Raw genomic sequence first — 144,179 nt, 5'->3', positions numbered from 1 at the left:
TGCAAAGTGGGACAAATCATCCTCTTTGCTGATGTTTTTGTGTGTGTGGCATTTTTATGTCCCCCCCCCCCCCCAGAAATTCCAAAATTTTGCTAGCCAAATATCCTGCCCTCCATTTTATTTGATAGTTCCACTTTCACCCTTTGAGGCCGAGCTGATGGTGCTACAACACATATTTTCCATAGACACCTGCCCGAGTATACTTGGGACTCCTCTTCAACGGGTTGAGGTTAGGTATATGGTGTTCCAGCCTAAATTGCAGTTCTGGGAGGTGAATCTGGTCACTCACATGTTTTCACTGTCCTAAAATATTTAATAGCATTAATTTTATAGTTTAATTTATGTGCAGCATGAAAGGCTCTGGAAATATGTATAAAAACTGTGTAACTCAGATTTTTTCCAGCTGAAAACATTGTTAAAGAGTGCATTTTAAAAATGCCATCTATAGAGGTCACAGGTAGAAGGAGAAGGCTTTGCTAATAGTGGGCATTGACACGCAGCTGTAATATTCGGTCACTGAACTCGATGGAAAGAATTGGATTGTCTTTTGTTACGAGGATTCTGGCAATATGATAATTAATTTGTCATGAACCCTTTTGTGTGTAATTCCTTTGTGCTGGTATATCTTCTTTTTTTCGTCATTATACCTGTACCTTAAACAAATTCGCTGAACCGTGATACCTGTTCTTTTAGTCTCCACCCCAGCAGAACACCATGCTATCACTAATATCAGACAGACATATGTAACACCAGGCTTGTTTATTGTCTCAGATCACTGAACACTATTCAAGTGCTCGCCTATTTTTTTTTTCTTGATCATTGTCTGCACTTTGCTAATTGTACCATGGCAGCCAACGGTAGACATGGCATTGACCCCTCTAGGAGGCATTCCATACTACACCATATGATGTGGATTGCTGTAGGCATGGACATCATTGAGATCAGAGACTTATTACTATTTCAAAGGGGAGCATTCTTGGGACATTTTGTTTTTAGATTCTATCAGTCATTCATCTTGAATTGAGAGATATCTTTCAGTGCATATTGTTGAAAGTGGAAATCTCTTGCATGTTCACGTTTTAATCTCAAATCTGTAGAGTAATGATTAGACAACAGAGTAGTAGAAGTTCCCTCAAAATTTGACCGAAAAAAGTTAGAGAATCTTAAAGTTTCACGTACCATTTCTTCATGGAACAGTAATATTTGGTGCAGTGACCCTCACAAATTTGAAGATGCAATGTATTACCCCAGAATTTTCCCCTTGTTTTGCACAAAAATCATGTTGATGGTCAATTATTCTAGCAGCTCCAACCTTTTTTTTGACTGAAGAGTGACCATTGCAAATTATTTCAAGATTTATACAGAAATTTAATGTGAAGGGTACTGTACATCTTACTTGTGATGGAGGTTTGAAATCGATAGTTCATGAAGATGCTGTAAAATTGTCGACCAATTTGATGGAATGCTTTGATGTGATGATTACACCATTGCTTTTGCCAATGTGAGCATGTGGTTAGAATTAAATGTACCTGATTCTTGAAGGCATGGGAAACCTTTATGGTTTAGTACCCTTCTTCTTTTACCTCTGATTTTTATGAAACCTCTATTCTTTTCAGAGGATTTTATTCTGTCTGTGAAAGCTGCAGGCTAGAACATAGTGTGGAATTCTGCTTTAATAAATCATATTCAGCAAATCTGATTCCTCAAGATTTGTACGTCCTGTGAATAAATGTATGTCATGTTATCGCCATCAACTTGGATATCATGTGGAAATTAGCTGTTTAATAATGGAACGAGTGTGTTCGCCCACAGACCCTTCTCCACGCCATGGTCGTACTGCTGTATGTGAAGGAATGTTCGCCATGTTGCGTGTAGATGCGCTGCATCACATTTACACCCCTCGCATGTTGTGTCAACAGACTGCTCATGAAAATTCCATCTTATTGACTGGATACATTACATGTACATGAGATGTGCCCGTTACATACTGCGCTAATGCTTCAATCAATATTCAAATTGTCTGTGAAGTGAAACGTACAACATACAACACTCCCCACATTACATCACTTGCCAGTATCTGTATTTCATGTATGATGATGAACATGTGCGTGGGAGTACATCCTTTTTGTACATGTATGTAGAAATCCCTCTACATTGTTAGAACACTCAGTTGTGATTGATATTCGTCTGTGAGATAATGATATGTCTGGATCTGTCGCTGTATTGAAATTCTGTGGCATGCTGGTATGCAGCCACATTGTATACCGGTATGTGCAGTATATCAGGCTGTTGAAGAGGTCGTGAAATCTGTTGCATTTCAGCAGATTTTCCAGCGGTTTTGCTGGTATGTTGTTATATATGGGTCGATATTTTATTTGCTTCATCTGTATGGCAGTCTCATGTTATATTTTTGTCATACATCATATTATTTAGTAATAAAGCAATCCCTCCTGAGCTGTATAGTGTTTTCTTTATTTTGCACATTCTGATGGGATAAATGTGTACAGTATCTAGACTTTTCTGTCCTATCCATTCCTTCAAATGATAATCTGTTGTTTCCTTTTTTTTTCTCGTTCTGTCCATCCCTCCATCACTCCTTCCACCAACCACAGAATTTCATCCATGAAGGCAGGGCAGGGCTGTTGACGTCACCGTGCCCCCTCCCTCCCGAGGTCCGTGCCGCCATCTTGCCACCATGCTGAGTACAGAGGGAGTGACGGTCGTGAGGGTATCTGCCCGGACGGTGGAGCAACCATCAAGCTCAACAGTGGAGTCGGTTTCAACCTCACCTGACAGGTAGGGCAACGCACTGTGGCCTTGCTTCAATTCTCAAACACTATTTTTTTTGTCAATCTTCCTCAATTTGCTTAATTTCTTCATACACTTGCGATGTTCAATACATCAGTATGATGGCTGTCTTTTAGATCTATTTGGATTTGAATTGTATTTATAGAGAATGGGAGTCTGGAAAGGAATGATTTCTTTTTTGCCATTTCTCATCCAAGACATTTTAGTACCAGTACTTTTTAATAATATTAATTATAACTTTCAATCCTTATCATCAATTCATCTGATACAATCTACCGATACAATACAAATGTATACTCTTAAAAAAGTAATAATAAAAACTCCAATTTATTCACATCATTTCAAAATATACATGAACATGAATGACATCCTTACAAGTTTATGTCAAATGAAAGCTTTCACATGGTATATTGGTGCCGACTCCTGCACACAACCTGGGGCCCGTTTCATAAAACTTGTTATCAGTGACAACTACCACATTTCTATGACAAATTTGCTCTCAGCCAATCAGATGCAAGAATTTCCATAGCTTGTCACATCTATGACAACTTGTCATTGATGACAAGTTTTATGAAATGGGCCCCTGGTCATTCAAAAGTACACAAGCCTGCACAGACATGCAAAAATATATTTTTAATCAAACACATAAAAAACAAACAACAACAACAACAAATAAGCCAGGGAGGGGGGGGGGGGGGGGGAGGGGGATGAGGAAAGGGGGTTAATGTGAAGTGATATTAGTTTTAGTCTCCTTGCATTTAGAGGGTTTGATGATGAGATTCCAGCCACGGCTCGCGGATGAGAACGAACGACGGGGAAATACATATCTGGCGTCTCTCTTCCCCTGTTCCATTGTATGACAATTTTCGTTTGGAGCGGAGGCATTGATGTCCCGCCATTGTTCCGCCGTCACGGTGATGAATGGCCGGCAGACGACACATCATTACCCCCTGGTATCATCATTCGCCCTTGCCTCCCCGAACCCGCCCCTCCCTCCCTCCTGACAGACAATCTGTCGAGAGAATAAATATTGACAGCTTTCCCTTTTGAGTGATGCTGTGTTGTTGAAGAGGACAGACCTGTTCATAATAATGCCACATAAAATATCTCTGCAAGAATATGAAATGTTGGTAGACATATAAAACATTGTGCATTGAAGGCTTTTGTGTTTTTATATTTTTATAGTGTAATAATGGTTTACTTGTATAGCGCACAGGTCCACCTTTCGGTGCTCAAGGTGCTTCAAAAAAAAAAAAAAAAGATAGATGTACAAACATGACAACAGAGTAGAAAATGGCAAACAACAACAAACACATACCAGATTAAGAATGCAATTGTTCTTAACATTATAGATTGCAGTTTGTCCTCAGTGTGAGAGGAACAGAATGATACATTTTAAGTTTGGATTTGAATGTTTCCGTACATACAGCCTGTAGATGACAGCTGCCGTAACTGAATAGGCATCTGATTCCACAATTTTGGTCCCATAATGGAGAAAGCACGATCCTCCATCCATGTTTTAGTGTGAGAGATTTTCATTTGCGTCATTTTAGCTCTCGTATCATTCTCAATAAAGTGATGGGAATTGTCTTCAGTGGATGGATAAAACTTATTTCACTATGGAGGATGCCAGCTGTGACTTGATGTATACCTTTAAATACTCCAATATGAGTAGGGTTAGGTTATACAATATGCTCTGTTTTTAATCACATGTATGGTATGCACAGTACAAATATTGGGCATCTTGTTTATTATGCGTTGGCATGTGAAATACCCCCATGTTGCAATTTAATGATTCTTGCATTGAGATGTTTTTGCTGCCACTGATTGACAAATCGCCCATCATTGACATTTAATAAACACCAAAATGTCTGTGTAATGGACTTGATTAAAGAAAAAAAAAATATTCAGACATTATTAGGTTCAGTGCTTATTTCATTTCGATGAAGGGCAATTTATCAATTAGTTGCAATCTCACAGTGTTGCTTTGTAGTATCTTAGACCCACATACACCTGCTTTACAAAAAGGGAGTGGACTTCTAAAGTCCCGTACGTGCATATTGTACACTACATGATGTACGTCTTGATGTGTGATGGTTTGGGCACCAAGGAGGAGGTCATGATTAATAATGTATAAGCTGTTTTGTTCACAAAGGTTTAATTTTCGTGAATTTCGGGAATTACTGTTGAACTGTGAATTTAACAACTTGTGAAAATGTCGCCATGCGCTAGGATAATAGTGCACTTATGACAGCCTCGGTGTCAATTCGCGAAAACAACATCTCACAAAAATGTTCGTGATCTCCACATTCGCGAAAATATCTGTACGTGAAAATAAGTACAGCTGATACAGTATATCTATCTTTCTGTGTGACTGTTTGACTGTCTGCCTGTCTGTTTCTCTGTGTGTCTGTCTTGTGGTATTAAATCTGCCTGCAGTCCTTGTACGGTATAGCACAATAATGATGATCACCTTTATACATTGTTTGCTGCTATTTAATGTATTTCTGTCATTGGGGTCAACTGCAGCACAGGTATGTTTGTGTTTGTAGCACCTACAGTGTATAGATAACAACATCAGGAGGTACAATGCAGATGATGTTTAAGGCCCATGCCTGTAGTCCTTCCTATATATGTACACACATGTACAGTAATTTGGGCTGTAGCTTTGGGAAAGTGTTTAGTATCATAACAAACATCAAATCGTCTCCAACGGGCTGAATCAAAATTTAGGTGCAACCACACGCCCCGTTTTCTTGCGCAGTGCCTCAGCAATTGACCTTTATGGGGTCTAATTTGTCACGTGGCGCCATCGTTAAATGTTTGCCGTAATTTTTTGGCGTCGCATCCAATGCAGCGGGGGTAGATAACAGTTATTTGGCTCAGGATCGGATGCCTGTACAGCCAGAGATTCGTCAGCGCTCTGGCATGGAACACATTTTGTCCTCCTGTCGAATTTGGGCCCATCTTTCAAGCCCTGAATAAATGTGCTGTATCAGCGCTGGAAGGGAGTGTTTTGCATTTAATGTATTCGTGAGCGGCGCTTTTCTGTACTACCCCTCGCATCTCCTTCGACCGGGGCTGAATCGAAATTTGTCTGAGAATGCACCGCGTCCTTACCGATAGAGCAATCTGTCACAGATTTGGGCGCCATTGTGTCGCAGTGAAAATGTGATTGTGGAGAACTCATTGTTGCATTCTAGCAGCGTTCAATCAATCTCCAGCAAGATTTATGATCCCAATCTTTCTCCCTTCAATATTACATCTGGGCTCTTTTACCCCATCTTTTCCCATTCTGTATTTTCATATTTTGTTTTGTTTTGTTTTGTTTTGTTTTGTTTTACTTGTTATTGTTCTTTTTGTCTGCCTCATACATTTTACTTCCCTGGGCTTTGGGTCAACAAACTTTAATATCAGAGTGCCAGAATAGAGACTACAGGGCCATACCAGGGTACCAGACTGTCAAATCATCAACCACTATTCATTGTCAGTATTCCAAAGGTCACATGTACACCTGTACATGTGTGTTTGTTGTTGTTTTTCCCCGCTTTTTCTCCAATAACATTCTTCAAAATTAACCCATTTCATTTCAGACCCCATTCATTCCAGTGCCCAGTTTACTGCCATACACCCATCAATACCCACGGAAGGAAATAAACAGAAAATTGCTGACATTAGCATTGTCTATAGTCCAGGGCTCTTGTGCATTTTGAAAAGTTGATATCACACATTTTCATGTCAGAAAATCAAACATAAATCTCTGAATACTCATTTCTGATTGGCTGATGCCTGACTTTTATTTGATTTTCTGACTTACGTTTGATTGCATCTTTAATATGCAACAGGGCCCTGGGCCCCATTTCATAAAAAGTTGCCATGAAAGCAATTCTTTGCAGCAATAGCTAGTGTTATTGTTATGACAAGAATCCTGCGCCCAGATTGGCTGTTGCTATGGGAAGTTGCTATTCTAGGAAGAGTCGCTATCCTATTACATCTTGAATGAAACAGGACCCCAATTTTCTCCAGCTTTGATTACAGGGAAAACAGAAAAAAATATTCTGTCTGATTTCAATGTGTAAGTTTTTTTTTTCTCTCTCTCTTGTTTTTCAGAGATTTCTTCCGGCATGAGTTGCCCCCTTTCCCTCACTCCCCCCCTCCCTTTACACATTCCTGAAATCTAAAGCTGGCCTGTCTAGCACAGATTGTGCTCATGAATGTACCAAGTATGCCATATTGTATAAATGTGAAGATAAACCAGACATAACCTTTCATGTAAACTTGAATCTGCAATGAACCCACCTCTTAATTGGAACCCACCAACGCACCACACCTCTCCTCCCGTGATATTTACAATTATGAGGAAAACCACATCTGAGGTGTGTTTACTAGTGCCTGTAATATTAACCGTCCCTGAAAAACGTTGACACTGAACTTTGTACGACCAGAGGTTGGCTCAAGAGCTCATGCTCATGTGTTTACCATGGTAGCTTCACCCCCCACATTCCTCTGTAATGGCTCAATGTAACGTTTCGTTTTAAAACATCTGAATAATCATATCAGCCCCTGTCTGACTATTAAAGGCACTGTTTACCATTGGGAGCAGTGATCTAAAAAAAAAAGGTTCGAGTTAACATATCACATTTGATGCATACATGTATGTGTAGGTCAGTTGTATCACAAAACATTCTGCCATATAAACATTTTGCAATGAAGCCTAAAATATAAGGAGATATCACTATTTTTCTCACTAAACCATAGCTGTAGACAGTTAAAGGACAAGTTCACCTTCATAAACATAAGGATTGAGAGAATGTAGCAATATTAGTAGAACACATCATTGAAAGTTTGAGGAAAATCGAACAATCCGTTCAAAAGTTATGAATTTTTGAAGTTTTTTTCAGTAACCGCTGGATGAGAAGACTACTGCAGTGTGTGAATAACTTAGATGTCACATGCGTACGACAATATAAGGAAAATATATAGAGAATTTCACAAAATTTCATCTTTTGAAAAAAGTGCACATTCCCCCGACTCGTTACCAACAAATCGTCTGTTGAGAATGAGAAGGGCGTTAAGTGGTCGTGAACACTATGGGTTTTGTGACAACTTAACGCCCTTATCATTCTCAACCGACGAAATGTTGTGGGTAATATTATTCCCCCTCCCTTTAGAAAGAGGCAAGTCAAGAGCTCTTTTATCATGCGAAAAAAGTGAAAATATGTTGAATTTTCTTTACATTTTCTTTATACTGTTGTACGCATATGACTCACAAGCTGTAGTAGTCTCCTCATCCAGCGGTTCCAACACAAAAATTTTAAAAATTCATAACTTTTGCATCGATTGTCCAATTTTCCTCAAACTTTCACTGATGTGTTCTACTAATACTGTTGCATTCTCTCAATCCTTATGTTTATGAAGGTGAATTTGTCCTTTAAGTCTAGAAACAATTTTATTATAACTATTGCTCACATTTTGTGTATTCAGCAATACTTAACATTGATTATATTGATAAACTTTTTTTTTTGCACTGGTTGTTTCTATCCCTAACTCACATTTCAGAACTGATTTGAAGCACTAAAGCTGGGTTTTTGTTTTATCTGCAAATGGTAAATTATGCCTTTAAAGGTGATAAGAGAAATGTTCGCCTCACAGTTCAAATATTTTGAATACTCTAGGTGAAACACCTCTAGAGAGATAGCAGCAGGCCAACGACACTATTTTTTTTTTTCATCTCCCCACTCCCATTTTATTTATTTATTTGAATGATCTCATTTAATGAGTCACTTGTGAAATATTTTATGATTAGTGAGTTTAACCAGGATGTACTCTGATCGATGATAATCTTTTTTTTTTCTTTTTTCTCTGTTTTTAAAGGAGATCCCAGAGATTTGTCATATTCACTCACCCAATGTGTAGCTTCTGTGAGGCTTTTGTTCAAAATAAACCTATGCTTGGCCTACAATTGTAGTTTGCATTCTGAAGTTGTGGCTATGTGGCCTTTATAATGAAGGATGATAATGCTTACTGGTCACCAAGGAAGATATTACAGGCTCAGTGAACATTCACAATTAGTGATATGAATACAACTCACACTTTTTTAAGCATTTTCTTTTTTCACAGGTAGGAAACAAATTTGTGTCAGTTTTCTTCCCATAGCATCAATAAAAATCATGAAAAAACAAAAACAACAAAAACAAAAACAAACAAACAAACAAACAAACAAACAAATCCAGCATACCCCTTGAATATGATCTATGTGACAAGAAACAGCAATGACAAATTTCAGAGATGTGCTATTAGTATATATGTGACCCTGCACCTCAAAACAAACAAAAAGTCGCCAGACATGAATTTTTAGTTAAGACCATATTCTGAAAGAGCAGACTTTAAGCTTTAAAATGATGTAAAACTCAAATCAAATGGACTCTCCTAACCTACAATGTATCTAAATATTGGAAAGAAAGCACAAACTCAGGAAAAGTGTGAACTGAGAAAAGAGGCTCTGAAGTGGCTGTGTCTATTCAAGCACTTAATCTTTACCAAACTGTGCTGGCTGGGCGATGAATGGGACAAACAGGAAGTAGACCACCATAGTAACAACAATGAAGGGATTATCAGATTAAACTGAAATTAAGCATGCCTCATGAACACATTCTGTCCATAATTAATGCCAACTTTCAAAGCAGTAGCACTATCCTTTCAAAAGTTATTAGAGTTGAAAGTGAAATGTGGACATGGTTTTTCAGAAATGAAAAAGGGATTCTAAAGACACACCTAATCACACTATTCTGCCAAAAATGTTCGAGATAAACTGCTGAAAAAACACACTTTCCTGCCCGTTTTATGATACCAAATTTTAGCATAATGTAAAAGAAGACCCGCTCTTTCAGAAAATATGAAAAAGTCAAGTTCAGCTAGGTTGACCCATTTCACTTATTTTCAGTCGTCACGCAAAATCAGTGTGTGCGACTTTATGTTCGTTTTGAGGTGCACGGTCACATATATTGTACACAAAGAAAATAGGAAGCATGCAGTTAATGTTCAGGCAAAGCAAAGAGGTGAGGTTTTTATAATAATCAGGGAATAATTTACCTGATATCGCATCACAATTTGCTTGGCATTCTTTTATGACTGCTATGGAAAATTTCTTGTGTGTAGCAGGTTTTTTTTTTTTTTTTTTTTTTTTCATTTATAGAGGACTGTACCCATTGATCAAAATTTCTAAATCAAATTTGAAAAGTAATATTATTCCCATTACGTTAATGGATGTTGTTTTTGTTGTTGTTGTTGTTGTTTTTTTTTCCTAAAGAAAGGAGAGTGTGAGAAGCGTCAGGGATACATACACATTGTATGCGGCAGTTCTGCCACTGCCTTGGTAAAATTGTTGACTGTGCCTGCTTACCATAACGGATATCTCAGGTTGTACATTCAGTTTCAAATTCAGTTTGAAACTTCCTCACATTATTCATACCTTTAAAGGGGTGGTACAGTATTGGTAGAGATGAGAATTGGGCTTTTAACTTTTTACGAGATACCAAGAAAACATTTATGAAATAGTACAGAGCATACCATTTTAAGAATAATTCAAAGTTTTTTTTATGAAAATCGGGTTTGGCATGACTGAAACATCCAAAAACAAAATAAAACAAAGCGATCATAAAAAATGTGGGTCCCACACTTTATTAGAATCGCTCTGTTTTGGGTATCTCAGCCATTTCAAAACCAATTTTCATCAAATAAACGTTGAATTCCTCATAGAATTACATGCTCTTTCATATTTCATAAGAGGTTTCTCATTATCTCATCAAAATATGTTAGAAACCTGAAATTAAGTGTCAACCAAAACTACACGATTGCTTTAAGTATCGTGACTGAATTAGTGGGGGGGAGGGGGGGGAGGTGGGGACAAGCATAGATTTGTAAACTAGTAGATATTCTGCCAAGATCTATGTGTATAGATACATGTACGTGTAGATATGTATAGCAATTTTTGTCGTATGAAAAAAAGATAAATCTCTTTACAAAACACCACTATTCAAGCAGTGTATTGCAGTGCTGTATTTAAAGTTCATAGATTATTAGATATAAAAGATTTCTGCACTGTATATTTCTGATTCTATTCAATGCAAATGAAATGATATCATAAAGTCGCAGTCTGTTCCTCCTAAAATCAGGAAGTTTGCTCAAGAAAAAACAAAACAAAACAGGATAGAACAAAACAACACAAAAAAAGGCAAAGTGCCATGACCCATGTTTTTCTGGAGGACCCAGAATTTAATTTTGCATAGAGCATGGACATTGATAATCAGCAGATATGAACCGTTTTCTCTGCCAGGGACTTTAGACAGTGTGTACAATGCTATGGGGTTTTCTGTGCCAATCAGCTCTCAAAGCGCACAAAGGGTTAAAGTGATCCATGTTTAGGATAATACAGTGTCTAAGAGTTCATCTTTGTTTGCTGCCATCTAGTGTTGAATTTCAGCCAATGAGATAAACCTTCAAGTAATTATTGTCAAAAAAAAAAAATGATATATATAATCTTATTTAGGAAAGGAATGGAGCTTAATACTTGGAGTTTTTTGTGCAAAGTGACATCAGAGCATTGTCCTTTTTCTGCATAATTGTCACAACAATTTTTCCTAGTGGACCCAGAAGTTAGAGTTGGTATCTTTAAGAATTTTGAATTGTTTTAACAACATTTTTACTCTCATTTCAACAAAATGAAGCCAAACCTACAATGTATGTGATTTTAAATAAACCTGTAAGTATGGGCTAACAGCTTTGCTATAGAAAATGTGTTAATTATGTGTCTTATTATGAGAAAGATGCACAAGCTGTAGTGAAGCACCTTTTAAAAGTATGTTAAACACAGCAGCTCTGTTTGAAAGTACAGTGTATGCACAGTGTATGCAGAGTAGCCGAGAAAGTTCAGGTGAGGTCAATTTATTCAGAAAGTGTGTTGTTGAATACTGCCCTCTTGTGTCTAATGAGTGTTAATGCATATTTGCCAGGTTCGCTTGATACTCTTTATGCAGTGTGCAATAGACCGTTTCTGTAAATATATTCAAATCTTGGATCCATGCTTTATTGGCAAAAGTTGCCCTAGCAACCATGCAGCTTGCCGGACTTGCCCTGCCTAGCAACAACTAAGTAAATTCCTGCCTAAAGAAAGAAAAAAGAGAGACTCTTAGTGGTTCTGAGGCTGACAGATTCACCAGTCTTTAGATCTGGGTATCTTTATATTGCGACTTTCACTGCAGTTTGTACACTTCTTCTCCTTTGAAATTACAAGAACTGAAACTGAAAAAAAAAATGACCTGGTGAATTGACAAGTCTTCAAGAGTCTGCATTCTTTAGACCTATAGTGTAGTGAAAGACAAGAGATGAGCAAATAGTTGATTGTAAACCATCTTAATGCCAATACTTTGGTATACATGTACATATACCAATGATCTCTGATCTAATACAACATGTAAAAAAAATGTAGCTAGCTGATTGGTTGATTACCTATCATGTGACAATCAGTTAAAAATATAGAATAAGTAAAAAGTAAATAGAAAATGTAAAGAATAAAGCCCCTCTGTCTTTTATCTTGTGAGAAATCTTGTACCATCCCACCCGTGACCATTTGTATACAATATCATTGCATGTGGTGATGACAGAGTTAAGTAGGGAATCCCCCTCCACTTAAGCCTTCCTCAGTGCAATATATTTTCCTCCCCCAGGGCATTCTGAAAGTGCCTGCATCTCAAACCACAAAGACCATGAGACATGACCAACAAAGGTCAATAGAGGGCAGCAGACTAGTATATCGACATCCACTCCCCAACAAATTGCAAACATGTATATTAAAGGACAAGTTCACCTTCATAAACATAAGGATTGAGAAAATGCAACAATATTAGTAGAACACATTAGTGAAAGTTTGAGGAAAATTGGACAATCGATGCAAAAGTTATGAATTTTTAAAATTTTTGTGTTGGAACCGCTGGATGAGGAGACTACTACAGCTTGTGAGTCATGTGCGTACAACAGTATAAAGAAAATGTAAAAGAAAATTCAACATATTTACATTTTTTTTCGCATAATAAAAGAGCACTTGACTTGCCTCTTTCTAAAGGCAGGGGGAATAATATGACCCATAACATTTGTCGGTAACCAGTCAGGGGAATGTGTACTTTTTTCAAAAGATGGAATTTTGTGAAATTCTCTTTATATTTTCCTTATATTGTTGTACGCATGTGACATCTAAGTTATTCATACACTGCAGTAGTCTTCTCATCCAGCGGGTACTGCACAAAAACTTCAAAAATTCATAACTTTTGAACGGATTGTCTGATTTTCCTCAAACTTTCAATGATGTGTTCTACTAATATTACTACATTCTCTCAATCCTTATGTTTACGAAGGTGAACTTGTCCTTTAAGCTTTGCCAGCATGGTTTAGTTTGCAATTAGCATTGTGCCACAGGAAATCAGTTAGGTCCAGCGTGTGTTTCATCACTTATTTTTTTTTTTTGAACGGCAAACAGGGAAGAGACTGTCATTCAAGAGGAAATTGTCCTTCAAATGTACACATTTTAGTAAGCATGTCAAGAACATCCCAAAATATTTCCAGTTGAGTAATGGACATTATTATGGATTATTTCATTCATTATTGTTGATATTATCAGAGCTACCAAGTCTCACGCATTCTGAGTGAGACTCAAGCATTTAGGGTCTGTCTCACGATCTCACGCATGGCACCCATTTTTCTCACACATAGGGCAAAGTCTGCAACTTGAACCTTTGATAAGGAGCATAGCTCAAAAGATTAAAGTGATAGTTGCAATTGAAGGTATATTTTCCTTTTGTCTTTCAAAATAAGTAAAAAATAGTCCCGTAAGTATGCACCTGATCGCACCATTAAGAGCTAAAAATTGAAAAAGCTCCCTACCGTATTGAGGCCACAGGGGGGAAACCCCTCCCACACCCTCGCTCGCGTGCATATTCGCTCGCCGAGATGCCGAGTCATGAAAATCTCACTCATAAATTTTTTTTGAACTTGGCATCCCTGTATTATGAATATCATAATTTTATTTTTCTAGGGAAAAGGGGGATTTATGATCTTCTCGTGTGAGACTACAAGTAGAAGATATTAAAGTAGTTTTGTGGCCAATACAATCGGGGAAGATATGGCATGAAAACTTTTCAGATTCGTTTGTAGTTTTCTTCCATAACCCGTTGAAGACTAGTCGTGTGTATACTCGGGCAGGTGTCCATGGGAAATGCGTGTTGTAGCAAAATCAGCCTGTCCTCAATGGGTTAAGAATGGAGAATCAGCAATACCTGTATACTGCATCAATTGGAAGGCAGATGATAACCAAATGATTGAAATCTGTTCTCCTACAAGTTTGCAGTCCATTATTCTAGAAAGTATAGAGACATTGTAGGAATCATCTTTAATCAAGCTACCATGAGGTGGATGAATCATCTGTAGGCACCTAGAGATATGAACTGTACACGTGCTATGATACATGACTTTAACCTTTCAACTCATTTTTGCTGAATTTAGATCCTAATGAATTTAGTAGGATCCTTGGGAACATGTAATGTACTAGGTCAGATTCAATCTCTGCTCCATTTTTTTTATGAGTGTGTAGTATGTCAAGGTACAGTAAATCCAAATGTCAGCTTGAAATTGCACATGATAAATGCGAACATTAATCATTTACAGTGACGAATGCAAATTGTTGATGATTAACTGTCTTAACTGTTGATTGTGATTCTGACCAGGTTTGCCACGTGCCAATTTTCTCTCATGAACGCAAAATTAATTCTTGTGTCGTTAATATTTCACTGGGTAATCAACGACTTTCAGGGCTCCTCCGATGAGCCGTTTTTAGTCATCCAGCGAATATTAGTAGAAGCTCTCCCTCGTTCGTTTTCGTTTTTGGCGAGAAGAGAACGCTCGGCGCTGGCGTGAACTGTAACGGGGCCTAGCCTGGCAAATGAAAGCCCCCCAATTAGCCGACTTCCGTTGGTGTGTAGTTAGCTACGGGGAGGAAATAGTAATTTCCCAGTCAGTGCTTGGTGGATTTTAAACACTTGCCTTTATAGAGATTCCAATACGGGATGCACCGAGAAAAGGCTGAATAGTCTATTCTCACAGACCCCCTTGGGAAATTGTCTGAGCTGTCTGCTTTCTTGTCAGATTGTCAAAGTTTGGTGGTGCAAATCAGTTGTGAATAGATTGAATTAAAAATGCAATTTTCTTAATATGACATTCATAATTTTGAAGTTGAAGGAGGTCATTGCAGTGGTTTCCAACTTTGTGTGTGTGTGTGTGTGTGTGTGTGTGTGTGTGTGTGTGTGTTTGTGAGATAATGACAAACCTCTTATGAAATATGTAACATGTCATTCCTGGAGGAATTCACAGTTTATTTGATGAAAATTTGGTTTTGAAATGGCTGAGATACCAAAAAAAGCAATCCTAATAAAATGCAACAGGCCACGACTTTTATTAGGATCTCCTTAATTACCTTGATTTGGATATCTCAGTCATATCAAAACCGATTTTCATCTAATAAACTTTGAAGTCCTCCTAAAATGGTATGCTCTGTACTTTTTCATAAGTGGTTTCTTGGTATCTCACAAAAAGTTAAAAGCCCAGTCCTCATCTCCACCAATACTATACCATCCCTTTAAAAGCATCCAAGCAATGTTCCATATTTAAATGAGGCAAAACATCTGTGGCTGGGAGAGTTTATTAGTGAGACTATCTATCGCGACTTACGTTCTCTTTCGGATCTTGTCTGTGTGCGATGACTTTCCAGCATGTCACGCCTCCCCACCCCTCTACGCCGATGGATATTCTCAGAGGCGTTTCGGCCGCAGTTGGTATCAGAATGGGATATTATGAGCTCTTTTCTTTCACATCGTGTAGTGGAGCCGTTATAGTGTTGTGTAGAGTCTTGTCAAATAAAACAAGAACAACCCTTTCTATCTCCATGATTCCTATAAACAAGATTGCCCCCTTTCACAGTATTTGGGGAGGGGGATATCTTTTTTGTGTATAGTAGAATCTTTTCCATGTATGGTTTTTGTGAATGTATCAGTGGCAATGCAGTAGTTTGTACAGTTGTTTTTAAAAAGTAGCGGATTTGATAGTTTGGAAACTCAGACAATTTTGTAAGAACTTGAATGTAATCATGTGAACTGCAGCTTTTAACTGTGATGATGTATTTTCTCAAAGGAACATCTCTTTCTCTGTCTTTTAAATAGTGAGAATAGGCCTCCTATACAAGCATGTAGTGCTAACTTTCTTCCCACCCATTGATAGACCTTTATCATTTTACTGTATGAGCAAAATATTTTGCATGGTTTCTATTTCCACATATTTCTCAGGTCAGATGCTATTGGCGAATTCAAAAGCGCACAAAAATATTAAGTCTGATCCAGACATGTATGTGACATGCACACGTTCACTTCTCTGTTCAGTACTGTACTCCACTGTCGCGAATCTAACCACTCATGAAATTGTTGGAAAGTCCCAATTCAAATAAAATTACTGTAAAATGAGGAATTTTCGCATGCATTATACTTTCGCAAAATTTCGCGAGCGCCAAGACTCGCGAAATTAAAATGCACGTGAAAGTCCTTGTCTACATTATATGCATTGAATGCCAGTGGCAGTTCGCGAAAATTTCATGCCGCAAATAAGGCAGTTGGCTCCGATTGGCGAAAAATTCATGCTGCGAATATATCATGTTTTACGGTACACTTGTTATACGGTTTATACAGTATACTGTAGTGATGTGGGGGTTATGGCTTGATGAAACTGAAAAATGCCCCCCCCCCCCCCCTAAAAAAAAAAAAAAAAAAAATTAAGATGATAGTAATGATAGTAAGTATAATTAGAATGATTGTCATTTTAATAATATTGGTTAATTCAATTTTCAATTCAATCATAGTTTATTTCCAATCATCGAAAATCAAAAAAACATAGTACAAAGTATACATGTGATGAAATATTGTTCATACGTTTGCATAAGATTCATGTAATATATATACGAGACATATTATAGAACAACATATAACATGTACAATATTTAGGAAAACACTGTATAAATACTTCGTGGGCGAGCGGAAAATAAATTCGATTATGGAAAATAGTGATCCACTAAAAAGCATAGCTTGTCGGACGTGATGCTGATATTAGTCATAACAGTATGATCTTTCTTGCATACCTATAAAGGTAGCCAGTGTCATTACATTCTATGAAAATAATGATAAAAGACACAGAAAAAATGGTGAGAAGATGATGGAATGTGACTCCTTAGAAGCCTGTTGTCTGATTATGGTGGAATCAAGGTATATTAGGGAAGCTTTAGTACATTAACAGGAGAAGTCATTATTAACCAAGAAAGTCCGTAAGTGAAATGATTAGGGGTATTACGACCTACAATGTGTACTGATAACTGCTCCACCCCTTTCTTCCTTGCCCACTGCCTACTTGTCATTTCATGTGATGACCATGTTAATTGATCGCGGTCATTCCGCCTAGTCTTGATCGGACAGTCTGGTCCTCTCTTGTCGAGTGGTCACTCACTGACCACTGGGCCAGGATCTAGCAGTGGTGGTGTGATGGTAGGTATAGCGGCCGAGGGCAAAGAGGAAATGTAGCCGCCTGACCATAGGCTCACAAGGAAGTTAAGGAGATAGGACAATCTGGTCACAGGTATTGTATAACATACCCTTCCAATGTCGGCAGACGTTCGGGAATGGAAAGATTTTAGGCAGTATTTTGCCCAGCGCGATACGATTCGATTGGTGAGATCATGGCGCCTCGCATGTCCTGTGTGAATCGATATGTGTGGGACTATTAAGGATAAGTGTTGGATTGGTACCATATGTGTATGTCTTAGGCAAATTTGCCATGCCCTGTCACATGTGCCACTTGGAATTGCACTTTGGATTATAATGTGAGCCCATTACCAGTGGAGCAGACTGCCTTTCTCATTTTATTTTCTAGGCTTTTCACTTCATTTTGGTATTCATTCGGCATTCAACAACTTTCATTTTGGGTTTTATTGTTGATGTTGGAGTGCTTATGTTTCCTTTTCACAGAATGAGCTTCCCCTCATTAAATGCTCCTTGGAATTTGTAAAAACACTTCCATTCTACCAGTCGTAGGAGTGGACATAAAAGCGGGCCTAGAGGTAGCTCCCTGCCAACACATTGGAATTAAACATTTTCGGCGAGAAAGACTCGATTCAGTGGGCTGATCGATCCTGAGTTGCGTGACATTTTGGAGCGCCATGTGCAGTATGGAGAAAGTGCATTTTTGTGATCGTTTTTGTGATCGCTTTGTGATCGTTTTACTTCCGTGAGAGCTGTTAGTTTGCAGTCTCCGATAATGACAGTGTTGAATGGTCTTACATACATTGTAGATCTGGTCAGTACTTGTGATGTGAGGTCTGTGTCGTGTACAACCATTTGTGTGTCTTTGTGATAGAATCTCTCAACTCTAGCTGTTTAAATCCCCAAGGACTTTTTATGCTGCGACTTTGTTTCGCGGTGATTTGTGAATGTCTTGGCGGTAACATTCCTGGAGCGAGATTTTCTTACGTCATTTCCGATGTCCTGTGGTGATAATGTGATGATTATAAATGTATGCCTGTTTTTTTGCAAAATACCATTCTGATGTAATCACCTAGCCTCTGGAAGATTCTGTCATTTACTGCAAAACAAGAAATTTTGTCGAGTTTGAGCTGACGGCCTCATTCGCGGCACTAGATTTTCGCAAATTGCCACAGGCACTCAATTTATATAGCGTAGACAAGAACTGTATCACGCATTTTAATTTTGCAAATCTTGGCTCTCGCGGAATTAGAATGCACGTGAACATTTTTAGTTTTACAGTATTGAAGATTTTATGAAGATCACTATACTTTGAAGAGCTAGAGGACATGAAGTTACTCTACAGCATGAACAGGGCAGTAGATGACTTTCAAATTGCCAAATCTTATTTGCTGAGGTGGGGTGGGGGTGTGGGGTCGAATGTAGTTTGGTAGAGGGTACCTGGTGATGTCATCTGAGCGTCTTCCTGCCGCGTACTGATGCCACGGCAATGGAGGCGTCATCTCCATCTCAGTCGGGATTATATCCACGATGGAGCGAGATGAAGGCGTCGCGGAGGTGTGTGTTAGAGCTTCTCGGCAGGCAGGAGTGTGGATGCATAAACCAGTAGATGCGTGTCGGAGCTTGTCTTCGTTTGATGCAATGCCGGTGGTACGTGTGCGTCCCTGGCTGCACAAATGAGGTAGGACATCCGACATCGCTCATAAAAGGGATGCCTGCTATGATTAGGTAGTTGAAAATCTCCCCTCTCTCTCCCTCTCTTTCTCTCCCTAAAGTTTGCATGGCTCTCATGTATAATGCAAAGAAATGGGGGGGGGGGGGGGGTCTTGGGTCTCTTGCTCAAATGGCTTTATACCATTTAAAAAAACAGATTCTTTGGGTGAAAAGATCACGTTGTCGTTAACATAAAGATCACTGCATCATTTATAACATATTTTGTAGCATTTGTGCCTATCTCATAGAGCATATTACAGAATGCACCCAAGGCGATTGAAGGTATAAACATTTGTAAATAAAGTCCTTTCATCCAAACTCAGATATTTCTTTCTTTAGAACGAATTTGTCAAATAATTGGATTTAAGGATTTGTGAGACATTATCATTTAGACAGGCAGCACTTGCTTGTTGTAGGCCTGGATTACAACATTGATGTAATCCGATGCAAGATGATGACACTTCATGTATTGAGTCAGACATTTGAAGGATGGAACATTATGTACACAAAATTTGCTGACTTTCAGACACAGGCCTAGAGAGTTGTTCTATTATGATGTAATACAAATGTTTTGGGACTGAAGTATGCAAGTTCATGAAATTGTATTCCATCATATTCTGCCCCCTCCCCCCAACCTACAGGTGGTGAAAAGCACTGAACCCATTGAGGACGAGTCCCGAGTGTGCTCGGCCAGGTGTCTATGGAAAATTAAAATGCGTGTTGTAGCAAAATCAGTCCATCCTCAATGGGTTAGTACTTTAAGAGTCATTTGTACTTTCTCAGTCTCATGGTCTGAGGATGTGGGACAACGGGCCGAAAATTGAAACTGATGATATGACTCATCATCTGTATAGAGACAAAAGGGTTCTTTTGTGGTGGTGGTGGTGGGGGGGGGGGGGGGGGGGGGAATAATGCAGGTTGATGTTTCTGAAATGGGAGAAACGGCTCTTCAGCCGTCAAATTTAAAAACCGCAAAACTTTCTACCATGTTTATTGTATTTAAGGAATTAAGAGGGAAACTTGGCATATTTGCCCTAAATGTGACCTTCCAATAATAATGTGGATATTCTAGTACTGGAATGTTAATTATCAGGTTTAAAACAGACAGTTTTTTTTTCTTATCACTATATATATAGCAATCCATGTGACGCACTGTTTGTGCACGTATTGCGTGGAGACATACAGTAGGTTGAGCACTCATTCATATGACCTTGTTGAATTCATGCTCAGGTAATGTATGGTGGAGTTCAAGGGAAAATGATGATCTGTTTCACATATGTGTCTCTACACGATCCATGGGGAAGAGATACCACAAATGGAAAAGTGACAGAAAAAAAGGAAAAAAAGAATTGTGGTAGAGTGGGAGGTGGGGGGCTCTTTGAGAGCATGCAGTCAGTCGATTTTACATATGTGTTAATGATGTCACTACATGAAATGGTATGGGTGGGACTACAGAAACATCATCGGGGTATGGCAGTATTCAATGTGACAGTGTGGGAGGTCATATTTTTCTCATTGCTGATGTCGTCTGCAGCAGCTGGGTAATCAAAAGATAGAAAGTAGAGGGATTCCCATGGCAGGCATCATTTCAGCTGGAGGCATCCTCCATCTTTGCACCGCATCCACCCAGCATCCCCTGTGGGGAAGAGGAAAGGTGATGGAATCTTTGCTTTCTGTTGGCGTTGGATGTCATGAGACAATGTACTTGCGCCTCGTGTATTCCTTATGTAGCGAAGATCTATGTCAATTCACATTCTGTATGGAAATACTGTATGAAGCTTGTTTGTTTGCTGTTGGTTTTTGAAAGCCTGTTACTTCTACCCTGTATTCACAGTTGAAACGGTTATATCTTATTTTCACTCTGTGGAATATATAACAAAGATGCGGCTTTTGGTTGGACAGTTGAACGAAATTTGTCGGAAGACGGATCGACGTGATGTCTCAAGGAGAGCCAGAGTCTACTGTGCAGACCCCGGAGAAGTCTTGTCAAACTTCTCACAGGACCACAACATTCATTATACCATTGGCACTTTCATGCAGTATGGTATACGAATAATTTATGAGTTGTGAGTGCATAGGGCACGAATATCGCACGAGGCGCGAGATGAGCCACTGGTCTGTTCAACAAGGCGCGTAGCGCCGCGTTGAATAGACCAGTGGCGAATCTCGCGCCGAGTGCGGTATTACGTGCCCCAATGCATGAACAAAATCATAAATTATTCGTTTTATACAACACCTTGTCCACAATCACAATACAAAATTAGTGACCGCCAACTCAGGAAGGCCCAAAAATAAATGTAACAATTAGGCAGAGAATTGTAAACCACCCTGTGTACTGCTTTCAAACACTCGTCATGATTCGACCACACAGTCACAGGAATCACGAACTCCGCAGGGTCTATACCCATTCTACGCTAACGTTAGATCGAGTTAGGCCTGACTGTTAGGTCGATCTGAGATGTCGGTAGATCTAGTAGTAGGTCTAGACTTTGTCTATTTCCGAAAATGATTTTGTATAAAAACACAGAAAAATAATCAAATTACGGTTTCAATCAACTTGAAATGAAGTCTTGATGTTGGGATCACTGTGGTCCACGTAGCAGATCAGAGTCAAAAGTAAAAACACAGCAGTAGGTGTAAAGGCCGCGATACATGCAACTAGCTAGGTAAAGTAACTGCGCGTACACGTTAACGTTGCAGTACTCGTACTCCGCCGCGCCTGGTCTGTGAGACTTACCGGCAGCGCAGCGCAGCCGGCCAGCACGTACACTGTACAATGTAGTTTGCTGGCGCTTTGCTACGGGTGTGAGCCACAGAACTCTGTGAGCGGCCATGCATTAGTAGCCCCCCGCGAAGCCGTGCTATAGTACCTTCGAGCCGTGCTATAGGCCCATGCCAGGGGCCTATTGTATGGCTGTCACTCTCAATGAGTTTGATAGGTATTTTCTATTGAATGTCATGTGACATGTTCTTGGCCAATCACAATTCGACATCATTCTGAGGTGTTGTATAATGACTGATAGTTGTGATTGTGTTTACTATGGGCTTGCATTTTGAATTATGTCCTGCCAGGGGCCCGTTGCATAAAAGTTACAATTATGGTGACTTTGCCATCCAATGGTAACTTCCATGGCAACATTATACTCAACAGCCAATCAAAATCAAGAATTTCATGGAAGTTACCATTGGATGGCAAATTTACCATAATAGTAACTTTTATGCAACGGGCCCCAGATCTATGGGAAGCGTCTGCCCGTCAGTGGGATGTTGGATGACTGAGTTGGTACACGGTTGTACATGTCAACTGAACAAGGAAAATTCTACTCTTGTAGTGAATTAGTGATGATGCCACCCTTCACAACTTGCCATACAGTTTGTACATAGAATTGTGAAACCAGTTTTTCATTCAAAAGAAGTTACTTCCAAGTCTCAAATCTTGACTATATCTACTGAATATTATTTTCAAGTTGTTTATCCTGGAATAACATCACATTTTAGACTTTAGTAACAGAAACATTGAATTTTCATTTGGATTCATTTTTTTTCTTTTTCTTTTCTTTTTTTTGGTACACGATCAATGGAACATTGTGAGGTGATGACATCATGAACTCATTCATTTGCATATTCGTATCAACTGAACCAGAACTGTTATGCAGAAATTAGTGAAACTTCATGATTTCTAATATTACTCCCTAATTTTTGTCCAATTTCGATCAAATTTTCAATGTTGTACTCATAAAATTTACCTCTTTTCTTATCAGACTAACTTGGACTGGAATTCATCTTTAACTGACCAGTGTGCTTTTAGAGCAAATTGACAATAAGAAAATCCCATGGCACTACACACACCATGCAAAGTTCCCAGCACACAAAGGATTAATATTCTTAGCTACATGTGTACCAAAGGCTATCCCTAGACAATGTATGTGCTTGGGTATGTTTATGTGCATTCATGCATGAGATGGGTTGGGGCATGAAAAAGAAAGAAAGAAAAGAAAAAGGGTAATGTGTGGGTTTGTTTGCATGTATGGTCCATATAGCTTCCTTGTTCTACTCCATTCAGCGATTGGAAATTCCACAATTGTTTGAAAACCCATGCACATTGTGGTGTTAAACATTGCTTCCTTTACTCACAATGATGTTTTTTAGTTCCCTGCAAGAAGACTCTAGGTGCTATTAAGGAATGACAGTAGCATTCATACGTGTAACTCTTGCCTTTTCTGTGCTGTTATACCATGTGTTCTGTGTTGTTATGCCATGTGGTCTTAAAGGGATCAGTCACACAAATTTGTTTGCCAGACATGACTCTTCGCATGTTACTCAAGGATATTTTCTGTAGGTTTTCTCTGCAGCTGCTGCTTTGTAGGTGAGTTGTGATTTGACACTGTGATAGTCCGTATATATTTGCATATTCTTGTATAACGAATGCAAACTTTCTATAAAAGCAGTAGGTTGAAGGAAAGTTCAGCTTAGTTACTGATCAATTTTCTTTGGATCATTTGGCCTCTTTGAGTTTAAAGGGAGTAGGCAACTCAGAATTTTGTATCCTGTTTCCATGAGATGGAGCAAGACAAGTGTGCATCAAATGTTTTATAAAATCTCAAACTTTCATGTCTTCATTCGGCAGTGGAGGAAAAAATGCTCTTGAAGTGCTAATTCTTGTTCCAATTCATAGATTCATGTTTTTCTTTCAAAAGAAAGTGGAAAACACCTTTTCATTCACTCTCAAAGGTGAAAAGATTCTCCTTCCCGCAAACGATCTTTTGGCAATGTCATGAATTATTTGTAGTGGCACAAATTCTTCAGTAGATTAACTGTGTTATTTTCAGCAATTTTGAGTCTAGAATTGTGCAGTGCCTCATAAAAGAGGGTTATATTTCATATTGGGCCAAGGCTGCAGGGTAAATTGGAACTTTTTCTGTATCAGAATCACTGTAATGTGCACCTGACTATTGGATAGAATGCTTTTTAAAGGCTTAAGTTATGGAAATAAAGAAATTGATTGAAAAAGAAAAAGTGGCATGCATATAAAGGTAGCTGTATATTTAGAGATCATGATCCACAATTATGTTAATTGACAGTGGGCCAAGGAATTCTATTTAAAAGCTGAAATGAATGTATTACTTTTGTATATGTAATAGATTTTATTATTGGCATTTCTTGAATTTTCTTGGATCTGGTGATCTCTTCATTTGTGAGTCACTAATCCCTTCAAAAATCAGCTCTGCCGCTGGTTGCCAATTTGCATATAGAGTGCCAGAGTGTAATTATATAAATACCCCAGCTGCTCTACAAGCCAAGAGCATTCACGTCTACGCAGTAGCACAGACCCAAATGAAAAATTGCATAATCCAAACGTTAATCTGGGAGTTATCAACGGTTGTTTATTGGGAAGAGGGCGGCGTGTGTGGAGTGCCCGAAAAAGGCTTGCACTGCGGCGCGTTTGAACGTACGTAGAGACGTCTTTAGAATGGGACTGACTTGTAGAGAGGGAAAGCGAGGGAGGGAGATGCATCATGCAGGGGGGAGAGAAAGAGAAGTAGATAAAAATCGACTGTTGTGAAAAGTGAAAGTCGTTTGGAAGTGGAAGACTTGGTAAAGTCTTACAGCTGTGTCATCGCAAGGGGGCAAACCCGACTGGAGATGTTTTGTGGGTTCTGCCGGGAACTTTGTCCGTGATTTTCTTGTGGCAGACTTCTGCTTGGGTGCCGAGAGAGTGTAGAAAGGTTTGTCGCCGCGCGACTGCTGTCACGTGCGTGATTTCTGGCACTTCGCAGGAGGAGACTGGTATCGTGTATTCTTGAGCAAAGTGTGTATTTGCCCCATTTACTGTGTCCCAAGAAGGGATCAGTTCCAGTCTCTTTGCAGACTTTCAGGGATGCTGTCTCATCTACGTTTGTAGATGTGAAACCGTATGAGATTGATTGTCTTCAAATCATTCTTTTCTCCTTCGATGTGCTCTGCGATCATCAAGACTGGAAAGCTAGAGGTAGATGATACAATCGCCAACACCTACTTTAGTGCCCCCTGACAGTGGACAAGAAAACTTCTGCCGCATTCGGCCTCAAAATTCTTTGACCTCCGTGGCTTAAACGAGTGATCGAAACATCTCAACAGTTATGCAGATCTGGTTTCCATGGCAACAAAGTGGATGGAACATTTGAGTGTTCTCGCTGAGTGGACATGAAGGAAGTGAGCGGAGGGGCTGGGGAGCAGGCCAACGGCTGAAGTGGCTAGTGCCGATTTGGAATTTCCATTTAAGGGGAAACATTAAGCGCAGGTTGACACGCCATGTTTCGCTGGCGCAGCAACACGTGTGGGTGCGAAAAAGACCTGAATCACATTCGCCAGCGGCAGGAATTTCTTAAAGCTCGCCAAGAGTTACTGGCAGAAGAGCAGTCACCACTGAGAAGAGCATTTACATGGTAAGTAGTATGACATCTCCTACATACAAAGTACTCCATTCTTTTTTTTTTTCTCTCTCTCTCTCTTTTGAGGGCTAGAGGGTCTATGATGTACTTCTGCGTATATTTTATCAAAACTGTTTGTAGAGAATTATAAAACTTTTTGACAAATATATACATATATTTGTGTATGTTCCATATGTGATTCAATGTCCGAGTAAGAGTAAAATTGAGAGATTCCACGTTAATGATGACGGGATGATATACATTGTACTTCTACAGCAAAATTTCCGTCAGGGCACAATTGGTTAAAGGTAGTATGTAACACTTCATATTATCTTCCCCTGAAGTTTTGTTTTTGGACAAGTTTCAGTACAGCAGTAGCAAGTATAATCAATTGTTGATGAGGAGAGATTATTTCATATATTCCCTGAAGCTTTTGTTTTGTTTCTGTGTTGTTGCTCTTGTTGACTTGTTATGTTTTGTTTTGGTGTGATTTTTCTTTTTTGCCATTCTCTGGAAATCACAGCGAAGGGCTTGAGATCCCACATGACTAATATGGGTCATTGTCACGTAATCTCTGTTTGGAAGGAGCGTTTCCGTAGCCGTGCCTGTTAATCCGTACGTGGGCACTTTTTCTTTTCCCTTTCTCCGCTGACATGACCTCAATGTCTCAGAAGATATGTTTGAACTGAACCAAGGTTTCAAAGCAGAACTCCCTCAAAGTTATTCTGGGCAGTGAGAATTGGAATGGGAGTTTTTATTGAGAGATTTCTCAATCTTTAATCTACCAACTTGACAGTCATGACTTTTTCCCTCCTAGAATTTAGAAATTGGAGTCTCACAGCAGTGAAGGCAAACATTACATGTACATCAACTGTTCAAAGCACACGCACATGTATCTTGTATTAATTACCCAATGATATTTCCTATTAGCTGTGCACATGCAGCCCTTCATTTTAACAGCAATATAAGTAATAGTGGTTGATTCTGTAGAATAGAAGCCTCTTTTATGGGGATTCTGCTGATGTAGAATGTGATTGGAATGTTTTGTGTGGATTATGTAATAGGGCAACATTTCAATTAGTCTCAATAGGCGTTTTCACATCAGCTCGATAAAAATCCAAGCTCGAGATATTTTTTTATTTCCCAAGTCAGAAAATAGCGCGCTATTTCGAAACATCGGGCTGATGTGAAAACGCCTATTTAGACTGTGTCAACTGCTTTAAAAACAGAACTGTTAATGGGAGGGGTGTGGCATATACATGAAACCTAGATCTTATGGTTGACAAATATGTGATATTAGAATGTCACCTGTGCATGGGACATACATGTGCAGTACATTCACTGAATGGAGCAAAGAAGTTTACTGTATGACTGTCAATTTGCCAAGGGTCATTGATTTCTTCTATTCCTCTCTTGTTATGGGGGAAGAAAAGATTGCATTTCTAAACTTGCATGGATCTTGCTCATAGCCTGATCTTCACAGATTTTGAAATATCTCACTAGACAAATGGCAGACATGTTGCACAATTTGCATGAAAATGTTGTAAGTCCTCAAAATTAAGTGCAATATCGAAGGGGTGGGGTTTGGGAAAGCTCAGAATAAAGGTCTCGTGAACTTTATTAAACCACCAATGTATAGTAGAAGGTCATTGAGTGAGGTCAGATGAACTAAACCCTCTATGACACGTTCATTTTGCAGGTTTCAACTTTTTACATATCTTTTTGTTTTGTACCTTAAAACCTATTACAATAAAAAGATTGCCCCCCTTTTCCTTATAACATCCCCTTTTGGATTAGGATTTGGAAATATACAATATATGTAGTTTCTAGTGCATTTACACAGCAGATAGTTCACAATGCTGAATGGAATACCAGTTTACACTGACATGCGAGACTTTGACCCCGTTTACAGTGCAGGGCTGGACCGAGCCGCGGCTGAGCCGTGGCCGAGCCCGGCCTTAATTGCAGGCTCCGCAATTCTGTCCGTTTACAGTGCGGGGCTCGGCCGGGGCTTTTCATTCAAACCTTTCAATATTTTGTGGTAGTGGCACTCTGCTTGTAAACAAATGCAATTTGGTATAGTCTGGTTTTCAGACCCTTTGCCAACTGGATTCTGTGGTGTCAAAGTTGCCGTTCGGGCAAAGGCCTTTGCCGAAGGAAAACTCCTTTGCAGGACAAAACCACCTTAAACTATACTAGTTTTCGACGTTGAGGGGGTTAATAGAGAAATAGTACAGGCAGAGGGTCTGGAAGCCACACTAAAATTGGCCGCGCATTTGGCCCAGTTTGCGTTTACACTGAGAAAAGGCCGAGACCACCTCTAGAGCATGGCCAAATGCGCGGGCCAATTTTGGCCCCGCATTTGGCCTTTTGCGCATTTACACTGAAATGAAGGCGGGCTCGGCCGCGGCCGAGCTGCGGCCCAGCCCCGCACTGTAAATGGGTTCTTAGATTGGGTGGTATAAAGACCCTGGATTTGTGGTCAAATTTCTTTGTCTAGTATGAGAAGGAGGAAGTGGGATGGATGGCTACCATATTTGGCATGGACTTCTGTGTCTTTACTCTTTTCTTGCTGGTACTTGAACCTCATATGTTATGTACATCGATACAGTTCTGGCACAGTTCGGGCCTTTGTATTTCTTCCTTTTTGTTGTTATCCTTTTTGTTGTTATTGCTGCTCTGTGTTTATAGTAATGTGTACCAGTGCAGAACAGCATTGTCATTCTAAACCTTGGTAAAGTATTTTAGATTTTGTAAAGATTAAAGACTGGACTACATTTCCAAGGCACTCGACTTTTGCTGACCACAATTATATGAATATTCAAGTTGTCAACTTCATTTATCTGTCAATTTTACGTATCGTTAGTTTTATTTACACACATGTATGGCAAATGAATTTGTAGTGGTGAAATGAAGAGGGAAGTTTTCATTCCATGATATGAAATATTTTGAATGAATGATAAAATTGTAATATCATAAAGATGCAACCTCATACTACAGACATGTGATGGTGGTTTATTGGCTGGATGGGTCAAAAAACTCCATGTGGTTATATTCCATACACCTATCACAGATCCTGTCGTTCAAACCAACCCTTCTCGCATAAACCATTAGCATTAGCCGATATCCTGGTCTATGGCATACATGTGATTACGTTTCCTGCCAATGGTAGGGTAGGCATGTAGGTGTGTAGCGACCATCGGGGGCCCTCCCCATATACAGCAGCCCATACCCATAGCCTGGATATTGGGGATTAACTCATTTGCCAAAAAAACAAGTTCTTGTTTTCCGCGTGCTATCCGGGAGATATGGCCGCCCCTCTGCATCAACACGGGAGTGTGATACGTGTATATCCTCATTATTTACCAGGGGACATATTTGGAAGGATTTTCTCTTATTTTTTTTTTTCTTGGAAAGGGTTCATACTTCACTTTTTGGGGACTAATCAGATCAGATTTGTGTTTGTTTGGGACCAGTTGTCATGGACAATTGCTGATCCGACACACCTCTGTTAGAACTAGAAATTATAGGCCTACCTCTCCCAATAGCTATCATTCAGATGTGCTGGCATTGGTCCCAGTTTCTTTTGCATGTCGAAGCAGATGTTTTCAATAGTGGATTACCAGATTCACCATTCACCAGTTAGATCGTGACTATATTAGCTTCAGATGATGTGTGCAGAAGAGAAGTGGGAATATTTTGCAAACTTTTAGACAGGATGAGCGCTTAGCCGCTAATCCTCTAACCCAAAACATCGTTCTTCATCATTCCAAGTTTGATTTACGAGTGCTCTGCCAGTCACCGACGATGCAGATGTGGGGCCCATTTCATAAACTTGTTATCAATGACAACTGCCACATTTCGATGACAAATTTGCTCTCAGCCAATCAGATGCAAGGATTTCAGTAGCTTGTCACATCTATTACAACTTGTCACTGATAACAAGTTTTATGAAACGGGGCTGTGGTGTCTTCATGACTTTTGGAAGTGACCATTCTGAGGAAGATACCAAAAGTTTGTACATTTTCAGGTCTTGTGGCATTTACATTCATTTGATTTCTATTTTTGGGGAGGACTTTTTGATAGGGGGCCAGACAGAGGCACTAGCTCTGCATTTGCACTTGACACTTTGAACTTAGAGCACCAGAGGAGGAAAACTGAACGGCAAACTTCAGTGGAGCGGAAGGAAAGGAGGGATATTGCGGGGGATTGCCAACTTTAAAAGCCTGTGCTTTTGATGGTGGGATTTATAGGAGATCAGCGACTCTTTAACATGTCGTCACGCTGTGCATCTTTATTGGTGGTAATGGATATGGGTGGCCGAGTTCACCAGTAACAGATACATGCGGATGCAGCGCGAAATCTGATCCGCGGGAGTCCCCCGCACAAGCAAGAGAGCAACATCTTCACTGAAGAGCAGTTGGGGACGGATGAGCGGCCAGGGTGGTGTGATCTCGCTTTGTGGTGTGAGAAGGGATTATCGCGGCATTCACAAGAAGCTCCGAAACAATAACTATCAGTCTGAAATCTGCCCTGTGACATCCGGTCGTCGGAGCTGAGCATTAAACTCTCAGACATTGTCGAGTTTGTACAGAGTTCACAACATAGAGATGTGGATTTCCCCCAGCAATCTTTATAAGAAGTGTCATCGTCATCTTCGGGATCATCTTCAAGGAAAGAGGAAGAGTTTGAGAAACCCATGAGTATGTGGGATCACTCGCTGGCCTTAATAGGGTCCATTTCCCCTTCGTTTCGGCTTTGCCGAGGAAACTCACTAAAGACCCAGGTTTCCTGCGAATTTGCGTGCTGAAAGTTTTCCCTGCAGCATTTCACATTTCATGCGCATGAGGCAAGCTTGATAACAGAGTCTCAGCCCTTGAGTACTGTATGCACACAGGACATTTTCCTTGAACAACCCACGTCACCCTGTACAAGTGAATCTCCATTTCTATATGACTGGATTAAATGGGCTCTTGCCAAGGACCAACTCACGATACAGCTACAGTATTGTCTATGCTTGCTGTGGATAATACGCACTTGGAAATATATCCGTACATCTTGTACTATCACTGCATTCTTCTGCCATCTTGTCAAATATGATTCAAAGGTGTGTGCAACTGCAGCTGGTGATACATTGGAGCTCTAGTACCATGCATTCATTCCTGTGTTTGTATACTAAAAAGAGGATCTCACATAGCTGATGAGGAACTGATGTGCCCACCTTGATCACAATTTTATGGAATACCACGTGACAAACTTCCCTCATCCTGACATTTCTTCCTTTGACAAGGGTCTCACTTCTGGTATCTGTATGTTGTGTCATCATCCCGTGATGGGAATCATCATAGTTTTGACAAATACAGAAGTGTTCTCCTGAACTGTACTTCTGTAGAATGCAGTATATCCTTTCATATTGACACATTATCCCTGCCAGATAACAGTCAGTTTTGGTTTTGATGCTGTCGCGTGTCAAGGCAATCTGAGAAACAAGCAAGAGCTAATGATGGTGCTGAAGGCGATACAACGCTGTCGCGACATCCTCTGGACGGTGCACAAATGCAGAGGAAATATTTATGAAGTATGAACAGGAAGGATGAGTGCCTCTTTTGGATGGTGCATCGAAAAAGTGATTTGTGTTGCAGGAGATGCCTCTGACATCTAGTGTTGACTTTTGCTCCTCGATCTTCCTCACACATCAAACAAACTTTTGTATTTTATGACTCTTCTGTTTTATCTGTTGGCTCCTGTCGACCCCTGTCCATTGAATCCATTTTGTGAGTCTTTTTTTTTAATCCATTGAATTTAATATGACATCTATTTGTGGGCTTGTCTTCCAATTGATCTGGACTTGTTCTATTGTTGACTTCTGCTAGAACTTTTGTTTAACTGATGTTTCATCTGTGGACTCCTCTTCTATGCTTCGACTCTTGTTCTACCTGATAAGTCTCATCTTGGTATCAACAGTTGCAGATCCATCTTTACTTCAGGGGCAGGTGTGTCAATAGCACAATTACACACGCCCTGCGAGCTGATCCGTCTGTGCCTTGAGACAACCAATTGAAGAGGAGATAAGTGGATGCTAGGATGCACACTTGATATTCCACGGATGAATGACCGCAACGGCAAACCAGGCAATTTATCGCATGCTTCCTTTCCGATCTCCCACCCGGAGCTCCATCATGAAGTAATGTTGCTTGGTGCTAGCCCATGGACAGTGAAGACATCTCGTCCCGTTGACAAATAGATCCAGACGATCATCATATAGTGATCGACATTTTAAAAGTGATGGTAAACCACTACCAGCATACTCCTATACCAAAGGAGATGGTGCACACTTCATGGACCTCTTGGTAGTACCATTAGTCACTGGCAGTTGATTTTTGTTCATCATGTTATGATACAGGCAACCTCCATCAGGGAAAACACAGTTCTGTTGGATATACAGTATGGTAGCAAAAAACTGAAAAATGATAAATTATGTATCGTCAACAGTAAAAGTGCCTACTGTCTACGTGAGATGCAAGTACTTGCCCGTCTTGAACATCGTCTGTGTCTGTGTGTGTGTGAAATGTAATCCTCCCGCCCGATCTTCAGGAAATAATACTTTGAACTCGTCCCAGCTGGGGGATTACGCCTGCTAAAGTCTGCCCTTTTTTACAGGATATACTGATTCTTTTTGCCACACACTCTGTCTCGCTCTCTCAATTTTTTTTTTCCCTACATAAGGAGAGGGAGCACGTACTTGTAGATGCGATACATTTATTTTTAACATCACGGACATGGCGATGTGACACGGCAGCACGGTTATGACACTGAAACAAGGGCCTGTGCTCTAAGGACACACTTTAGGAACAAGTATGACTCATTGTGCACATGGGACTACAGCAAGAAAAGCATGTCCCCTATCTACCCTCAAACGTGTCAGCAGTTTCGGGGATGTTGTTGAACCTCGAAAGAATTATGCACACCGTGCGTTGCACGTAGAACCTAGTTCTTGATTTTTTTCTTTCTTTCTATTTTCGTCTGTCGTGTGGTTTGTACTACTCTGCCTGAAAACACATGTAGTTTTATAGTAGCTTGTTAAACTGGTGGAACATTTGGATTACTTTGAGGGATATATCACCCGCCGTCCGCCCATCATGGCCCAACGCTCAATGCTGAAGAAAAAAGTTGGGACGGAAAGGCGACGATGCATGTCTTGGAGCACGCCTGGGTAAGTCGATGATGATGGTGATGATGATGATGATGATGATGATGATGATGATGAATGCCGCCTCATCAATCCGTGGGCCCTCTCACTCGGGAGAAGTGTTCATCAAAGAGAAATAGATATCATGTAGGATGATGACTTCATATTAAAGTCATTGATGAATATGGATCATCTTGACAGTGACTGGCATACAGCGCTTTGGGTTTGAGTTCAACAATGCATTTGAAGGTCACTTTAAATTGATTCAAATACATGTAGAGTTTATTGATTGATGTGAAGTCAGACAAACTTTGTAGGAACTTTTTTGTTATTAGTCTCTTTAATTACAATTACAAATGAACATTGTTTGTGTTATCATTATAAACTTTTCTCAGTACTTAGGTATTATTATTTAATTGTTATTGTTTTTATTATCACCATAATTGTTGCTATTATCATTTGTCATCGGGATCATCTTATTCATAGGTGTCTATTAAAACCATCGGGCAACCATTAAAGCACATTCCAATGGGAATTGCTGTTTCGTTTCTGCTTTTGACACATCTTTCAGTTAGAAAGGTTGGGAGGTCTGCTGTGCGATGTAACACACCTACACGTAGTATCCTGTTGTTGGTATCGTTGGTATCGTTGTAAGGTTACAGGGGAATGAAAAATTACTGAATATCTCCAAGGTTCTCAACTGAAGATGAGGGTCTCTTCATACTATACTAAAGAACATTGAATGTGAAAAAAAAATGTATTTGTAAAGTGTTTATATCAAGGAAAATATGCACTGTCCAAAACTCTCCAAAACATACCAAACATTTCCTTAATTCTGAATAAGCAATTGTTAATAGCAGAGTTCCAAGACTTATGAAAATACCCATCCTCTAATTCCAATTGGAACCCAATCCATAGATAAATGATAATAACAATAATAAAGTCATGTTCATGGTGGACATGTTACAAGTTGCAGCTATTGGTATAACAATCTTTGGCATGGATTTTGAAGAAGATTATCAACAGATAGAAATTTATCGTACAGAGCTACCAGCTGGTATCATGTTTTTATGATGTTCGGCATGTTGTTTGTTTTTTAATCTCCTTCATCAAATATGAAGAAAATATGATATGAAATTTGTTCGTCTGCTTTTTCTTTTTGAGTTGAAATAGTAAACTCGATTTGGTAAACTTGATATTAGCAATATTCCCAGTTTTGAACCAGAATGGTAACCAGAATGGGATTTTGCTTGATTTTAGAATATGATTATGAAATATGTGTTCTATGATTGATGAGGAGTTAATTGTTTATGTTTCATTTTGACCTGCCGAGGTTTAACAGTAGTCCTGCATTTAGCCCATTATCTAGACATCATTGCTACTGAGAAATATTCTGCCATATAGCAGTGCCTGTTTACAGTTCTGGGGGAAGGTGGTTCATGCCCGTGTGACAACATGGCCCCCACCCTGATGAAAAGAGGGGAAAAGTGCCCCAGTCCTTCTTTTCCTAATATTTGCCTTATCAAGCCCGAATATGTGAGAACTGCATGTGCTTGCAGCTGATGCTGGTAAACAGGAAGCTGCGTGTCCTACTTTGGCATTAAACAGGAGTGAGAAAAAAATAGGCAAAAAATTAACATTTGCTGGCACAGGGGTTTTGCATGAACACCTCAGTTGGGGTTAGCCTCTTCTCCAGGCTGTACAAAAGATTTTTTTTCCCCTTGCATTTCCCGTGGTGCTGATGGTCTTTTTCACAATTTACAGAATCGAGTTTGATACGATTACATCTATTGCAGTCAATCCTGCCTCTCCCTGTGGGTACATGCACTCCCAAACACACAGCGAGACAGACAAACAAGCAGACAGATACATACATGTACCTAAAAAGACGCAAAGACAGACAGACAGACACAAGTACAAGTACACGAAGGCAGATAGATGCACACACAGACACAAACACAAAAGCAGACAGATAGATGACAGATAACACAAAAAGACACAAACATAGACAGATGGACAGACAGACAGACAGACACACACATTGCATGCACACACACAATGCATTGAACTCTACATACAATGTAGGTCAAAGTCATGCAAGATTAGGAAACTTACGCGCGTGAAATTGTGTCAAATATAATTGTCGCCTGTTCTAGACAGAGCTCTCTAATTGTATTTCCAGTACAGTCTCAATAGAATTGATCTGTACATAATGTAGAATGCCAGTTTTTACTGATATGTCCATAGTCTTGAATGAAACTAAGGAATGAAAGGATAGAGATATCACATTCTTGATGTGTTTGTTGTTGTTGTTTTTTTCTGTGATTCAAGCGCAACTGATTGACGCGAGGAAGAACAATGGTTCTTGACACTTTGTCATAATAGACATCTTATGCCAACTGAAACTTGATTGTTCCCAGCAATTTTAATGTTCTAAACTTCACTGCGGTATAACCCCCACCCCACCCCACCCCCCCCCCTGAAAACAAGAACAAAAATGTACCAAGGTACCTACCCTGATATTTGTGCCAAAAACTGAATAAAAGGAATTAACCTTGATCCTCTGTGGCTGAGTAGTCTGTTAACTCAGACACTTTGATATTTTTGCAATCACAGCAAAATGCTGAATATAGACTAGGACATACCAGACTCACTTTATGAGCATCCATGTACACACATTATAGCAAACTTACCATGGTTGCCATGTTTCATGCATTGAGCGTTGCACTAATTTCTCATGTTCTCATGAATGTTGATATCTGAAAATCTTTTAGCGGCACATAAGAGGAAGGAAAAGAAAACCGATAAAAGCCTTAACTGTTCTCTCTTAACAAACTAGGAAGGAATCTACTTTGATAGTAGTTTGAGGAGCAATCATTTATCAGATAAAATTATTCCCTTTTTTAACACAAATTCATTTGAGAGTGTGCACCAATGTAATGCCAGATATATTGCAGCCAGATATGTATCGAGGTAAACTGTTTAGTTTCAAGAAATGTTGTCTCACAAGGAAGCTGCTAGCCTATAATCTAGGCGGAGGATGCAGCTGTATATAGTCTTTGCTGTTAGGCAAAACGTCTGATGTGGCGAGACTGTTATCTTTGCTATTAATATTATAAAGCGATACATCTGATGCGGCAAGACTGCGAACAGTGGCTGTGCGCAAAGCAGCGACAGCCTATATCCACTCCTCTTGCCTTAATCGTTATTTTCTTGTTATCAAGTGCGAATGTATGAAAAACTGCCACCGATTCTCACCAATAATAAGAAAACAATGACTAAAGCAAGACAAGGGGATATAGGCAGTGGATGCTTCCACTGTTCATAGTCTCACCACATCAGACGTACATTTGTACATGTATCGATATAATAGCAAAGGCAATAGTCTTGCAGCATTATAAGAAACTTTATAGTCTAACAGCAAAGACAATAGCAGCATCCTCTGCCTAGATAGTAGGCTAGGATGCTGCACATTCTGACTTGTTCATGGTAACCATTATTTGGTGCCAGGTGAGAAGAGAAGAGGGGCACACTGCCATGTCATGGGTTGGATTGCCGAGAAATATCGTTGGGATCGGCTGAGTAGCCTTCAAGACTTCCTTCCTAGAGACAATCAAGTAGTCAACGGGTCCATGCAGACTTGTACAGTATACTATAGACCATGTCTGTAATGTATTATAATTTATGGATGTTTTTCTTCCAACATCCTAGTAACAAAGCAGTTCATTCACCTGCTTCATCCCATAAGCTTTGTAGGCAGGATTTCACTCACTTGTTGCTATGTAGGGAAAACCTCCGGCAAGCTTTGTGGTTGTTAAGGGCAACTTACGTATAAAACAAAGTATGCATCAAAGCTGAATACATTACATAACTGGTCTATTGTGATTGACTTATAGCAATCATTGTTGTTGTAAATTGTTTTTCTCTAGATTTCCAAGGAGCGATTCAAGAACTGAAGAATAAAATACTGTAAAACATGAGATCTTTGTGAATTGGAGCCGACTGGCTTTTTCACGGAATGAAAGTTTCCTGAAGTGCCTCTGACTTTCAGTGCATATAGTGTAGATGAGAACTTTTGTGTGCATTTTAATTTTGCAAATCTTGGCTCTCGGGGAAATTTGTGAAAATAGAATGCACACGAACATTCCTCGTTTTACAGTATCAGTATTCTCTTTGTGATATTTATGTGTAGGATGGAATTGCACTTCTAGGCAAAAGGAAAAATTGACTTATGGATCACGTTTAAAGCTAAACTACTGGTGTTTAGTGTACCTCAGTGCATAGACAGATTTATTTTTGATTACAAAATCAAACTGCAACATGTTGGTCATACATTCATAAAGTCAAGAGTTTTGAAACTCTAGATTAGTCCATTTTTTGAGGGAAAGGGAGCATGTAATGACTTGATATTTACAATAATTTCCATTTATTTTTTCTGTTTTAAATCCTCTCACCTAATGAGGCATGTGGGAGAAGTACATTTGAACCCTTTCATTGAAATGCCACGCTGTCACTCTTCGTTTTTTATGGCGTGCAATCCATTCTGGCCGTTGGTCAATTCAGGCGTGATTGGTAGACTCTCGATTATATGCGTGTCCCATATTTCATTACCGGCGAGTTAAATCTGCGGCCGACAGATAACGACTCTAGGGCCCTCTCATATCTCTCTGTCCTCAGTCTCTCTCTCTCTCTCCCTCTCTCCCTCTCTCTCTCTCTCTCTCTCTCTTTTAGTTTTTATGCCCCCCCCCCACACACACACACATACTTATGCATAAGTTATATGTCCGTCAACAACCTATCTGGCATGTGACGTCTCTTTTCGGTTGTACGGTTGTCGGTTGTCGGTTGTCGGGTGAAAGAGGAAGAGCTGCCAGAGAAGTGGAAGGAAGCGCAATGTTGTATTCACATTGCATATCACTCTTTCTGAGGCGTGCGGGATTATGACGTAGGAGCGATGATTTTTTTGAGCATGCCTCTACTGTTTTCTCTCCCTCCTGTGTGTACCGATATATGAGAGCATATATATCAATACATTTGTGTCACAGATCTTGTGAAATTTTGTCTTTCTACATCAGCAATCAGATCGACCAGCGGTAGTCTTTGAAGTGATTGTTTTCATTTCGCGTTGGCTGCAGTTGTACTCTTCTTGTTTTGGGGACACTTTAGCAGCGGCTCATATTTGTTTGCCACTGCTCTGCGATGAGGATATTTCCTGGATATCCGTCGATGGAGTGTGTACGTGCTCGTCCTTGTTGCGTTATATATCACCCTTGATAGGAGGAAGACCACTTGCATGAGAAGATCGAATTCGCACTAAAGTTTTATGGTAACTCTCTCTCTCCTTCTCCCTCTCCTTCTTCCGGTCTATCTCTCAATCCATCTATATCTATAATATTTATTGATCTATCACTTTATTGACCTGACTATCTGTCTATCTATTTAGTTATGTTTCTCTTTATTTATTTGTCTATCTGCCCCTCTTTCTTCAGTTGTTTTTGTTCACTCTCACTTTCAACGTCTGCCCAATCTCTCCAGCTAATAAACTCTTACGCAAACCACTTCCTGGATGCTTTCTTTTACTCTCACTTTCTTCCTGGATGTTGTCTTCTACTCTCACTTTCAAGAAACTTGAAGCGTGCGGCGCAAAGCCGGAACTAACACAAAACGCATGCGTGTGTGTTTGTGTGTCATTTACTGCAGCATTGCGTTGGTACCACTCATTAGTAACCCCGGAGTGATGGGGAGGACGGCCAAGATCGTTAATTGTCTTTGATGAGCGGTAGTGCCGTCACCAAACTCTAAAGGGGAATCCATTTCGTGATCTTCTGTTGCTTCAACGAGGAGGAATTCCCCCCCCCCAGTTGACACCTCACTGTGGATATGTGCCAACTGCTACGTCGTCGTTTTATCTCGCTTGCTTGCTTGCTTGCTGTCTCTGTTGCCCTTTTGCGTTTTCATGCCAAAAAGTGGGAATCTTCGATGTCGATTGTCTTGAACCGAGGTCATTTGGAAAGTGAAAGAGCAAAACAGAGAGAGAGAGAGAGAGGGGGAATTGCAGCGAAAAGGCTTGGCTCTGTACAGCAGTTTATTTCACTGTTTGCACATCAGTTGCTTTAACCACAGCTTACCATCGATGAAATTTGCATTTCTGATGTCAAAATCTGAGGTGGAATTCCAGAAGTGAAAAGGCGACGTGAATAGCTGCAGATTCTCGACCGGGCTTGTCACCTGAGGCAACACAATAAGTGGCAGAGCAGACAGTTACTCCCCAAACTCAGAACACCTTCTCGTTTCCAGGTTGTTTTTTCCTTCTCCTGGAGGGGTGAGAGGGAGGAGAACACCTCAAGAATATTGTAATCTCATTCTACCTCTCTTGTGACTAATCTTCGTGGCCCGGGGAAAGCGAGTCGCGTCAGCAGCGAGAGACGAGCGCCGCAGCCTCCCGCGACTCGAGATGGTGTGAGATTTAGCGTCTCATCTCTTGGATTGACTTCTTGGAGGATTAGAGCTCAAGTTCATGTGACATTTAGTAGCTGCTTTGTGATCATCATTTTTTCTTTCTTCCTCTCATTCTTGTCTTATTTTTATAGCGTCTTCTCATCATGTGGCATTTCTGACAACCTTAACTTTTCTCAGGGGATTAATCATGTTGCTGCTTTCTCTAAGAGTGCCCCAGAACATGTTTTCCTCTGTTTTTTGAAAGGATTCACTTTTTTTCAGATCTATTATCATCAAACCTTGAGGACATGATTTCTTTCCGTGTTTGGAAATGCTTGGGCAGATATCTTTGGTGTTATTGATATGTAATTGATAGCGCTACATTTTAATCTACCCGAGCTGGATTTTCGAGCGAGCCCGGGACAGGTTCAGAGAATCAGACATGAACAGACTCCATCTTTATCAGCTGCTTGTTGTGGGCTGCCGGACGGTTGACAGATAGTTGTGTCGTGCTGTTTGCGAACAAGACACTCTTGTGCATCTGTAGGATTGGAGCTATCATACACCATGGCCCCAAAGAGTAGGTTTGTACAGAGGCGGGCTATCATCAAACGGAGATATTACACCAGGAGATATATCGGGTGAGTTTCATCCACTGTGCTGTAGATAGGTAGAGAGGATTGTAGGGTGATATTTGTTGTATATAAGATATATATATATTTCCTTTTATTTCATTTCACCATTGAATGTGATGGTTCATCATTGTGTGGTGTTGAGACACCGTGTGGCATAAGCCACTCATTTGAGTAGTCACAGTTACTGGAATACTGAGCTCAGCTGTAATATGTATAACTCAACAAAGTGTAACCAGAAATACTGTAAGTACAATTTGTATATGTACCCTAATATTACATCATGTAAAGGTAGGTTTTACATACAATGACTAGCATTGGCAACACATATCAAGGGTCCAAGGGTGCGAAGCATAATGGCACATAAACACAACGGAGTATCACTTTGTGTCAAGCTATCACAGTATATCACTTTGGCCTTTGTGATAAGTAACTTCAAATTAAAGTACAAGATTGTAAACAACATGATGATATAATGCATTATATCTGCTGTACATTTGTGTTTGTGGTCCATAATTTGCGAGACCTCCAGGAAATTGTTTTAGGGATGACTTCTACCAGCGGTTGAGATGCATTTTGCTCTACATCAATGCATTGTGTCCTCCGCAGATCAGAAATTGACTACCACTTGCTAATTTTCTACCACTTTGCAAACAACTCTCTCGGGGTTGTTTGTCATGAAATCCAGGAAGTCGTGAGATAAGGATTTCATAAGTGGCCATTTTGCAAACCGTGATAAATTATGTCCTCAGTCCACCATGGTACTACTGTATTCTTGATTACCTAATGGGCAGCAGGAGCATGCATTTGAAGTCTTGCATTGTTTTGCAAATGGGATTTAGTAGATATTGTAGTGATAATGGTAATACCAATGATGACAATGATGGTTAATATTGATGATGAGGAATCTGGTAAATGATAGAGATAGTAAGTGTAGATCCAGTTGTTGCATTAATGGCAGTAATAATAGGAAAATTTCTGATCCAAGAATGGGTTTAGTTATGGCGTTAATGAAATGCTAAATATAAAATCCTTAATAATGATGATGATGATAATGATAGTGAAAGCAATAACAATAACACAAGTTACCTGTGTAGTTACCTGTGTAGTTACAAGTTACCTGTGTAACTTCTTGGGACATGTATTGGGACAGAAATCATCAAGTTGTTATCATCAAATTGGCACAAGTTTTTTAAATTTCAGTGGCCATCTCGTATTGAAGATACGCAATGTAGATTCGATGGGACAGGCCAAATTCATTTCATCTGCGTAATATCAGATGGACTTTGGGAAAGGGTTGCCAATTTGAGACTGGGCCAGGGACTTTGATTTCAAAATATAAGTTGCCAATTTAAGACTGATTGATGAAGCTGTCAAGAAGCGAAAGTAAAACCAAAACAATTAGACACGAACAACAAAGGTCTCAAATTAGGAAGAACATTTTATTGAATTTCATGATTAGAAATGCAAGCATCAAATATCATGATAAAAAGGTACACAACTAAGCAGAGAAAGCCACTGAAATGTAGTATATGTGGGACTGAATGGGTTAGTAAGGGGAATGTATTCTAGGGACAATGGATTTACTTATAAATGTCATCTTGATAGTCTTCCAAATGTTTACCATCCTGCCAAAAGTAGTTTGTTAATATAGTAGGTTTTTTTTAATGGTCAGCAGTTTATCTTTATTTTTATATCAATACCTCATGTGACCAACCTCTAGAGATGGAAAGAATGCTTTTAGAAAAAAGGAAGCTTCCCAATGGATATTTCAAACACTTTGGGAGTATTAGCTCTGTTAAAAACCTTGTGATGAGCGGGATTTTTGCTAGTCCATGAGAAATATTTTGGCTTGCCTCCAGCAGAATGACTGTGGAGAAATGGTTTTTGCCAACAAAATATCATATTTTCTATTTTTTCCCCCACAAGAGGGACATTGACATTGTCCTTTAAAGTTGGATTATTGGATTAAGTAATGTAAAGAGTGTTAAAATAAGCACACTTTCCTTCAGCTAGATTGAGACAGAGAGGCTATCATATGAAATGCTTTGTATTAGATGTTGCTGTAATAATTATCCTTTTCATTTTTTTTTTCTCTCTTTTTTTTTTTGGGGGGGGGGGGGGTCAAAATATCTGTGCTACCCTCACCTAACCACAATGCAGGAGCTGTGTGTGTTGTATGTGTGTGTGTGTGTGCTGCTGTATTATTTTTTAGAATTTTGTTCTACAGTTTTTGCCTTAATTTTATAATTGTAGAAGTGAGAATTTTGATGCGATTAAAGTCAGTACTTCAGGGTCAGTTTCACCGATATTTGCTTGTTAATTGATTCATGGATAAGAGAACTTTAATGTACACAGTGTAATATCTTCAGAATATTTGCTTGTCATCCCTTTTGTGTAGAATGCAAATTTTGGCCAAAAAAATATGCACAACGCGAAATATTTTACATGTACATTTGCTATGGTAGGTGTAGCCAAGAGTATGTCGTCGGTTGAGAATGATAAGGGCGTTAAGTGACCACAAAACCCATAGTGTTCAAGAAGACTTAAAGCCCTTCTCATTCTCAACAGACGATGTGTGCTTGTTATGTAGTCTGTGCTCCAGACTCACATATTCTTCCATCCAGCAGGACAACTTTCATCAGTGAGGTGTTGGACACTTCCTAAGGATAATTGTGTAATGTATACTTTATGTTTTTTTTTTTGTGAACTAATGGAAGTAAATCTCAATTGAACTGAACTTGAACAAAGTACTACAGTGTCAAGGGGCCTGGTGAGAATTTCCTTGTGCAAAGAGGAGTTAGCCTTTTCCCAGACTGAAGTATACTTTGAAAACTGTGACAGAAAACAGGCCCACTCTGGAACATCAGTAAATAAAGGACCTTACTTCCCACATTTTGTGTCTTTACCAAAGCAACGCTGCAGCTACATGTAAATGTGTACTGATTTTCCGTCAACTCACTCACGCCTCGCGTCATCCATAAACAGGGCAGCGCCAGGCCCGTAATGGAGGGAGGGTATCACAGTGTTGCAGTCGTAATGAGTACTGTGTTTGAATAATTACCATGTTGCAGTGACGCTGAGATGAGTCAAAAACAGATCATCAAGGTTTCTCACTTCTGTTTTTTTTTTCCTCCCCCAATGCACCCCTCAGTGTACAAGCATCTATCCTTCGCATCCAAGAGTGTCATGGTTTAGTTTTGATTGAGGTGGGGATTCAGCTTTTAACCTTTTTTTTTTTTGTTGAGAAAATTAGAAACCTCTTTATGACATAAATGTGAAAGAGTGTGCAATTCTAAGAGGAATTAAAAGTTTATGTGGCAAAAATTGGTTTTTAAATGGCTGAAGTATCCAAAAATAAAGAGGTGTCAGTGAAAGATGGGACCCACCTTTTATTAGGACCACTTTATTCTGTCGTTTGTTTGTTTGTTTGTTTTTGATATCTTGGCCACCTCAAAACCAATTTTCATCACATAAAACTTTTAATTCCTCTTAGAACTGTATGCTCTTTCATATGTCATATGAGGTTTTTAATTGTCTCGGAAAAAAGTTAAAAGCTGAATCCCCCACCTTGACCAAAACTTTACCATCCCTTTTAACCCATTGAGGACGAGTCCCAAGTATACTCGGGCAGGTGTCTATGGAAAGTGTGTGTTGTAGCAAAAACAGTCAGTTCTCAATGGGTTACTGTATACGCCGTTATTTTCGCGAGGGTTTAATTTTCGCGAATTTCGCGAATTGCAGTTGGATCGCGAATTTAACAACACGCGAAATTGTCTCCATGCGCTTTGTTGATAGAGCATCGGCGTCAATGCGTGAAAACAACACCTTCTAAAATGTCTATGACCTCGTCATTCGCGAAAATATCTGTATGCGAAAATAACGGCGTATACAGTAACTTATTATATCTTCCTTCTGATCTTCAAACAGAATATTTTGAACTTTTCTGCTCTCTCAAAATTTCTTTGGAAGAGGACAGCAGCCATTATGAAATGTGCCAAGAAAGATACACTCTCTTCAAGGGCACCTTTCCATAATCAAAGTACTGATGTGAATTATTGCTATTCTTCATGTAACTCCCTTATCAGCTGGAATGGCCTCAAAGTTGTTTAAATGAATTTGTACATTTGTGCTGGCATATCCAGTGTAGAGAAAGTGTTTGACGTTTTCCTGTAAAATTGCGCTCTTCCACATTACCGAAAGTTAGCACAGTGGAGCAGTCCAATCGGTATTTTGCCCATTCCAGTCAAAATGACATTTTCTTATCAGAACTATATGGATTTGAAATGACCTACTTATTCTAAAAAAAACAACAACAATGACCACATCTGCGATTAAGATTTATGGGTTTTTCATCTTGGATGATTAAGTACCACCAATAAATTATCCATGCAGTTGCATTTCATTAATTCCTATTTCATTCTCATCACTGCTGTTAACCACAATTGGCATATTGAGGAATACTCCCATTAATCATGAAAGCCCATGGAATAAAAATCAAATCGAAATAGTGACTGTTTAATGTTGCGACTAAAAAGAGGGATTGAATGGGATATCCATTTGTGATGTAGAGCTGAAATGAAAAATCAACAAATTATTAAATGCCTCCTAACAGCTGTAAGGGGTCACTGCATATTGCAGCCCTCAGATTAGAGCCGACCAAAACTTGACTGGGCGGAGTCAATAACATAAGGAGTGTGCATGCGGACATATCCTGTACTCTGTGCATAACCACCCATTCACTCAATAAGACTGCCTTCCAAGCCCTTTTACAGGGTATTGAAATGAAAGATAACAAAAATCACAAGACATAATTTGTTGTCTGTGTTTAATAGCGCTCTCAGTTTCTGCAAACAAAGGAAAGTCTCTCGAGGACTTTCAGAGAGAATTTTGTGAGAAACGGCGGCTTCAACTTTTTTATATCTTCAAGTTTTGACTCTTGATAAACAGAGTGGAAATAAATGAATAGAACAGTGAGGAGACTTGTGAGTCAATGATATTTATACCTAGTTTGCATGTTGGGTGGTGATTAATAAGACACTGCTTTGTGGGAACTTGTAAATATTTGTACAAGTTTCTTCTTTTGTATGAAAACTGTAGTGTGTAGTGTGCTAGTTAATAACACACTGATTTGTGGGAATTTGTAAATATTAAAATACCAGTTTCTATTGTTATATGAAAGCTCAAGTGTGTTTCTTTTTTTATGTCTGATTTCAGTGAAACTTTTCCAGTTCTGTCTGTTTGATTTTCTTCTTCTTTTTTTTTTGAAATGCCTTTAGTCCATGAGCCAAGTCTGAAAAAGCCCTTATTTTTCGATTTGGTTGCACCCCCGGAGGGCCCAAGATTTTTTGTTTCCAAAAGATAGGTACAAGTCTGTAGTTCATGGAAATGACATTTTTTACCTTGAACTCTTGATCGTTACCATGGCAACGCAGTTGATCTATCACAACCTTTGGTAGTGTGTGCCATTTCAGTGTCAAATCAAGAAATTGGGTTAAATAGTTCAAAGTTTATTTGTTATGAACATATTCTTAGCATATAAGTAGTATTTTGTAAGAATGTAGGTTTAATAAATTTCTTGAAAAATAAGTGGTTTAAATGAACATGAGTGTTGCATTATGGGTACTAATGCCGTTTGAATGTCATGTGACTCGTTTCATTATAAGTCATATCAATGCACTGTCAAAATTTTAGTAAATGTTATCTTATATTGGCATTATTCAATTAAAATGGACAAAATTCGTTATAACAGAGCATATTCATAAAGAATAGTGTCTAATGACTTCAATTTTCCCACATTGAGGCAGACTACCAGTTTGTTACCATGGCAACTGAAATCATGTAAAGAGCATAAAAACGTGATTCTGCCTACACAAAGCTCCAGTAAGGGCAATAATGTCTGTGAAGTGTACAGTCTTAAAACCAAAACTTCATTAAAAGTTATTGACTGTCCCAATAAATGACCAAATTGATTGACCTATGTACAATTAAATATTTTTGTCAGGTCAGTGTTCAGTGTCATTTCTAGGTCATTCTCAAGGTCATTCTCAAGGTCATTCTCAAGGTCATATGATACAGTGACATCTTGCAGCTTTATATCATGGTTATGTAATAAACACTGCAAAGAAAATTAAAAAAATATAAGATATTATACTAAGCAATGCTGAAGGAGCACCATGACATCAAAAAATAAGTTTTCAGATCATTAGAAAAGCGCCCTCTTTTGTCCAAATATTAAATAATACTTCTACATCTGAAGGAAATAAAGATGGCGGAAATGGCGGAAATATTTCTTTGATGCATGATCCAGGTGTAAGTTGTTTTTGTCGTAAGGGAGAAAGCTAACCAGCTGATACACCCCGAACAGAGAGCATTGATTACAATAGGTAAGTGTTTACAAAGTTTGTGTTAATCTTTGATCTCAATATTTAGAACTAGAAAACCAAGGTCTTGAAAGATTAGTCCCATATATTAATTTTCATGTAAGTTATATGAACTTTCATCAAAGGCTAAAGCATAGTCTTTGTTAAATCTCTGTTTGTGCAAGCTATCAAAAAGGAAATCACTTGTTCAGATTAGGAGCGTTGGCATTGTGACAAATAGATAACGATAGTCAGAGTAAAATCATTATATCTGTATATCATCAAGATTAGGTCAAGAATATGGACCAATGCAAGAATTAGGTTCAAAACTGTTTTTTTTTTTAAATTTACACCAAAATGTTAAATCAGGACCAAGATCACGATCACGTTATGAGCTGATGAATAAATAATTATGTTATCAATACTACGATTATTGGTCTTTGCTAGTGAACAAATCCTTTTACCCTATCCTAATATTATAGGGAGTATACAGTACTGGTTGAGGTGGGGATTCATATTTTGAACATTGCGAAGTGAGATAATGAGAAACCTTTTATGAAATATGAAAGAGCATGTAATTCTAAGAAGGATTCAATGTTTATTTGATGAAAATTGGTTTTCAAATGGCTGAGATATTCAAAATAGTGATAATGATAAAAGGCGACAGGCCACAACTTTATTAGGATCTCTTTGTTTCACCTTGTTTTTGGATATCTCAGCTATTTCAAAACCGATTTTCATCAATTAATAAACTTTTGATACCCCTTAGAATTGCATGCTCTTTGACATCTCATAGAGTGGTTTCTGAATATCTCGCAAAATGTTAAAAGCTAAATCCTCACCTCGACCAGAACTGTACACACCCTTTAAGATTTAGAATATGATTAAGAACATCATAAGGCTCAGGCACATATTCAATTAATATCAGGAATAAGACTTAGTGACCTAGACTGAGTCTAAGATAAAATATGAGGACCAAGATTATGGAAATGCTATGATCAAATTAAACAAAAGAAAAACCCAGTCAATGTTGATCAAAATATTAAAACGCTGAACAAAATGGGAAAATACCGGAATCAAGATGATAAAATTTGATATAAAGCAAAACATTCTCATATTTAAGAACAAAGTCAGTATGATTTAAACCAAAAGGAATACCAGATCTAGATCAAGGGCGCAATGGACATAGTGATCGCTACTTAGTCCAAGCTACTTCTAGATTCCATGGCACAAGGTTGGCAAAGGGCCCATTGTGCCACCTCCGTGTATTTTCGTTCTTTTTCACGCGATTGCTCTAAAATTTGGCGCAGATGTAAAACAAGTCATGATCTAAATTTGGTTCCATAAGAAATTTCAATAGTGATATGGTGACCTTCAGATATTCATTATCTGAAGGTTGCCACGTGCGGGCGCTATTTCATAAAACGTGCCACAAAGTAGTGAAAATGTAGACCATCACAATGATTTACATTTTTTAAAAATTTGTTTTAGCCAAAAATATTTTAAAAAACACACAAAAAATAACTGTCAAACAAAAATATACAGGATTTTCATTTCCATGGAAAACCTTTATTTCCACAAGATCTTCCTTTAAATCAGTTTCATAAAATCTCAGGGAATATTTCATTTAAAGTATTTTTATTTAAATTTGCACTTAATGTCGCGTTTTATATCACCAGTAGACGCTTAATTTATATTATAAACTTGTTTGTGTATGAACTCTTTTTTTGTCAGATATGGATGCCTTTTCACTTAATGTATCCCACCAGCCGGTCAAGCGGTCAGTTGTGAGTGAGAGTACTTCTCCATCTATTCACGTTGGACCACTACCTGAAAAGCAAACAACTAGAGCTAGCATCGCTCCAAAGATCTCAGGAAATGTATCTTTTGCCAAGCAATGACCTACGTCAAGTCACACTGAGGTAGTAGGGTGGCAGAGACTCTTGTAACTTGCCAATCTCAGGAGGTTGCCGAAAACATCCAAAGAGCCGCAGAAGTCGCAGAAGATGAAGAACTCCTTATACTAGCCATCAGAGATCTCACAGTCACGCTCATCAGATACCATAAGAGTTGTCACAAACGCTTCAGGAAGCGTAAATTCTTGGAATGCTTGGCTCAGAACGATGCTCACATTACAAGCTCATATTATGGTGCATTTGATGCCTTACATGCCTACATCAATACTGAAATATTTAAGGATATGAAGGTAATGCAGATGGCTGATCTTCTTGGGAAGTTCAAAGAGCTCCTCTTTGATGCTGGCACTGAATCTGACAATCGATCAGAAAAACTTAAAAGAAGAATAGTGAGCCACTATGGAAATCAGTTGTCTTTTTGGCATCCGAAGAATTGTTCCGAGTTTGAGATGGTATTCCTTGAAGAGGTACAAAAAAGGGCCAAATTGCTGAGGCAGGTGTGCAGTCTTCATCTACAGTACTTCTGTGGAAGAAGAAGCATGGAGCAGCGACATCATCTCATATGATGAAAGTGAGGAAAAAAGCTTGCAACATGTGGCAGTTATCGTACAACAGGCTCTACTTCAGGTGAATCCAGCGGTCTCCCAACCCATTACTATAGGCCTGAAGATATAGATGAGAACAATGTTCACATTCTGAATTCTGTGTATAACCTGCTGGCCTGCATTATTCACGGAAAATGCGAGTTTCAAGTAGATCAGTGGGTTTCTGTACCAGCTACCATCCATCGTCAAGTCCTCTCTATCAGTCAAGATCTCATACGTGCTGTGAGTCGGGGCGAGTAAAAACTCCAAAGCATGTGGCACTTCCTTTCCTTGTCAGAACCCTAGGTGGATCTTCAGAAATGATAACTGTCTTGAACAGAATGGGTCATGGTTTGTCTCACACACAGGTAGAAGAGATGGCAACTTCGCTTGAAGAAAATGTCTCAAAGACTTACTCCAATTTGCCAAGCAACTGACAAAATGGTGTATTTGAGACATTTTGTTGGGATAACAGTGACCTTCAAGAAGAGACGCTCTCTGGACGTGGAACTACACACTGCCCTAGTGGCATAGTACTACAAACTAGACGTCAAGAAACAGGGCTGTCACAGTCTTCCACCAATGCTCAAAACACAAAATCTGACGGCGCCATCAACAATCGCAGGCGTTCCATTAAGCCCCAGCCAAATGCAGTGATGCCGTACCAATCAGTTCCAAGGAAAGGACCAGCTGGAGAAACTAGCAGTTGATCAAGATCTTCTGACAGCATCATCTTCTAAAAATGCTATAGCAAGGAAAAATGACTTTGCTTGGTTCTTGACTAGGTTGGCGCCTGAGGAAGTGATGTTCCAAGAATGTGATGACAAACATCAGAATGTCCCCAGCTGGACTGCTTTTAACAGGCTTATTCAGGAGAGCGTACCAAGTCTGAGCACTATCAGCTATTGCCCGTCAATCAATGCCAGCCCGACGGAGATGTAGGGGGTGTGCATGGCTGCATTGATGAAGAGGACTCATCCCCTACCACGTCGCTACCGGAGAGTAGCCCCATACCTGATTTCCCATGCCCACGACGTGAGGCCCCTTCCCACTTCCCACTTCCCTCCCCTTCCCGGCAACCGAGGAGAACTGTGCAAGACTTGGAGACTGGCTACTTGCATACTACCGATACAGCACTTTCAATGTGTGTGATCACCAGCCCCTACCGATGATGTCTGGTCCCCCTATGCGCATACTCGTGGAACCGGGCGTCAAACCAGAGGCTCACCATACCCCATACCCATCCCCATCCGTTGGCAGGATGACGTGAAGAAGGGCCTTGATCAGGACGTCCGACTCGGTGTTCTCGAACCTGTTCCAGTACGCACCCCCGTCACACGGTGCCACCGCATGGTCATCTGTGCGAAGAAATCGGGTAAGCCCAGGCGTACAGTTGACTTCCAGGCACTCAATCACCATGCTACCTGCTACACCCTCCATACGCAATCCCCGTTCCACCAGGCCCGTGTGATTCCATCCAACATGTACAAAACTCTGTCTGATGCATGGAATGGATATCACAGCATTCCCCTTGATGTGCGGGACCGCCATCTCACAACCTTTATCACCCCATGGGGTCGCTATTGGTACCTCGTGGCCCCACAGGGGTACATCGCCTCGGGGGACTGCTGTAGCCGCTGGTTTGATGACATCGTGGCAGACTTCCCAGCAAAGATGAAGTGTGTGGACGACACACTCATGTGGTTGGATAGTATTCAGGATGCCTTCTTCCAGGCGGCTTGACGTATGTGGCCGCAACGGCATCACCTAGAGCCCATCCAAGTTCGTCTTTGCACAGCAGACCATCGAGTTTGCCAGATTCGAGATAACCCCAGCGACTGTCCGCCCTGCCTGCGCTTTCTCCAGGCCATCCGCAAATTCCCCTCACCTGAGAACATCACCGATGTCCGCAGCTGGTTCGGCCTGGTGAACCAGGTGTCCTACGCCTTTGCCTCTGCTGACCAGATGCTTCCCTTCAGAAGATTCCTCAAGCCAGGCAGCCATTTTCAATGGACAGACACCCTGCAAGAGCTCTTTGATGAAGCGAAGTACCTGATCGTCGGGGAGATCCAGGAAGGTGTCACTATACTTCGACAAGGGAAGACCCACCTGCCTGGCCACGGATTGGTCGAAGGATGGGATCGGTGTTTGGCTGCTGCAGAAGCACTGCCCGTGCCAGAGCACCAAGCCCTTCAGCTGCAAGTCTGGTTGGTGGGTCACCCTCGTCGGCAGCCGGTTCACATCTCGGTTGGAATTTCACCATGCCCCGATTGAAAGGGAAGCCCTCGCTGTTGTGAACGCCCTCGATAAGGCGCATTATTTTGTCCTTGGGTGCTCTGACTTGACTGTCACTGTGGATCACAAGCCTCTGTTGAAGATATGTGGTGATCGCTCTCTTGACACCAGCCCCAACTCCCGTCTTTGCAACCTCAAGGAGAGAGGACCCTGCGATATCGGTTCCGTGGGGTGCACATCCCGGGCCTTTGACACACTGCGGCTGATGCTCTCTCATGCCATCCAGTTAGTGAGTCCCAGCCACTACACCTCCTGGATGACATCGCCAACCTCCAGGGACCCACTAGTGAGTCTGGCCACGTCGAACTCCCACGTGCCATCCTAGCTGCCACCTGGTGTTGTGTGGAGGGCATGGCAGACACTCCACAGGTTTGTGCCCAGGGTATCCCCGATGACAATGCCATCATTGAGTCGGTCACTTGGGATGACATACTCTTTGCCACCTCCAGCGACCCCCCCCCCCTTCCGCTTCTTACTTGACTTGGTGGAGAATGGCTTCCCAGACTGCCGCGATGACTTACCTGTCGATCTTCACCGGTATCACCAATTTCGCGACGGTCTATCCAGTTTTGATGGGATGGTGCTCTACAACGACCATATTGTGATTCCCTCCACTCTGCGAGAGAAGGTCCTTCGAACCCTCCACTCGGCTAACCAAGGGGTCTCTCAAATGTGTTCCAGGGCTGAATCCTCCTTCTTCTGGCCTGGGATGTCATCTGACATAACGGACCTGCAGGCACGATGTTCAACATGCAACCGCATGGCTCCCTCTCAGCCGTGTGCCCCCACCCCCACCCATCAGCCCAGCATATCCATTCCAGTGCCTCGTGGCCGACTACTTCCACTATGTCATGGTCGGTCCTTCCTCGTTGTGGTGGTGGACAGATACAGCAATTGGCCGATGGTGGAGGAGGCTGCCAATTGGGCCGCCGGGCTGATTGCCGCCCTTAGAAGCATATTCATCACCTACGGCATTAGCGACGAGCTCACCTCTGACGGTGGGCCTGAGTTCACGTCCAACAAGACCAGGACATTTCTCCGGGTTTGGGGGGTCCACCATCGCATCTCTTCTGTCGCATTTCCACACAGTAATTGCCGTGCAGAGGTCGGGTCAAGACGGTCAAGCGTCTCATCGCCGGGAACACCACTGCTGATGGCTCCCTCGACACTGATGAATTCCATCGTGCCATATCCTGCAGTATCGGAACACTCCCGACCGTGACACTAGCCTATCCCCTGCTCAGTGTGTCTTCGGTCGGCCTATCCGGGATTTCATCCCCATCCACCCGGGCAAGTATCGTCCCCACTCGACGTGGCGGGACACTCTTTCATCGCGGGAGGAGGCCTTGCAAAATAGGCATATGCGCGCTGCCGAATGTCTCTCCGCCCACACACGGGTACTCCCCCCACTTTCCATTGGTGACTGCGTCCGCATCCAGAACCAAACAGGCCCCCACCTGACAAAGTGGGACAATTAGACTGGAATAGTGGTTGAAGTGCGCCAGTTCGACCAGTATGTCATGAGGGTGGATGGCTCAGGACATGTCACACTCAGTAACAGGAAGTTCCTCCGCAAGTACCAGCCGGTTATCCCTCGGGCGACCCTCATCACATACCCAGGGCCCTCCACGGTCTCACCTCCACCTCGTGCCGTTCACCCCACCACGATGGGCCATGATAAGCCACCCTTCCCTACCACAGAGAGCACACTCCCCCAACTGGCACTGCCGAGCCGTCCCACGATTCCCCAGTGCGGGACAGCCCAAGTGATCAGCCCGTCTCCTCCGGGTCACCTAACCACGCCCCTACCTCGCAGTCGCCTGTGGGCCTGGAACCATGCTGCCGTCTGCCCCACTCCGTCCGTGTTCTCCTTCCATTCGCTGCCCCGGGACGTAAGGAGGAGCCTATCCCTGCAGCACCAGACGCTGACCCCTCCCCTCCCACGCTCCGGCGCTCTACACGACAGAAGGCTCCACCGGCTCATCTCCATTACTGATCAGACTTGTCATTGTTCTGTCATCAGATGGATGTTATTTGTTGGAAACTTTTTGCGCGTTGGACTTCAGTTGACTCTTTTACTTGTTGATCAGTTCCTTGTTATTCAGTCTTATCTGGTATCCATGTTTTATTGCTCCGAAAGACTTGGGCGGCATAGATAATTATTTTTATTACTTGATATATATTTTTCCTTTTGCAGCCTCCATTGGACTTAGTGTGATTATTGCTTGATTTGAACAATCGGACATTGATAGCAAAGAGCAATACTCATCTAGTGTTCTCATCTATTTTCGAAAAAATTCATTCCAAAAGGTATGCTATGTCTTTAATTGGAGTCATAGTTGTAAGCACTTTTTATGATTTTGCAGAACAAACCATATCCATCATCAGGGCAAGGAAACAAACAAAGTATATTTACCCTCTCAAGTTCATGTATATTAAAATCAAGAATGATAATACATTATATATTTTGTAAGATCTCTATTATTTTGTGCCCCTCCATCTTCACTTTCAGGTACTGAGATAATTTAGAAACAGACTTTCACTTTACGGTAAAGAAACATCCTGCATTTCATCCTCATTGAATACATTGAATGGATTGAGTGGATTATCCATATTGAAATGCGATTTGAATTAGACATGTATGTAAATTATCCAAGAAGAAGATTCCAAGGAACATTTGTTAATAAAAGTATGCTATTCCATATCATTCTATTCTGTTTTATGTGTTGTCAGTTTGGTGAAAGGGCGAATGTTGCAGATCTATGATGAATTAAAATGATGTTATTATACACCCATGTATTTGTACAGCCTTAGAGGAGGCAGTGGAAAACTTTAAGTTTTCACATACAAAATTACAAGATAAAATGTTATAAATGCCATGACCTTGAAAATGACCGTGAGAATGACCTACTGTACATGGTTATCCTTCACTGAAAGTCAATATGAAATGTGTGATACTGTTTTATTCAGTTTGGATTATAGATCATTTTTGCGCATAAAGTACTTTACTGTCATATATATGTAGCCTACTATAGGGCCAGAGAGCTATCATGAATCATTTGCACTAAATACGGTTGTTGCCATGGTAACAAAAAGGAGCAATCTTTTCATTTATTTAGAAAAAAAACACACTCTGTAGATTGTGAACTTTAATGATTTGATCATTAGGGATTCTCGCAAAAGAACTAACATTTATCATATAAATTAAGCGCTTTGACCTTGAGAATGACCTTGAGAATGCCCTTGAGAATGACCTTGAGAAGGATTTAGAGGGTAAACTAACCAGATACCCTCTATTGAAAATACTTGAAATGCTTATTTACGATAAATAATGAGAAATAAGTAGTTGAATGATCATTATTTTACATTGTTACACATTTTAAAAACAAATTTCTATTACGTAGGCCTGTTACAGAGCCAAAAGCTCTTCTTTGCGCAAGAGACTCAACTTCCGTTTCCATGGCAACAACTTAGCAGACTGAGGTCATGTGGTAGAGTTAGAGTCAGCTTGCTTCCTAGTTTGTGTAGCAAACTCATAGTATCATGTACAGTTCCTTGAAGGATTTGACAAAAACTTTATCACAAAAATTAGTCCTGAATTTGTATCAATTTTGTGATTTTCGATAATTTGACCTTAAAGTGACCTTCATATCCTCGAAAAATGAGCCATGTTCATATTTATTGCAAAAGTCTTTAGTACGTTACTTAAGCCTTTATTCCAAGACAAGACTATCCTCCTAATTCGATTACTTACAGAAAATTTTTACCTTTAATATATTGTCTCATTCTCTAGAAATGACACTGAATCGGCACATGTTTTAAGAGGTTGTGATATATCATCTGCGTTGCCATGGTAACGATCAAGAGTTGGAACTTAAGATCATCATTTCCGAAAAGTAGAGACTTGTACCTATCCAACCATACCAAGATATCTTGGGCCCCCTGGGGGTGCTACGAAAATGCAATTTTCAGGCCTTGGCTCATGGACTACTTAACATCATCTTGACCTTTGATGTGAATGAGGAAAATATGGCTTTGAAAACAGTATTTTAGTTTTGGCTTCGCTGGATAAATTAGAGCAAAAAAAAACCCAAAACAAAACCAAAACAAAACCCGAATGCTATTCTAGTGTATTCAGGGAGGTGTTGGGAAGTCTATCTCACACCTATGTGATGTACAAAAAAATTAACCAGATATATTTAATCATCATAGCTAGCATACTCTTTGTATGCAGTCAGTTTATCCATGAATGCATTTTTTTAAGGTGCATTTGCATGTAGATGCATTAATATCATAAAATTTAGTAGTTGTACAATATGTTAGTATCTTCTCCATTTCATGTTTCATGTATTGAGGATTATCATTTTACAAAGTAGTGTTAATACTTTATTGAATCTTTCCCAGAGAAAACTTGAAATCTCCATGAGAGACTGTACATGATACTCCAGGTTTCTGTACACAATGGGATAATACTTTATTTTTTTTATTTTTTATTTTGGGTTTTTCACCGACAGTTTGTAACTTGTCTATGGTGCTACGTATAAGTTATATTGTAGGTCCCACATATAATATCTGTTCAGAGGTACTGCAGTATTGGTGCGTACAGCATGCACACATGTTTCAACATCAAAACAAAGTCTTCCACTCTCATTATGCAACAGCTAGAGTAATAGTAGAGTAGCAGTGCCTCAGAATGTAAGTGACACCTCTGTGACTTTGATATCACACCGTTCAGATTAGAGTTTGAGGGCAAGATATGACGCGCGTCCGTCCCGAGGTGTGAGTTCCCGCGGCACGCTGGGGAAGCGGAGGGTGTTATCAGCGTGTGAAATGAATGAGCGCACTGTAGGACTTCGATCACGTCAGGACTGCTACCTTGTAGATTGAGTGGTGTGTGAGCGCGCGTGTGTTTGTGTGCTTTGTGAATTAAGGAAGCTGAAAAATCAGATAGGCCAATCATATCCTCTCATGTTTTGAGAGATAGTGTGTTCATTTAAGCATTTGCTCATCATACGAAGGCTATTTTGAGGGATTTTATGAGAAAACAGCATTATCACTACATGGGGACATACAGTTTATATACCTGTTGTAGCTCCCTTTGAGTTTTAATGGTCACAAATTTCCCGGCCATCACACTGCTAATCTTTTCTTCTTCTTCTTCTTCTTCTTCTTTTTCTTTTTCTTTAATTGGGGGTCCATCCCTTATCATTTCTATCCAAGAAAGTACCAGCCTCATGTGTGGCATGGCATGGTGTAGTCATTTTCTGTGAGACTTCCTTGAGTTTGCAAATCACTTTTTTTTAACCTCAAACTGCTTCATTCGTAGCTTCAGGATGCCGCACCAATGATACTCAGCTTCATTTTTAATATGTACTGTCTACAGCATATACTTGGCGAAGTTTTTATTTTCACGAATTTTGCAAGTCGGGTGCCATTCAAGAATTCAAAAACACAGGAAAATATTAACTCCCATCCAAACATGAATGTGACGTACACACATACACTGTACATTCCTCCATTCAGTGATTGTACTCCACAATTACAAATTTAACCACTTGCAAAATTGTTGGGAAGTCCTGATTTGTGAAAAATTAGACTCATTGAATTTATGGCGTATTACAGTAAGTTGTGATTGCATACAACGTCAAAATACATTGTAACAGGTAGATGTCTAGATGAGCACAAGAATAGAAATTCTGTCAAAAACATAATGTGAATATTATGTCAACATGCGCTTGTGTATTCAATTGCTATGGAGTAAACATGAACATACATTATGATGTAATATGCTCGTATAGATTCTGATGAGCTCATGTATACATATAATTTGAAGGTTAATGTGTATATATGAATCAGATATGTGACGAGTCCTAGATTTGTGTGAAGAGAGGATATTCTCAGTGTGTCAGAGGCTATGTGAGATCATGATAACCTGAGGTGTCCTGCACATGAATATTGAATTGTATTAAATTGAAAAGGTGTTGTAATGATTAATATCCATCCCAGCCCGGAGGCTGAATTACAGACATTATTAACAAAGGACCATGAATACATTGAAAATGCACACAAGATACAGCTTAGTAATTAAAACAAAAATGCATAGAACAACAACAACAAAAATCAAGCTTATTCATCTACATATTGCACAATGAAATCAACCTATAATACAAAACAAACACAAATATTACAATTACAATGTCTACTATCACGATTCTCAATATCATACAACGATAGATAGAGTTTACGTTAATTGTGTATGCCGGTCATTTGTACTTTGATGCAAATGATGTTACACAGCTCAAATCAACACATTTTATCGATAACAATAATATACATGGTATATACCCTTTAAAGATTTTTTATGCCTCCGCCACGAAGTGGTGCCGGAGGCATTATGTTTTCGGGTTGTCCGTCCGTCCGTCCGTTCTTCCGTCCGTCCGTCCGTCCGTCCGTCCTTCCGTCCGTCCGTCCGTCTTTCCGTCCGTCCGTAATGAATTTTGTGGACAAGGTAACTATCAAAAGCTGTTGAGGTATCCTGATGAAACTTGGCATGTATGTGTATTAGGGGGTGAAGTTGTGCCTATCAACTTTTGGGTGCACGTGCTCAAGGTCAAAGGTCAAAAGGTCAAGGTCAAATACATAAAATTTCACTATTTCCACCATATCTATGCAATGCCTGAAGATATTTTCTTGAAACTTAGTGTATACATGTATTACCCAATTTAGATTCTCTGGTGAAAGTTTGGGTCATGAGGTCAAAGGTCAAAGGTCAAAAGGTTGAGTAAAAGTATTAAAACTTCTTTTTTTTCTCTGTAAATTGGAAAATTGTTCAAGGTATCTTCATGGAACATAGTATATATTCATGTACTGACTGGCAGTGATTATCTAGAGAATGTAGGGTTCATGGGGTCAAAGGTCAGGGGTCAAAGGTCAAGTGCAACACTTCAAAATTTTACTATTTCCCTCATGTTCATGCAATGCCAGCAGGATTAGTATTTTTTTTTACACTTGGTGTATGCATGTGTAACCTAATAGAAATTCTCTGGAGAGTTTTTTTTTCTTTTTCTTTTTTATTGCCTCAAAGGTCAAAAGGTCAAAGATCAAGTGAAAGTGCTGAACTAACTTTTTCCTCCATATCTCGGAAGTGGCTCAATTTATCGTGAAACCTACTGCATATCTATGCATGTTCTACCTGAAAGTGATTATCTTATGAATTTTAGGGTCTAAGGCCAGATGAACATGGTAACAATTTACTATTCAGTACAGAAATTGCACTTTTTCTCCATACCGGTACCATGAAAATTACTCAATGCATAAATGTATGAATGGGTCAAAGTCAAGTTAAAGTCCTTAAATCCCCAAATACATGCTCTCCTATTCATCCAATTAAACCAAGTTCAAGGAAGGTGAACATTCAACACATTTCTGACAAACTTGTCATTTCAATATTTTGCCAGTTTTGTGAAAATGTAATCACACATTGTCCACATGGACTATCTAGACCTATTAGGAGAATCATGCATTATGGCGAAGGCACCAGTCGCCATAGCGACATTTCTAGTTTATTTTTATTTTTAACAAGTGACCTGACTGTGAATCATGACTCTCCCATGCAAAATAATGAAGCACAACATTCAGCAAATATTAAACAAATTTACAAGGATTGGTTTATAATAATAACCTCTATACACAATCAAATTAGTAGAAGCTAGAGATTCCTATGTGACACTGTTTATCATAGAGGATGAAAATATTATTAGGAACAATGTTTTTATTAATGTGTTCAGTATGTTGAATGATTCATTGTTAAATGTTGACATATTTCATCATGTTAGTGTACATGTGTGATTATAATATTAAACATTGCCTATTCAATCAAGGGTAACTAGCCCATCATGGGGATTAATATCAGTGCTCTTCCGAAGGGCCCTGCCAATTATTATTACCCCAGCATTATTACCAGTGTGCTCATACATGTATGTACACCTCAGAACAGAGGTATACTTGTACTTTGTGTATTATGAAAACATACTGATGAAGGACATTTAAGCCCTTTTTACACTTGTGTTTCTTAACCCCGTACTTTCTCTGACCCAGGACTATCGTTAGTCCCGTACCAATTTTTTCAGCTTTTTACACTTGCCAATTAATCCCGTACTAAGCTCTTGTCCTGGGTTAAGGAGAAAACTGACCTTTTTACACTCATATTTCTTAGCCCCGTACTTTCCAAACCACATGAATATTCATGATTACGCTGTGCACTGTACAAGTACACGCACGCACCGGCAGCACTTGATTACCTCGTTTCTGATTGGTCAGTGGGGGGTCGGACTTCGTCTCCGTCGCTTAGCTCCGGATTATTTTTTCGTTCTGTTTACACTCGCTTGCTTGGCACCGCAATTGCGGTGCTAACCCTGCTATTTTGCAGGGCCAGATAGTATGGGATTATCGGTGGGGCTAGCCCACTTTCGCAAAAACGAGTGTAAACAGAAAATGGGCTAGGGAAAGTCCGGTACCAACGGTGGGGCTAAGGCCCCCCCTTAGCCCCACCGTTGGTACGGGACTAAGCAAAAATTTGCAAGTGTAAAAAGCCCTCTAGAGTACTTGATGGGATTTGACCTGAGGACCTCATTTTTTTAAAGTCAGGAGCTTTGTATCCCTTGTACCACTACACAAACCATTTTCAACAGCCCTAATCATGTTTTCTTCTTTTCCTCTCTTCTTCTTTGTTTCTCCAGTTCTGTGGCATCACTAGCAGCCCTCAGGTAAGATTTCTGTGAATATTTTCAACTTTCTCTGTTTCAGAGATTCAACTGCAATGTCTTCTGTCTGCATGAAGGAATGATGAGAAATGAAAGTAATCTTATGTATTTGACCGGCAGTTTAATATTACTGTATAAGCTGTTATTTTCGTGAGAGTTTAATTTTCACGAATTTCGCGAATCACATTTGGATCACGAATTTCAAGGACAAGTCCACCTTCATAATTATGTGGATTGAGAAAATGCAGCAATATTAGAAGAACACATTAACGAAAGTTTGAGTAAAATCGGACAATCTGTTTAAAAGTTATGAATTTTTGAAGTTTCAGTTAGGCGATCGCTGGATGTGAAGACTACTGCAGCTTGTGATGTCATATGTGTAGAATGATATAAAGGAAATGAAAAGAAACTTTCACATATTTTCACTTCTCTCTCATTATAAAAGAGCACATGACTTGACTCTTTCAGAAGGCAGGGGGAGTAATATTAGCCTTGACATATATGTCAGTTACAAATTGAGGGAATGTGTATTTTTTTTTTTTCAAAAATTGAAATTTTGTGGTATTCTCTTTGCGTATTTTCCTTATATTGTTCTATGCATGTGACATCAACTGTAATTAGTCATCCTGTCCAGCAGTGACTGCACAGAAACGGTAAAAATTCATAACTCTTGAACGGAATGTCAGATTTTCCTCAAACTTTCACTGATTTGTTTTACCTATTGCTGCATTATCTCAATCCACATGATAGTGGACTTGTCCTTTACAAGTCCAATCCTCATCTCCACCAATACTATACCATCCCTTCAAAGCATCCAAGCGATGTTATATTTAAATGAGGCAAAACATCTGTGGCTGCGACAGTTTATTAGTGAGACTATCTATCGCGACTATCACGAAAATGTCGCCATTCCCTAGGGTATAGTGCATTTACATTAGTGTCGGCGTCAAATCGCGAAAACAACATCTCGTGAAAATATCTGTGACCCCCTCATTTGCAAAAATATCTGAATGCGAAATTAACAGTTTACTGGAGTATACAGTAGCATGAATTTGTTCAATAACAGGATCGAAAAGTATCTCAATATTATGTAGTCTCGTGAACGGCAACTAAATGAACTTTTTAGTATTGTGACTATTTTAAAAGTTTTTAGGGGGAGGGGGATTCCACTTAGGCTTATCCAGAGGGTTGAAGTAGGCTTTAACTCCGTAAATCAAATGGGACGAGGAAGAGGAACGGAAACCAGCAAAACCTGTTTGGGCTGCTCTCAGTTCAGAGGCGTTCTCCGTAATCCGCAGGTGGCCCGACGGGGCTAAATATAGCGCCAGAGGCGAGCGGATTACGTGGCTGGCTCGCACAACAGGAATGGTGGGTGACACAACCCCCCCTTCTATTTTTTTTTCTCTCTCTCTGGTTTGGGGGCAGCCAAAACTAGTCAAAGCGGTTCCCAGAAAAGGATTTGGATTAAAAATGGCATATCATATTAGAGGGGGCAGGGATCATCAAATCCTTCATCTAAGATGGTGGTGGGATGGGGGGGGGGGGGGGGTGGGGGATGGGGGTAGTTGCTGCCCCCCTCCCTTCTTTATGGGAGTGCCCATTTGAAATCCTCACTCTTCTCTCTCCATCCTGTTTTGCAACACTTCTATTTCTGGATGCTGTTGAAAATAGTGTCATCTGTGAATGCATAATCATGTGTAATGTCATGCTCCCTCTTTTGTAGCTGTAGCTGGAAACTATGATCATATTATTAATGATTTAAGGGGAATGTTATGATAATGGTAGTGATAAAAACAATGATAACCATGATGACAATAATGATAGTAATAGTACATGTAGTAGTAGTAGTGATAGTAGTAGTAGTAGTAGTAGTAGTAGTAGTAGTAGTAGTAGTAGTAGTAGTAGTAGTAGTACGGTAGCAGTAATAATAATAATAATAATAATAATAATGGTATTAATGATAGTTGATTATAACATCAATAATGAAAATAATATATATGATAATAAGAATACTTATAATGATAATGAATAATGAAAGTATTGGTTATAATAATTTTTCAAATATGATAATAATCTCTGAATGGCAGCATGCAATTTCAAGTTTTCAGATCTCTGTTTTCTTTGTTTCCTCTGATATCATTATCTTTATGCATTTTGCTCCCAACTTTTCTGTTCGTACCTCAGTTGCATTTGGAGGATATTCAGGTTGCTGAAAGCATTTTACCCCAAAGTACTAGAACCACATTTATGTGATTTAGTGAGCACTGTATCTTCCTACCATAATCCTTACCATTCTTTGTTATAGGGTTTAAACAGATTGAGAAGAGAATGTTCTTTCATTTGAAAACATTGTCGTTCAGATTATGATCACATAATTCCTATATATCTTAATTATGTGTAATCCCTGTTTTGGTTGCAACAGTTTGAAAAACCTCCTGATTGCTGAATTTATAAGTGATTCTTGAATGGACAATACAGTTGGGAAGAATGAGATTCCTCTCCCATTTTTAATATGGCAGATTTAATGATCTTATTCTCTTTCATATGATCTGTATCACATTGGAGAGTTATTCACTCATTAGCCAGTTGTAAAGGATGATTACTGCAGGGAAAATCAGGATTTAAGCGCCGCACAATGATTCATTTTAGCCACAAAATGTGCAACCAATTTTTCTTCATGTCATTCCTATCAGATACATCCCCATGGCTCCAAAGGCATTGATGAACCCACCACACTACTTTTACCACATTTTTTCACTGTTGCATTGATTCTCTTCTTGACAGAAGCGCAAATATGTGTTTTCTTTTTTGCCCTCTGATTCCAGGGGAAAACGGCTACGCAAGTACTCCGAGACAGATGCCTCGGCCGAGAGATTATCGACCCCAGGGCGGGTGGAGTCGGCTCTCAGTCAGGTTTACTCAAAGGTAAATTTAATTTTAGCATACTGTGAACCGTAAAACCAGACATTTTTTGCATGCTTGAAAATCTGACGAATTTTGCGAGGAGCCAAGATTCGCGGAAGTTCAAAGCATGCGAAAGATTTTGTCTGCACAATGCATTGAATGCTGTTTGCAATTCAAGAAAGTTTCATGATGTGAAAAAAAGGGCTCTCTGCTCTGACCTGAGAATTTCATGTGGTGAATGTTTGTGGTTTTTATAGTATTATTATTATTATTATTTTTTTTTTTTTTTTTTTTGGGAGGGGGCACCTTTCTTGCTACTACTACAGAAAGCAAGAAGAGTATCTGCTCTGTAGCTTCCCGCACAGCAGTAGGACTAATTACTGTGTAAGCTGTTATTATTGCGAGGGTTTAATATCTGTGAATTTCGCGAATCACTGTTGGGCCACAAATTTTACACCGTGCGAAAATGTCACCGTGAGCTATGTAGTGAAATAGTGCACGTGGGGGCGCTGTGGCATAGTGGATACGACTCTCGACTCCCAGTCGAGGACCCGAGTTCGATTCCCGCCCAGTGCTTACGTCCTTGGACAAGATGTTTTTACCCACAATGTCCCTCTCAACCCAGGTGTATAAATGGGTACCTGGCAACGCTGGGGTAATAATAATGGCAGGGCCCTCTGGTAGAGCAGTGGTAACACTGAAGAGGCTACCCTGGATAAATAAGACCTTATTATTATTATTATTATTACTATAGCCTCGGTGTCAATTTGTACAGACAGTGACTCAACTATACGTAAGCCTAAGTATAATTGTCAGTGGATACAGTACGTTTGCGTATGCATGGTGCAATGTGTGTTAGTCACTTTGTTGACCTCTACTTCCCGGGTCAAACGGTGCAAAGCAGCTCTGCAGCGACAACAACATCTGAATCATGATTATATGATATTTAGATAAACGTGGCACTCCAAGTTTCAAATCACGTTCGTAAACACCTTTTGAAGTGTGTTTTGAAATGTGATTCTTTCTCTCGGAGTTGGATAAATGCAGCCATAGTGTCATACTATAGAATAGTTTTTAATGTTTGCTGTTTTGTTATCCATCTCACATTTGCCACTTGAAGGCCAGCTATTAGACAGCTGAATAGATAGCTGGATAGGATTGAAACAGAAACCACAGCTTGATGGAGCCCCCTAATGAGCTTGTTGTGGATCGAGTTCTAGAGTGTACTCAACTCTGACAAGTGGAGGGCATTGCATACATTATATGGGCCAGCCAGCAAATGAAGGGGGGGGGATGGGTTAGTGTCAAAGTATGAACTGGAGGGCCTAGCTTCATACTTTTTGTTTTGACATGGAACGTTGACATTCCCATTTGTGAATGACTGTGAGTGTTCCGTATCTTCTCATATCACATTGATATGTTAATGAGGGACAGATTTTAGTCGCCATATTGTTAACCCGTTGAGGACGAGTCCAAAGTATACTCGCGCAAGTGTCTGTAGGAAATGCTCATTGTAGCAAAGTCAGTCCATCCTCAACGGGTTTTAAAAAGCTCTTCGAAATGTTGGACTGAGGAACACTTCCTGCTTCAAGCAATAAGAGCAAATCATTATATATCTGTGAAAGAAATGTCACATAATCTTTAGATTTTGTAGCATATATTGCATGCAAATATGCAAGAGCACAATGTTCAAGGGTGCTTTTATTAACTCACTTCTGGCATAGAATTATGGTTTCCAAACAACTTTCACTTTCAGGGAGATTTGGGCAGTTGGTAAATGCAAAGCTATTTCTATTATGGGATTAGAAACGCCTTTCTGAAAGGTTAAAAAAAAAAGTGCAATTGCAAGTGCGTAGTAGTAGTTATAGTAGATAGTTGTAGTAGTAGTAGCAAATGCAGCAGTATTGATAATGGTAATAATGGCAATGATAATAATGACCATGGCAAAGATGAATTATTATGATACCAATAATGGTAAAATTTCTAATTCTAATATAAACAATCTTAATGTGGTCCTCTGTGAGTGGTAACATCATGATGTTTACAGGTAGGTTCTGTTAATTCCTGTGGTCCTGATATCATGTTTTTAATAAGTTTCTTTTAGTTTCTCTTTTCTCTGTGTTTTTTACCAATCTTGTTTCTTTCTTGCTCTGTTTCTCTTTCTCTATCTCTTCTTCTTCTGCTCTACTCGACATGAACAGCATGCCTTTTATTCTTACACCTTTGATTACTTTTAAAGGGATAGTACAGTTTTGGTCGAGATGAGAATTAGGCTTTTAAAATTTTGCAAGATACCAAGAGAACACTTTGGATATTGTACAGAGCCTACCATTTTAAGAGGAATTCAAAGTTTAGTTGATGAAAATCGGGTTTGGAATAACTGAAACATCCAAAAACAAAGTAAAACATAGCAATTGTTACAAAGTGTGGGTCCCACACTTTACTAGAATCGTCCTTTTTTGGATATCTCAGCCATTTCAAAACCAATTTTTATCGAATAAACGTTGAATTCCTCATAAAATTCCATGCTCTTTCATATTTCATATGAGATTTCTCATTATCTCACCTAAAAATGTTAGAAACCTGAAATCAGGTCTCAACCAGAACTGTACGATCCCTTTAAGTCAAACATCCTGAAATAGACTTTCCTCCCTTTTTATGCCTCCGCCCACAGGGTGTAACAGATATATTTTAGGGTTGTCTGTCTGTCCGTCCGTCCCTCCTTCCATCTCACATCTCTATATCGCAATTGGTAAAGATAAATTACTGCTCTGTGGATTTTCTTGCTTATTTTACCTTCTTGCTTTCCTTCCTTTTTCATTTCTCTTTCCCCTCTCTTTCTCTCTTCTCTCTCTCCCTCTCTCTCTTCTCCTCTCTCTCTTACTTTCCTTGCAGCAGACATACAATGTAGTATGGATTACTCACATGGCCTATAAATATAAGTCTAATGACTAATATCAGTAAAACTCACAATCTGTATGTAGATGTCACGGGGGTGCATTCTACAACATCCCCTGTACATCACGTACAAACAAAACCATGAACTCATGGGCTTATGGTGGGACGTGTTGTGATAACTTTCGGAATCAGTAGAGTTTTCAAAGGGAAAATGATAATAGCATTAATCTGTAATGTAATGGAGGTACATTCTACAACATCCTCTTTAATATGAATGTATGGACTAGACCAAAAACTTGTCTGCTTATTGTGGGATGTGTTGTGATGCAATAGCATCAGTGCACTTGTCATACTTAGGGACAGTTATTTCAACAACAACAAAAAAGTGCAGTGGTACAGCGGTACAAGATTTCCCACAAGATGAAAGACAAGTGCACTATTTGACTCGGCTTCACCTCAGAGCACCTCAATCTTTCACCTCGTGCAAAGACTTGTACCATTCCAAAAGCAAAGACCATGCAATATTTGTTTTATACAAAACCTTGGACATCAGCAGACGTGATCCACACTGATTCTCGAATTTAGTACAGAAATGGCCACCATTTTTTTCGTGAAAGGCACATGGGTGGTACAGTCACAGTCTGTCATGCGCTAAAGCAGTAGGTTGAAGTTTTTAACAGTAAATTGAGTGATTGAATGCATGCGTGTACATGCACAGTTTAACTGATTGAGTGTGCGATTCAGATTCTAACTTTTTGCAAGATAATCAGAAGCCTCTTTAATATATGAAATATTATAAAGCATACCATTTTAAGAGGAATTCTAATTTCATATGACAGAAATTGGTTTTGAAATGGCTGAGATATAAAAAACCAAAGTGAAACAAAGTGGTCCTAATGAAAGGTAGGTCCCGACTTTCATTGGGACATCTTTTGCTTTTGGATATCACTGCCACTATGCTGTGTTACACTATATTACCCTTTAAAGCAGGAGTCGCCTGTATTTCCTTGCATTTTCATCTGACTTTCCCCTCTACTCCTCAGATTCCGCTGACGCCGCTCGGCGGAGACGACAATGGCGACTCCAACTTCCGGAGGCAGGCCAGCGTCCGGATAAAGAAGATGTCATCGTGAGTATGAATTCTTGTTTATTTACTAGCTTATTAACTTTTTTTTTAATATATCTCCCTTTTCCTACCCCTCTCCTGCAATTGTAGCAAAGATGATTACTTTGTATCTTTGTTTTTATGAAGAAACCGAAATAAGAGATGATAAACAGTGATATCCAATACCATGTCTAATCTTCAGATGTGGCTGAAGCTGATAACCCTTATAAATATCTTGCAAGCATATTCTAAACTTGGAAAAATAAAATTCCAAAAAAATACCAAAACTTTTTTTGGGGGAGGGGGGTGGGGATGAGGGTAGTGAGTGTTAGATTGTAATGAAACATATCTTGCAAATAACTTCAAAAAATTAGATTCCCCCCCCCCCCCCCAAAAAAAAAAAAAAAGATAAAAAATAAAAAATACCAAAATCTTTTTCTTTTTTTTGGGGGGGGGGGAGGGAGGTTGAGGGTAGTGAGTGTTAGATTGTAGCAAAATAGTTTAGTGTTTGGTTCATTTGAATGTACATGTACTCGACTTGAATATGGTACAGAAATGGAGTACTGTAAAACATGATATATTCGCGGCATGAATTTTCCGCGAATTGGAGCCGACGGCCTTCTTTGCGGCATGATATTTTCGCGAACTGCCACTGGCATTCAATGCATATAGTGTAGACAAGAACTTTCGCGTGTATTTTAATTTCGCGAATCTTGGCACTCGCGAAATTTGCGAAATTAAAATGCACGCGAAGATTCCTCGTTTTACAGTATACCTTGAGTGGAATGGTGTGGTAGTTACAGTATAGCACTGCTCACAAAGCGCAAACTCTTCAAAGTTTCCGTCCGTGCAGTCTCTTTTGTGAACTGCAAGGCTTCCAATACTTTACAAAGTTAAGATGTACCATAGATCCTTGTATGTTTCTGTGCTGGGTAGATCATATGATACTCCAAAATGGGTAGAAAAAATGGAATTAATGGGCAAAAATGTATCAGTTTACATTCCTGCTAGCGGTTTGAGAGAGATTAATGGTTCCTGGCTGTCAGCCGGTAATGTGTCCTGAAAGCTAATCCCATCTTTCCTCTCCCTAAATCATATTCACTTCTCCCATACTCCATTGTCAATAGGAATAACTGCAAAAAAAAGTTTCAACCACAGAAAAATTTGCTTATTTTTGTTTTCCTCCTCTTTCTTCACTACCACATCTCCTACTGCTTTTAATGAGTAAAGTGGACTTTAAGCTTGCACATTTCCTTTTGTGGCAAGTCTTGTGGTCACTTCCAATTGAATTAAGATTTTTTTTTCCTCTCTTACTGCTATGCTTTTGCTGTATTAAAAAAAAAAACGCTTTTCTCAATGTTTTTTTTTCTTTGTGTATCTGTCTATCTATCTTTCTGCTTTTTGACAGAATTTGCACTTCTTTTTTTGTGAAGATACATGTGTGAATGAAACAGCCTTTTACATATCCTGTCACGATTCTTGATCATCACACTGTTGATGTTTAAGATATATTTCTAAAGTTAGTTATATGTAGCATTGTCTTTGTTGTTGTTGTTGTTTAAATTGTGAGGAAAGTGGGAATGTTAGTTTGATTGTAGCCAGTTATATTGTTTAACAGAAGAAGAAAACAGAGCAAAAATTGAAACCTGTGGGTTGCATTGATGTATCAAAAGTAATGTTGATGATTAAAGGTTAAAGACCATAAACCTGAAACCCCTTTGTCTTTTTCCCTCTCTATGGCGTGCTAGAGTTTCTCATTTGGCCAGAGTTTTAATGAGGAGATAATTGCACTGGGAATTCCCACATTTCTGTTTTCCAGTCACAAAAACTGCTCGTCGTAAGTGTCAGTCGTGTTCAGTGAGGCTTACATGGCATGCTTACTCAGAATTTTGAAGTGATCAAAAATTAACTGTTATGCTGCCTCTCTGTTTAAGTACTGTATGCGCCAAATTTTTCGCAGAGTTTGTATTTTTTGGAATTTTGTGAGTTGGGTGCTATTCGCAAAGTTGGAAACACACGAAAGTGTCAACTCTCATTCCAATCCCAACATGAATGTGACATGCGCACTTACATTTCTATGTTCAGTACTATACTACATAATTACAAATTTAACCACTTGTGAAATTGTCCGGAAGTCCTGATTTGGGAAGAATTAGACTTGCTATAAAAGATATGGTGTATACAGTGCAAGATGACACATTCTCTCCCCCTCCACAACAAAAACCAAAAACCACTTAAGAACAAAAAGAAACAAAATGTAGTGGAAAACGACCGACACAAAGTATTCCCAGGGTAGGCCTCATTATGAAATCCTGACACAATCCACAACACATTTCATGCTTTGTCATCATAGTGCTACAGGAAAAGGTTTTTTAAACAAGGGAGAGAAGTATACACTATGTTCATAGATGTCCTTGCATGATTTCCCAAACAGGGCAGCACTATGACTTATGTTGGCAGATGTTCACCGGAGTCTCACATTTTAATGAGTCCTTGCTATTGAAAAACAAAAGGCCACTTTAAAGGGCTAGCATAGTTTTGGTAGAGATGGGGATTTAGGCTTTAACTTTTTGCAAAATAATCACACACCACTTATAGTATGAAATATGAAAGAGCATACAATTCTAAGAGGAATTCAAAGTTTATTTGATGAAAATTGGATGTGAAATGGCTACGATATCCAAAAACAAAGCAAAACAAAGTGATCCTATAATGAAAGGTGGGTCCCACCTTATATAATTAGTTCGTCTTTATTCCTAGATGTCTCAGCCATTTCTTAACCAATTTTCATCAAATAAACTTTGAATTCCTCTTAGAATCATATGCTTTTTCATATTTCATTAAAAGTTGGAAACCTGAAGACCCATCTCAACCAAAGCTATACCATCCCTTTAAAGGTGCCTGTTATTTGCCAATGTTTAACCCATCTGTGATGGAAGCCCATCATGCCCAGTGCAGAGTCTATTGAGGTTTAAGAATATGGGAGGGAACAAGTTAAGCTGTCTCTTTCAGGCTGCATGATATGAAAATTAACGCAATAGCGAAATGATATGATGTGGAAACTATAGATTCATGATGCATCGTTCGAAACCATTCGTCATTTCCGATGTGTGGTCAGTTTCAGTTTTAGCTGCCTCCGTGTGTAGACTTCGCTGTCTGCAAAAGAGATAAGGATTTTTGTAGAGATCTTTACCTACCATATCAGGGAACTCGGGTCTCACTCCACATTGCATTTCAAATTTTGTAGCACCGTGATTGTGTCTATTGCTTAAAGGACAAGTCCACCTTCATATGCATGTGGATTGAGTGAATGCAACAATATTAGTAGAACACAGCAGTGAAAGTTTGGGGGAAATCCGACAATCCGTTCCAAAGTTATGAATTTTTTTAGTATCTGTGCAATCACAGCTGGATGAGAAGACTACTATAGTGCATGATGTTGCATGTGTACAACAATATAAGGAAAGTAAAAAGAGGATTTCACAAAACTTTACTTTTTTAATAAAGTGCACATTTCTTCGACTTAGTATTGATATATCTTCAGGGTAATATTATTCCCCCTGCCTTCTGAAAGAGAGAAATCGAGTGTTCTTTTGTTATGCAAGAAAAGTGAAAATATGTTGAATTTTCTTTATTTCTGAAAGGGATATAGGTTAGGGCGGGCCGCGGACTACAGTTATTTAGTTAACTTGCCCAATGCCTGGCAGCCCTGTCAGGTGCATTCAGTGTTTGGGTATTTGTGTGTTATTGTATTGATTGATTGTTTTGAGTTTTGTAATTGATTATGTATTGCATGTTTTCTGCCAAATAAAATAATAATAATAATGAATAATAATAATTCTTTCTTTATATCGTTGTACACATGTGACATCACAAGCTATATAGTAGTCTTCTCATCCAGCCTTGAATGAGCAGAAACTTCAAAAATTCATAACCTTTGAATGGATTGTTCAGTTTTCCTCAAACTCTCACTGATGTGTTCTACTAATGTTGCTGCATTCACTCCACCCACATGTCTATGAAGGTGAACTTGTCCTTTAACCTTTTCTGTGCCAATGAGCCAAATGTGCACAGATTCCACACACAAAACCTATTGACAGGTAAGTAATGTGTCACGCAGAGGGTTAAAACAGTCTTGCCATGTGAGAGGAACGCACACACAGTTTCATAAAGTACAGCATGGGATACGGAAGGTGGTCACAAACCAATGTTGTATGGTGCAGAAGTACATATGTAGCCTGTAATGTCAGGGTCATCTGCTGTACAGGATAGCTTTGTTGGCTGTCAAATTGATGTCCCTAGGCGTGCAGACCAAACACGAATGTCAGATGCACTTTTGTGTTTATGCTGTGGTTTAGGGTTAATACTAAAAGGTCACAGTCATGTCAGGCTCATGTACAGTGCTTAGCTAATTTTTCAGTCCCACGAAGCCATGTAAAGTGGTTGTTGATTTGCAGGAAAATGGAACGATAACATCAATTCTGTAAAACTCATACAGTATAACCATGCTCATAGTTCTTGTTCACTAAATGGAAAGCAGTATACATGCATACATTAGTGCAGTAAATAGCCAGGAACATCTTTCTGTGGCATCAACTTTCGCTATATATTCATACTGGGTCTAGGGCCTGACCTTAACCCAAACCCTAATCCCAATGCTGAACCCAATCATAACCATAACCCAAACTCTAACCCTAAACCTAACCCTAACCCTAATCTTTACTCTAACCTTATCACTAACCAGTATGTAGCGGGGGGTGGTGGTGGGGGGGGGGGGGTGGGTTGGTTAATTATCCTTGGGGTGTAATTGCCCTGATAGAATTCACACTCTATATGTTGGGATTTGTTTTAGCTAATATAAACATGCTTTCATGATATGTCGGCAGAATTGCTTAAAACATATTCCCTTCACTTCTCTGGTTTAACTCAAAACAGGTTCCATGATGGCTCTAGTCTCTTTCCCAAACTCAATGATTGTGCCCACTTTCACTATGACCACGTGGAACTTGGAGACTCAGTAGAGGTGAGTAGATGGGTGGCCAGTGATGGCGATAAATGTCTGGATTTTTCCTGGTCTCATTGAATCAAATATTCCATAGATGGAGAAGAGGATGATGGCCAGTGTGAGAATTTTTGTTCTAAAACTTTTTGTTCTCTTTTAACCAGAGAAAAACTTTGTTAAGAAATGAAAACTCAAGTATAAAATATGATTTTGCCACTGACTTAGACACAGGAAAGAAACTCTGTTAAAAAAACATAACCTGAGTTTTCTCAGGTAAAGTGTTTTATGCAACAGGCTTCTTGTGTGGTATCTTAAACTTGAACTTGACTGTACTGACAGTAAAACTTCCACATTTACAATAGTAGCATACCTTGCATTAACGATTTAAAGTTTGTAATACTCAACTCATGTTTGCAAACATCTCACTGCCAAACATTCTCCGTCAACCGTCTTTCCTCCGTTGCCTCCTCCATACTCCCTCCCCCACCCCCTCCTCCTCCCTCCTCCTCAATTTCACCCATCTTCAGATCTCTATGCATGATGAGCCGGAAGAGCCACGCCCTTCCTCCACGGAGCTGAACGGGGGCACGGCCGAGCTCCCGGACTGGCCCTTCATGGTGAAGATGCAGAGCCGGGGCAAGGCGTGGCTGCTCAAGCGGTGCTACGAGGACTTCCGGGTGCTGGACAAGCAGCTGCACAAGTGCATCTATGACCGGCGCTTCAGCCAGCTGGTGGAACTCCCCAAGGGGGAGACGCTGACCAGTAGCCGGGAGGTAAAACCCTGTCTTTGATTTCTCCTTTCCCTCTCCTTTACTATTGATTCTCCTCCTCTTTTCCCTCTTCTCCTTCTTCTCCTCCTTCTCCTCCTTCTTCTTCTCCTTCTCCTTCTATTCCTCTTCTTCTTTTCTAGCTGTGCCTCCTCTCCCTCCTCTTCTCCTCTTTTTGTCCTCTTCTTACTCCATCTTTTCCTCCTCCTCCTTCTTCTCCTCTTCCACCTATCTCTTTTTCTCTTGTCCTCCATTCCTTCTTGCTGCTGCTGCTTCTCCTCCTCTTTTCCCTCCTTGTTCTCCCATTCTTCCTCTCCCTCCTTGTGCTGCTTCTCTGCTTTCAGCTCCTTTTCTTTTTTTGTCCTCATTTTCCCGTTGCTCCTTGTCTCTTCTCCTTCTCCTTCTCCTTCTCCTTCTTCTTCTTCTTCTTTTTCTTCTTCTTCTTCTTCATCTTCTTCTTCTTCCTCTTCTCAGCCTCTTCTTTCCTATCCCATCTCCTCCTACTCTTCATCTTCTCTTCTTCCACCTTCTCTTCTTCCTCCTCCACTCTCCTCTTCCTCCCCTTCTTCTTCCTTCTCTTCCACCTTCACCTTCTCTTCTTCCTCTTCCTCCTCTTCCCTCCTCTTCCTCTGCCTCATCTTTCCTGTTCCTCCTCCTCTCTCCTCCTCCTCCCCCTCCCCTTCTTCCTCCTTCTCTTCCACCTTCTCCTCCCCCTCTTCTTCCTCCTCTTCTCTCATCTTCCTCCTCCTCTGCTTCCTCCTCCTTCTCTTCATCTTCTCTTCTACCTCTTCCTCTTTGTCCTCCTCCACCTTCCTGTCTCCTCCTCTTCCTTCTCCCTTTCTTCTTCATCCTTCTCCATTCTCCTGTCAAAGTCTTCAAAAGTACAATGAAATTCATAAATAAAACAATGTGTTATCACGTTCAAGCAAACCAATGCATGAAGGAAAACTCTATCTCCGATCGTGCTGCCTTTATTAGTGGCCTGCCGTGGCTTACTGATAAAATTTTTGGCCAAGGTATGAGTTCACAAATTTGCTCAAAAAGAAAGGATGTGCAATGGTTGAATCCAGTCTCAAGACACATGTCACATCATTTTAACATTTTCACATATTGACTCTACCAGGACTGTACATTCAAGAACATTTCCGTAATTTCAATCATTTCAGTCTTTTTGCCCAGCTGTTTGTCTTTCCCAATTTAAAGATTTTAGCTTCACTTTTCAAAAGACTCAAAACTATTCCAATGAAACTGGAAATAACATACCTCTATATATGGGACTGGATGCAATGTCCCATTCAGTAGTGTACACCAATGCCATATTCTCAACATCACATACTGAATCCTTTCTCTCTGCATATCATTATCTTGCCACCCATCCAGGCTGTGAAGGCGATGCTAGCCCACTACATCACCCGCTTCTCCCAGATCGCCGGAGATATGATCAACTGTGGCCCCGTACTCAACTGGCTGGAGGTAAAAATATGATGTGCCTGACTTTGAAATGCATCCCAATTCATTCTTTGTGTCATTATCATATTAACTAATTCATTGCAATGTACATGCATGAACTACTTGGGGAAAAATGACAAAAACAGAATTGTAATACCTGTTGATGAGAGACTTTTCTCTAAAGCAATTTGCAGAATGTTGCTTATATGAAATGTAAAGTATACATCAAGAAGAAAGGTTTACATCTTCAAGTTTGTGTAACACATAATGCAGACCTCCCTACCATTCTGAGTTTGGAGAAAAAAAAAATCAGAATTTTGACCATTTCCAGCTCTTATTTCAATAGGAGTTTCCCATTTTTCTTGATAATTTTACCACACACTCCTATGGGAACTGCTCTTTCTTTCCTACTGTTTAGCCAAACCATCCCTATTTTTCAGTCGGAAAGGTTAGGAGGTCTACATAATGCATCAATACAGTTATTAGCCCTCCTTCAACTATTTTTCAATCAGAATGGTTTGGAGGTGCACATAATGCATCACTACAGTTAGGAGTCCTTCTTTAACTTTTGCACCAACTAGCTGGTAACTTCCTGTTGAAATTTGTAGTGAATTGTGCAGGGCTGCCAGCTCTCACTCATTGAGCGTGAGACTCACTCATTTTGGTCCTTTCTCACTCTAAAACTTTATTTCATTTGCATGCATTTCTATTGATCTCACTCGTTTTGACTCCTAAATTATAGCATTGGCCTATGGGAGTCTCACTCTCAACTAGTTTCCAATGTTGGCAGCCCTGAATTGTGTGTAAATGGACATGAGGTTAGATGAGCATATGAAAGCCATATGCAAACTTGACGAAGATGGAAGGTCTATTATTAAACTTATTTTCCTCTCTTTTTTAACCTTCTGTATCCTCCTCTGACTAATCAATGACATGCATTCAGTGGAGAATGATGAATAATCTTCGTTGAGTTTCCACCAGCACTACTTTCTGGTAGTGATGAGATTTGCTGTTTGAATGAATGAGACCATTCTATCTAATCAATCATGGATGCAATGTGTCTTTATATTTCTCTGCTCTTTCTTTATCTCTCTCTCTCTCTTCCGTCTACTTGACTTTACATGCATCTCTGACTATGGGTTATCGTTTTGGCCATCTGAATACATTCATGTTTTCCCTTTCCCTGCCTCTTTTTTGGTATCTACTGATCCCTCCTGATATCAATGTCTTATGTCTGCCCTAACCCCTCCCCCCCCCCATCCACCATATGCCCTGCCATTAATCCCCATTAATCCCATTACACCTGCTTTGGTAACTCTGAAACTTATTTCCCCTCCCCCCCCCCCCCCACCCACCCCGCCCATTCCCCTACCCTGCTCCACCCATTCCCCTACTCTGCCCCGCCTGTTCCCAACCCCATGATATGCTATCTTTAACCCCTCCCCCCTGTGTGCTTTTATGTTTGTACCATGTTTGTGTCACCTCCCACCCCCATTCAACCTTTCCTCCTCCCCCCTTCCCCATTTTCCTCCCCCATCCTCTCCCCTCCCCATTCCCCCCTTTACCAATCGTCCACTGTTACATTTGTCGCTGTCATTTTACCCTGGTGTCTTTGCCTGTTTCAGATTGATAACAATGGTTTTCACATAGAGGTATGAGCGACGTCTTGTTCCTGTCTTTGTTTCCCATTGAGTTTTTGTATGCTTTTTCTTTTTTTAGATGAAATCCCCCACACCTCCTGCTTTTTTTGACAGAAACATGCTAGCTTCTGCACTGTCCAAAATATGTCAACATCATCTGCAAAAGATTAAAGCATCAAAAAATAATGTAGAAAAAAAGGACACGCTTTCACACAAATACACTTTGTGGCTACAGACCAGCAAAAGTCTTTCAACCCCATTTTATTCACATGGCAAGTAGTAGTAGCATTAGAAGTTCTTTTATGAATAGCACGCAAACTGACAAATGTAATAATTTGTTTGTGATATAATTTAGTATTGTTTGTTGTAGCTTTTACCCCTATTGGGTCCTTTTCCAAGAGAGGAATATCACCAGTCAAAGTGTAAAATGTGGTATAAGAGTCTTATGTAACAACACCCTGGATTGTTTTGGCACAACATTATTAGAAAGGGCGGGACAGCACACTTTGTAGCATCTCCTAATGGCCAAACACTTGTGTCCATGAAATCTTTCAACTGTGCTTCTCCCATCAGTGCCTGTACAGAAAGAAGCTCTGAAGATGTATTTTCATTCCCTTTTCTTTTCTTCATCTTTCAAAGTCATCTGAGTGTCCTTAAAGGACAAGTTCACCTTCCTAGATATGTGGGTTGAGCGAATGCAGCAATATTAGTAGAACACATCAGTGAGAGTTTGAGCAAAATCGGACAATCCGTTCAAAAGTTATGAATTTTTAAAATTTCTGCTCAGTCACGGCTGGATGAAAAGACTACTATAGCTTGTGATGTCACATGAGTACAACGATATAAGGAAAGAATAAAGACAATTCAACATATTTCCATTTTTCTCGCATAACAAAAGAACACTCGACTTCTCTCTTTCAGAAGGTAGGGGGAATAATATTACCCTTAACATACGTCAGTAACAAGTCGAAGAAATGTGCACTTTATTCAAAAAGTAAAGTTTTGTGAAATTCTCTTTTTATTTTCCTTATATAGTTGTACGCATGTGATATCATACACTGTAGTAGTCTTCTCTTCCAGCAGTGACTGCGCAGATACTTAAAATATTTGTAACTTTTGAACGGATTGTCTAATTTTCCTCAAACTTTCACTGATGTGTTCTATTAATGTTGCTGCATTCTCTCAATCCTTATGTACAGTTGTATATGAAGGTGGACTTGTCCTTTAAGAGCCACTAGGAATCAACAATTTCAAAGACATCCGCATAGATCAGCACATCTTCACAATAAAAGCATTAATTTGCAACTGTCAAAACACATTGTTGGCACCCACAACTTTCCTGAGCGAAACTAGACAAATTTCGGTATTCTTTGAGTCAGTGAACCCTTTGTAACAGTGAGCAACACAAGATTAAGGAGAAAATCCTGCACAGTATGCATGTTTGTATCTTCTATCACAGTCAGAGTTATGTTAGATTTGTGTAGTAATACCTTTCTCATGTAATACATCTATTCAGTATTATTGAATTATAGAAACTTGAATTTCAGGGTGGTTTTGTCATTTGCACTTTTAATGCAGGAACCCATCTTGAATAATGTGTGTTTTCCAATCACTGTTGGCAAAAAACCTCAATCCAATTTCAAAATCTCTGCTTCAATGTTTTCTCAAAACTATACTCGGGTTTTCGGTTTCAACCACCATAAGTTTTTTCCACAGATTGTATCATGTTGCAAATGTGTGCCAAACACTGTATATTTTGGAGAAAATGTTTTCTCAAAAATATACTCGGGTTTTCGGTTCCAACCACCATAAGTTTTTCCACAAATTGTATTATGTTGCAAAGTGTGCCACACACTGTATGTTATGGAGAAAAAAAAAAACAAACACACATACAGATGTATCAATGACCCTTATCATTGCTATGTGCCACAAATTCAGCAAACCACTATGTGCTCACAGATTCCTAACACACTTGAAAAGTTGAAATTTTCTGCCGATCACTTCCCTTATTCAAAGGAAGGATTACACATATCCTGTATTTATAAAACCATTTCAGCCTCTTCTTCGGGAAATGATAGGGGAACAGTTCCTTGTATCTCATCGTATTCCTTGACAATGCCCCCATACACCCAGCTTTGCTCTTTTTATCACCAAGTAGTCTGCACACTCCAGACTCGTTTATGTCACCTCAGATTGTTACATGCCGAACTTGGTCATACATCCCTGTTGCAAACGTCACAAAAATTGTGCACATTTGAAGAATATTTTCTTCCAACGTCATGTATGAAGACTTGTGATGATATGCCTCTGAGCACTTAAAAAGGGAAATAAAAAACTAACCCCATGTCACTTGAGATTATGCTCCCCTTTTGCACCGAAAATAACAGTTGAATTTTTTTTTGTCTGAATAAATTCATTGAAAAGCGGTAGTATTGTTGCCCCCTCCATCAAAAATAAGTTCCCAGTTTTATCGTTCTGAGAAAAGGTCTGAATTGTGTTGTACCTATGTTCCTCTATAATATACATAATCTACCAGCTTTTGAAAGTAATCTTATTTTCATTGCAACTGATTGACAAATCGCCTTACATTGACGTAAATATGCACTGAATTGGCAATTTGTCACGTAGTTGCAATGAAAACATCTCGATGGAAGAATTTCATGAATTTGAATAATCTTATTTTCAGCGAAAGGAAAGTACGCAAACTTTGAATCTGAATTGGAGGAGAGATGCATTCACGACTTCAGCTCACCCTACTGCTTGAATACACATATGAATTTCACATACACCAATTAATATTTATCTCTGTCCATCTGAGAAGGAAAATGCACCCTTTTCTTTCAGTTGTAAATTGCTCTGTGCATTCAAATAATGGTCACACTTTAGTGTATACACCATATGTCTAGCAAGTAATTTTTTTTTTTTTTTTTTGCTAATCAGAACTTTCCAACAATTTCGCAAGTGGTTACGTTTGCGAACATGGAGAACAAGTAATGAGGGGATAAATGTATGCTTGCACGTCACATTCGTGTTGTGATCAGAGTTCATATTTTTTTCTTGTTTTTAAATTCATGAATATCACCCGTCTCGCAAAATTTGCAAAAATGAAAACCTCATGAAGTACACGTATATGGTGGATACAGTATTTCACTTGTCTGTGCCTATGTTTTTAACACCTACAACGTTGTACAGTATAGTGACCAAGACACCATACGCATCGTGAACTTAGAAGGATGATAATAAAAGAGTGAGAAACAGACAGACAGACAGACAAACAGAGACACTCAGATTGGGAGAGACAAAAGAAAAGAGAAGAACACATTGTATATAATCATTCAAATACACATACATGTATAGTCAATCACAGCAGCGAAGATCCAGAATTGCCCAGAAAGCAACAAATGGACGGACAGAATGAGAGGTACAGATGCACGAACTACTTTGTATTAAAAGTCCATTGTCCATTGGCACTTACTGTTGATAATCTGAGTTTCCAGACAAACATACACGGGAGTTGTATTCGTAGTTAATTGTTTTTTGAAAACAATTGAAACTGGGGATGAAAATAAAAGAAACAAAAACAAACAATAACGAAATTGAATTATCTGTTTAAAGTGAAGTACCACCAGTTTTGATTTCTCTCGAATGGCCAAATGCTTTAGTATCAGCTGATTCATAATGATTTCTTGGAGGAACAGAATTTTGGTGCCCTCCTTCCCCCATTCATCTCATCTTTCTACATCTGGCATCATTTCTTCAGTGAACACCCTCTGTTTCCTTTCCTCCCCCTTTCTTTAAATAGACAAACCCAAAAGTTTGTTTGATTCTGGGAGGAGCCCTGTGAACTCTGTTCTAAATTTGGCCTGTCCCAACAGAGAGGAGGGGGGTGAGAAATACATTGTACCCTTGCCAGCATCGCTCCCTCGGTTGTGAGGTGTCGTAGCGGCTCAAGCTAATCGGCCAAGGGAGAGGAACTCTCAATTTCCTATCGGCTAGCTGGCAGTCAGACTTCGTGCCCCAATTATTCTTTCTGTCAGTGTCTTTCTCTCCTGAATCGATCTCCCAGAGCCAAAAAGCTGTTAATAGGCCTATTCGTAATCGCCTCTCTCTCTCTCTCTCTCTCTCTCGAGTGCCCGTCATCTATCTCTGAAGGCCAGGAAGTGCTGTATGCCTCTTGGTTTGATGAGTGGCCTGAAGGGTTTAGAGATATAAAGTTTGGCAATGAATATGAGCAGCGTTCACTGTGATAGTCATCACATGTTAGATCCAGTGGACTGAAACCATGCCAGTTCCTAGTTCTACATGGTTTAGTAGTCTGTTGTATGCAGTGTATGCAGTTCTTATGTTCAGAGCACTGTGTGTAGGGTCTTTGTGATTCATGGCACACTCGCTACCAGGCAAGAGCTAGAAGTTTGTTCAAATATTGAACTATATTGACCAAGAAAAAAAAGCATGAAGACACTCCTCTTTTTTCAGCTAAATCTGTGCATATTGTGGCGTCAAATGATGACATACATGGTAGAAACAAACAAGCAAACAAGCAATTTGTGCTACATGTTACACAACCAATAATTAGTGAATTTGCCATTTTATCGGAGAAAATACAACAGAAATCAAAGGGATTCCTGGAAAGCGGTATAGTATCTACATGTATGTTACTGTTGTGCTTTTAGTCATCTCCACGGATGAAATAAAGAGGAACAATATGGTCTTAAAAAGTGACCATTATTTGTTTTATAACAAAGGTCATATTATATCTGGCTAAAAGATGATGACACTGTTATCCCTCTGATGCAAGTTTGGCCTGCTTTACTAACCCAGTCAACCACCATCATGTTGAAGTTAGGAAGGTTTATTTCTCTTTTTGTCATTTAAAAAAAAATGATCTGTCATCTGTTCCCCCCCACCCCCTTCAAGGAAATTATTATAGCACCATTTCACATTTTGGAATGTACACTGAAGTACTTTATAATTAGAACACATCAAAGGATTCTTGTTAGCCCATTCTTGGAGAAGGCGTACACTGCAAGGGGAGGAAGATACTCTTTTAAATTCTCTTTCAAAGTAATTCATTTTGGGTTATTCATATTTTCTAGTTTTGAGCAGGTGAATTTAACCATCTTTTTTCATTACAAGACATGCAGTGAAGTCCAGTGCTATAATGATAACAACATGATTGAACATTTCTGCAGGGAAAATTTGTCCCCTGGGTTTTTAATGGGTTGAACACACTACCATATATATTACTCGTGGCGGGCTCTTCTTCCTGCTGGTGCTATAAAGGTCGTACCGCTGGTCAGGGCAAAGTGACATGGCGATAAGCCCCCCTCCCCCCCCCCCCCCCCCCCCCTCCAGCTGACCCACATGTGGTGTGGGTGGATGGAAGTGGAAGTGTGGCTATGAGTCATATGGGTACCACCTCTCATCTATAAATCAATCTATCTAAACACAGCGAGCTCCTAACTCTCATCCTTCCACCCCACCCCCCCCCCCCCTCCACCCCCTCATTTTGCTAAACCTCTATATACTCTTCCTCAATAGCAGGAATACACTCACTGATGTGAGATACTAATTGTGGCAAATTGTTGTCAGACAGAAATACCAAATAGACGGGAGGCAACAATATTTACTCAGCAAGAATACCTACACAATTCTAAAGGCCTATGAGAAAAATTACGAACAAATTGAAAATAGAAATCAGATGTATTTCTGTTTGCATATATTTTTCATATTTTACAATTGCTTTCAGGTGTTCTGTTTTTAGTTTAAATTGAGTTATCATACTGCTTTAACATCAAAAATACCTACGCAATTGTAAAGGCATATAAAAAAAACATTTATAATATTAAAAACTGAGAATAAAAATCAGATATATTTTTGGTTTGCATATACACGTTTGTATATATTTTTTCATATCTAACAACTTCTTTAGGTGTATATCATAATGGTAATGATATTGATGTAGAATATCTACATATGTTTAAGGTACATAATATTAATATCAAGTTTTGAAGTGCCAGTCTAGGTATCAAGGGTAAGCAATTCAAATTTTGCCTGTTGAAATGTTCAGTATAATAATTTACTAGTGGCTTTCACCCATATACCTGTATTCCACTCTTCAAATCGAAATGATTATGTACAATTGTATGTATGATTGTCCTTTCTGAATATGTGAAGAAATACCCATAATAACAAAACAAATAATAGTGATAAAGAGATAGAAAGACACATATTCCTTCTGGGATTTAGGCAGTGGTTGGATTTTATGATTCAGTGTGACCTAGGCCTGTCCTAAAGATGTCTATGTGCAGAAGCTAGTCTTGTTCCAGCCCCCCCCCCCCCCCCAAAAAAAAAGAAGAATCTGTGTGTGTTCTTGTAGCGGTGTCTTCTTTGAAGTGTACATAATATAGACATTTGTTTTGTGCTTGTCATATAAACCCAGTCTTTGTAGTGTCCCATGTTTCAGTCCCCTTGCTCATTGTTCAACAGCTTGGCATGCTTGTTATTAAAATCTGCATGAATTCATTTTCAACAGTGACAATGAAAAGTGATACTTGTGTATATGCCTCCCTGTTTGGTAGTATGACAGCGTGCTCACATTCACACGAATGGGAAGGTATTATAATTTACTGTGACAGCATAGATGTCTCCTCGTACACCAGTTAAACAGAATGCTCAAAACAATAATGTCAGCAACTACTCTAACAACACCAAAAACACATTAGAAAAATAAAGAAATGCTTTATTTCAATACATACGTATTGTGCTTTGGTTCCAGGATTTTATTTAACTTTTTTTTTTCAGCCAAATATTACCACTTCTCTTATATTTGAGATACAGACTGAGTGCAGATTTGGTGTAACTTGTTGAATTTATGAAATCTGCAGAAAATCTGGAAAAAAAAATGAGAAAAAAAACATTGAATTACAAATTTGAAGAGCAGCTTTCAAATTATAGATGAAGATGCTTTTGATAGTTCTGCAACCAAAATATTGGAATTTGATTGAAATATATAGGTTTCAAATAGTTTTTTCTTTTTCATTAAAGTGTAATAAGGGCAATCTATAAATGCTATGTGATAGTATTCATCTTTACTACACTGCTGTAGATGTCAAAAGCCATGTGCACACACACACACACACCCCCATTGTCTCAGATCTTATCGCAGAAGTCATATTCAGATATGATGTCGCACATGCATGAGCAGTGCTTTCCAGAATTAGGCAGAGTCTTCGGTGTGACAGAATCCGGCGGTGAGTAAAAAGCCTGAGTGGAATCGTTCACACGTGGCTAAGTTTAGACAGACCTCGATCAAACAGAAGTGTTCTCGGTTGGCCCACTTTGTGCTGAAGCCAAGGATTCTAAAGATTTGAACATGAGAATATCTGCGATGGAAATGCCATGGGGACCGGCGATCCGCGATACCCACACTTCATGTTGAGAACGTGCACATGACGCGTGGCGGTCGAGGTTTTTCGGGAAGCTCTCGGAAAAAGTTTGAGCATATACTTCCATTTTTGAGCTGCCCCGTCACTTGTGCGCCATTGGTCGTTCCCTCTTCCTCGCCCCCCCTTTTTTTCTATTTCTCCCCCCCCCCCCCCCCCCCCCCCCCCCGTCCAATCATACCCGAGTCATGCGATTATTACTAGGGGTCCTAAAGCTCCCCCGTGGATTAAGCACAGAGAGTCACACCCATAGGAACTCAATGCCTCTTTGTATGTGTGGATAAGCCAGCTGCATTGGGGGGCAAACGGGGTGGACTGTCAAACTCTCAGCTGCGGGGAAATTTTACGTGAACGGCGTCGACGAGAATACACAAGGAAAAGTCGTTTGTAGCGCTCGCCTGCATCTTTCCCGTGGAATATACGCACGTCTTTCGTGTCCTATTTTGTTCGCTTGTGTTGATGATTTTGTTTTCTTTTTTTTTTTTACTGGTGATGGGAAGAAAGTTATGAGTTTGCCCTTTTCTGTGATCGACACTTTCGTCTGGTGATCGACTTTGGCGACATGGGAAGCCCATCTAACGATTCCCCCATACTGCGATATTGTCCCCCGTGTTGGAGTATCGTTATTCCTGAGCCATAATTCCTCGAGCTCCTGACGCATTCTGCACGTTTTCTGAAACCAGAGGAGCAGAATTCCACTTGCGCAGCGCTTTTGATCTTTTGCAGGATTGGAATATTTCACAGCTATATTGAGATTGTGATGTAGTTTTCGTTTCACGTACATGGAAGGCCTGTTTTGACTCTGAGTCAAGACGTGAGCACGTGTGTGCAATTTCTAAATTCGGAGGATTCATTGTTTCGTCGTAATATTTCTTCACCGGGAGAGAGGACAAATTGTGCAAGGTCTGGCAGGCGTTAAGAAAAGGAGATAATTGAGAAATGTAAGTGCATGTCAGCCATTGGGGAAGGTCTGTAGTTGAGGAGGTATAACCTTTGCATTGTAGAATTGTGCCTTGTGTTTATGAGTCATCACTGTACCACTTGTGCATGGATTTGACTCTTCTTTTGTCACACTACCCCACTTCTGAGAACTTGTCAACATCGATTTGTAAACATGATTTCCAGTTTCTTCATGATATCCTGCTGCTTTAATAGTTTATCGGCTGTAAATAAATAGTTAATGAGGAAGATACATAAATTAATGGATGGATGGGTGGATGGATAGATATATTTTTATAAGCAGTGTTTGATAGATCAATGAATAGATGCTACCTGATTGAACATTATTTATAGATGAACTGCTGGATGAATAGTTCAGCAACGTTCACTGTCTGCAGACTTTCAACAATTTCAAGCTGTACTTGCAACAGTAAAAATTCACATAAATGTAGAGAGATGTGAAATCTAAGAAAAGATCAGTGCAGGTCCATAATCCAGAGATGCAAACGACGTCATTGCACTATTAAACATACATTACCAATGATACTATTACAATGCTCATACAAACTGTGGTATGGGGAAGTGTGGTTTGAGGCTGTGCCATAGGGGACACCTAAAAATGAATCACAGGTCCCTTGTTTATAATAGAGACCTAAACTAGCAAATTTGTAAGTTTGCCCATGCTAAAAGTTTGTACCAGCAGGTTGAATAGACAAACATTGTTTTAGTGACTAGCATCACTGAAATCTGGTTATGTAGCTAGAATATTTTAAACCGTGTCCTGAGAAATGATTATGAGTGTAACATAATGCAGAATCTCAGACCGAAGATGATTTAGAACAGAAAATGTACATTGACTTTGTCTCGGTGTTCTAACTGTGTGAATGTGAATATGAATGTGTTCATCCTACAGTCATGTGCTATTCCTTCTTATGCATACGCAGCTGATCATGAATATGCATGAGCTCCGTGAGTTTGATGTTACACCCCCATCCCATGCCCTCCCCCCCCCCCTCCCCACTCACCCAAATTTTCACTCATTGCACTTTGATAGAAAAGACAATGCTCTACACTGACTAAACACCAACAATAACACAAGTGACAGTGTATTCCTTTGTGTGATGCAATTTTTCTTCCCTACACCAAACACAAACTACACTGCCCATCTTATTCCACTTTGCAAAGATGTTTTGAAAAGATACCTATCATTTGCTTCTGCATCAAACAAGTTACATTTTCCCTGAAGTGCCAAAAATTTGTAGGCTTGTAGAAATAATATATTTTATAATTATTTAGTTCCACTTCACTTTGCTGCAAACTGACTATCAGAGATTTCAAATATCTAATGCTTTTCTAAGAGGGGAAGTCTGTTATAGACAGTCACACTCAAACCTTCTTCAAACCATGTTTATAGCTTGGACAGAGTTAGCGGAGAGATTATTGGGGGTGGCATGAAATAGATGTAATTGATTTTTTTTTTTTAATCCTGGTTTCTTTTTTGTTTTCTCTTCATTATGTAGATTTGCATAATGTTTTCATAGGTGTATGTCCACCCTCCCCCCCCCCCCCCCCCCCGCCCCCCGCCCCCCAGCAACTAGGTTTGAAAATGAAGTAGTGGTGAATGCAAGCTCCAGTTATGTACAATATAGTTTTCCTTCCAGGCCAAACATTTCATTTCATTCATCCTATTCCATTTGATTTCTCCACAGTCTTGCATTTCATTTCATTCTGCAGTGCGTATCCTGTTCCATTTTATTCCCCCACAGTCTTGTATCAAGAATACTCCCAATTATTGTTGTTTTTTTTTTTTTACAACCTGTATCTCCATTGAACCAAACCAGTACTACTCTGAAACTCAATTGCATAAAAACAGTCATGTTATACGGAGTGAAAATGTGCAGATATGATATGCTATGCTATGTGATATGTTTTGATCCCTTTATGAATATTTTATACAGTATTCTCGGAATTCGCTTGTGCAGTTCCAGAATTATCCCTTTTGGCTCTTTTTTTTTTCTGTTTTTAATATTGCAGTGTACTTCTATTGTATCTGCCTCCATTCATGTTGTCATTTCAGTGTAGATTGCCTCGGTGTCTTGTTTTATTATGAAATTGCATTTTATTTTGAAAAGTAAAAATCATTCCCACCAATTAAGTGTCACTGCCAATGATGTTGTATTTACCAATCTTTTCAAGCTTTTAATATTTTGATGTGTCTAAGCTTTGAATCTGTTCAAAGACCTCTCCATATGGATATGATATCTTTTTTTCGTTATATAGTTTCATTTCTTTTTTTCCCCGTAATCATTATCTGTTCATTTATTAGGGATATCCATTTTGTCTTTTGTGCTGTCATTTGGATTTTTGTAAAATATCGAATATCACACAGGAAATCCGGAAAGATAATTTTGAAAGTTCAGGAATCTCTTATAGTAATAGAGATATTAAAGTTACACATGCTTAATATTATTTTGTGTAAAGTACTTTGGGTGATTTGCATCTCAAATGGGATAAAATCGTGATGACATATGGCAGGTGTCCATAAATTTCTCTCACAGTTGTCAGAAATCCAAATGGGAAGTTAGCATTGAGATCTACAATCAAATGTTGAGTCATAAGCTAGAAAAAGTAAACAAACAAAAGCACAGAATAAAAGAGGTGATTGTAAACCAATGTTTCACGAGCCATATTTTACAGTGACATGGGAAAATTCTAGGCCTATCCGCATTATAGCTGGGACCATGTTTCTTTCTTTTCAAGTAAGTTGTGGAAACTAACAAATTTGTGTTATCATCAAAGACAAGAGAAGCCATTTTTAGCCTCAAAGATCTGATATATTACAGCGCAGTAATTCATCAATTAATTATCTTATAATTTTTCTATTCATTTTTATGTATATGTTTATTTATTCATGTGATAGATGTTCATTTATTTGACTATTCATTTGTTCATTTTTATCATTTTTATCTACATATTAATTCATCTATTTCAAATTCAATTACAAGTATTATATATTCATTTACTTATTGTGAAGTAACTTAATTGAGCACTGCTAGAATTGACATGCCAAATTTTCATGGACATTTTAAAGCAGGAAATAACAGAGTGATGAGTTGAAAATGGTAGAATGTGTAAATCTTTTCAGTATTTGTGTTGCACAGAAAAAGTATCAGTGCAGTGGTGCAGTTTGTTGTGCAATTACATATGTTGTATTTATGCATTTGTGTATATTTCTGCAGATTGATTATCCTATTATTTTTATGATCATTCTGTAGTGGTTGTAAATACACACAAGCTGCAAAATTAGCACAGTGTCTTAAAATTCATCATCAACTTATTGGCCAATTTGTGTACTGCAACTGATACGAAAACAAGCGCAGCATGCAATATATTTGTATGTTTGTTGTGGGGAAGGAGGGGTGACATCATAACTTTATGTGGACACCTATTTATATGCAGTGCATTTTTACAAATTCATCTAGGCATTCTTTAAAACAAAACAAAAAAATGTGTGCAAATGCAAAAGTGACTGTTGTTGTTGCTGTATGCATATTTGCTATTGCATTCTTACTGTGTCATTTGCGTGCTCTGATATCAACAATATACTTGATATGTCATATCTAAGTATCACATTTAGTTCATAGATCTACATCACAATGTGCTAGCAAACTTTAAATATAGATTTCATCTCTTCCCTTGCTGGGTGTGTATAAAATGCTATGGATGGTGGTATATGAATTGTGTAACTCATGTAATCTTCATGATTTGAGATATATATATATACAGTGTACAGTGCTAATTGATAGCTCAGGACACGAAGTTTACAAGAACAAATGTGGGCGGCTTTTGTCATAATACAAAGTCATGGCAGTCATTTCAGTCATAGAGTGCACCGAATGAGGCACCCGTTATTTTTTCCTGTCTCTTTTTCAACAACACTCTCAGCATTTTTTGAGAGAGGAAGTTAAGAGACAAAATTATCTGTCAGGGTGAACCGGTGTGAAGTTTGATCTGCACATTGTTCCTATTATTTTGTCTGCTGACAAAGGAAATAGGTTGAACTGTGGTACTCATTTTTACCTTCCTGTCCACCTTGTAGATCATCTCACTATCCCAAAGCTCTTCAATATCAGCCTTCATTCTGGGGGAAAAGGGAATACCACCATGGTTGTGGGGGGGGGGATGTTAAGTTTGGACGAGCAGGTCACGCATAAAAAGAATAGTCTGTGCATTGTAACATGAAGACAAGTTTGAATTTGGAAAAAAAAAAACAGATTGACGGCATTGAATAGCTTTTTTGGTAAGGTGTGGAACTTTTACAGCTACTTCATTTTAGCCTTCTTACCTTCTTCATAATTTTTCTTTATAATTTTTCTTCATCATTCTTTTTCTATATAGTTTTTCTTCATAATTTTTCTTTATAATTTTTCTCTGTAATATTTCCTGATAATTTTTCCTCTCATCTTGTGGCACCAAAATCATGTCACAACATTATAGGTCTTCTATTGTACCAGCCTGTAGTCTGGGGATCGAAAAGAATAAAAGGGGAGGGGGGGGGAGGGGGAGAGGTGGTTAATGGTAGAGGAGCTGGTCATGATTCCAAGTGACAATCTGTGTATACTGAATGTGAAGAGAAGTTTGGGTTTCAAAGTGAATTAGTGACTTTGGCAGGGAAAGGAGTGAAACTTTGACTTTATCAGCCTTCATCAGCCTACTGTACTTTCCTGCTCTCTTCAACATAATTCAGTTGCTCCTTTTCCTACTCATTCTTCAACTCTTCTCTTCCTCTCACTCTTTCTCTTATCCCTTTCTTTCTATACCTTCTGTCTCTCTCTTTTCCTCCTCTCTGTGTTGTTTTTGTTTCTCCTTTCTCAAATTTCACTCTCCCTTCTCTATATCTCTTTATTTTTCTATCCCTCAGCTCAAGCTATTTCTTCTGTCCATCTTCTCTCTCCTCTCTTCATTCTTTCACTCTTTCCCTTCAGTCTCTTTTGTCTCACACTCAGTCCCTACCCTCTCTTCATTTTCTTCTTCATTCTTCCTCTCTCTCTTTCATATCTCCGTATCTTTGTATTCTTTCTCCTCCTCGTTCTCTCTCTCTCTTTTACTCCTTCCTTTATTTCTTCACTCATTCCTGCTTCTTTTTTTTCTTTGTTTTTTCATCTCTCTATCTACCAATCTTTCTTTCCCTACACTATCTCTGGCGGTCATCAAACCTCAAAACTGCAGTTGATCCCTCCCAGTGTTGCCAGCTGCAGTCGCATTTGTTCTGAGCTCTATCTATCTAACTGCCTTTCGGTTTGGAGCGACTGAGCCGTACCGTGGCATCGGTATGAGTCATCCAGATGTAAACATAGACGCATAGCGAGCATTTTCATGAGGACTGTTAACAAATGTCAATGCATAGACCCATATTTTTTCTTTCTATGTGGCTTCAGGCTGTTGAGTCCTACAGTCATTACATGGATGGAGTATGGTGAAGTATGTGGTGCGTGGGGGGGGGGGGGGGGGGGGTTACAGCAAGTTTATACAAACTTACATTTGATAAGATGAAGAAAGAAAGAATTAAGCTTGTATTCCGCACATGCAACTAAAAAACTCCAGCTTGTTGGAAAAGAGAATATACAGTCAAACCTGTCTATAGCGGCCACCCAAGGGAGACGGAAAAAGTGGCCGTTATAGACAGGTGGCCGCTATAGACAGGTAATCCAACTTTGTGTGCATTGCTTACATGTACATGTTTCATCATTGTATCCTTACATGTACATGTACAGTGTATGTGTGTACGTATGCATACACCGTTCGTTTCATGCATTTAACCATGGCGGTGTATATGAAATTGTTGCACAGTAGCATGTTTATTGTCGTGAAGAATCGTGCATTATTAGGACTGAATGAGGGATGAATGCAGCGGTGGCGATCACTGAACGTTGCTCGCACGGCTAAACAGAAAAATACGCTGAATTATCGGCTTGGCTACGGCTCCATTGGGTTTTTGGCCGCTATAGACAGGTTAATATCTCCCGCGGGAAACAAAATTTGTGGCCGCTGGCCGCGTTAGAGAGGTGGCCGCTATACACAGGGTCTTTAACAGGGCTTTTCTCTCGGGGGGATTTTGCAGTGGCCGCTATAGACAGGTGGCCGCTATAGACAGGTGGCCGCTAAGGCAGGTTTGACTGTAGTGAGATAGCCAACAAATTATGTAAAACAAAATTGAAGGTGAAAAATATAGGCAAGAAAGTCAATGAAAATGGAAGATCAGGCTGGTTCCTTGCTATGAAGTGCAAGTTTCCCAAGGTGAGAATGTGCCGCGTTTTATCCTCAACCTCTCACACTGTCAGTAGCAGCCAACATCACACCTGAATGTGACGGGTCAGTGATATCATTGTCACTGCTCGCAAAAAAAAAAAGAGAAAAAGGAAAAAAGCACAAAGAAATAGAGGAACAAAGGAACATTGTGTGTGCAGTGCTGCGTAGGTGAAGCTTTCTCTAAGTCACTGTGGCAGCTATCATACAAATTTGTACTCAATAGCTATGACTTTGTATTTAATAAGGTGTTGAATGTGATCGGTTTGTTCTTGATCACGTCTTACTTGATTTCGCGCATGTGTGTTTGCAGATTGTGAGCCAGGTAAGATCAGCTGGACATCGGATTGGTAGTATTTTGTAGAAACCCCATGCTCCTTAATCTTTATCTGAAATGTAATCTTTTTCTGAAATACTTGCCTGTACCATGTAGGAAGTGAAATATATGTTGTGGCAGCTGTTAATAGGACATTAAATGCCAATTATGACTGTATTCTAATTCTTCTTTTTTTTTTGTCTATTGTAATGCGTTTGTTTCCCACGACGACAGCTTGATAACCATGGTAACCACGTTGTAGCCAGCGAGGAGTCGGCGATCAACATTCCGGCCGTGGCGGCCGCACACGTAATCAAGCGCTACGCGGCGCAAGCGCCGGATGAGATCTCCTTGGAGGTGAGTGAGTGTGTGTCCAGGGTGATTGCTCTCCATTTGACATTTAGCTTGACCTTTATAATCTTACCAGAATTGTGGATCTTAGCACATTGAGGACGGACTGATTTTGCTACAACACGCATATCCTGTAGACACCTGCCCGAGTATACTCGGGGACTCGTCTTCAATGCGTTAATTGAAGGGATGGTATAGTTTTAGTTTAGATGGGGATTCAGGTTTTAACTTTTAGCGAGATAATTTATAGACATGTGCCATTTGTATGAAATATCAAGAACATGCAATTCTAAGAGGAATTAAAAAGTCTATTTGACGAAAATTGGTTTTGACATGGCTGAGATATCTAAAAACAAAGTAGAAGAAATGAATGGTTGGACCCATCTTTTAGTGGGACCACTTTGTTTTACTTTGTTGGCGGATATCTCAGCCATTTCAAAACCATAATTTCATCAAATAGATTAGTTTCTCTTAGAAGTGGTTTCTAATTATCTTGCAACAATTAAAACCGGAATCCCCATCTCAACCAGAACTATACCACCCCTTTTAAGGTGCAATATATTCAATTTTTTATTCAAAAAGGAAAAATGGAAGATCCATTCATATGATACAGGAAGAGCACTGACCATTAAACAAAAGTGATAAAACAGGATTAATGATTAAAATCATAAGAGATTCTTCTCTTTTTAATTGTGGTACATTCCTCTCTCTTAGTCAGGGATGTCATGACTTTAAACAACCAGCTGCTTAAAGGACAAGTTCACCTTCATAGACATGTGGGTTGAGTGAATGCAGCAATATTAGTAGAACACATCAATGAGAGTTTGAGGAAAATCGCACAATCTGTTCAAAAGTTATGAATTTTTGAAGTTTCTGCTCAGTCATGGCTGGATGAGAAGACTACTATAGCTTGTGATGTCATATGTGTACAACGATGTAAAGAAAGTATAAAGAAAATTCAAGATATTCTCACTTTTCTCATATAACAAAAGAACACTCGACTTCTCTCTTTCAGAAGTCAGGGAGAGTAATATTACCCCTAACATGTGCCAGTAACAAGTCGAAGAAATGTGCACTTTATTCAAAATATCAATTTTTATGAAATTCTCCTTTTATTTTCCTTATATCGTTGTAAGCATGTGACATCATACACGGTAGTAGACTTCTCCTCCAGCAGTGATTGCGCAGATAGTTTAAGCATTCATAACTTTTCAACGGATTGTCGGATTCTCCCCCAACTTTCACTGATGTGTTCTACTAATATTGTTGCATTCACTCAATCCACATGTGAATGAAGGTGGACTTGTCCTTTAAGGAATTAACTTCAAGCCATGGGATATGAATATTATGTGTGTGTGATCTGTGTCTGGCAATACCCTGCTGAAATGGCAGTCGAACTTATGCACTCTTGCAGACTGCTAGAGTAGTAAATTGAGGCCAAACCAGGAGGGTTGGATCTCACATGTTCAAAGGACTTGAATTCTCTGATAGCTAGGCATTTTTACAAGAACATGGAATATATTGCATGATGTAATACAGTGAAGATCATATCGTTACAACATCGGGGCCTCTAAAACTACTCCATGAGACATGTTTTACCTTCATCCTGATCAGGTTTTTCAAGGAGACTTGCCTCAGGAACAAACAGCTGACAGAGTCAAAATAGATTTCGGCAGGGAAGTGCCGTTCGAGAGAAATCATCGATTATAGCCTGCCAGCAGGTTTACTAAGTACAGACAAAGTAGCATCCTTGAATTTGAACATTATTCAAGCAGACATGTACAATGTAGCTTGTATCAAGGGTTCCTTGTATATCATTCTACCCCATCCAGCACCCCACAGCCAATAAATTGATAAACCGTTGAGGACGTGCTGATTTTGCTACAACACACATTTCCCATAGACACTTGCCCGAGTATACTTGTACTCGGGACTCATCCTCATCGGGTTAATACATTTGATCTGGAAGTCATGGGTTCAAGCCCTACTGGCATACTGTCATTCTCGAGCAAGGCACAAATGATGCGACTGAGGTGAAGAAATGGGCACCCAGTAGGGAGTTGAGTGTTCATATAGTTGGATTTACAGCGTATGTACACTGATCCGACTTGGCAGTAGGGTCTGCCATCACTACAGTGCTGTGTCCCACATGAGTATACAGTTGTATGGTGAATGCATGACAGAATGTCATGTATACACAAATCAATCCTCAGATCGGTCTGTAATTGCCTTTGCACTGTCAGACTAGCTAGGAAATCTCCTCCTGGTTGTAGAAAAAAAAATAAAACACTGTGGGTGCAAGGTTTGCTTCCAGTGACGGGGGATACCACACCAGCCAAGTCTTCAAGATTTTGCAAGATACTTCCATGGAAAATTCCCTGTATTTCTTCCATCACCCACTGAAAGGACATAAAATCCCTCCTGGTTTAGGAACAATTTATGCCCTTGAGCAAGATTCATGTAGCACAGTAGTAGTACCTCCATCATAGTACTTTGGAATCACCAAGATTTTGATGTGTAAGTATTGGGAGGCATAGGATTATGATCAGCTGTTGAACAGATTGAGCACTCTGGCATGGTAGAAAGGTGTGAATATTTGAAAAAAAAAGAAAGAAGAAGATGTTATAATCATCATTATCTATTAAACTTCATATCCGTGTCTATTTGCTTCCGAAAGGTCGGCGACATGATCTCGGTCATCGACATGCCGCCCCCCGAGGACACGTCCTGGTGGCGGGGCAAGAACAAGTTCGACGTCGGCTTCTTCCCCAGCCAGTGCGTGGAGATCATCAACGACAAGCTGCCCCAGGCCGTGGCGGAGCGCGTCCCCAAGGGACCAAAACCAGGTGAGAGATGGAGGAGGGTGAGGAGATGGTAACATCCGTCTCCATGGTGATATGCTCACAGAGAGGAGGAAGGTGCAGTGGTGGCGACATCCATGGTGATGTGTTCACAGGGGGGGGGGGGGGGGGAGAAGTATGATCTATAGCAGTCTCAACCAAATTTCAAATTCTGAATTCCATCAAAATTATGCATTGCTTAGCAAAAACTAGGTGAGGAGGATGAGGGTGCAATATCCGTCACCATTGCAATGTTCTCAGAAAGAGAGAGAGAAAAAAAATTGAAATAGAGAGGAGTTTGCCCCAACATGCACCATCAAATCCAGAAAAATATCAAATACTGAATCACATCAAAATTATGTGTTGCTTAGCAAAACTAAGTGAGGGAGATGAGGATGCAACATCCATCATGGCGATGTGCTCAGAAAGAGAGAGGGAAATAATTAAGACAGAGAGGAGTTTGCCACAACATGCTCCATCAAATCCAGACAAATTTCAAATTCTGAATCCCATCACATTTGTGTGTTGCTTAGCAACTGTGCTACCTCATCGGTCTTACAGAAGAAATGAAGTGGGGATCACCTTTTTAGTCTCCATCAGTTTTTATCTAAACAAATGACACAACGTATGTGTGCAATCATTTTTGTTTCAAATAATTTCAACTCACATCTAGATTGAAGGAGAAATTGAGCAGATAGTAATGTGGTAGCATTTAGTGCATAGAATTGATAGAATGCTTTATACACCATGCTTTTAATTGAAATGATGTGTAATGTTGAAAGTGCTCAGTGATGTTGATGTTGTTTGTTTGTTTGTTATTTTCCAGCATGAATCTCTCATTTCATAGTTGTTTTAAGTAGGTTTAGAGTCTTATGAATACTGACTGTGATGTTCCATTGAACTTCATTCATTCATAATTAACGTAATGGTTGTTAATAACCACATTTGATATCTCTTGTTAGATTATTACTTACAGTTTTGTTTCCACTTTGTCTGAATCACACTATGTTGGTACATGTATGTAAGTAGGCACTTTAGATTTGTTTAGATCTTGTCAAATACAAGAAATGTTGATTAATGATGCATTGAAAGTGCTACATGTCAGTGGTCATTAGCTGAACTGATAGAGCAGTATCCTACTTCTTACAGTGTACATGTAGGTGTAGATTGTTGATAGTTATCTTAGATATTAGATACAGCAGATATTTAAATTCCTATTAAAAGGGGAATGAAACACAAATGTAGATGTTGATTGAGTGAATGCAGCAATATTAGTACAAATGCATTTGTGAAATTCTCAGGAAAATCAGACAATCTGTTCAAAAGTTATGAATTTTAAAGTTGTGGTGCCACCATCGCTAGATGAGAAGACTACAGTGGATCATTGCGTCACAAGTGGAAAACGATATAAAGAAAATTCAACATAATTTCACTCTCCTAGTAAGATAAGAGAGCACTTGACTTGACCTCTTTCAGAAGGCAGGGGGATTAATATTACCCCTAATGTATGTCAGTAACAAGTGGAGGGATTATGTGCTTTTCAAAACCATTATATTTTATGGAATTTTCATTATACTTTCTTAAGTATATCATTTTCCATATGTGATGTCATGATTTGTAGTAGTCTTTTGTCCAGCACTGGTGGCACCAAAACTTTAAAAATTCATAACTTTTTAAACAGACTGTCCAATTTTTCTCAAACTTGAAATGATGTTTGTTTGTTTTTTGTTTGTTTGTTTGTGTGTTTGTTTTTTTATAGTATTGCTACGTTCACTTGATCCATCGTACTTGGATCTCATTCCCCTTAGATGCTCCTCTTTTTTTTCAATGTTCATCAACGTAAGAAGTGACTTTAGATATGTGGAGGTGTTACCCTCAAATTTGTAGAGAACCATTTGTGGAAAATAACTCTCTGTGCTTTTCTCATGCAAAACGCAAATTTGATTTAACTATGCATGTACAAGCTGTATTTGATGTACTTAGAGCAGATATGCCATGTTTCTCTGATTCTGTTGGAGGTTACTTGAAAATTTTTCATGACTGTCTAGATAAGAGACTTTAAATCCGCCCTGATTAACAAATTATTCTTAGTCTGTTGAGATGTACATTGTATGTAATGTGGAGGTACATGTACAAGTGTCCCTGTGATTGCTCAGTGGAACCTCCTTTGATTTTGATGGGTGAATGCAGGCAGCCCTGCCTTTAATAGATGTACTGATCATGTCTCCTTTTATCTCGTAGTCATAGTAAGTAGAACTGAATTGTACTGAGCGTACATGGTAGTCTTTGTTCAAGTCTTTAGATATTTTGAAGCCGAATGGAAGTCCCAGTAGATTTCAGTGCAGTTATTGTTCAGTTTCTCTAACCATTTGCCTGATCCCAAGATCTCTCAAGCTAATTACATTTGCTCCACTTTCGATCAATCATTGCTTCAGCAACTCTACACTGTATATAAATAGCCCAAAGCTTTCGTTCATTTAGTTCCCATTCACCAGAACTCTTTCGAATGTCTAGTTTCAGCTTTATTTTAATTTTTAACCTTGACTCCCGCTATTTCTAGAGTCTGTGACGTTATCTCCGAATCCCGAATACTGTCCGCGTACCATTTACATTCGTTGAATCCCCCAACTTTGTATTTTTCTCCCCCCCCCCCATCTTACATCGTACATTAACCAGTGTTTCTCTTTTACCCCGCCGTTCTCGAAAAACCCCCCATTCTTCGAAAACGTAGAGGTGCTGTCAGTGGAAGCGTCCGGCACATGGTCACAAAGCGGTAGTAACAGCGCCACCACTCAAACAACCAGTAATGACATAAACTGTGTTTTTACAATTTTTTTTTTACACCCATCCATTTTTTTCACATCTCTCCCATTTGTTTTTGTGCCATTTATAATCAGTATTTGCTTGCTCTTCATTTTTCAAAGCAGTATTTTAATTTGCAACCCCTTAATTGTCAGTAGTGTGCATTAACACGCTTGCATTAGTTTTTCTTTGTTAGTTCGTTTGATTTTGTTGTACACATGCATGACATCTTGACACATAATGTGTAGAGTAGGTGATCTATCACTTGGTCTACTCCCGCTTTGTCTAATAGCCATTTAGTCTAAACCCACATGGTCTAGTCCCGTTTTGTGTACAACCAGTTCGTCTAATGACCATTTGGAATAGTCCAATTGCTACTTAGCCTCATTACCAGTTGGTGTACTTCCAGATGAGCTATGCCGTCTTCGTCTGATACCCGCAGTTTATTTAATAGACAAAATGGGAAAAGTCCAAGAAGACAAAACTGCTTTTAGACCATCTGGTCATTTGACAAAACGATAAGCAGCCAAACTGGGCATTATTAGACCAAGTAAGAAGTAGACCAAACGGGCAATAGATGAAATTGATAGTAGATCAAGTGAGTTTAGCTGTAGTGGTGTTAGATGAACTGGGAAGTAGACCATCTGATAGTAGACCAAGTGGCATTAAACCATAGAGTAGACTCTAAACCTAGATTGTAAGTGATAGTCCTATCCAATAGCCCCATTGGTTCTTGGCTCTATTTGACAGAGATTAGCTACTTGACATGCGGTAACAGATAATTTCCTCAAAGTCGATAAAAAGTCAAGTGTACTATAGTTCACAACCAAGTGAAAAGAAATGAAGTATTCATTTCAAAGTCAAAGGCTCAATGATTGTATCACATTCTAGATATCATATTTACTGACAGTGTGTACATCAGTCTTTGAGTTTAAAACAAAACAGAACCAAAATCAAATACAAATGTAGGGAAAATAGTCTTGCTTTAAAACATGTCAGTATATTGAGTTTATATGTGCTGGACTCATATTGGTCAAACATGGAGTTTGTTTGCTCTTTTAAATCTCTAATATGACTTTTTTTTTAAATACAGTTAGAAACGTGGAATAATGACATACATTGTATGATATACAGTGTATAACAAAATATTAAGTATAGCTAACTCTTGTCTTTGGTCCCAAGAACCCAATTTATTTGGTTTTAGTTTACTGTTTGTAGGTTGTTAATACAACAGAATACTTCATGCAATGCCCAATTTTTTATCTTCCCAGGTCTATTAAGTTTCTTTTCCAATACTACCAAAGAAGTAGTCATGATGGGTTAATTTCTGATCTCGGTCTGTGGTAGTGTAAGGGAATTATTACATCGCCACAGAAATAGATCTGAAATCATTGGAATGGAACAGTTAGATAGCAGTACAAAAGCAAATTCAAGTAGAAGTGGAAAGTTTGTATCACAGATATCGTACAAAGTCTGAGATGTCAAACTGTAAGCTGTACTGAAATAATAATGATACAATTTTTGCTTTGATCAGCTTTTCTGTACATGTAGTTTTGCTGATAATGCTGGTGCAGTGGAAACAGTTGTTGTTTTTAATGCCTTGTGTTTTTCTATAATGCGGGGAAAATGTGGCATCGCCAAGTCTGAATGAGTTTGTGGGAAATGGATTGCTAACTCGCGCAAAAGCCCTTTCGAAGATAAGCCAGCAAATTCATGGCCGCACACTGTGTGCTGCAAGAGGGTAGCCATGTCTTACCCATGCTGGCACACTGATGTCAATATGTGGTGGGATCAAAACTATGTGCTAATTTGTATGTGTACTGCATTACATGACAAATCAATTTTGTTCATCAGTTTACTTTGTCTAACAGCTCAAAGGAAAGTTTACCATCATGAATGTTTTGAAAAAGATGCAATTAAATCAGCGTAGGAAGTTAATTATTTAAATGTGCTTTTTTGAGCTTAACTCCTTCAAGTAGTATTTTTTTTTCAAACTCATATTCGCAATACATATTCCTTTAATTTGAGGTGAAGAAATATGGAGCGTGTGCATTAAAGGTCAGGTATTTGGCCGGACTTGTGGCTAACCTGGAAAATGGTGCCATAGTAATGGGTTTAACAAGCAACTACATTGTATAATGCAGTGGCTTACGGCTAACTACCGGTACTGTTTTGCTGTGTGTTCTCGTGGCTATCTCACAAAACAAACCAAAATCTAAACCTAAAAATGTAGAGGAGATTAAACTTTTCAACATAGTAATACCAATAACTCAATACCCCCCCTCCTCCTCCCCCCCCCCCCCCCAAAAAAAAAGAAAAAGAAAAAAAGAAATTAAAAATGTGATAAGCCATTCTGGTTCTCAACTGACATTGTAGCAATTAAAAGGCTTGTGAAATTTCTCCAACCGAAACATTTTTTTTTTTTTATACGTTGTATAAACAAGAAAGAGCTCAAATGAATGAGAAATTCTACTCTGCCAGGTGAGTTACTAACTGTAGCAAAGAATAGTGAAGATTTAAACAGATTTATAGATACATCCCCAAACCACAAAATCGTGGTTTCTTTCTGGGACGCAAGAGAGCAGAGAGGTGCAAAAGACGTGCAGGATATCGGTGAATCATGAGATCTTGAAAATCAGTGCTTGGACCTTATGACGCTCACTGGGTGTGGTTGGAGGGGGATTTCTTCTTCTTTTTTTTTTTCTTTTCTTAGGGGGGTAGAAATGCCACTCAGCTCGTATCATCGAGTCGGCCAGGCCATGCTCGCGTTCATAGTTCGACTACAAGCCAGCTGCAGTCTCTACGTGCGTGCATCGCCATGGAGACAGACGTCTTGAAAGACGTCTGCTCCCCGAAGATGCGTGCCGATCTAATTTGCTCACTTATGCCACCAAACCCACTGTTCTATAGTGTGGTTCATTATAGTACAACGCATGTTACATTTATTGTTCAATTGTGAAGTCAACCACATTGCTCATCTACATGCACAATGTACGTGTATATGAGGTATGCCCAAAATAGACATTACACCATATTTTTTTAAAGAGAGTAGAATGGTAGACTTTTTTGAGGGAGATCAAAGATACAAATTTGTCACAGCTCAAGCCCCATTCATTGTCTTTGTTCTTGTGTAATATGCTGTCGGTGATAATTAATTTGAGGAAGTCTTCTGTACATTATTTCAAGCAGTCACGATAATGGCTTGGTCAGTAGCCACATAAAGTGAATCCAAACTTAAACCTAACTTTACAGTTAAGAGTTCAAAACAGTGAAGATGTGCTTATTTCAGCCATCTTTATAGCTTTGCTTGTGGTTTGGCTGTGTTTTTGACAGTGGCAGACATTTGAAAGAACACGAGAAATATGCAATATGTGCGCAGTGTTTGTTATGTTTACATCCTTGCAAATTCCCCCTGTTCATTTCTTTCTCGAAACCAACATGCTTGGTATCTCTGTATCCCTTGGCAGCCATCCTTTGTTTTGTTCCCTTTGTTGTTTCTGTTTTGTTTTTCTTTTTGTTTTGTTTCTGTTTTTTGTTTTTGTGGGTTTTTTTTTTTTTGGGGGGGGGGGGGGGGGTTGGGGATGCTAAGTTTAGCTTCAGTCAAATATGCAAGGGTCCATCTTCAATTATTTGCAGAAAACTGAAGCAATATGTTCAAACTATGTAGCTCTATTTCTCTCTCCCAATCTGTTGTCTTTTTACATTCTCCTTATATGTTTATCTCACTCTCTCTCTATATTTGTCTCTTTCAGCTTTCTGTCTTAACCTTTTCCTTCTTATGATTCCTCCGCTCCATTTATATCTCTCTTGTTTTTCTCCCCTCTGTCCATCAATTTATTGATCTCTTTTCTCCCTCTCTCTCTTCTCTCTCTCTCTCACTATCTATCTCTCAATATATATCTCTCATAATCTATCTCTCACTATCTGTCTCTCACTATCTGTCTCTCACTATCTATCTCTCACTATCTATCTCTCACTATCTATCTCTCACTATCTATCTCTCACTATCTATCTCTCACTATCTGTCTCTCACTATCTATCTCTCACTATCTATCTCTCCCTCTCTATCTCTCACTATCTATCTCTCACTATCTATCTCTCCCTATCTATCTCTCACTATCTATCTCTCACTATCCATCTCTCACTATCCATCTCTCACTATATATCTCTCCCTATCTATCTCTCACTATCCATCTCTCACTATCCATCTCTCACTATATATTTCTCCCTATCTATCTCTCACTATCTATCTCTCACTATCTATCTCTCACTATCTATCTTTCACTATCTATCTCTCACTATCTATCTCTCACTATCTATCTCTCACTATCTATCTTTTACTATCTATCTCTCACTATCTGTCTGTCACTATCTATCTCTCCCTCTCTATCTCTCACTATCTATCTCTCACTATCTATCTCTCACTATCCATCTCTCACTATCCATCTCTCACTATATATCTCTCACTATCTATCTCTCACTATCTATCTCTCACTATCTATCTCTCACTATCTATCTTTCACTATCTATCTCTCACTATCTATCTCTCACTATCTCTCTCTCACTATCTATCTTTTACTATCTATCTCTCACTATCTATCTGTCACTATCTATCTCTCACTATCTATCTCTCACTATCTATCTCTCACTATCTATCTGTCACTATCTATCTCTCACTATCTATCTCTCACTATCTCTCTCTCACTATCTATCTTTTACTATCTATCTCTCACTATCTATCTGTCACTATCTATCTCTCCCTCTCTATCTCTCACTATCTATCTCTGTCTATCTAGCTATCTACAATTGTATTAGTATGTCTGTCTTTATCTATCGTTATCTCTTTCTCTTTTACTCTATCTTTCTCTCTGACATATCTCTTTCTTGCTTTCAACATACCAAATCTGCCAATGTAGAATCAGTCAAGTCCATGGAGCTACGTAGAGCCCCATGATCAGTCCATGCATGCACGCATTAATGCATGGTGATTCTGCATGACTGTATCTTGTGCTTTTTCTTGCCTTTTGCTCCTTTCTTACTGCTACTTTATTTTACTAACATTTGCCCCCTTTTATTTCAGTGTATCTTGCAAAGGATCCCCTACAAGAAGTTCAGTACCAATATTTGTGAAACAAATTAGCAAGCAAACAAACAGACAAATAAATATGCTTGATTTCAACCTCCCCCCCCCCCCCCCCGAAACAAAGCCCTGAAAATACATTTAATAAAAAGTTGTACAATGTATGTCTCTCTCGAATTGTGTTGTGCAAGCATTTCGTGTACAAGTTGTTTTGTGACAAGCCAGACATATATTACACATATATGTATATGTATAGATATACATGTAGTTTTTTTTTTTATTGTCTGTGTCAGCGTGACGTGTGCAAAGTTTGCTTGTCTTGATTATAAACATTGACCAAAGGTCAGTTTAAGTGAAAAGTTTTCTCTGAGTGTGATTTTGATTTTTTTTTTCTTATCTTAGTGTGAAAATGTCAAGCTTTGTTCATTCTTATATCCAATTTTTGCAAGCTACTGTAAAGCAAAAAAATATTCGCGGCATGAATTTTTTGCGAATTGGAGCCAACGGCCTATTTTGTGACATGATGGACCTGATTCCTGATTGACCAGCACATTGGATAAAACCCATCAAAACTTGCACAATATCATAAAAGCGGAATAATGAATCAAGACAAAAGAGGGAGAAATGAAAATGCAAAGCTATATTCATTAATTACATTTTTGTACTTATCGCAGAGAACTTATCTTACAAGATTGTATGAAAGCCCATGGAAGACATGTAACCAGACTAACCAAATGAAGTCATAAGTGTGTAGTTGCAGTGTAGTTGTAGCTTGGTTGTCATGTTCTTTCCCCTGCATTTTGTATCCTTCTTGCTAGACAGAGTGAGCATGGTGAAGTCATATTCAATTTCTTGCAATTGTGAGAGAAAATGGTTTTCTTCTGTGACCCAGATTAATTTCTTCTTGTGCAATTGTGTGTAATCGGTTTTTGACATTTTTTTTTTCACTTCTAATTGTAACCCTACTATTGTGCTGGTGCTTTCCCATATTAAAAGTTTGTGTAGAATGTTTTATACTTTCAAAAACATACCTGTGTAAGTACAGTATACATGTGTGCCTGTCAGTGGCAGAAGGGCGGCCAATACAGGTCAGGCCTGCCATATGAAAGCTGTACAAGAACGTCCACCTGTTAGTTTGTTTTTGGTGCCATTGTCTGTCCTTCATGAAAGTTCCTAGAGATCGAGATTGCAATTCTGCCACTGACATGTCTTGTGAGTTTCTACACCTCCCGGCAGTAATTAACTATTGCACAGGGCATATACCAGTGCCACAGTAATTTACTATTGCACAGGGAATATACCAGTGCCATAGTAATTTACTATTGCACAGGGCATATGCCAGTGCCATAGTAATTTACTATTGCACAGGGCATATGCCAGTGCCATAGTAATTTACTATTGCACAGGGCATATGCCAGTGCCATAGTAATTTACTATTGCACAGGGCATATGCCAGTGCCCAAATTTCATAGCAGGCAAAGCTCGGTTTATTGGAAAGTATGGCCAAATAGTGTGCATATACTGTATATCCTTTTATCAATAACAAAAAAAGGAGATGAATATTTCCTACAAAAGAAAAAGAAAATATTTAGTTAGCCTATCAAAACTTGATATTTGTATTGGTGTTTTTTTCTTCTTTTTTATTTAAAGGCTAGGAATATGACAAAGAAAAACAAACAAACACTAATTCTTGGATGAAATGTCCTTGTCATATTGCTGGGGGGGGGGGGGATGGAGTCGATTATGTAGCACAAAAGATCAAAGATTAAAGTTGACACTAATCATCAGTACATTGTACTTGACAATCATACCAAATGGTGATGGCCATTTTGTGTCACAAATATGATTTTTAATACTACTTCATGTTTTAGCCATCATGATTCATTTTTTCGTGAATTTGCTTATTTGTCCATTACTTTTGAGTTGTCTCTCAGTATTGATCTATGTGTATTTATTCTATTCTTATACTTGATTCAAGTTCACAGCCTGTCTCAAAATGTACACGATGTATAATCAATGATTTTTACACACTGTTTTCCTGCAAGTTAGATCATTCGTAGTGATGAAAAGAAAAATGCAAGCAAAATATGGCAAGTGGAATTATGAATCTTTTTCAGACCTGTTCTTTTCAATTCTGCTTTGAGATAACCACAAATTACAAACTCTTTCTCTTTTTTTTCTTTTTCTTTTTTGCCGTACAAAAATTCTTTTTTGCCGTACAATAATTCTTCTCTCTTTTTTTTTGTATTTTGGTGCGCATCCGTATGTTATTAATTTTTTTATTGTCATCATCATCAGCTAATCATGTCATCTCTGATCTTGGAGTAGCTGGACTTGACCGAGAGAGCATCATGCTTGTCGGTTTCTTGGGCTTGCTCGCATCTTTGAATATAGCATTAATACACCGTGGACTAATCTACTAAAACACAATTCATTCTAGCATTTCATTTCTTAGCTGCCAGATTTTTCACAATTACATGTACACCCAGTGCCATCTCAACAATTGTAGTTAGATGTCAAAATTATGCATTTCTGGTTGCTTAAGGTATGGTTGCGTGAATTTGATCCCATTTCTCAAAACTGTCTTGCCTGCTGTAGCTGTGCATTTGTACAATTTCTCCATGGGCGATAAATGCAGCTCTATTTACATACTTTCAGCAGTGAGTGGTTTTTTTTTTTTTCTTCAAAATTATCTTTGCGGCCCTTATGTTTTTGTAGTGCTTGCATTGGGTGTTTTAGACTCCACTGCAGTACCAAGGGATTATGGTAATATGCATCATTTATATGTAAATATATATGTATGAGTAAATTGAGAGGGACCAAGGTGCAGTTCAAGCAGCCAGGGCAGTTGTCTTGCATTTGGCTGTGTATGCACATCAGAAGATGGATTTAAGGTTGAGCTATAAAAAAAAGATCAGAAAAATGGGAGCACTTTTGTTTCTTGAGGGTTTTTTTTTATCATGAGAAAGACAAGCAAAATATTATACTGGTGTGAGCAGGGCTGGGTTTTAGACATTTCTGAGAGTTTTGTGCAAATGCATGTAGGGACTCTTCACTTGGATGTTTGTTTGTTGCTGTTTTTTTTTTTTTTTTTTTTGGGGGGGGGGAACTAGTTTTTTGGCAGGAGTTCAATTGTTATGCATTGTTTGCCAAAGTATTGGCACCGAGACAAAAACTGACAATTGAAATGACCTAGACAAAGGCTCTCGTTTGATGCCAAAAACCTTCAGACAAACAAAATGGCAAGGAAGATTGCCTAACATGATAGAAGAAAAGTCTGAAACAAGATGAATAATTCCCAAAACAGGTTGGTAAAGGGGATGGGAGGTTGATAGTAATAAGGACTATGATACAATGGGAATTATACATATGTCAGCCTACATCTCTCTAATGCTCAGCAGTGGTATTCATAAAGACAGCAATGTTTCACTTTAAAGGCTCTATCGCATACACTCGTGTAGTCGTGTACCGGTACATTTAGTTTTTGCCTGACTGGTACTGATGGCTTCTGTGCGGCCTCATTTTCGTTTCCCACCCAGTGTTGAGGAAGCACGGCAAACTGATCACATTCCTACGGGGCTTCATCCTGGCGCGGCCCACACGGCGGAGACTGAAACAGAGCGGGATCCTCAAGGAGCGCGTCTTCGGGTGCGACCTCGGAGAGCACCTCCTCAACACGGGCACCGAGAGTGAGTACAATCTTGTGTATCAGTGTGCCGTAAGATTTAAAGACCGCAGGTATACCTTTTTCGTAAATGTTTCAAAATTTTGCAAGATTGAAGAATAATGTCTCCCAACATTGTGTTTGAAGTCTCAACGTAATTCATACACGTACACTTCGGGGTTTTTAAAACTGAAATGAAAGACTAACCACATGCCACTTGAGAATACGCTCTACTTTTGTAATGAGCATAACTTTCTGGAAACTTCTTGTGAAACTCCCAACTCAAGCTAGGGAAATTTCCTGAACCCCCACAAATCTTCTTGAAGCATGTGTAGTCTGAAGACTCGTAGCTGAGACAAAGTTTGTCACATGCTCTCAAAGTTAAGCTTTAAGAAGTTTTGCCAGTGTGACCAGTCCAAACTTTTCATGTACCTGAATGTATATGTTGTGCAAGAAAGCACGAAGGATAATACCTCTTGGTAATGTCCTTTACTTGAGTGACATTATCAGCCATAAACAGTCACATATCTCCATCTTTCCTTCCAAACTTTCCCACACGTCATCTCGACCCTTTACTCCCCCCTCCCCCCCTCCCTCCAGTTCCCCTCGTCGTCCGCAAGTGCACCGAGTTCATCGAGGAGCATGGCATCTGCGACGGCATCTACCGCCTCTCGGGCGTGGCCTCCAACGTGCAGTACCTCCGGGACCAGTTCGACAGCGAGAACACGCCCAGCCTGGAGGAGTACAAGAAGGACATCCACTGCGTCTCCTCTGTCTGCAAGCTGTACTTCCGGGAGCTCCCAAACCCGCTCCTCACCTACCAGCTCTACCAAAAGTTTGAGGTATTGAATATAGTGAACTCTTTTTGGTTTTGGGATGCTGAATGAGATTTTTAAAAAGAGAGAGATATACAGGTGATTCCCATTGTGACAAAATCTGTCGGATTGGCTGTTTTCTTTCTTGATATCAAAATTGCATTATAGCCGAACAAGAATTCTGAAACCTGAATTTTTACTTTCTTTTAGCAACATTCTGTTATGGTTGTGTTTGTTATAACAGTAGTGCAATGTAGTATCCAGCCCTTTAAAGCTTGCTCTAGAATTCAACAGGTGGTCATGGTGGTGGTGGTGGGGGGGGGGGGGGGGGGGAGAGGGGAGAGGGGGCCTATCAGTGGCAAGCCACTGAAGTCTGACTTCTAATCAGCAGAGAATCAGTTTGTAAGGACTCCTTATAATTTGCATCCTGGTTTAGAGTAACTTCAAACAGAGTTATTGTTGCACAGGCTGAGGTAGGGTCCTTTGAAATAGTCTCCAGCCATATAAGTGGTTCATAGTTTTTGCCATGCTAGATTTGAAAATTCTTGGTTAGCACAACCCAATAACTCTGCTTCCTGTAGTAGAGAAAAATTAAAAGGAAATGGTTGAGTTTGTGAATTTTGTTGTACAGGTTGCTTCCAGATAAGAGTTCAGAATACCAAGACACAGAAAGGTGTAGGAAATTTGTTTCTAAGAGGTCTCTCAACTTGGAAAAGAACTTTGCAACAAGCAGTTTTGTGCCTATAATTGCTGGATATACTGTAATTAGAGCAAGGAAGGTAACACTTTCTATAATTGGTGAAAGTCATCGCGATACGTGTACCTACACTGTTGGTTGTAGTTGTGCCACGTTTCTGTATATGAATGAAGTATGCAACTAGGACCTTGGGGTCTTCCGCTGTAATACTGGAGTGTGAAACAATTCCCCACTTCGCACAGCTAAATTTAAAGGGTTTAAAGGAGAAAAACTTGCACTACTTTATAATTATTTGCCCTTTAAACTGATGACGTTCCATCATCGTTGCCGTGGTTACAGGAGGCGGCGATGTCGGGTGACGACAACCGCCTGGTCAAGATGCACGACACAGTGCAGCAGCTGCCGCCGCCCCACTACCGCACCCTGCAATTCCTCATCAGACATCTCTCCCTCATGTCCTCCCACGCCAGCGAGACGGGGATGAACATCAAGAACTTGGCCATCGTCTGGGCCCCCAACCTCCTCAGGTGACTGACGATGGTTCTCTCTCCCATTAACCCTTTCTCTGCCAGGGACTTTAGACAGTGTGTACAATGCTATGGGGTTTTCTGTGTCAATTGGCACTCAAAACATACAAAGAGTTAACCCATTGAGGACGGACTGATTTTGCTACAACACGCATTTCCCATAGACACTTGCCCGAGTGTACTCGGGACTCGTCCTCAATGGGTTAAACAGCTCAAAGTCCTGGGGGGGGGGGGGGGATTTTGCTGCTTAGCTGAAGAAATAATCCTCTTTGTCCTCTTAAATTGGCAACTCAGATTTTTTTTTTTTTTACTGTTCCTATGTTGGACAGAGATTAGATGGACCTACACAATAGATTCATGAAATTGGCATAAAATCACAAAATCACAAGAATTGCCAATTTGAGACAGAAAGGTATTTGATCTTCTGTTTAACTCTTCTATAATAATCCATGAGGTATACTATCTCTAAAGAGCGCTCCAGTGTTCCCAATCTTGCATGGTACAGGACGGTATGGTTGAATTTGCTTTTGAGCACTTGAATATGGCCAGTGTAAACACAAAATTGTATGTTGTGTATACTGTAGGAGAAGACAACGTTAAATCAGATGTTATTTCAGTCAAGCTTTGTGTTTGTTAGGAGGACATGGCTTCAGCAAACTATAGAGTATCTTGACTTTATTGTAGATTTGACTACTCAGTGTATATCTACTTACTTTCTTTGATTGTTACAGAGTCCAAAGAGTCCATTAAAAAAAAAACAAAAAACAAAAGCAGACAGCAAGTAGACTGTGAGGCCAAATGTGTGTATGTGTGTGTGTCTCTCTGTCTGTCCGTCTGTCTGTCAGTATCTCTATGATACATTGTATGTCACGTTTTCTCTGTCCAATATTGCTCCAGGTCAAAGGACATTGAGACTGGGTCGTGTGAAGCCTTCCTTGAGATCAAGGTGCAGGCGACGGTGGTGGAGTACCTCGTCAAGCACTGCGACCTCATCTTCAACGACAAGCTCTTCCCGGATGTTCCAGGTAGGAGCGCTATGCCAGATTTACCATACCCAGTTTTCCCAGTAGACAGTAACATTAGAATAAACTGTTCTAGATTAATATATTAGCATGGTGGTATTTGGTTAAAGATGCTGTGATTTTCAAAAATCATAATATGTGGTTGTGTGTTATGCCATCCACATGAATATTAGCATACAGATCACTTTAATAACCCATCGCAGAAACCAACAGAAAAATACATGTAAAAAGGAGTACAATTGTGAACAAGAAGAAGAGATAAGGATGTTATGCAAAGCTTATTTCTTGTTGAACACACAACTTTTGTAAGAAGGGATGTTGTAGTGTGTGTACGGTGTAGGTTGGGGTCAGACAAGAAAATACTGCTTAAGCCAAATTGGATGATATACAGTTAGAGGTGTTTTTTTTTTTTTCTGATCTCGTAATACCCTAGCCTGAGACACTCTTTATTAGCTGTTATATGATATGGATTTGAAAATTCAGTTGAGTTAGTGTTTAGCAGTAAATATCATCCTAAACAGAATACATAACATAGCATGTTTATGCCATGAATAAAGAGCATGCACTTCCACAATGACAAGAACGACATGATATCGATATGTTTGTTTGTGAATGTATCGTGAGAAATCAATACAGTGAAGTGTAAAAAGATAAGAAGAAAGGAAGAAATGATACACAAAGCTTCCAGTCATCACCAGTAAAGTGATTGCTCTCTAATACATTAAATTCCCTGTGATGCGGTTGCTAGGCGTCGGCCAGGAGATGCAGCGGCCCAAGTCCATGGTGCTGTCCACACCCACCAAGCTGCTCTCCCTGGAGGAGGCCAGGGCGCGGTCCTGTTCCCAGGGCAACGAGGGCGGAGACAAAGAGGACAAGCCAAAGTACATTGAGGTCGGAGGCGGACCCTCGGCTCTCCCCAAGCAGTACCACACGGTCATCGACCTACCTCCTGATACGTGAGTTGATGCCTTTTGCACACTTCCTTGTGGGGACGCTGTGGCATAGTGGATAAGACTCTCGGCTCCCAATCGGAGGACCCGTGTTCAATTCCCGCCCAGTGCATACATCTTTGGACAAGATGTTTTTACCCACTGTGTCCCTCTCGACCCAGGTGTATAAATGGGTACCTGGCGATGCTGGAGTAATGAAAATTGGCAGGGCCCTTTTGTAGAACAGTAGCAACACTTAACCCATATCCACCTACTGCATTATACTATGTAAACGCCATTTGTACCTAGCCACTACAGACAAATATATGCACTCAAAGCATTTTCAATTTCACATCTCTTTCAAAGGCACAAAAAATAAAGGAAAGTTGACAAATTATGTATCAAAAGAAAGAGCATAAAATTGCCTTTATTATGATATAAATTTCCATGCATTTTGACCAATCAGAAAAATATACCAGTTGACAGAAGTCAGACATGATTTATGAAAATATGAATAATAAATATCATATTTGATATCTATTCATAAATCAAAAATATTTTCTTCCTTCGCATGTAGATTTGAATATCATTTTCAAAATATTCAAAGCAAGAGCTTTACAGTGATATATGATACATGCATATTGTGATCTTCTAAGTAGGAATAATTGGAGAAGTAAAAATATAATGCAATCGCTCTGTTTATGACAAATGGGTATTTTCCATGTAAAAATATCATTGACTAATGTAAAGAGACTGTTCTTCACAACCTTCTCTTAAATGAGATACCACATCCATCCCAATCAATGCATATCTCCTCAGGAGAAATAATATCAATTTGTGACCAAAATATCACACAAATACATGTATTTATATAAACAAATGTCATAATCTACAAATGTCAAAATGACGTTAAAAATGACGTCATTTCAGCGGCAAGCTCGACTACGGAATTTTCCATACTTCCGTGATTGCGGCGTTTGCGGCTTCTACGGGAAATCCCGTAGATCGGCGGATATGGGTTAAGAGGCTATCTTGGATAAATAAGACATAATATAATTATTATCATTCCTTGTCACATTTGTCAGGGGAGAGACATCCGTTCTTGATCTGCAGCAGTGGCCGCGGCCGCCAGAAAATATCCAAGGGGGCGTTTCATCAACGAGTTCGTCGGAGATTTCACCGACAAATTTGCTATCAGCCAATCAGACCAAGGATTTCATTAGCTTTTAACAGTTGTCAGTGTAAATCCTTGCGTCTGATTGGCTGATAGCAAATTTGTCGGTGAAAACTCCGACGTCTGGATGTGATACTGTAAAAGCTGCAGTTATTTTTGTGAATCACTGTCAGGCTGCAAATTTAATAACATATGAAAAAGTCTCTAGGGTGTTATACACGTACAACAGCCTCAGTGTCAAAACGCGAAAATGTCTGTGACCTCATTTACGAAAATATAAGTGCGCAAAAAAAAAAATAGCAACCTAAACCAGCTTTCACAGTATATGATACATGACCAGGCGCTAACGACAAGTGAAGATTGAAACACATGAATACAGACAAATATAAAATTGTATTATGCACTCAAGCAAGATAACTTCTCACAAATGCTGGAAAGTGGCCTAAAATTAAGTATTTGTAAGTGACTGTGATACATGAGTATTGCAATGAACATATTTTGCAAGTTACCCATTTTAGCTCAGTTAAATATGCTAGGAAATTTCCATTGACACTTGACATATTTTTAGAGAAAAAAAAATGAGTAAGCGTGAGCAAGGCTACAAGTGATAAGCTGTTTCAAAGAAATGATAATCTGACCCATGTCCAACTTTATGTCATTCCACACCAGTCGCAAGCGGCTGTCCACTACCAAGGCCAAGAAGTCCCCTGGCTGGAAGGCATTCTTCAGCCGGTCGGCGGCCAAGGACGTCAAGCGAAAGATGTCGCACGACCCCTCCGCCTTGCGGGTGCCGACCCAGAAGCACTTTGGCACCAGGACGCACCGGGCCAGCCTGCGGTCGGTAAAGAGCGCAGAGTCGCTGTCGTCGTCGGAATCGGCAACGGAGCTTCAGAAGCAGGATAACTATGGCAACGTTCATGGTGAATACTTAGTCTGTTCCTTCGATTGTTGATTCCCATGATTCTTACACTGAACTTATCTTTCATGGTAGAAGATTGTTCTCATTATTAATATTATTATTTATTTGACCAGATAAAGAGCATGTAGACATCATACACATTACAATTTTTGTGTGGGAATGGTGACATGAACAATTTTAAGAAATATTTTCAAGTTTAATGTTTTGTGTAGATGTAGAAGATTGTATAGAATGGGATTCTTGGTGACTATATTTTGCCAAAGAGCTGTCAACATTTTTGTTAAGTTCTTGCAGTCACTGACTGTAGGATACTCACATTTACTGGAAACATCAATATTTTTGTGCAATTGATTTTTCGCCCTAAGCAGCTCAAGAACATATTAGAGGATTCTTGAATTAGCGCTGTGCAATTGTCAACCCATTCAAAATGTGCAGATAAAATTGTGAAGACATTTTCATTAGTTTTAGAATTCACGCTAGCCAGAAGTAGCATGAAATATGCAAAAATCAAATGTACCATGAAAATTTCTTCATTGCAGTAGTTATAACATGCAGTGTCATTGCACTGTGTTTTGCAGATCCAGCCAGGTTCAAAGGTCATCTACGACGGAGCTCTGTGGCCTGCATGGAGAACACAATAAGACGCTCCTCGTCCGACTCCTTCTTTGTAGTGGACTCTGAGTTTATTGCTGAGGCAAACAAGGAGATGCTGGCATCAACCGGAGACGACTCCATATCTCAGGATGAGATTTTCATCGAGGAGGAGAGTGGTGCCAGGTGCCAGCTGGGGCGCCGGCGGTGCAGCGGCGCCAATAGTCCGCTGTGGATCGACCAGAGCGAGAGCAGCATGGACTCCGACGCGGCATCGCTGAAGTCTCCGTACGCGCAGCAGCAGTCGCAGCAGGTCCTGTGCCAGAAGCTGAGCGGGGACAGCGACTGGCAGACGCACAGCAGCGACGACCCCATGACCTGCGATGTCAGCATCCCCCACCACACCTACCACGGAGAGACGCCGCCGCCGTCACCCACGGGGTTGTCTTCCCATCCAGAGCGGTACGAGTGCACCATCGTTGAGCCGGTGCCGGCCCCTCAGCGCCACAGACTCAAGGCTTCCATCTCAATGCCGGTCGGCACCCCATACACTCCGGAATACCGCGACGTGGCGATGCAGAGCAGATGTGGAGCAACGACGCCCGACCAGGCAGGCACGGTCCTCGAGAAGATCTCGCGCGCCATGTCCATCAAGAACAAGTCGAAGCTGAAGCGAGAGTCGAGTACGGAGATGGATGACTTCAGCAGCCTCGGGAGGAGTCCGGATGCGGGGATGGACGACGTCCTCTCTGAGCCCTTCATGGTGACAGTTCGCACCCAGACATCGCCTCATGATACTAGTGACGACATGGACACGGGTGACGAGGTGAGGAAGTTTGACGTCAACCTGCAGACCAGTGGCGGTGATGTCGCTGGCTTCCTGCGCACGCCGGCTCAGCGCCGATCCATGAACCTTGACCTCTTCTCCAGTATTGACGAAGCTCTCCTTGGTACTACCGCGCCACGTCCGAAGTCGATTCACGTCTCGTCTCACCGGCCAACGAGTCACGGCTCCGACAACTACGAAGACGACTTCGCCAATACCCGACTCAGTCTGGACACTGTGCTGTCAGAGTATGACAACATCATGGAGAAGTACAACAATCGACCTCTGACCCCTGACTTTGACCCCAGCAATGACATGGGTCAGTTTGATAGCATGTTCCAGGGCCAGAGGATACCCGGCCCCCACCACGGCGTCACCCCTCTTACCGCATTTAACAGTAACTGTAATAACACCCGCCACCGCCGCTTACAGCATAGGTACAGCACGGGGGATGATGTGAAGACGGTGCCATTGGACAACCAGGATTCCACTTCAGAGGTGGACAACAGAGAGTCCTGGAAACGGCTGTCGGCTGGGGCGGTCCTCGACCCGCACTCCTGTGCGCAGCAGGACGCAGGCGTGGTTGTCGTCAGACTGCCCAAGCCGGCCCGGCAGGGCTCGCAGAAGAAGCTGTATGCCTCGCCAGACAGGTTCTCCCTCACGTCGCCCGACATCCAGGCTTCATTCGCCGACTGCCAAAACGGAAACACCCCAACAGGGAACGACGTTAGCGATCATCAGGATCTCAATGGCGGAAAGAGCGGTATTGCCGCAACAACTCCTGACGCAGTTTACAACATCACTTTGCCAACGAGGTCAAAGGATTTTGGAGATGACGTGGGAAGCTGCCCATCCGTGAAAGTTGAGTCTGAGCTTCCGTATTCAAACTCGGTGCTTGAAGAACAATTGCAGCTTGAGGATGATGATGATGATGATTTCGAAAGTAGGCCTGTGTGTGAAACGAAAACAGAGGCCGACGTGGAAACTTTGCGACAAGAGGCTACGAGGGAAGAGGTGGCAAAAGCCCGAGACTACCCCCAGAGGCAGTCGCCCCAAGACAGCGCGAGTCGGCTGATCACAGATAGATATCCCATCATCATCAGCGACGAGTTAGAACTCTGACATGACATACCCGCATGCCTAGGATTTTCCCGGTAGTGAGCTCCCATGAGCATCTCACCTAAGCGTAAAACCACGTCCGCCCCACCTTGGTGCATCCGCTATCATTCCAGTATGCAAAGACCGCAGCTTCCCATTGTTGAAGAAGCCCAGCGTGGTGTGGTGTGGGGGAGAATTCTGTGGAATGTGAAATGTGTAATGCTGCCAAGAGCCGAAGGATGCTCCATTGGTAGATTTCCTGCATTTGTCGGTGATGTAACACCTGTTTTTGTGGAGGGGATTCCCCCCCCCCCTGATATTTACCTTGTTAGTCTTGACAGCATTACCGTATTGTGCTTGCCCCCTCACCCCTCCCCTCTCTTGCCCTGCCCACCATTACCACTGTGTTCGTAGTACTTGCCATCTTACGGGGTTGGTCAGATGTACAGGATCCAATGTCAGAGTTCCATGTCAGCATTCGTGGTGCGATGAGATTGAGAAGTAAATGCAGCCTCCTTAATTATTTGTATATATCAAAAAGGTGATTGTATGTACTTCGTACATGTATCTTATCTGCCACCTTCCATAAGCATACTTAAATGGATGCTACTGAGGAAAATGGTATGAAAGCAGATCTTGTTATTAAAGCTATTCAGTGAAATGAAATGTATACCTTTGTATTTTAAAAGAAGCCCTACCTGCAATATATCCTGTATATGAGCATGGAGTAAGTTATGTAGGTAGGTCATCTGTCCCCCCCTCCTTACATTGTTGCCAATTTAAAGCAAATTTAGAGATTACCAGCAAAAAGTTATGCATAAATTTGACAGCCGGTTGTTCCTTGCCATTTTTACCCTCAGTGGGTTAGAGGCATTAGGGGCAATATACATTGTACTTCGAGTAGAGCAGTAGCCTTAATGTAGGTTGCGAGTTTGCCAGAGTTATCATGAAATACTGGGATGGTCCATCCATTGAAATACCGTAAATGTATCTCACAGGAGAGCCGATGAATGCAGATTGTGAAAGTTTATCGTTTGCCCATCTCATACTTGCCTCATTAGATAGAATGTGATTTCCCCGTGGGATGACCGAACGGCAATTTTGTAAAAATTCATCCACTACACAGAAACCAAATACAATGTACATGTACGTACTTCCAAAGGGTTTAAGAACTCTGCCGTAGACTTCCTCCTGAAAACAAAGCAGGTCATCAGAAAAGTATTTATCCATTGCTTAGGGTACCGTAAAGTGGCACACCCACTAGATATTTTGTTACAGCGTCAAAGTGGTACTTTTCCTCTTTTGTCTAAAAAACGGAGATATTGCTTTAATGCATTATAGTGAATGCTCACAAATGAAATCGCTTGTATTTATCAGCATAGGAAACGGAGGTCGCCAACTGTGTAGACTTTTCAGTAATGACCTCTTGCTGTTAGCCTCAAAGTATTTATCGTAGTATAAGTAAATACACATGAAATGCAAATATGGTCCAAAGCTGCGAAAATCAAACTGGAAACCTCAAGGTGGTATTCTTGTGCGGTGCAACTTTGGTATCAGAATTCTTGCCCAAATTTTTGATGTGTAGCAGGCGAAAAAGCTATTCAAGGCACACTTTTGATTCATTGCCATCATATGCATTTGAAAGTAAAAAGGATGCAGATTTGTTGCTAAATATATTTTTAATACCGAATTTAATTACCAGAAGAATGAATGTGCATATGTTTTCTATGCACATTGAATATCCGTCATCCTTAATTTTTGGAAGGCTGCAGTTGTATCAGTGAAGCCCTCATAATGTTGTTGACCCTCCATTACTGGAAGTTGACGGGTCAAACTGAAACTTAATGTATGCTCTGTATTCACTGGTTTTGTGGAAGAAAAGAAAGAACACAAAAGGCACCTGTAATAATTGAAAGCAATCAAACAGTTTGCTCAGTTTGACCAAAAAATGATAAAACGTCACAATGACACATTATATTTCTAGCTCAATTTTCCATCAGTCATCTGACCTGGCGTTACTATGGAAATGTCTAGAAAGCCACCTCCGCAATTGAGGGCGCTGTTCCTCTGGAATAAAGGAGAAAACATTTGCTTGGACTTTTTCATAAGAACATCTGAGAGGTGAGCAACTGTGGAGGCATTTATCACCATGCACAAACTGATAGAGAATTATACTCTGCACATGCAGCTGTCACCTCGTTTGAAAGTTTGCTCTATTAACCCTTCAGCAACTGAAGATTCTGTACATGATCTATGCTTCCCTAGAAGGGTCAACAATATTACTCTCATTTCGACAACTTTCTCTATGATTTAAAATGGCTCGCTGCATGTTTGTTCTATTAAGACTTCACAAAGAGAGAATGGTGTGTCAGCAGAAGTAATTCTGACATACTTTTGTTAACCTTTGACCTCTTTGAAATTGCAAAATGATACATTCTGTATGAAAACAAAAAGAAAGGATAAAGTATGAAAGTATAATAAAATTGGACAGTCGGTTTTGGACTGTTCAGTTGCTAATGGGTGAAAGAAATATACAAGTACATGCGTAGATCCACATCTTTGCCTCATTTCATCACAAACCTAGACATAATTTTTTTTTTTTTACATTGTGCTTTAGAAATAACTCCTCATATTTCACACTTACAATTGTAGGTGCCAATATATCATCACTGGGATGTCAAAACTTTGTATCTCAATTGACATTTCGTAAAAACCTCTTAACTCAAGTGTTGTTATCATAAATACTGATTTGAGTTTTATAGCAGAACAATCATTAATGTATTCCAAAACAATGTTTTTACACTATTTAACATCAACATTGATGTCATTTTGCAAAAATGTTACCAAAATAATTATCATTATTATTATTTTTTTTTTTTGCTCTTCTGAAAATTCGTGATTTTGAGGTACAAGGTTTTTGTCATTTTAGGAACGAAATGTATTTGTAAAATGACTTTGTTGACTGCATGGATGTTAGTGTAGATTTTCTATGATGCAAAGGGATGCAAAGGGGATTTTTTCCTATGCAAAATCATGATTAATGTGCGTCTGTGTTTCATCAAGCCAGTGGTGAAATTCAGTGTGAAAAGGGCCAAAGATGATGTGAAATGGACACGAGTATGAGTCTCGATGCAAGTTTTTACACAGATTTCAGAAACCCACGCTTCAGGTCAAAAGAGACAGCGTTTTCTTCCAGACTTTAACCTCAATTGAAGGTGCAACTTCCCCAACCAAAGGTATTCAAATGTGATTGCAAACAGGATTTAGCACTAAATGTTTGCATCCGTATGCTGAAGGTTTACAAATTATGCTGAACTTTGTTTGTAGCCTGGGATGTGGAAATATAAGGGGTAAAGACTTTTGTGAAAACAAAGGGGGGGGGGGACTTTTATGATAATGAAGAGGAAGAAAGATTTTTGTACACATGAAGAGGGGAAAGGGTTTTGTTTAGAACTAAAAAAGGGCCAAAAAGTAACATTTTGCTGTTCATATTGAATACTGACTGGAGATCCACATGTAAGAGGTGAATTACATCATGTACCAAACATGTGATGTGGTTTCTCTATGGCTTGAATGTGGCGCAATCAGGGTGACTTTGTATTTGTTTTTGTTTTTTATATTTTACGATTCCTCTATTTATTTATTCATCTTAAAAAGCTGTATGGTCAGTCTGGGTAATGAGACTATCATCACTGTAAAGACTTCTGTGCATCTCTGCTACTAATGTTGTCGCAAACTACTATGGAGCCTCGCTTTATTATAAAGAGTTCTGAAAGAACAAAACCGTCTTTATTACAATTTGATTTTGCAGGTCCTAATTCTTCATACAGCTTTATGTACTCTGATACTGTGAGGAACCAGGGCCCCGTTTCCATAAAAACTTGCTGTCAATAACAAGTTACGATAGTTGTTATAAGCTACTGAAATCCTTGCATCTGATTTGTTGAGAGCAAATTTGTCATCGAGAAATGTGGCAGCTGTTACTGATGACAAGTTTAACCCGTTGAGGACGAGTCCCAAGTATCCCAAGTATACTTGAGCAGGAGCCTATGGGAAATGTGTGCTGTAGCAAAATCAGTCCGTCCTTAATGGGTTAATGAAACGGGGCCTTGATTGAACAAGGCAATTGTTGGGGCGTATAAGTCCTCATTATAGCGAGATTTCCACTGTATCGGGAAGTCTGAACGTACACAGATCTGGTAGCTTTGTAAAATGTACCAAGGGTAGGCCTACCACTGGTAAAAAGCTGTTCCAAGTATACATGCCTGGCTGGTAAATGCAAACTTGTGATTTTTTTATCATGAAATATGCAAGAAATGCTTTCAAACATTGCCTTGCCTTTTTCTATATACGACTTTTGGATGTCTCGAATCTGTGGTTGTACGTCTGTTTTTGTTTTATGTATATGCCAATGTACAACCAGAAACAGAGCAATATCTTATTTCTTGCAACTTACCCAACCCCCTCTACACTTTTGACATCATTTCCGATGTCATTTCAGCAGTGTTTTCACTATGCCAATATAAATGTCACTGTTTGAGCATGTTTTTGTCAACATGAAATTTTCATCTGAGTCTTCAGGGTGTTCAGACACAAAAAAAAATTATACTAGAATGGTATAGCGATACCATGAATTTACACCCTGACTTTACAAAATGACGTATAACAGAACAGGGTATAGCGAATCGATGGTCAGTTTTGAACTAGAACTTGATAACGAATCAGCATTACATCACGTCCATTACGCGTCTGAATGTGTGGCGACCATAGAACGGTACAACTGGGCGGGGCTTAATGGGAGCGTGCACAAAAGGTGACCCCATAGCTGTCACTCATGACCATATCAGCACGCGCAGTGGGAAACTGCACACCTATACCACGTTTTCCAGAACGGTCAAGGTTAGCGTCTGAATGGTCTGTCGGCTATATGATGATTCTTTATACGACGTTTCTTTATTGAGTTTTGGTATAAACTGGCTTGCGTCTGAAAAGGGGATATGACTTAAAGCAAGTGTAGCATGGCAAATATTTTATGAACCACTCCAAGTGAGTCACAATGGTGCAAATTTCACATACCTTGAATGATAGAAACATGGTCTTATCTCTTCTGGCAGAATAACACTTTTATTTAATATGTATTTATTTTTTTTGAGTGCATTCTCACTTTCCTTCATTCTGTAGTGGTAAAACTACAGGAAAATCACCATTTGTATCCAACCTGTTTCCATGGCGATGCTAGAATAACCCATAGACGTTGTACAAGACTTAACTTGCTTCTCCAAGAGTAAAGGATTAATTGAAATTCAATTTCAGTAGTGTACCATATTCATAACCAACCCTACATTTCGCTATGTCGGGATGACACAAAGTGATTAAAGTCAGTTTAGCTTTTTCTCTCTGTCTGTCTGTGTTAAGACAGATCTCAGATGGGGTCAAAGTTTTGCCCATGGCAACCAAACATGTGGTGTCTTTACCCATGGCAAATGACCACACCTACAATAGGATACTGGTTAATACAATGTATGGTGCATTTGTCTAGTCGTCTTAGGTTCCTACTAGGGTGAATGTACCATTTGTCTGCTTTGATATGGCATGGTTATAGAGGATTAAAAATAAAAAGAAGATCAACAGAGAGTAAACTTGCCCTTCTTTAAAGACTGAGACATTTTGCTTTTAATTAAGCTGAAGTTTACAATGTAATACACTCACTTATGTGTATAAATGCATCTCATTGCCAAACCTGTGCAATAAATCCCCCATAAATACTTTACAGCATTATTTATTCGCAGCTCTGTAGTAAAACTTCTTCATAGTTCTATAATTGCTTATTTACTCGCTCTATTGTTACCAGAATATTTACTCTATATAGTCATTTGTTGGATCTCGTAAATGTGGAATCTTCTTTTGATCGGTGAATCGCCTAGATTTTGCGAGATATTTTTTGCCAGTTTTCTCTCAATCTTGATTCAGGAGACTGGTGAATCTTTGAAATATATATATATGTTATATTCCTCAGTCTTCTAACATTGTTCATGCTCAAACTTTGTCCTTTTTCTTGTCTTTGTTATTTTCATCTTTCTGTGTATACCTCTTTTTACTCGGATGCACATATATGTCATGCTACACTGGGTGTACATTCCTTTTCCTACCTACCCTCACCTAACTTATTTTCACACAAGGCACGTTTGTCTACATGTGTATGTGTGTATGTAAGTGTGTGTGTGTGTTTGTGTGTACGTCAGTGTGTCCGTGTCCTTGTGAAGAGCATTATCTTATTCAGTATTCTTGTCACAATGTTTGTCGATGGTGTAATATCGCGTCAGGTACAGAGTAGAAAGATGTCTTTGTGAAAAGAAAACAACAAAAACAAACTGCTTGGTCTATGTATTTATGCATTTGATTATTCATATTTTTATGTTTTGTATCAATCCTCATGGACTGGCATGTCCTGCCAAAAAGCGGCCTTAATGATATTTTAGAGAGCAATTTATTTTGTCGTCAATGATTTAATACTGTGATTTCGATGGACCACTAGTGACACATAGATTGTATGTCTTCATAGTGGTGGGTTTTTTTTATTTATTTATTTTCACAACTCGTACAGGTACAGTAGATTTGTGCAAAGCTCTTGACATAGCTGTGTATATATACATGATGTATTTTGAGTTTATTAGCAATATTATGCGCTCTATCTTGCACTTTCAAACCACAAATCTTCTCTCACTTCAAAGTTGTCAACTCTTCTAACGCTCTATTTAAACCTCATCTCATCAAATACACTGAATGTAACATGCATATGTCTTGTCATCAATATGGAATCTCTATGGCATAAATTTCAAAGCTCTGTGGGCACACTCAAAGAGCATTAATTGGTATTCATCAAAAGGAATTGATGTCAAAAGCAGTAATGTGTGAATGAATTGTTTTCCATGTTGTGGATAATTCCTGCTTCTATACAAGCACCAAATTAAATCAAAGAACTTCACAGAAGTCCCTGAATTGGAGTGGACAATTCAACATTATGGAAAGCAAAAAGTTTTGAACATGAAAGCATAGATCAATGTATAGGCATGTTTAAGTAATGTGTAAACATACGAATGAGTCATATAAAATGTGCATAATATGCTTTGGAGAGAAAGGAAACATAGAGTTGCGTGCAGAGCATTATTGAAGTTATAATTGGGCAAAGAATTGAGAAAATTATGAAATATTTCAATGCCACTGGGTCACGAAAACATGGTGTCTCACCGCATACTCTGCATTTGATATGTAGCTGTCCAAGACATTATTGTACATACATTCTTTAGTAGCAGCGTCTTGTTCTGTGACAACAGTAAGCACGTTCCCTCAGTGCGAATTTCTGGCCACTTTGTGCGTGTGTAAAAACGAGTGGGGAGTGTGACACAAGTGACATCATGGTCACATGACCTGAAGGGCTATTTCTAGGTGCACCGTGGATGCCGTCTGCACAGATCTATTAACATTTTAGTAGACTATTAAGCTTTGTATTATTTGCCTGATTCCCTCTCAGGCTTTCAATGATTAGCTGCTTTAACTACTACCCAGTTGGTTGCGTTCACACACATTGACTTCATTGTGGCAGTACATAAACTTGTGAAATCTTCTAGATCTGAATGGCCCATTACTGTTAGATATTGATAATGAAAGTAATATGCAGTGAGTAACACACCACTTTGGGTCACTCCATTCTGAAGGGAGGGGTGTCCATGTTTTTGACGACACAGTACACACATTGAACCTGTTCAATTTTGTGCACATGCAAGAGAGATTCTTTTTTATATGTTGGTGCAGTTTTTCACATTTTGACCTAATTGCCCACCTTTCTGGTCAGTTTTCTTGCCATTGTTTTGGAAAATTTCTACTACAAACAACTTCTCTTTTTATTTGTACTTGATATTTGTGCTTTAAGAATTAATGCTGCTAATTTGCAAATAATTTAAGGCTAAAGACAAAGATAAAAATCAACACCAATATAAAGGAAGGTAATAAACCATATTTCATATCCGCTCAAGTACAACAGTGTCATTGAAAGTATTCACAGTACATGTCTAAAACAGCAAGATGCAAAGAGAAATATAATGACATAAAACTACATTTTGAATTATTACAATAAATTGTACATTTTACTTGATTCAGGAAATGCTGGAAGCCAAAGTGAGAGTGAAGAGTTTATCCAAAGAAAAGGAAAGTAAACACACTACATTTCCACCTCATATTTAGCTTCCAAAACAATCAGCTTGATTTTTTTTTTCCAATTTGATTCATGGTCACAATATATATCCATTTATCACTATTGCGATCATGTTTACTTAACAGTTACAAATTAAAAAAACAAGCAAACAAATAAATGATAATCAAAATCAAATGAATATATAAATAAATAAATGAATAAAGTGCAAATGGCAAGCTTGTTCTGTGCCCGATTGAAAATGAAATAAGAAAAAGAAAAAGACATCTCCATTAGAGAAACATTTGTGATGGGGAAAACCACAAAGTTTTGTATGAAAGTTGGTGTCTGCTTGTAAACTATGGTGTCAAAATGCTGCTCCTACAGTGTATACCCAGGAGTTGTGTGCATCAATTGAAAACAGTGTAGTAGGAGTTTCGGTGTAATCTTTATTGCCAAGAATGCCACAGTCATATACTTAACAGGCAAAGGGTGTATTAGGGCGTTGTGACTCAAATGTGCCGCTTTATGTACTTCAGGCAAACTTTGTAATTTTGCGTCTCAGAAAATACCCTTGGCACCAAGAAAAAAAAAACAAACAAACAAACAAAAATCAAATATGTGTAAGTTCTGAGACTAGGCAATATAGGCCCATGTAAAGAGAATGACAAATTTAGTGTATGTGTAATGTAGAAAAGTACAAGTGTTACGTGAGTGTTGAAGAGTACATGTATATGTATCTTCTTTGTTGTCATTTGTGCAACAAAGAGCAATTTTGAAGGTTGCTATTTGCAAATTGATGAACTGTATTTAAAGAATGTGATGTCATGGGCTGAAATGTGTTCGCTTTTAGGCCTTTGTAGTAAGAGAAAAACAAGATGTGTATAAACCTTTATGATATGTGACATGCAGATTTATGCAAATTATCAGTGTTGTGGTAAGAGCGGACCGATGATTTATGATGTATATGTGAGGAATGTGAAATAAATGTGGGACTGTATGATACACAACTGCTATATGGAGAAATTGTGAATATGCCTCCTTTTTTTTCTCCCTCTTGTCGAATTATTTCTGTCGCACCATTCAGCGCAGGCAACTGTATTAATAAAAATGTTGGCTGTGTGAGTGTATGTATGTGTATATATATATATGTGTGTGTATATATATATATATGTGTGTGTGTGTATATATATATATATATATATATATATATATATATATATATATATATGTAGTTAGTTGTACTGTATAAGCTCTTATTTTTGCGAGGGTTTTATTTACGCAAATTTGCAAATCACTTTTGGACCACAAATTTAAAAACACGAAAACATCTCAAACTGACATCAGGCATCAGTGCACTAATCATAGCGTTGGTGTTGAAATTGCAAAATCAACATCTCGTGAAAATGTCTGTGACCTCGTCATTAGCAAAAATATCTGTGCGCAAAAATAACAACTTATACAGCATATACCAGGCACTGATTTGTGATAGAATGGAATACATGTACATGTCTAGCCGCCATCACATATCATGTAGACCTCAAAAACCCTCCAACTAGCAACAGGAAATTCCCACTTTTTTTCCCCATGCCATAAATTCAGACTTTCCCTTTAAAAAAAAAAAAAACAAACACACAAACAGAAAAAATAATATTTTTGGCTTTTTCATTTTACAGGATGTTCATAAACTCCTGAACATAAATCATATCACATGTGTAAGGGTAGAAGCTCATCTGTATTGGAAAGACATCCTGAAATTAGTCTGAAACTTTTGATCTCAATACAAGATATCTACACTGTATCTGAAATTTTCAGCTGTCAATACTACAGCCTTCATGAAAAATTTCGGAGGTACATGTAAATATTTTGTATTGAGATCGAAGTTTACACCAATCTCAGATATTAACCCATTGAGGACAAGTCCCAAATATGCTCGGGCAAGTGCCTATGGGAAATGCGTGTTGTAGCAAAATCAGTCCGTCCTCAACGGGTTAAAAGCATATTGCCACTATCATGTTCCACAATATTGATTCATGGAATACCAGGGAATATTGCACTCGTTAGGGTCAATATTGCACTCATCTTCAATTCGTGCAATATTGGCCCTAACGAGTGCAATATTCCCTGGTATCCCATTCATAGCCATCCAATATAATATAAATATCACTCAACACTGACATACAGTGTGCACCCAAACACCAAAACGATAGCAACGTAACACACCACAATGCATGTTTACTTCAGTAATGTGACACATCATGATGCATGTTCACTTGAGTTCATTGCCATTTTATTTTTGCATTCCATGTAATGTAAAGAACAATACAACAAAATTAATATACAGTAGTACCTGCATGATTGTATGCATTATGCAGGAATACACATTGTGAGGTACAATCGAATTGAACAGTACGACAGTCGATACATACACTACGATAGTCAAATGTATGTCAAAGTGAAGGTACACTATAACAGAACAATTCAAATAACATTTTTTTTTTAGGTTAAAGGAAATGCGAACCCGACCATCTTCATAAGCAGAGCTTCACTACGAAAAAGGCTCCAGGTAAACTTATGACATGGAGTAAATAACGCCTTAAAACTATCATACAGTACATTAAAGTAAATATTCGCACTCGCTGTGTGAACAGAATAGCAGAGGTTGGTCCTTGTGCCATTACCAACTTTTCCTGCAAATTTCATTCACATCCATTCACAACTTTATGAGTTATTTTGCACACAGACAAACAAATCAACTCAGACGAAAACATACCCTCCATCCTTGGTGGAAGTAAAAAGTTGAATACTGAATACGCCATACATTCAGCAGGTTTTTTTTTCCCCAAAATTTTTGCAAGTCATTAGATATTCCTGAATTTAACAACACAAAAAATTAACTCTTATTTCAATATAAATGCAACATGCACACAAAATTTTTTCCATTCTACTGCACTCCGCTGTCATGAATTGAACCACTTGTAAAATTGTTGAGAAGTCTTTGATTTGCAAAAGAATTAGACTGAATTTTTTAAATACAAAATGTAATGGTGTATACAATAATAGGAAGAGTGTGTTTAATAGGAAGAGTGTGTTTGCAAAAACTGACAAGTCCATTTTCATAAAATAGTGTGATTTGAGTACAATAGTTGAGCCAATCTGGGGATAAAATCAATTTGTAGCAAAACACAAATATAACTCGGGTTATTTTGGCCTTAAAATCTGTGTTTTGCTGCAAAAACTGATAAATGCCATCCTACTTTGTTTGCAAAAACTGACAAATTCACTTGACCAATCAGCACATTGTATATGTGTCAGGTGAGGTCACGATGGGGTCAGCAGAGAAAGACAAGCAGCTATGTCAAAAGAAATGAACGATGTAACACAAAGCAACGAGAGAAATACAGGTAGAAAAAAAAAAGAGAGAAAGAAAAGCAGGTCTGGATTGAAGCACGGAAGCTCAAGTCTTGAGAAGCTGAGTTAAAAGAAAAACAAATTTAGGTTTTTTTTAGCTATTTGTCGATCTTGCGGTCATTATTGGCTTCAATTTGACACCCAGATCATCAAAATCTGCCAACCAAGTAGCCCGCAAGAAGCTCACAGAGAGACGGTAAAACTGGTCAAAATTGCTGTCATATATCTGCTGGCACGGGATCCGTCATATGATGCATCACGCGTTACCCCGGGGTACCACGTTGTGTAGCGCCACCTCACGTCCACTCGAGGACAGCCGCAGAGAAATGCATGCATTGTGTGTGTGTGTAAATAGTCATTACCATGCCACTGCATGCTATACTATGCATGCATAGTATAGTAGGCCCTACACTGTGCTAGCAATAACGTGTGCTTCAGTGCAGTGCAATGCAATGCAGTGCAGTGGCTAGCACGCGCTAGCTCCAGCTAGCTATCGTGTGTGGCTTAATTTGGACTTCAAACTTGATTGTATTCCACATACGTCTTCCTAAAAAACACCACATCATCGTTTACTGTGTTAGCTGTCAAACTGTCAAACTTAGACAATGGTGGAAGGTGATGGTGGATATGGAGATTTATTGAAATGGAAAGGACGTAAAAGATGGAAGCTGTCAAGGACTATTGAAGAAAGTTGAAAAAGCATGAAGTCGGGCAATACAGAAGTTGGGGGACGAGCAGGCCACCGATGTGGTAGCAGTTTTTAGGAAGGCGAGTGACGCGGTGGAGACAAGGAGCAGGCTGATGGTGTATAATTATGACCCTGCTGGCCCAAGCCCTCTCTCAAATCGAAGTAGTAGCCCTACTTCATGTTGGGGGTTATAGAGTTGCTAGACTTGCAAGAATGGAATAATAATTACAACAACAATGTATTGAGAACAATTTTTCTCGAAACTTTTCGAAAATTACAATTCTTCTGTCCAACCAACCCGTTCAAGATATCCGTGGAGAATGAATACGTTTGAGCAATAATGTGATAATGATTCTCAAGTAAAAGTCAAATAACGCATTTTTTTCTGAAGACTCATATTTGAAAAAAAAAAAATTGTAGAGGCACTCGATCATAGAGAGTAAGAGTTGGAGATGACTCACAACAAATTGTCTTGTGCAGGTTGTGATGTTAGAAGTTCATCAGCCAGATGAAAAGAGTTTACAGCGAGTATGAGCAGCTATGCCATGAGACCGAGAACAGCGCCAGTGTAGTGTTTAAATATGTAGTTATACCCTACTGGTAGTTATAGTACAACAGCACCATCTGAAGTCTAATACAATATACCTGAGACTTAGCTTGCACCACTTCTGGATAAACACAAATAAAGCTGTTACTATAATTATGATCTAAGATCAAACAGGATTCCTTCCATTATCGCACAGTGTGTTTCTCCCGTGATTTATGTGTTCCAGAAGACCGCTCCAAAAAGAGGAAGCAGTGCAGCGGATCTTTAACAAGTCCTTTGTGGCCACCACTATGCAACCACTCTCTGTAAAAACTTTAGAGCTGTGTTTTATTAAACCTTCTTCCACTACTACAAGGAGAATATGCTACGTGCTACATGCTACGTGCTACGTGCTTCGAAATTACGCCTGATTCACGCTAAAATTCTGATTTATAAAACCAAACAGCGCATAAATAGTGACTGACTGAGCTGAGTTCTTCATCTACCTATTTTCGTCACTCATACAAGAAGGAATAGCTGCTGAAATCACGAAGAAAAATGCCGAATAATAAACCCCCTGGAAAGTCCAAGCAAGGTGACGGCGCATGGACAAATCGGCTTCGGGCAGCATCACCGGCTTCTCCCGTTGACGCAGACCCCCAGACCCCAGCTGATCACCGAAGTGAGACTTTACCATTGACCATGGAAAACGTCAAAGAAACCCTTCAAGCGCAAATAAAGGAGGCATTGTGCTCGGATGACATCATTGAAAGAATGCAGGAGGTAATCACCGACGCCATTTTGGAGAAAGTGACACAGAGTGTGTACGAAGCCATTTCACTGGACCTTGCACAGCTGAAGGCCGAACAACACTCAGTGAATGCAAAACTGAAAGCATTGGAAAACGACATCTCAAAGGTACAGCATGACATTGAAGAACAGGAACAGTATTCCCGACGAGAATGTCTCAGATTCTACGGGATTCCAGAAACCAAGGACGAAAACACTGACGCCGTCATCATGGATGTTGTCAAGAAACACCTTGGCATCACCCTCCAGTCTTCATGCATTGCCAGGAGCCATCGTATTACACCCAGGTCCAGACAGGAAACAGAGCGACAACAGACGCCCAAACCCATCATTGTCAAATTTGCAGTCTACAACACTCGTCAAATTGTCTACGACGCGAAGTCCCGCTTCAAAGGCAGCCCGATCTTCGTTCACGAGGACCTGACGCTGCAGCGACGGTCACTCGTCAACGCCGCAGCGAAAAAGTCGTCCGTGAAGCGAGTATGGACCAAAGACGGAAAAATCACCGCGCTAGTCAAAATCTACGGGAAAGACGACAAGCGAGTCCCGATCAGGAACATGCCCGACATCGAGAGGCTGCAGTAAAGAAAGGTTAGCTGTAATACCAACTAGTGAACTAAGACAAATTTGAATATTAAGTACCCATGTATTGTTTGTGATAAAAAAGTTCAATGCAACCAAAATGCACTCCTGTGTTCGGTATGTCGACGTTGGTGTCATTTGAAATGCACCCCTTACAGTGAAGACATTTTTGTCTCAGACGATGACTGGATCTGCCGATGTTGTTGCCTATCTGAATTACCATTTCATGTAAACAGTGATTGCATTTACGATATATCTGATGAAGGTTTGCACACTGATAATGAAAATGCATCCCACAGTGACGAACATCGAGGTTTGGAACCCTGGAAAGCGAAAAGAAATGTATTAGCGTCCTTGGAAGAACATATAGATAACCTTCGCAGTGCGGATGGAATCAAAATCGCACATTTAAACTGTGCATCGCTGACAAAGAACATTGATGAATTACGTGTACTCACTACTCAAACAAATATCCACGTGTTAACACTGAGTGAAACACATCTTAATGAATCAATTTATGATAACGAATTACTGTGTAACGGTTATAGCATAATTCGTAAAGACAGGGATAGATCAGGGGGAGGTGTAGCTGTATATGTGCGAGATGAAATTGATTATACTGTAAGATATGACCTTATGAATTCCGAGCTGGAAATGTTAATTATTGAAATAAAACGTGTATATGTAAAGCCAGTATTGATTGCTACGTGGTATAGACCTCCTCACTCAAATCGGAGCGCATTTGATTTGCTGGAGTCAGTACTTCAGTCGATAGAAGATTTAGATTATGAATGTATACTTCTTGGTGACATGAATTGTAATACAATGCCTGAGAAAAGATCGTGGCAAACTAGAAGGTTGTTTGAAGTAACTGAATGTTATGGTTATGAACAGTTAGTGAATTCTGCAACGAGGGATACAGCTACTTCATCTTCCACAATTGATCTCATCATGACTAATGCAGCAGAAAAAATAGGTATGGTGGATGTATTGCCACTAACTTTAAGTGATCATTATCTTGTGTATTGTTCCTTTGGGAAAAGACGCACTCAGAAAGATGCTCGACATTTGTATAAGGTTTCTCGTAACTTAAAGAAGGTTGATTTTGAATTGTTGAAAAAAGATATATCGTCTGTAGCATGGGATGATATGATGACAGAAACTGATGTGGAGATATTGTACAACAAGTTTGAAGAGGTGATAACTGGTATTATAGACAAACATGCCCCACTGAGGAAAAAACGAATAAAGAAAAAAGAATCACCTTGGATCACTGAGCAGGTCCTCGAATTAATCAGACTAAGAAATGTACAAAAGTGTGTAGCAAAGAAATCAGGTCTGTCTGATGACTGGAATAAGTATAAGCTACTGCGAAATAAAGTAACGTATGAAATTCGGAAAGCAAAGAAAGAGTATATTGCTAGCTGTGTTGAAAATAGTTGTGGTACCTCTGGTGACGTATGGAAATCATTGAGTTATGTTTTACCTCGTAAACCGCGGGCTGAAAGAATAACGTGTATTGCAAATGAAAACAGGGACATATATGATAAAGTTGAGATAGCAGATAGCTTCAATAAGCACTTCACAAACATTGGAAAGGTTATTCAAGGGAGCATTGAAGTCAATGATGAAGATGGGAGCAATGACCCTGGAATCGTTGATAACGGAAATGATTTTAAGTTGAAAAAGATAGATGAGAAAGATGTTTTGAGCAGTTTGAATAGTCTATCTGTTGATAAAGCAACTGGTTTGGACAATATTCCCGCTATCGTTTTGAAATCAATAGCTGATTATGTTTTTAAGCCGTTGACATATATATTTAATCAATCAATACAACAAAGTAAGGTGCCGTTGTCGTGGAAACGATCGCGTATTACGCCAGTCCACAAGGGTGGTGAGAAAACTAATATGAGTAACTACCGACCTATATCAATATTATCGATTATCACAAAAATTATAGAAAAGTTAGTATTTGATCAACTCTACGGATATCTGCAAACGAATGATTTGCTTAGTGAGCACCAGTCAGGCTTTAGGCCAAACAATTCCACCATGACTGCCTTGCTTACCACCACTGAAGACTGGCTTGATAATATGGACAAAGGCAACTTTGTTGGGATAGTAACCTTGGATTTAAAGAAGGCTTTTGATACAGTAGACCATGGTATCCTCTTAAAGAAATTACGTATGTATGGTATCAGTGATGTTGTTGTTGAATGGTTCCGAAGTTATCTTACCAGTCGCACACAATGCACTATCATCAACGGTGTACAATCTAGTCCACGGACAATCACATGTGGAATACCACAGGGGTCAAATCTGGGCCCTTTACTTTTTGTTCTATACATAAACGATTTGCCTTTATCTGTAAAGAAATGCAAGGTTTCATTATACGCAGATGACACCTGCCTACACTACTCGTGTAGTGATGTGAAGAGATTGACGGGCGTTTTAAATGAAGAATTGGTGAGAATACATAGATGGTTAACCAGAAATAAGCTCGCTCTTAATGTTACAAAGTGTGAATTTCTTTTAATTGGGTCAAGAAAGAAACTCAACTCAGTAGAGCCACCATGTATTAAGATAAAGGACACTGTTATTACTCGTGTTTCAAATTGTAAATATCTGGGTGTGCAAATTGATCAATATTTAGAGTGGACATATCACATCGATTCATTGTATAAAAAATTACAAACCCTTTTATATTTGTTAAGAAGAATTCGACCTTATATAACAGAGCAAATGGCATTGATTTTCTATAAAACTATTATTCAAAGTAGGATTGATTACTGTAGTATAATCTGGGGAAACGCGGGGAAAATACGTATTGACAAAATTCAGAAATTATTAAATAGAGCATTGAGAGTTTCTATGAATGTAAAATGGAGATTTTCGAGTGAAGCATTATTTGATTTGATACAAACAAATGCAAAGTTAAAGATAGATACATTTATTGAAAGAAGTGATAAACAGTTATTGTATGTGATGTATAAAATTGTAAATAGGATTATGCCACAAATTGTATGTAATTTATTTCCATTTAAGCAGACTATTTACATACTGAGAAAAGGAATATTGAAACTAGATGTACCACACCCAAGAACTAATTTTAAGAAACGTAGTGTAACATATCGAGGCGCTAAATTATGGAATAATTTATCAGATGATGTAAAGCAAAGTGTATCCTTTCTTACATTTAAACATAAGGTGGATAAATTATATACGTAGTAATTGTTTGCATTGAACTGTAACACTGTGCATTAATCGTTTTCCTTTGGTTTTTTTTTCAGTATCTTAATTCTCATTTTCTTTATGTAGTATGCATGATTTCCTATGATTTGTTTTTGAGTGTCTGTTTGTTTGATTTTTGTATTTAATTTTTTCTTTTTTTTTCTTTTTTGTTACTTTTTTTTTAAAAGTTTCCTATACTATGTATAAAATGTTGTATTTTGTAATTGTATGATTTTTTACTTCACGGACTCACAGAAGAACAGCCATTGGCTGAAGTGAGTGACCCGTGGTGAAATAAAATAAACTCAACTCAAACTCAAACTCATTCTTCCGACAATGTTGTGACAACACTTATTATCTGGCATGGAAGCAATCATAGTAACCGTTGGGAAAAACACGTCACAACATTCTTTTTCGAATTATTACATCAGTTATTGCCACCATTTATCTGTCCAAAAAAAAGTTATCAAAAGAGACAAATATTATTTACACAATTCAAGCAATATTATCACACTTTCAAAACCTAGAACAAATTTCATGAAATTTGGATGCATTTACGCCAGTGTTAAGTTATTCAATAACCTCTCTGAAAGTGTAAGAATAAGTAATTTGAAAGATTTTTAAAGAATGCTGCGTTAGTGTGGATTTCAAAACTATGCTTGAGCTAATTTGTCTGAATTTACGAGAACCTGTTTGAGTCACCCTCTTTTGTAGCGTTTGTGTTTAGTGGTTGTGTCTTTATTCCTTTTCTTTTTTTTTTCTTGGTATCTTCTTTCTGCTACATTGTAATGTATTTCTTATGTTAAGCTTCTCATCATGTTAATTTGCTTTGATTGATTTGTTACCTGTTGTGTTGTTTAGGTTGTTGTTGTAACATTATATTCACAGCCTCCCTGAAAAACGGCCTTACCTGGCTGATCGAGGGCATTTTATCAATAAAATAACAAATACACACGGAGAACAAAATTCTTATAAAACCATAGGAGAGAGCTAGGGGTACCATTTCTACAGACACATCCGAAAACCCTTACTTGGGTAGGGTGTATACACAGAAGGTGTGTCTGCTGATGCATTTTGAGGTTTTTTTTAATCTCTTAGGTGTCAATTTTTACAGTAATTTGTAATGTGTTTTTGATGTGATTTTAAACTGTATACTTTATTTGTTTATGTGATTTTTATTTTATTTTCAACTGTATGAATGTATACTTGTTTTAAAATGCTCTGCAACTTTTCAATCCTGATGTGAATGTACTCTTTAAATGTTATTTTAATTCCATTTTTAGGCATAAAGTCATGTTGTTTAGTCTTCAGACTTTTTGAAGAACACAAATGATAAAAACGGACTGAACAAAAAAGATTAAATGAATGGATTTGAATTGCTTGTCAGCTAATAGTTGTTTTTTCTCAAGGGGTGAGATGGTTGAGGTGTAATTGTCATTTGCATTCATGACAGTGATCCAAAGAGATATGTATATAATAAACACCTTGAATGCCAGAAATATATAAGAATATTTTCCGCTGACATCTATGTAATTTTTCTTTTTCATTAAGAATATATTACAAATTTGTGAATTACAGGTGATAAAGAGGATGATGCTGGAAAGAGACGGAAGATACCTTTCAAAGATAATCTTCCAGGGGCGAAGCTGTTGCACCTTTTCTTGACAAGACATCCCGAGGTTTCGCAGCGATTACTGCAGTCGATGGGCGGGGACGGGGGAATGCGCCGTCATCACTCAAGAGAAGCTAGACTAGTGGTTTTCTGACTGATGGAAATCTTCATGCGGCAACATGACGCAATGTCAATCTTGTCACAGCCATCGAGGATTTACAACTGCGACCAGTTGGGTCTCCCCCTCTTGGAGAAAAAGCGACAGAGTGCTGGCTCAGAGGGGTGCTAAGGCGGTATCCAGGTATTCTAATGGTGACAAGACCCAAATAACACTCCTCTGTACCATATCGGCAGATGGAAACTTTCTCACCCACGCGCTCGTGTTCGCTGGAAAGAGGTTCCGCGTGAATCCACTAGGAGGACCAGCCAAAGCATTCGTGGGCAGGTCCGAGGTAAGCCTAGTCAGTCATCAGCCAAGGGAACAAGTACATTTTATCCTTATTAGATTATGCCATGAGATATCCAGAAGCGGTTGCACTATGGAACATAGATACACAAACAGTCATGGAAGTCTTACTCAGCATTTTTTTCTCGGGTGAGATTCCCTTGAGAAATGCTAACTGAAAGGGGAACACAATTCATGTCAGGAATCGTGAAAGAAAAGTGAGTCAAGTTCGGTCTATCACACACCTAGCCACCACACTCTACCGTCCCGCTCGTAACGGTCTAGTCGAGCGGTTCAACGGTACGCTGAAGCTCATGCTGAAAAAGATGAGTGAGGAGCAACCTAAAGAATGGAACCAGTATCTCAATGCACTTTTGTGCATGTACAGAGAGACACTGCACGACAGTACCGGGTTCTCGCAATTCGAACTGTTGTACAGAAGGGATGTCCAGGGTTCCCTCATGATTCTAAAGGAATGGTGGGCAATATCTATGCCTGACACCAAAACTGCATACCAGGGACGTCATCGACTTCCGCAAAAAGCTGGAAAAAATGTGTGAAATTGAACGCAAGAAATCGATGAAAGCAGATGGAGGGCACCGCGCAAACTACAACTGAAGGGCCAAGGTATGAATGATCAATCGTTCCAGGTAGGAAATGGAGGTTTTGATACTCCTCCCTATAGATCAAAACAAACTGTTGATGCACCGGAAATGGCCTTTCAGAGTTGTAGACTGTAGGTGCAGTAGTGGGCAAGCTGGACTACTGCATCGGAATGGGTCAAAAGGTGACAACATCAATTGGCCTCATTGCCAAGTCCCTCACCACTGGCCCAAGAGCATTGGCCCAATTGTCCATGGACAGGACCAGTGCCCGACACAAAATGCGATTTGGAGTTGCCAAGACATTTCTTGAAGAGACAGTTGACGTCCTTCAAACAAGTTTCTTTCCTCTCAACATTGACGAATCAGCATCACACAGAAACTAAAAAAATCTTGCTGTCTCAGCATTCTACTTTTCTCAGAAATTGAAGTGTTGTTTATATCCATCACATTGCCTCTGTGTCATTGATTAGGGTAAAATGCAGAATCTCTCCCAGAGAAAGTGGATGAGACTTACACTACAGGGAAACACACTGAATCTTTTGTCAAGAATTTCCTAGCTAAGCTGATAGAGAGCTGTGATGTAATGAGGGGATCCACAACTGGCTTGGAAGTGAGATTGTAAAATGATGATAGGGATCCTGATCAAATGATTGGCTGAGAGCAGTCACATGACCAGTCTTTCATTTTGCCCTTGCATGACCAGCATGCATCCAATCATACAAATGACTAGTACAACCACCCCTCAGAAATATCATCAGTCCGGCGCAAGATTGCATCGCCAATCTCGTCAAAAAGACTGAAGGTCCGCTGCTGGGGCAACCCCGCCGAATGAGGGCCTCAAAATCGCCTCTGCGTCGTGTAAACTCTTTGCAGTCATTTAGTACGAAATATTGAATATCGCGTGCGGGCGATCGAGACCTGTCTGCACTGCTCCAGTCCGAGTACACCTGTCATGTACTGTCGAAAGTCGTGTCGTAGTTACACAGTACGCAAGGCCTGTGATTGACCGCCGACTTGGAATGCACTTTGCTTTGAGTATACAATGGATAATCGATGAGGTCTTGATTCAAAGTGAATCTTGAAAACTAAAAAGCGTTCATCGATTATCATTTATATGTCGCAGTTGCCTACGGGCTGGATGGAGGAGTAGACCTCTAGACAATGGTAGGACAAAATAATATAGAATAACGTAGATATTTAGCATATTTGTGGTACACCTAGGGGATACGGAGTGATCTTACATTTTCTTCAATGTCCAAGATTACACTTTTGCCGTATTATAAATAGGACCCTATTCGTAGCACGAGTAGGCCTATGCATGATAGTGCTTTTTTTTTTTTGGTTATTTTGTGATTTGTTTTTGCCTTTAGCAAATTCAGAATATCATTCCACTGTCATGAAAACATGATCAAACCGAAGGCATTTCGGTGCAAAAAAAATAATAATACAAACAAAGAGAAGAAGGGAGTTGAACATTGAATATGGACACACAATTAAGTGACAGAGAACTGCTGTTCAGCGGGATGGCAGAGTTTAATCGTTGGTCTACTTGAATCAGAATGCTAAGTAGCCACATGAGACTAAATTAGTGTAACAACTTCATAAACATTTATTTGTGTATATTCATGTCTGGTCAGTTAATTTCCTGCTGCATTGCATTTGTAACTTCATTGAAAAAAAACTAACTTTTATAAAGGCCGACAACACTATGTTTCCGAGGTCAACACAGCAACTGAATGCAACTGAAATTGTAAGTATACTTTTGTGCTCATTTTCTCTGAATTTACCTGATGTTGACATCGTCTGGTTTGATTAAACAAATTATCATGTCAACACACATATGGGTCATTCCATGAAGTTGGGTACACAATGGGCAGTACTGTTCATCATGTTATGTATCTGTTTTCAGAGGTCCCAACAAAAGTTATTTTAATCTAATATCCACATTGTCTGATTAATGAGGAGTGATAGAATATATTATCAAAAGGGCATAGTTGAGACTTTATGAAAATCCCGTTTTTTGATGATTAAAAATGTTATTTTTTTGTAATTTTTGTGTTTCTTTTGTGACATCAAAACATTGTTTGTGTTGTTTGAATATTAAATAAATACAATTTACAGTAAAGAAAAATGAGTTGTGTATTTATTCACATTATTAACTCTCATAGTCGGCACTAATAGACAATTCCCCAATGAAGAGGTTTTTCTTGGAAAATTACCTCTTATGAGATCATGTTACTATCGTAACATTTCGTGTCCGCGAAATGGTAATGAGGATTAAATATTTGCGAGTGGAAAACTGCAGAAATACGAGAGAAACATGGCAAGAAATGTCTTATATATGTTTGTTGTCAATGGATCTTTAAAACTGTGAAAAGAAACAATCGCGTTTGACTGCTTTTGGAAAATACGGAGGAATAAGGTGCTTGTATATTTTCTTCGTGTCCGTGGAAAAAGTTACGATGGGAACAATTCTCCACGATCCATTCGGCAAATGACGTACGCTCACGAGTTGACGACACATTGCCCGGGTTTCCGGATGATGCGACTTGAATGTGACGAGTGCGATCGGCTTGCAGACGACCGGTTAGAACAGCTCAAGCCGCTTTTGTGTTTCGTGGGCAGCTGTTACGATGGAAACGACGTGTCGCTTTTGACAAGGTAGGCTAGCTATCTTTCTCATGTTCTGACATGATCGTATCGTACTTATATTACACTTTATGATCGATATTTCGTAGATTATACCCACAGTTAACGAAATTGTGTGGGCAGAGCCTCGAAGAATATTTCATTAAAAAAAAAACCACAATCGGCGCGAGTAAAGTAATTCGTAATGATATTGCATCTTTAGTCCCACTCGTGTCTTTTTATGTAAGTAAATACATGTAGTTGATTACACATGGAAGTCTGGTGGTAAACGACGACATCAGCGCCCTTTAGAAGTATCGAGTCTAGACTAGTATGACCAAGGAGGTACTACGCTTGCCTAGTACCTCCTTGGGGCTTGGTATGACCTCTTGCTGTAGTATAAGACTTCCTTATTGAGTTATCACCACATAAACCAAACGTAATTTATTGGTGAGATAGTTTGCTGAGAACAAGGTTCCACAAGGACAGGCGCATGCAGAAGAACGTCGCACGCTATTCTCGACGATATTTCCGTATGGGATGACCTCATCGAGAGTGTGACAACACGATGTCAATATGCAGGATTTATAGCACATTCTGAGCTAAATTTTAGGTCATTTAGAAAATAAAATATTTCACTAAGGAGGCTGACAATCGCTAGTTTACCGAAACTAGGGGCCCTCAACCATACAAGTTACTACTAATATGACACTAGTCTCTGTCTATCTTACAAACGGCAAAATTTGCACATGAAGTTTACTTCGCTAGTGTTTCTAAGTTTAAAAATGACCATTTAATCGCAGAGGGCACCCTTCAAAATACAATTCAAATAATGCCATTAATATACAACCCAATATAAATTTGAGGTACAGTGGAAACTCGATATAAAGATCAGTGTTCTACTGTTCTTTATAACAAGATTCCCCTGTATTAAAAAATGTAGTGTTCATATTTACCTAGAAGGTTGCCAGAATATATATTGTAATCTGCAAATCATATTTGAACTACATTTCAGTTTTAATTTTATTTTAATTTTAATGTTGTCTTTTCCCCCCTACAGCCCCCCCCCCCCCCCTCCTTCCAACTTATGATTACTTCAAGTTCAGGCTGGTTAAACACCGATAGACATGGCTAAGAAAAAGCCTTTCCATCTTCGGTTGCGATGTAGTATTGATTCGGAGGCCCGGAAGCCCTCAAAAAAACAGTCAACAGTAAAGTTAGTAAACAGTAATGAAGCTGCTTCCCGAACAACAAAGTGGCGACATAAGTTGAAGGCCAACAACCCACAAGAATACACAAAATTGTTGAAAAAAGCTGCGGAATATAACAAGTTACAGAGGATCGAAATGTCCCTAGCGGAGTCCACCTTAAAGAAGAGAAATATCTCCACTGAAGAGAAGGAAAAGTCTGAAAAGTTCCTAGAACAAAAGAAGCGGTGTAATGCGACTGCAGCTCTGCGAATGAGGAAAATGAGAGCAAAGAAAAAGGAGGAGCAACTACGGCTTCAATCAAACAAAATGAAACAAACACCTAGCACCAGAGCTCAAGACAAAAGGCAAAAAGAAAAATTACAAGCACAGGCAAGAAAGAAGCGAGAGAGACGAGCAGCAATGTCAAAAGAAGAACATGAGCAATACAACGCAATGCGACGAGAGAAATACAAGCAGAAAAAAGAAAAAGAAAAGCTTATGTGGATTGAATCGCAGAAGCTCAAGGCTCGAGAAGCAGAGCTAAAGAAAGAAGAGGAACGTTTGAAAGAAATTGCAGAGGCATTCGATCAGAAACATGCGGAGTTGGAAGTCACTCGCAAGAAACTCTCATCTGCAGGATGTGACGTGAGAAGTTCTTCGGCTAGAAGAAAAAGTTTGGAGAGAGTAAGGGCAGTTATGCCACAAGACCGAGAAAAGTGTGTTTCTACGATGATAGATCTATTTCAGAAGTCCTCTCCAAAAAAGCGTGCAGCACTGAAGAAGAGAGGAATGCACACTGGCCTTGAGGATGCCCATCATGAAGTCCAAAATCTCCTGACATCAAGCATTAGTGAGGAAATGGGCAGACTAAAGAGGAGCAAGAAGAAGAAAGACCTAGAAAAAAGAAGGAATATTGCTGCATCACTAAAGATCTTGAGCAAGTACCGACTTCAGAAAAAAGGATCGGCTCTCTTGCAGATGGGCCGCAAGATCATCTCCTCGGCAAGCAAGAAGAAGCAAATGCACGACAAGAGAAAGCTGTCCCCAGAGGTAGCAAGCGCAGTCATCTCGTTCTACGAAGAATCAGCCATCGACCTGCCTGATAAGAAAATGGTATCCATGAAGACCATGAAAAATATTCGATATCTTCAACAGTCAGTGGCGGCTTTGTTCTTGAAGTTCAAATCACAGAATCCAGACATGAAAGTAGGTGCAAAAACATTCTACAGCCTCCGGCCACATCATGTAAAGCTCCAAGGATCAATCAAATTCAGGGCATGTTTGTGCGAATACTGCACAAATATTGAGTTGAAGGCAACAGCAATTAATAATTTAGCACACAGTTACGGAATGAAGTCCTTCTTTGATGGCGTTCACTCAGTGAATCGCGTCACAATGTGTCCCAAGTCTGAAGGAGCGAAGACGTACATGCGACATTGCTCCGAGAGGAAATGCAAAGAATGTGGTCCCAAATTGTTGAGATCTTACCTGAGACCGCTGGTGGAAAAACACGGCCCTAAGCATATGACATGGAAGAAATGGATTCGGGTCAGAGTGGACGAGAATGGGAAGACGATCACCAAGCAACAGATTGTCACCAACGACGGGACAGTATCTCAATGTCTGGAGGAACTTGAAGGGGAGACGGTCACTATCAGTAAGCATCTGCATAGTGCGTCTTGGCAATCTCAGCAGTTTGCTACACTTACCAAGGACATGCCAAACAACTGGGTCGTCATGGTCTTGGACTTTGCAGAGAACTTTGTATGCAAGTACCAAGACGAAATACAAAGCGCACATTGGTATCACACAAACGTCACAATCCACCCTATTGTTTGCTATCACAGATGTCCAACATGTGATGAGACAATGCAGGAGTCACTCGTCTTCATAACAGGCGATAATCGACATACATATCATGCAGTGCACCAGTTCATGTCACAGGCAGTACAGCATCTCCGGCAAAACATGGAAATTGACAAGATCATCAGATTTACAGATCAATGTGCAGCCCAATACAAAAGTAGAGGACCATTCAAGGACATTGCTCTTGCACAGCAACATTACCAAGTTCCAGTAGAGCATCACTATTTTGGTGCCAGACATGGGAAAGGTCCGAGCGATGGGGAAACGGCTGTTGTGAAACGACAAGCTTCATTAGCTATTAGTTCTGGGCGTAAAGTAATGAACAATGCAAAAGATGTATATGAGTTCTGCCAAGATGAATTGACAATACAACCAAGCCAAGCCGAATGTCTCCACTTTCAACGGAAAGTGTTCTTCGTAGAGGAAATGAATCACAACAGAGATCACAAGGACGTCCAGACCATCAAGGGCACCAGGCAACTGCACTGTGTAAAGGGTGAAAGCAGTGGACGGCTGTGGACAAGGAACCTGTCTTGTTTCTGTAAAGGCTGTGTTCTCGGGAATCAGCAGTGTGACAGCAGAGGGACTGTAGATGACTGGAAAAGTGAAAAGCTGTTTGCTGCTACGATTGAGACATCTCATGGTAAGAACTAAATTAACCTTAATATTTACCTAGAAGGTTGCCAATATATATATTCATTTAGTATTATTGACTAATGCTAGTTATTTGTGATCCAAGCAGAAAGTTTTCAAACAGACCCATCTTATTCATTGGTTGTTTTAAAGTCAGTGGTTAATATTGTGGGTCGATTTAAAAAATTGTACAACTGCGATGTCTAAGCAGTGTAACAATGTTCAAGTGGATGAATAAACGGCCAAGAATATAAAAGTTTTGAAAATCCTGCCTTCACTATCCAGATTTCTATGAATAAAGAATGAACCACTTCAGTAACAGTTTATTCAACACTATAGCCAATGGGGAAATTTGAGCATCGTAAAACAGTCATTGCAAATTTACATTTTTGCAGTAGTATTTAAATTATCATTTTCACAGCAATTTTTGCAGGGCTTCATTTCTACACTATATCAGATTTACTAGTAGCACGTGGGACCATGTAGCTCAGATTTTTTTCAACTGGATTCATTGTTAACAAATGCCTTTAACATATATTTCTGTAAGTCCAGGGTTTTTGAAAGATGTTCTTAAACTTATAACTCATGAATTGCTGCTGCACATTACACCATTGTCTTGCCATACGCTGCCACGATGACCAAATGTTGTTCTATACTACAGAGTTAAATATGTGCGCACTATCTGTACATATTTTTCTTTGGATAGACCAATGTTTTTGTTCGTTACAGAGTGGTACAACAGCAAAATTGTGTAAGTGTGAGGTGTTCTTTACAGATACAGGTGATACTGAAGACCCGTCTTCCATGACTGTTGCAGATGATGACTTGGATGCTGACGGCCCGTCTTCCATGACTGATGCAGATGATTACTGGGAAAGCGAATCCTCCCCTTCCTCTTCACCTGTGAAACAACTGCATGTTACCGGTTTGTACAAATCAGTAATATCGCTGTTTATGTTTTCTTCAACCCTTTTTTATATTAGGGAGTTAATTTTGGCGATATGAAAAACAGTTTATTTGTCCCTCGGATGAAACATTTAAGGTAGCCAATGCCTTTTGCAGAGCCCACAAAATGCCCCAATCATTGTTTGAAACCAAAGATATTAGTATTTGGGCAATATCTGTGAAATTTCGAAATCAAAAGTTGTGTAGAATTCAAAAGATAACAGTTGTAGTGTAGTCGGCATTCAAGCAACAACAGTGCATTTATCGTTCGGGGACTGTAATGTAATACTTAAAATCCAAATAATAATGTCAGTAGGTATACGAATGTCATAGTAAAGAATTCACTTATTTCTTTTTGCTGTATTTTTAGTGATAAAATATACCATGAACATGATCAATCGATCAAACAGGTCTGTAAAAGGTAGACTAAGTCTAGAATAAATGTAAGGCCTTATAATAAATATACCAAAATAATTTGAATCATAGTTTTCAACTTAACTCCATAAATAAAGTTGCACAGAGGTTTCACAATATTGTCTGCTTGAATACTGTAGTGTTCCCACTAATTCTGACAAATTTCATGCAAAAGTCATTGTCTACCATTAAGGTCTTTTTTATGTATAATCTTCAACTTTCACAGATAACGTGGTCATAGGTGTTCCAACTTCCCACCCGCCTTCTACGTCTGACAGACAGCTTCCCGTTGAAGTCCCAACTTCTAACTTGCTGTCTACTGGTACTGAGCTTCATGTTGAAGACCAAACCTCTCACTCGTCAACGTGTGACACACAGCTTCACATGGAACTCCCTACTTCTCACTCGCCATCTACTGCTGGCACTCGGGTTCATGTTACAGGTTTGTAAAAATTATTTTTTACATCTCAACTTTCAAAGTTCAATTCAAGATTCAAATAATTTACTATCATGCACTGAAGCATAGAAATCATTTCAAATTTTCTGATATACAAAGGAAAAAAATGGCAAGTGGTATAATGTTAACAAATGTACTTAAGATTTTACTTGTTCTAATCATTGAAATTGGTCCCTGCACATGTATTGATGTTCTTGGCAATTTAGGTTTTAACAATCATAGCGCACATGGATTGGAACCCCACCAGCATGAACCCAAACACATGCGCACACACACACATTTATACATACCTCACAAATGAACACACACCTGCAAATGTCCCCATTTTTAACGCTTAAGTCCACCCACACCAAAATACTGATGTGCACTTAAACACCTCAGTGACCTCACCCACTGCAATGCGTATGTATCCACGTGCACTTACAGCATGGAGTCAGCATGAACACACACGTGGGACACATGCTCACCTGCACCCAATTCTAGTCCCAAAATGTCTGTGTTATTTATGTTTAAAGTTAATATACCCAATTGCACATGCAATATATTATGTACATGTGAAGGGATATTTTTTTCCCAACAAGTTAATCACACCTCCACTTTATGCATATTTAGGGAGGCTGTTACAAGATTTATGGAGAGACATACCAGTTCAATTCTGTTCAAATGAGTTTTTCTGTGGATCAAAATTCTCTTTCAGAATAACTATGTCTGAATGCAGGAGGATGTATGTCTTCTTTCATATTAAAGATCACTGGAGATCCTTTTACTGATTATGTTACGTGCAGTACTGGTTATCTGAGAATTGTCTATTGGTGACAGTTTTCTTCTATTTTGCAAAAGCATTGTTACTTTATAATTTTAGATATTTTATCTTTATTCATATATACAGCTTATCGCCAAACTCAGGACCTTCAAACTGGGGATTTTGTTGCCGTTGTATATGGTAAGACGTGGTGGGTCGGAGAAGTCCTGGAGCTGAAAGGAGAAGATGCACATATCAACTTCTTACTCAATAAGGGTGATAACAAGTACTCTTGGCCAGACAAACCGGAGCAAGACTGGATTCGGAGAACTGGGATCTTTGCCATCTTCCCCTCTCCACCAATTCCTGTGTCCTCAAGACATCTTGGATTTGAAGAAAACACTTTTCGTTCACTGGCAACTAGAATCGACACATTCATCAATCTTGAAGAATAGGATTAGTAGGACAGGATGCTGCATTTTAGAACAGGAACATGTATATGTGAATTAAAACAGCCTCAGGACAGCTTTGGCATTCTTCAAATTTTCTAAAATGTTTTATTGGAAGAGTATATGTAAGGAATAAAATACAATGTTTAATGGTGAAAATTCACCTTCCGTATCTCATTCCATTGTATGTTTGCCTTTTTTCATTCTTCCCATGAAAGATATTAAAATTAGCAAATGCCGAAGCTGTTTCGATCCTTTTATGTTATGAGGCACTACTGGCCAGGATCTCCTGCACATCATTCAGTGTAGAGTCTTAGTGCTGTAGTATTCGGTTATTTTAAAACCCAGTTAACCTACTTCAAAAATATGGTTGTGTTTCGGTCATATAATGTACAAATTTTTATACAGGTTGTACATATTCCTTCATTATTTTGCAGGTAATATTTATAGTGATAATTTTACTCGTAATTCTATTTGTAATAATATTTTCAGAACATAATGAGAATCAAAACAGTTATCCAAACCCAAACCATTTTGACCAAAGACGGTTTGGTTACTGCTTTGTTAACCTTTTTACTACAGCACTAGTGTAGACGTGCAGGACTGCGCTGCAGTCATCAGCTGAGGAGCTAGTAGCATGTGGCCTCAACTAGAACAAAATGCAAATGAAAGTATGGGTTATTTGGAATTTTTCATGTGAAAAATGAAGTTTGAATTCTGAATCAAAACATTGATTGAAAAACAAACACACATGCTCATATAAAAAACTGTTGACAACTCATGAGAAACAGGAAAATCTTAAATCAACAAGATATTGTTATAATTCATGGTTTAGGAACTTAATTTTTAATTCATTTAATAGAATTGATATTTGTATGCTAATCAGAAATCAAGTTTTTATGTGACATTACTTTAATACTA

General features: G+C 39.4%; 2 protein-coding genes across 2 annotated transcripts in view; both read left to right on the top strand.

Annotated features, from left to right (window-relative positions):
- Positions 1 to 25,251: 25,251 nt before the first annotated feature.
- Positions 25,252 to 114,137, top strand: LOC139716559 (uncharacterized). Its single transcript, XM_071628095.1, has 18 exons — positions 25,252 to 25,567; positions 59,707 to 59,733; positions 62,556 to 62,655; positions 66,576 to 66,661; positions 71,573 to 71,660; positions 72,167 to 72,412; positions 73,787 to 73,879; positions 75,481 to 75,507; positions 90,736 to 90,858; positions 93,530 to 93,698; positions 96,424 to 96,495; positions 105,114 to 105,263; positions 105,839 to 106,080; positions 107,090 to 107,277; positions 108,175 to 108,302; positions 109,048 to 109,255; positions 111,072 to 111,322; positions 111,900 to 114,137. The coding sequence occupies exons 1-18, from the start codon at positions 25,434 to 25,436 to the stop codon at positions 113,858 to 113,860; spliced, it is 4,293 nt and encodes a 1,430-aa protein (XP_071484196.1). The 5' UTR covers positions 25,252 to 25,433; the 3' UTR covers positions 113,861 to 114,137.
- Positions 114,138 to 137,627: 23,490 nt separating this feature from the next.
- The window catches only part of LOC139716558 (uncharacterized), an 8,980-nt gene continuing 2,428 nt past the window's right edge, over positions 137,628 to 144,179 (top strand). The window contains exons 1-4 of the mRNA XM_071628094.1: positions 137,628 to 140,261; positions 141,027 to 141,176; positions 141,837 to 142,052; positions 142,957 to 144,179. The exon at positions 142,957 to 144,179 is cut by the window's right edge and continues 2,428 nt beyond it. Coding sequence (XP_071484195.1) covers positions 137,690 to 140,261; positions 141,027 to 141,176; positions 141,837 to 142,052; positions 142,957 to 143,264 — 3,246 coding nt within the window. The 5' untranslated portion in view covers positions 137,628 to 137,689 and the 3' untranslated portion in view covers positions 143,265 to 144,179. The remainder of the gene's footprint in view (positions 140,262 to 141,026; positions 141,177 to 141,836; positions 142,053 to 142,956) is intronic.

This window comes from Diadema antillarum, unplaced genomic scaffold, assembly GCF_040938485.1.
Source record: "Diadema antillarum isolate AM-2024a unplaced genomic scaffold, OU_Dant_1.0 scf00000066, whole genome shotgun sequence".
NCBI classification, from domain to species: domain Eukaryota; kingdom Metazoa; phylum Echinodermata; class Echinoidea; order Diadematoida; family Diadematidae; genus Diadema; species Diadema antillarum.
Note: the sequence above shows the minus strand (reverse complement) of the source record. Positions and strands in the feature narration are given on the sequence as shown.

Excerpts from the sequence above, each read along its gene's own strand:
- LOC139716559 (XM_071628095.1), top strand. The coding sequence starts at position 25,434 with ATGTTTCGCTGGCGCAGCAACACGTGTGGGTGCGAAAAAGACCTGAAT. Across the intron at positions 66,662-71,572 it reads CGGATAAAGAAGATGTCATC|GTTCCATGATGGCTCTAGTC; the intron begins GTGAGTATGAAT and ends AACTCAAAACAG. Across the intron at positions 111,323-111,899 it reads TAACTATGGCAACGTTCATG|ATCCAGCCAGGTTCAAAGGT; the intron begins GTGAATACTTAG and ends TGTGTTTTGCAG.